The sequence below is a fragment of the Centroberyx affinis genome, unplaced genomic scaffold (genome assembly GCF_046629955.1).
Source record: "Centroberyx affinis isolate AG114_WGS23_722 - 3 ecotype Tasmania unplaced genomic scaffold, CSIRO-AGI_Caff_v1 ptg002107l_1, whole genome shotgun sequence".
NCBI lineage: Eukaryota > Metazoa > Chordata > Actinopteri > Beryciformes > Berycidae > Centroberyx > Centroberyx affinis.
In genome coordinates this window covers 160,355-301,230 of record NW_027280432.1, presented here as the reverse complement: position 1 = coordinate 301,230, position 140,876 = coordinate 160,355, and the positions used below count along the sequence as shown (strand labels likewise).

At 42.3% G+C, this 140,876-nt stretch overlaps 11 protein-coding genes across 18 annotated transcripts; 6 read left to right on the top strand and 5 right to left on the bottom strand.

Moving 5' to 3' along the window:
• Positions 1-5,097: 5,097 nt before the first annotated feature.
• LOC139654556 (sodium- and chloride-dependent GABA transporter 2-like) lies at positions 5,098-15,351 on the bottom strand. Its single transcript, XM_071531663.1, has 14 exons — positions 15,165-15,351; positions 14,888-15,022; positions 14,021-14,161; positions 13,485-13,572; positions 13,028-13,160; positions 10,287-10,421; positions 9,631-9,734; positions 9,190-9,314; positions 8,192-8,304; positions 7,569-7,706; positions 7,168-7,270; positions 6,753-6,853; positions 5,848-6,018; positions 5,098-5,238 (listed from the first exon to the last, which is right to left on the bottom strand). Exons 1-14 carry the CDS (start codon positions 15,349-15,351, stop codon positions 5,098-5,100), a joined length of 1,815 nt encoding a protein of 604 aa, XP_071387764.1.
• Positions 15,352-33,355: 18,004 nt separating this feature from the next.
• Positions 33,356-36,943, top strand: LOC139654555 (cytosolic sulfotransferase 3-like). Its single transcript, XM_071531662.1, has 5 exons — positions 33,356-33,414; positions 35,210-35,352; positions 35,445-35,542; positions 36,483-36,657; positions 36,831-36,943. The coding sequence occupies exons 1-5, from the start codon at positions 33,356-33,358 to the stop codon at positions 36,941-36,943; spliced, it is 588 nt and encodes a 195-aa protein (XP_071387763.1).
• A 6,348-nt stretch (positions 36,944-43,291) lies between these two features.
• On the top strand, positions 43,292-63,476 carry LOC139654557 (cytosolic sulfotransferase 2-like). Of its 2 annotated transcripts, none has more exons than XM_071531664.1 (8): positions 43,292-43,470; positions 46,209-46,344; positions 46,508-46,639; positions 50,755-50,873; positions 53,175-53,301; positions 53,395-53,492; positions 62,212-62,386; positions 62,547-63,476. In XM_071531664.1, the coding sequence occupies exons 1-8, from the start codon at positions 43,459-43,461 to the stop codon at positions 62,657-62,659; spliced, it is 912 nt and encodes a 303-aa protein (XP_071387765.1). In that variant the 5' UTR covers positions 43,292-43,458; the 3' UTR covers positions 62,660-63,476. The 2 variants fall into 2 exon arrangements, with proteins under 2 accessions (XP_071387765.1, XP_071387766.1); XM_071531665.1 differs by lacking the exon at positions 43,292-43,470 and adding an exon at positions 45,544-45,583 and having other exon boundaries at positions 46,222-46,344; positions 46,508-46,615.
• Positions 63,477-65,472: 1,996 nt separating this feature from the next.
• Positions 65,473-67,154, top strand: LOC139654560 (cytosolic sulfotransferase 2-like). The gene is made up of 7 exons (XM_071531668.1): positions 65,473-65,614; positions 65,736-65,864; positions 65,983-66,083; positions 66,204-66,330; positions 66,470-66,567; positions 66,659-66,833; positions 66,968-67,154. Exons 1-7 carry the CDS (start codon positions 65,476-65,478, stop codon positions 67,078-67,080), a joined length of 882 nt encoding a protein of 293 aa, XP_071387769.1. The 5' UTR covers positions 65,473-65,475; the 3' UTR covers positions 67,081-67,154.
• Positions 67,155-69,762: 2,608 nt separating this feature from the next.
• LOC139654559 (proline-rich transmembrane protein 3) lies at positions 69,763-84,302 on the bottom strand. Of its 2 annotated transcripts, none has more exons than XM_071531666.1 (4): positions 84,158-84,302; positions 75,601-76,524; positions 74,771-75,088; positions 69,763-71,815 (listed from the first exon to the last, which is right to left on the bottom strand). In XM_071531666.1, the coding sequence occupies exons 2-4, from the start codon at positions 76,439-76,441 to the stop codon at positions 69,771-69,773; spliced, it is 3,204 nt and encodes a 1,067-aa protein (XP_071387767.1). In that variant the 5' UTR covers positions 76,442-76,524; positions 84,158-84,302; the 3' UTR covers positions 69,763-69,770. The 2 variants fall into 2 exon arrangements, with proteins under 2 accessions (XP_071387767.1, XP_071387768.1); XM_071531667.1 differs by having other exon boundaries at positions 74,771-75,058.
• A 4,124-nt stretch (positions 84,303-88,426) lies between these two features.
• ogg1 (8-oxoguanine DNA glycosylase) lies at positions 88,427-92,626 on the bottom strand. 2 transcript variants are annotated; one of them, XM_071531684.1, is made up of 7 exons: positions 92,163-92,626; positions 90,899-91,266; positions 90,293-90,472; positions 89,552-89,730; positions 89,276-89,423; positions 89,100-89,149; positions 88,427-88,997 (listed from the first exon to the last, which is right to left on the bottom strand). In XM_071531684.1, the coding sequence occupies exons 1-7, from the start codon at positions 92,270-92,272 to the stop codon at positions 88,791-88,793; spliced, it is 1,242 nt and encodes a 413-aa protein (XP_071387785.1). In that variant the 5' UTR covers positions 92,273-92,626; the 3' UTR covers positions 88,427-88,790. The 2 variants fall into 2 exon arrangements, with proteins under 2 accessions (XP_071387785.1, XP_071387786.1); XM_071531685.1 differs by lacking the exons at positions 89,276-89,423; positions 89,552-89,730 and having other exon boundaries at positions 90,899-91,019; positions 91,119-91,266.
• Positions 92,627-92,898: 272 nt separating this feature from the next.
• On the top strand, positions 92,899-100,099 carry qars1 (glutaminyl-tRNA synthetase 1). Its single transcript, XM_071531674.1, has 23 exons — positions 92,899-93,059; positions 93,526-93,676; positions 94,047-94,156; positions 94,258-94,333; positions 94,445-94,509; positions 94,653-94,706; positions 94,790-94,847; positions 94,938-95,009; positions 95,150-95,235; positions 95,365-95,451; positions 95,559-95,658; positions 95,764-95,842; positions 95,926-96,165; positions 96,632-96,724; positions 96,845-96,982; positions 97,416-97,503; positions 97,613-97,759; positions 97,889-97,990; positions 98,097-98,189; positions 98,524-98,654; positions 98,737-98,803; positions 98,918-99,043; positions 99,411-100,099. The coding sequence occupies exons 1-23, from the start codon at positions 92,949-92,951 to the stop codon at positions 99,459-99,461; spliced, it is 2,325 nt and encodes a 774-aa protein (XP_071387775.1). The 5' UTR covers positions 92,899-92,948; the 3' UTR covers positions 99,462-100,099.
• Positions 100,100-100,661: 562 nt separating this feature from the next.
• LOC139654561 (transcriptional regulator QRICH1-like) lies at positions 100,662-105,571 on the top strand. 2 transcript variants are annotated; one of them, XM_071531671.1, is made up of 12 exons: positions 100,662-100,760; positions 101,614-101,902; positions 101,997-102,089; positions 102,189-102,329; positions 102,442-103,218; positions 103,354-103,534; positions 103,671-103,825; positions 103,947-104,061; positions 104,568-104,676; positions 104,922-105,070; positions 105,176-105,266; positions 105,371-105,571. In XM_071531671.1, the coding sequence occupies exons 2-12, from the start codon at positions 101,648-101,650 to the stop codon at positions 105,555-105,557; spliced, it is 2,253 nt and encodes a 750-aa protein (XP_071387772.1). In that variant the 5' UTR covers positions 100,662-100,760; positions 101,614-101,647; the 3' UTR covers positions 105,558-105,571. The 2 variants fall into 2 exon arrangements, with proteins under 2 accessions (XP_071387772.1, XP_071387770.1); XM_071531669.1 differs by having other exon boundaries at positions 100,675-100,864.
• A 1,710-nt stretch (positions 105,572-107,281) lies between these two features.
• LOC139654562 (receptor-type tyrosine-protein phosphatase V-like) lies at positions 107,282-111,378 on the bottom strand. The gene is made up of 11 exons (XM_071531672.1): positions 111,246-111,378; positions 110,523-110,673; positions 110,232-110,331; positions 110,017-110,107; positions 109,833-109,909; positions 109,400-109,534; positions 108,972-109,094; positions 108,707-108,867; positions 108,424-108,559; positions 107,635-107,705; positions 107,282-107,516 (listed from the first exon to the last, which is right to left on the bottom strand). The coding sequence occupies exons 2-11, from the start codon at positions 110,525-110,527 to the stop codon at positions 107,300-107,302; spliced, it is 1,116 nt and encodes a 371-aa protein (XP_071387773.1). The 5' UTR covers positions 110,528-110,673; positions 111,246-111,378; the 3' UTR covers positions 107,282-107,299.
• A 1,390-nt stretch (positions 111,379-112,768) lies between these two features.
• On the top strand, positions 112,769-119,428 carry LOC139654569 (periphilin-1-like). Of its 3 annotated transcripts, none has more exons than XM_071531681.1 (8): positions 112,769-112,900; positions 113,182-113,402; positions 114,007-114,090; positions 114,240-114,343; positions 114,460-114,698; positions 116,241-116,302; positions 117,565-117,726; positions 118,757-119,428. In XM_071531681.1, the coding sequence occupies exons 2-8, from the start codon at positions 113,364-113,366 to the stop codon at positions 118,937-118,939; spliced, it is 873 nt and encodes a 290-aa protein (XP_071387782.1). In that variant the 5' UTR covers positions 112,769-112,900; positions 113,182-113,363; the 3' UTR covers positions 118,940-119,428. The 3 variants fall into 3 exon arrangements, with proteins under 3 accessions (XP_071387782.1, XP_071387783.1, XP_071387781.1); XM_071531682.1 differs by having other exon boundaries at positions 112,877-112,912; XM_071531680.1 differs by lacking the exon at positions 112,769-112,900 and having other exon boundaries at positions 112,933-113,402.
• A 1,476-nt stretch (positions 119,429-120,904) lies between these two features.
• LOC139654567 (prickle-like protein 2) lies at positions 120,905-129,413 on the bottom strand. 2 transcript variants are annotated; one of them, XM_071531679.1, is made up of 10 exons: positions 129,261-129,413; positions 125,438-125,551; positions 125,133-125,270; positions 124,492-124,695; positions 124,018-124,204; positions 122,890-123,044; positions 122,502-122,745; positions 121,944-122,453; positions 121,508-121,851; positions 120,905-121,438 (listed from the first exon to the last, which is right to left on the bottom strand). In XM_071531679.1, the coding sequence occupies exons 1-10, from the start codon at positions 129,390-129,392 to the stop codon at positions 120,905-120,907; spliced, it is 2,562 nt and encodes an 853-aa protein (XP_071387780.1). In that variant the 5' UTR covers positions 129,393-129,413. The 2 variants fall into 2 exon arrangements, with proteins under 2 accessions (XP_071387780.1, XP_071387778.1); XM_071531677.1 differs by having other exon boundaries at positions 120,905-121,851; positions 121,944-122,745.
• Between the last annotated feature and the right edge of the window lie 11,463 nt (positions 129,414-140,876).

Genomic DNA, 140,876 nt, shown 5'->3' with positions numbered 1-140,876 from the left:
TGAAACTGCCCCAGCTTCAAATCATGTTGATGATCTACTGAATACCTTCAATTCTAAAATTTCAAATGTAATTGATGCCATTGCTCCTGCTAAGGTTAAAACGATCGCTAATAAGCAAAAGGCACCATGGAGAAACACTCATTCTGTAAGGGCACAGAAAAGGGAGTGCCGGAAAGCAGAGCGAAAATGGCGTAAATCAAGCCTCCAGATTCACTTTGAAATCTATAAAGAAAAATTACATATTTACAGTCTGAACTTGAAAAGCGCTAGGCAATCATTTTTCGCTGAGATCATCAACAAGAACAGTAACAATTCACGCATCTTATTTGCTACCGTTGACAGGTTAACTAACCCTCCGGTTCCAATATCCCCAGAACTAGTTTCTAGCAGCAAATGTAGCGAGTTTGCATCCTTTTTTAATGACAAGATTCAAGGCATCAGACATGTGATTAACTCCTCAATGCCAAACAAAAAAGCATCATCACTGCAGTCTCCCAGATGTAACATGGTAGGTATGACACAATTTAATCCCATTGACGATAAAACACTTGAAGAAACTGTGTCAAATCTCAAATCATCCACCTGTTGCCTTGATGTTTTACCCACTAGCTTCCTTAAAACAGTTTTGAGCAGCCTGGCAAAAGAACTAATATTTGTAGTTAACAATTCTCTCCAATCTGGCATTTTTCCAACGGCTTTGAAAACTGCAGTCATTAAGCCTCTCCTAAAGAAGAGCAGTCTTGATGCTACTGTACTGGATAACTATCGACCGATATCAAACTTACCGTTTTTAGGTAAAGTTATTGAAAAAGTTGTTCACCAACAACTTAGTAACTTTTTAATGCTGAACAATTGCTTCGATAACTTTCAATCAGGATTTCGGCCCCATCACAGCACTGAGACTGCACTCATAAAGGTACTAAATGACATTCGCCTGAACAATGACTCAGGCAAAGTCTCTGTTTTAGTACTGTTGGATCTTAGTGCTGCCTTTGACACTGTGGACCATACAATTCTATTACAAAGATTAGAAAACTGGGTGGGACTCTCTGGAACTGTCCTTAAGTGGTTCAAGTCATATCTTCATGACAGAAAGTACTTTGTCTCCATTGGAAACTGTGTGTCTGAGCAGATGGCCATGACCTGCGGGGTTCCACAGGGGTCCATTCTGGGACCTCTCCTGTTCAATCTCTATATGCTTCCGTTAGGCCAAATCCTACAAAATAATAAAGTAGCCTACCATAATTATGCAGATGACACGCAAATCTACATATCACTTTCACCAGGTGACTATGGACCTGTTGAAACTCTGTGTCACTGCGTCGAACAAATCAATGACTGGATGCGGCAAAATTTTCTCCAACTAAACAGAGATAAGACCGAGATAATTGTCTTTGGAGCACAGAAAGAAAGACAGAATGTCTGCTCTCACCTTGACTCCCTGTCCCTCATAACTAAGAGTCAAGCCAGAAATCTTGGCGTTATCCTGGACTCAGATTTAAATTTCAATAGCCACATCAAATCGGTAACTTCGTCAGCTTACTGCCATCTAAAAAATATTGCAAGAGTCAGAGGACTAATGTCCAAACAAGACCTAGAAAGGCTTACCCACGCCTTTATTTCCAGTAGATTGGATTACTGCAATGGTCTGTTCACAGGGCTTTCAAAAAAAGCTCTTCGGCAACTCCAACTTATTCAGAACGCCGCTGCCAGGGTCCTGACGAAAACTAAGAAATACGACCACATTACACCAGTTCTAAAATCCTTACACTGGCTACCAGTCACTCAGAGAATTGATTTCAAAATCTTGCTGCTTGTCTACAAATCACTCTGTGGCTCTGGGCCCAAATACATCTCTGACATGCTTGTGCCATATGAACCTTCTAGGAACCTTAGGACATCTGGGGCTGGCCTACTGGCTGTCCCAAGAGTTAGAACAAAACACGGTGAAGCAGCGTTTTGTTATCATGCAACACAGACCTGGAATAACCTCCCAGATGATATTAGACAGGCCCCGACTCTGACCGCTTTTAAGTCAAAGCTAAAAACTTTCTTATTTTACATTGCTTCTCTACCCTGTAATGGCTAAAAATGTATCTTTTCAGCTCAGCTTTTAAATAACCTTAATTTTAACTCTTTCTGTTCAGGATCCCAACAGAGCTGACACGGGCAAGTACGAATTTTCATTCGTCTTGTCCAGGTAATGCTTACTTGCGCATGAGTGAACACTATATGTGGGGGGGACAGAGCTTTACCCTGTGTGATTCTCATCCATCTCTGGATGGTGAGGTTTTTGACCAAGAGGAGAATCTATGATTCTCGTCTGCCTTAGGCAGTGAGATCTGACGTAAATATCAGATCAAGAGTAGAATCAGGAAGGACAGGGGAAAAGAAAATTACAGAAAAACATATGGGTTCACTCACAATGTGCATCTAAAAGTGGGAGTATTTGTTGTATTTGTTGTGTTCTTTCATCTTTCTATCTCATTTGATTTGAACTGCACTAGTTTACTTTTAAGTCTTTTATCTTTTGTATCTCTTGTCTGTATTTTTGCACTTTTTAATTGTAAATCTTTTACCTTTACTGTATTTTTATCACCCTGTAAAGCACTTTGAATTGCCCCAGTGTATGAAATGTGCTATACAAATAAAGCTGCCTTGCCTTGCCTTGCCTTGCCTATTATGTTTGGTTTAAAAATCAAGTGAACTGAGTAAGTTTAATACATGGCCCCCTCTTTTAAAAAAATATTGCTGACTTAAAGGTAAAGCTAGTAGCCTTCCTAATGCCTTTACCTACAAAATACCCACATTTTTAAGGCTTGAATCATCTGTAATTAAAAAAGAAAATTAAGTATCATCTTCCAGGAATCAAATCTCAAACGGATACACAACATTTTGGAATGAAGCCTTTCATATCAAACACGTTAAGGATTTTGGTGTAACAGTCATTTATTAACCATTAGAGGATAAGACTGAGGCCAGTGTAGAGCTGCAACGATTAATCGATTAATCGATTAGTTGTCAACTATTAAATTAATCGCCAACTATTTTGATAATTAATTAATCGGTTTGAGTAATTTTTAAGAAAAATAAGTCAAAATTCTCTGATTCCAGCTTCTTAAATGTGAATATTTTCTGGTTTCTTTACTCCTCTATGACAGTAAACTGAATATCTTTGGGTTGTGGACAAAACAAGACATTTGAGGACGTCATCTTGGGCTTTGGGAAACACTGATCGACATTTTTCACCATTTTCTGACATTTTATAGACCAAACAACTAATCGATTAATGGAGAAAATAACCGACAGATTAATCGACAATGAAAATAATCGTTAGTTGCAGCCCTAAGTCAGTGTGATACTGAGAGGTAATGTGAAGGTTGTCGAACGGATGAAATTACATTCATAAAGTTACTGTATATTCCTTGCTATAATGTGCAATAATGAATATTGCTTGTTTTCCATGCCCTCCTGTACTCAGCTTTGGTTCAACCTTTCTTTACAGGAAAACCAAGGAAATAGCTGTATAGGCAACCATTTATATAGTTGGCACTTGGCAGTTCACAAACTTAAACAAACAAAAAAGATAAAAGAATACAATACATCAATCAAAGGTGTGAGGGAGACTTATCGTGAGGTGAGAGTGACAGCGAGGTAAAGCTTATTATTTATCACTTATAAACTGTAAATTGGTCACGATCAACAAGTTGCCGGACGTCCATTAATTTCCTATAGAGCTGAGAGACAAGGGAAACTCGACTGACGGTCAAGAGGCTTGTTGGCCGAGAAAAGTTGGCCACAGCTGAACTTTTCGTAAAAAAAAGCGAAACTGTAAGTATTTCATAACCTAGATATCCTTAACATACGATCAACATATTTTCCTGACTGGCTCCAGTTAAGAGTTATTACTGATGTTGGGAATGGCCTAACAGACCTGTTCAACAGCAGTGTTTGTACCATGGGAGAGAACGAGAAGCGCACTCACACAACACACAATCACAATCCGTGTCTGTGTGTATAGACGTAAATGGTGATTCATAATCATAAACTGAGGGTTGTACCTGCAAAATATGGGTTTACAATCCTGTTGATAAATTTACAGAACTGACTTTGGGTTTTCAAATGAGTTTTTTTTTTACAACTGAACCATTTCACAATCTTGGGTTTACATACGATTTGTTTTGGGGGAAATACAACTCTGTAAAAACCCAACTTTTACAACATTTTCAAAGAATCACTTGCAAACATGATATTTTTGGAGTGCAACTATACATAAAGATACATAACAGGACATATTCATAATTTTACATGTGGCAGAGTAGAAATGGAGGAATGTCTTTGTTTTGTAGGCACTAGTCACTGAGCAAAAATACCCGTCGATCATCGATCAGCTCGGTTCGTTCTGTGGCCAATAAAGGAACGTAGCAGTTAGTGGAGCTGCTGCATCTCCACGTGTGAATTACTGAGAACTGGTTGGGGAGAGAGGATGCTCCCTGCTGTTACTGACTTAATACTTTGTGTCCTTAATCAAACTTTACTGTACAATGATAGACTCAAATACCACACACACCTGGTGACACACACACACACACACACACACAGGCGTGCACCAACAATGATCCAAACAACATATTCAACTGTGAGCAAAGTACATGTCACTTCCAGCTCATTCAATATGTCTATCGACTAAATATGTCTAAATGGCATATGGTATTGCCACAGTTTTGCAGTAATGTGCATACTTATTTTATGCCAAGGTACCAGTCTTGCTTGCTTGGCATAAAAACAATCACTATGTTCAGAATATATACTGTCAATCACAATATAAAAACAAGTGAGTCTAACATATGCAAGCTATAAAAAGGTTTTCAGGATTGATTTACATTTTGTGAATCTTGGCATAGGCCAAGCTCCCCTTCAGGAGCAACAAACAAAATCTCCATCTTTACCAAATGATGACGCATTTTCATCCTAACTGCGAGATAATATCAGGAAGAAAAAGTAAAAACCCAGAGCCAGAGAGAAAGGATGCTGTAATGACCTCTGTACTGAGCCACAGACTAATGTACATTTCTCAATCCAAAAGCCTCTCTGTGTTCACTGAGTGAGCTTCTCTGCCCCGGTGTGGGATAGAGGTTTGACTTCAGTGTGGGCAGCGGTGCCATTGGATGCCTGTGCAGGAGGACATTTCAGTTCCATGGGAAGGTCGTCCACAGGAGAGCACAGCAGCAGGAATCGCTGGGGAGAGAGACGAGTAAAGTAGAATTCAGCAGGTAGGTGAGAGGAAGGTGAAAATAAACATTTTGCAGTACAGCCTGGCCAACAAGTAGTCATTTCCATGGAAAAAGGACATGACTCTTCATGTAGACAAATGAAAGCTCTACAATGTGAAGAAGTAAAAGAGCAAACTATCTTTCACCAATAGGGGTGGCTAAGTGACCGCACCAGAAAATACCTGAGAATGTGTCTTCTGACAATTTGTGTACAACCTAGACAACTGGAAGCTGATAATTTCCCAATAATGTAATGTAAAACCTGTGATGTAAAAGGGGCATGGCTTCCTACAAATCTTAATGCAAGCAATCCATGTAATCCTATGGGTGTTTCTTACAAAACTGTTCTTGTGAAAAACAAAAGAAGTTCTGAGAAAACCTAATGCAGTATATTGAGAAATCTTTGACAAAGCACAGGAAAGGAAAGAGTAGCACAAAATGATCACAGTATATCTGCGGGGATGTTGATCAACCACCGACACACACACTCACAAACACACAACTTTAAAAAGAGAGAAAAACAAATCCAACACATTAGAGAGAAAACATGGTTTTTGACTATGATCATGCTCACCTGTCGAAGCGTGCCTTTGCCTTTCGCCATTTTACACACCACAAACAGAGGGATGAGGGAGAGGGAGACGGTGGCTATGAACCAGCCGATGATGTTCGCCCAGGCTGGATAAACGTAACTGTTACTGAACTTCAGCGGGGAATGTTTGATGATGGAGAAGATGAATGTTCCCTGTGATGTGGGGAGAGAAAGTGGATATGTGTTACTAACATTATTAGCCAAAGTTATCTATCTATCTATCTATCTATCTATCTATCTATCTATCTATCTACCTATCTATGAAAATCTATCTGAAAAGCTCCCATACATTCTTCCTCTCCATAAAATACAGTACATCCTTAAAAAGGTGATGTAGACGATGAATCGGTCAAGTGGTGGGTTTAGAATTTCCTTTTGCTGTTTCACTTCACAGAATCAATATTGAACAATGTCTTAAAGACTTTACTCTAACCATATAAGCATTGGGAGGGATGATATATCTTTACAGATGTATTAGTCTCTAAGTCACACTAATGGGCTGCAGATTCACTCATGCTGTGCTTATATATGAGCTTGTAAAGAGAGGAGTTGAGGCTGGGAGTTCATGGGTAGGGAGGCAAGGGGGGTGGGGGGGACGAGTGCTATAGGATTAAGTCAATACAATAAATCCGCTGTGTGTGTGTGTGTGTGTGTGTGTGTGTGTGTGTGTGCACAGCTGTGTGTGTTATGGCCTGAGTATGTGTGCATATGCAAATAACTCTCACTGAGTACAGTGACTGTGCGTTTCTCTTAAGAATGGACACATTATACAGAATCTCAGGCTAATCAGTGTGCATCATTGAATGGAAAGAGAGACAAATAGTGAGAGAGATATATACACACAGAGGAAGAAAAAAAACAAATTAAATGAATGGCTGAACCCTTACAAAGCAGACGAAGGGAGTGATGTAGAGCCAACAGTACTTCATTACTGGGTACGGACGGTAGCCAATCATGTCTGTGATGTTGCCGTAGAAACGCTCAGCACCTGGCAAGGGCAAGGGAAAGGTATGTGAAAGGTCAATTCTGGGTCGGTCCCACTGTTTACATGCACCCTTATATCCCAAACACACATATCCCTGCCCATTTAAGGAGACTTGGTCTAAAATAGACTGGGTTACTGGGTTAAAGGTATAGTTCATCCCAAAATGAAAATTAAGGTGTATACATGCCTCATGGTTTGTGGTAAAGTATCTTATGTATCCCATTCCGGTTTCTCATAATCTCTATAAGAGCTTTATCTGGGTTATTGTAAACAGGATAAGGTATATTGACATGGTGGGTTATACTGTGTATACTGACCGTAGACCCATGCGATGCTGACAGACTGGCAGAGAGAGAGGAGGAGCAGAGTGGTGCCACTGCAAACATGATGATCCAACAACTGGAGCAGGTACATCCCTCCCTAACATCAACAACAATCAATATCAACAATGACAACAATAACAATCATTAACATCAACAATGATAACATAAATGTCAGTAAACGCATCAACAACAAAAGTTTCCTCACCAAAGATCTTTGTTTAAAACAAAACAAAAAGATCTCACAACCTGCACTTTTAACTATTATCTTATTATCTAGTATAGTAACATTACAGTGTATATGGAAAATGGTAAATGTGTATATTTCAAAATGTACACAGAACATTGTGGAAGTGTTTTTGTAACTGTATGTGTCGCTCCATGTGTACTGCACCAACCTCGGTGACCAGGGAGAAGCCCAGTAAACAACACACAGTGCAGATGGCCAGCAGAAGCAGCTCTCGCCTGAAGCCTCGGCGCAGGTAAGTGGGGAACAGATCAACCACTGAGGTCATCAGACACTCCAGACCGACAAACTGGAAGGAAATGAAGGGAGGGAGGAGAGTCATTTCCCTGTAAATCCATCTGCATGGGATGTCTCCAGTCAAGTTATGTTAATAATGTTAATTTTAAACTTAGAAAATTTCATGATTTCTCTACTGATCTCTAAAGGATCCCCTCCATCTCTCTCCTTAGCTCTTAGTCTATTTCTTTTCCTAGCACTTTGCTCTTATATGATTGTTCTCTAAACAGGAATATCAAGGACTTCCTTTGCACTCCCTCTTTTGGTTGCTTGTTATTTCGGTGATCTAGGAATTGAAGCTTATTCTAGTGTTGCGCACAACGTAATTTGCTCTGGACAGAATGTCTAAAATCTAAAAATATTAAAATGTATAAGGGTGTCTCCTTGATGTGTAATCCTGGAAGACTAGCTTAATGGGGATGCAGATAAAAATATGTTGATTTAGTCATTAACCATTCATTCAATCATTCATTCATTTGAGAGAGGTTGTGTGGTTACCTGACTGTCCAAGCCCAGCAGAATGATCATGATGAAGAAACACACCGACCAGACCTGAGGCATGGGCATCATGGCCACCGCACGTGGGTAAACAATGAACGCCAGCCCTGGACCTGCGCACACACACACACACACACACACACAATCACACATACACAACACATTCATGCACAGAGAGGGAAAGGGAGAGAGATAAAGAGGTTTAAAACAAAGACTTCTTTTAAAAAAACATTATTTTAAAACGTTAAACATTACATTGCAACACTATCAAAGCATATGCTATTGTATTCCAGGAAGGAAAATACTAGCCAGTACTAGTCTGCATGCAATGTTGTCAGCAGGCATGGTAGAGTAACAGGATGCAACCTAGTGACTCTCAAACTTAAACAAAAATCACAATTTACCAACATACTAAAAAAACAACACGTGCGCGCACACACACACACACACACACACACACACACACACACACACACACACACACACTCTACACGTACACTCACTTTCCTGTTTCAGAAAAGTGTTGAGGAGAGTGTGTATTTTCCATTAGCTTGAAAGAGATTTATATAATAATAATTTATATAATGATAAGAGCTAGCTCTTCATAATACTTTCTGCTATAAACATCAAACAGTCAAGCAACACTGAGAGAGCAACAAGAACGATTTTTACTGTCCCATCGCACACAGTGATCATAATATCAGCAGGGAGTTGACCGGGTTATTGATCGATACCAATGACTCAACGATTTCTTTGCCAGGTTGCTGAGATTTCTGGCTTTCAAAACCCACTGCTCAGCCCAAAGTCTGTTTTGGAGCAAAAACTCCCCGCCCCTCCTCATCAATGGAGGACGGTGCCGCAAATGAGCAACCGGCAAGACAGTCTCAAGGCAAAAAAACCTGTTGTGAACCTGTTGATGTTGTTGCAATTCCTACTGGTCATGGTTCACTCTAACGCTTCCTGTATAATTAATAGAACAAAAATTAGTCAATACTTGCCTGACTCTGCCACCTCAGCAATATCCACTCCTTGTTCGTAGGTCATAAAACCCAAAACAGAGAAAATGGCAAAGCCCGACACAATGCTGGTAGCGCTGTTCAGCAGGCAGAGGTAGAAACAATCCCTGAAAGGAAAAGGGAGACGTTTAAATTAATGCAACTCTATAAAAGTTTAAGTAAGTGAGTAAGCAGTGGATGCTCATCATAGAATTATGAATTGTTTTTGATCTACTCGAGACTCAAATTTTTCTTTTTAGACTTTTTTTTTTTTTCAAATTTCCTTAAAAGCGGTCAAAAGTATTCACACCCAAAAATAGTGGAGCTGAAGCTGCAGAGAGATTATGGAAAAGACCAAAAATCTTAACACCGACATTTTCCTTTGCAGATTACACTCAGAAAAGCTGATCTGATTTTGATTTTGATTGATAAGACTAGGCTTACTTGTAGCAGTTGTTGTTGTAAGTGTTGTAGCTGCCGAGAGAGGTGAGGAACCCAAGGCTGATGGCATAAGAGAAGAAGATCTGAGTTCCAGCATCCATCCACACCTGAAAAGTGCAGATGAAAGGGTATGTGCATGCATGTGTGTGAGTGTGTGTGTGTGTATATGTGTAAAGGAAACATAGTAGCAAACTGGATACACACTCTGCTCGGTTTGGGGTCTGGTCTAGAGATTGGATATAGTCGTTTATTGGCAAACCAATTTCAAGTTTTTGAATTTTGATCAAAATGTCCTTCCTGAATTGATTGAATCTGAAGCACAAGCTCTTTGAATGTGAACTGAAGTGTCACTGGAGTTTCTGGTGTGACTGTAAACTGTAAAACTGGTGGTGAGTGGCGCCAACTGCAGGGAGGTCCAAAACAGGACCAAGATATTGGCAATACTCTAAGAAAGCATCGGCAGTTGCCATTTATTGTGCGTTAATGCCAGTTTTATTTGTTTGATACAGCAGATGTGGAACGGGTGCATCTGTGACAGCATATCTCTATAATGAATGCCACATACTCATGATGTGTCTCTTAAGTAAATGTGTATGTGTGTGTGTTTGCGTGTTTGCGTGTGTGAATATTCTATGTGTTTGTGGGTGTGAAGGACCTACCTGTGGATCTGAGAGGCGGGAGACATCAGGCCAGAGGTAGTAGATAATCCCATCTATTGCCCCCGGCAGAGTAACACCACGCACAAGCAAAACAAACAGCATAATGAAGGGGAAGGTAGCTGTGAAGTAGGCCGCCTGGAGGGAGAGAGGAGATCATACAGTACATGCTGTGAACTGTCACTTAGTCTATTGTTTTTTTTAATCCATTTTCTTCACTACATCTATAACATTGTGGATCCCAAAATATCAATGAGGACTCAGGACACCATAAGTAGCTTTCTTTTGCTTACACATAACAATGGGTCTTCTTCATATAGACTTTCTGACAGGTAACACACACACCTGGAGCCTAGAGCTCCCTCTACATACTATAAGTCTCAGGATAGTACAACATCTGTGATCCAGCAGTGATTCTACTCAGTAATGAACACATCAGGGGCATTTGAGGTATACGAGTCCACAGAACCTGTAGTCAGCTCTAATCTGAAGTAATGTATTGAGTCAGTCCTATAGGTCAACTGGCTTGGTCCAAGATGGCAACATAACAACAAAAACTAATGATGTATGGTCTACTGCCTGGTTTGTAACCATTACATTATTTAACTGAGAGGGTGAAATGTAAAAACTCAAATGCAATCTAACTAAATTTAAAACATTACAGCCGAGGTGATTGATTTCACACTGCCGTTAGGTTCATATTAGTGTTTATTGCGTCTGGCTTCTACTGCGAAAATTTGCCCTATCTGTAAGAACTTGGCTTCAAAGACACACTCATTTTCTGGTCCCTTGGTGTCCCATGAAAACATGACTCTGGAGGTTATGACTTTTTCATAATATAAGTAATAAAAAAATAAATAAATAAAAACATTGCCATAGTGTGCCTCTTGCTAGGCTACCCAACCTGTGACAGTGATATTTAATTGAACTTGCCTAATACATACCATTAGTCAGACATACTAACCCAACCAAATACATGCACACTTGGATAGACTTGACTGCTGTAAGAAGAAAGTGTTGAGGAAGAGATCCAAGCCTCTGGAAACAATACACGTATTGCAAAAGCAGAATAATTGTTCAATCCAAACGCTTCACCATTTCTTGGAGTGATTCCTGCAATGGTCCAGATGGTTCCAACATGCAGAAAAAACACAACTAGTCTTCCCAGGCAGGGGTCATCCCTATGTTCCCTCAGCCCTATGTTCCCTCATGAATTTTTTTCCCCATCTAAATTAGGCCCTATGTTCCCTCAGCCCCATGTTCCCTGAGCATCAGAGGGTTAGGGTTAGGGTTAGGGGGCAAAAGGGGCGAAAACATTACCTAAAACATTACATAGGGCTGAGGGAACATAGGGGCTGAGGGAACATTGACACGCTCCCACCAGGCAAATCTTTCCACCACCTATCTCAAAGGTAAATCAGTTAAAAGACTACCTCAGCACTGCAGACTGGGAGGCCTTCAGGTGTATGAGTAATAGTTCTGACACCTACACGGACACTGGCTACGTTTTCATGCTCTAGACATGCACCTTTGATACTGTGCGATTGACTGTCCATGTTGACATGAATAAACCCTTTCGCAGAATATTCCTGTCCACAGATAAAATGGTCCGTCAGCAAAAAAAAAACTGTATGAAAAGGTGAAGCTGCCAGCCACCCTCTCTCTCACCGACAATATTTGTTACTAACAGTTCCCTATTGGCTACATAGATATGGCTTCACTACAAACTTTTTTTTTACTGGCATTGTATTCATGTTACACCATCTAGTTGGTTTACACCTCATTAAAGTTATCATCTGATCTAGATAAAAAAAAAACCAATATTGTGATCTTGGTATTATAAGATTCTATCTTGGCGGAGTGCAGTTCTGAGATATTGAGCATCAAAAATTTGACATCCCATCTGGCAAAAAAGTACTATCTGTCTTTTTAAACATTTAACCTCAACGGTTCTTCTTTAAAAAAGTAACATTCAAAGATCATGAATGACCAAAAATGATCTTTGCTTTATTGACAATTTGCCACTATTATTCAGTCAAAATCAGTTAAAGGTATGGTTCCAATCCTGATATGCTGGTTATCACTGAAACATGGTTAAAACGAGCATTTCTGACACTGGTATCCACCCGTCTGCTTAGTATCTGTTCCACCAAGATAGATCATCTGAAGGTGGTGGGGTAGCAATCTCTGCAAAGGATCATCTACAGTGCTGTTTTGTCCAAATCAGTTCCCAAATAATTAGATTTACCGGTTATTACTACTTTCACATAACTCCTGTGTAATGGTTTCTGGGCTCTCACAGCCCTAAGCTGTCTCCTGGCCCTTTACACCTAATATCAGTTTAGACCCTCAATCAGATAAAAGGACAATCAACAAGGCATTTTATATCACTTTCTTTCTCATGTTTCCAGTTCATGACATTATGTATTTGTTTGTCTGAAAGGTAAGATGGTAAGGAACACATATCTGCAAAAAAGTGCATATGGACCAAATAGCCTACTGTGTTTCTGATGTGAAATGGTTCTCTTCTCAAGGCAACAAAAAGCCTCAGGTCTTGTTATCGGGTTATATTGTTATATATGTATTTTTCAAAACAAAATATCAGATTAATCAAGTGAGAGGAAATAGCCTAGATAACTGGAAATTACTTAAAGTATGTTGTTGAAAATGTAACTGTTTCACATATTCAATAGGTTTTGGGCCAGCATTTCACAAAAGTAGGTATGAATGTTTCATCCGCTCACCTTCCCTGTGGACTTGATGCCCTTCCAGACGCAAAAGTAGCAGATGACCCAGGTGAGGATGAGGCACATGGCCAGCTCCCACCTCACGCTGCCCACCTCCTCGATGCCACCCGAGATGTTCAAGACCCGGCGCCTGGAAAGAGAAGACAGGTGGAGGTGAGATGGAGAAGGAAGGGGGGTGGAAAAAGATAGGGAGAGGGGAAAAAAAGTGAATGGCAGGCAGGGGAAAGGGAGGGTAAGAGAGATGTAGGGAGGGAGGAAAGGAAGGTGTCAGAGAAAGGATGAACAAAGTGAAAGAAATCAGAGTCAGGTGAAATAGGAGTGAGTAGAGATGGGAGTGTGATGGAGGAGAGGATGCGGAGTGAGAGGGAGAGTTGAGAAGAGAGAATGGGCAGAACGAGGTTGAAAGAAAGAGTTTGTGTGCAGTAGAGCATTCTGTGAGTAAAGTGCTGCTTACTGCCAGAACTCCACAACGGGAAGAGTTGCGTTCACTCTGGATGCCATGCTGACACTCACATTGTCATTGCTGAAGTCCATGCATGAGTCTGGTGCAAAAAAGTTCAAAGTACTACTGTTAGTATTTCATATTGTTTCAAACCTTGGAAAGAAATTTGTAATATGACATTTTACATCTATCACAGATAAATGAACATGTGAATGACCCCTAAGGGTTTGATTGTTATACAAAACATTTAATTAAGCTCCATAACAGCAGACCCTATCCTATCATGGTCCTAAACAAAACTGCTTTGATATTGCCATCAAATCAGAGATTGTTGTTGTTGAGAGTTTTAATATAGAGAATAGATCATATTTCAGTGGGATATTATTGGGAGAAATGATCAAATCCCTCCTTACTAGACCAAAAAAGAAGTTCTCCGTGCCAGAGAAGCCCAACCCCAAAACTCCCTTCAATTAATATCTCATTACCAATAACGTTACTGTATAAATGCGCCTCCCAGCCCCTCCCCACTCGCTGCAGGACCAGCCTACCTGTGTTCCAGTAGTGTCCACATTTGGCCCAGGGCAAATCGGCGCTGAATGAGGAGAATAAATAAAAGAAAGCCCACGCCAGGATGACAATGTAGGAGGTGGCGCTGAACGCTATGATCAAGTGACTGGCATAGCCCATGCCTGGAAACAAGAACAATATAACATGTATGTAGAATGTGTGGACGATGCATAGATAGAAAAGCGTTTTTACTCGTCAAACAGTTAATCTGAATTTCTTCTGTTATACAAAAAAATGTTTTAGTGCTGCACTCCTCGCTCTGCACTGTATCTGTGAGCGTGTTATCTGACTCAACAATGTCAAATATCAAGAGCTTTTTTTGGTCATGCATTGAGGGTTATTCGCCAATGCATAGTCATGCGTAAAAAGCGTGCCAATTAATTCACATTCATAACAAATCACAGATGTCAGTAATAAATGATCATTTAAAACTTCCACATTATGCTTTGATAAAAACAAAGTACAAAGTATACGCATTTGCAGACCAGTGTCCGGAGGGTGTCTCAGTCCGGTCGACTGACAAGCTGCTCAGTTACGGCCATGGACGCAAAGGGGAGACTTCGTGCGTAATTACGCGCGTCGCCTACATGGCATATCTATAAATCCAGCTGGATATATGAGAAATATATAAAATACATTTTCCTGAACAGACATTTGCAAAGGAAATTGCGGCGTGATACATGTGTTGCCTGCGGTACAATCCTTCCCCCTGCGCCAATTAAAAGTTACATCCAAAAAGTCTGCTGTCTATCACGCTCCACGTGATTGTTTTACAACCTCTGTTGATGATTGCATATTAACAGAACCAGAAAAGGACCAGAAATACAGAAAAAGTCTTTTTTTTCTACCTTCGAACAGTGGACAAATCCTCCTCCAGCATGTGATCCCCCCCTGGCTGGTGTACTGTCCTAAGGCAGTCTCAAGGAAGAATAAGGGGATTCCGCAGGTCATCATGAACAAGATGTATGGGATGAAGAAAACACCTGCAAGACGAGAGGAGCTTTACTTCTAAATAGCTCCCAGAATAAGGACAGTGCCCGGGAATATTTCTAATTTTCCCTCACAACTCCAGTCCCCTTTTGGAAACCATTTAGCGTGAAAACTGAAGCCAAAACTTAACCTCACCTCCGCCGTTTTTGTAGCATAGGTAAGGGAACCTCCATACGTTTCCAGGTCCGATGATTGCCCCCATCACAGTCAGGATGAACTCGGCTTTATTCCCCCAGTTCCCCCGTCCCTCCAACTCTTTATGCTTCTTTGGGTATCCATTTGGCAAGGAAACGGTGTAGGAGTTATTCTTTCCGTTGACCATTTTTTTCTTTTTCTTAAATCACTACTATGCTTCCTGAAAAAACGTGGGCAGTGAAAACAAATTTCACCTGAAGCCACTCAAAATTTGTGTACCAAAATCCTCACAATCTACAAAATGTGGTTCAATGGCAGCCTGGAGAAAAATAGTGGTATATAATATGAAGTTGTAAATGTCCTGCTGAAGTGGGCTTGTGTCTAGATCTGTGGGTGGTGCTGACTGTAGTCTCGCATAGCCAAACCTATCTCCACACTTCGTTTTATGTTGACTGAAACAGTGGCATTTAAGTCATACCTCTTGTGTGTGTGTGTGTGTGTGTGTGTGTGTGTGTGTGTGTGTGTGTGCGTGTGTGTGTGTGTGTGTGAGGGGGGGGGGGGGGGGGGGGTTAATAGCTACAGAGTGTGTGTGAGAGGGTGGAACAGATCAACCATCCCAATGCAAAACAGCCTTTCTGGCTAAATTTAGAGGTTCAGGCTCTGGGTAACAAATAAACACCAGACAAACCTTTTCACCACTTGGTAAATACAGGGAACTGAACTCTCTGCAGGCTTTTCTTGGCATTTCTTGCTGTGAAAAGCTATGTATATGCATATGAACAAATATATGGTGCAGTTCTTTTCAGACTTGAATATTCACAATAAGAAGTTGTGCTAGGCTATACCTCTGTTAATTAACTATAGACTTTCACTGTTGCCACTTGTTTGATTTAACCCTCCTATTATGTTTGGGGTCAATGACCCCATTCAACATTTAATGTATCTAAAAACATGATTAACATTATTTTTTCAGCTTGATACTTGATGGCTTTTCCTAATTTAATAAAATGGACGAACTGCTGCTGCTGGTAAGGACAAATAGAGACTTTTCTCTTTCTTCTGTTTTGTGCTTGACAGAATCGTGGCTGACTGAAGCTATACCGGACTCTGCTGTACAACTGCCATATGCCAGGCTTCCAACTTTTCCAAGCTGACCTGCACTCTTGTTCAAGGCCAAAGGTGGAGGAATCACTTTTTATATAAACACTTTTTATATAAACGTGTAACGATGTGACAACGCTACTGCAGTTTTGCTCTCCTGACCTGGAGTCATTCTTCATAAACTGTAAACCGTTCTACTCCCCCCGGGAATTCATCTCCTTCATTCTAGTCGGTGTTTACATCCCCCCACAAGCTGACGTGTGTGAGAGACAGCATCAACTTGCTGACCAGATACCGAGTGTGGAGAGAGGCAACCCGGACTCCTTGGTTATTGTCCTTTACCTTATCCCTGCATACAGGCAGAAACTGAAACTTTCTAAACCTGTGGTGAAAACATCAAAGCAGAGAAGCAGGGAAGCAGTGGAGGAGCTGTGTGAATGCTTGGATTGCAAACCACGGTTTACAGCTAAACTCAGACAGTTGCTCCTGGAGAAGGCTTTTAAGAGTGGAGACAGACACAAGCTCAAACTGGGTAAATACTCATTTGGCAAGGAGGTGAGGGAGGCCAAACAACAGTACTCAAAGACAATAGAACAACAGTTCTCAAACAACGACTCCTCATCAGTCTGGAAAGGGCTACAGGATATTACAAATTACCAGGCCAAATACCCTCACCCTATGAATAATCTACGGCTGGCCAACAACCTGAATGGGTTTTAATGTAGATTCGACAGTTAAGCAGCACCCCAAGCGCTACAACCAAACCCCCACCCCCCTCCCCCAGCTCTCCAGTGTGAATACTCCTCACTCACATGAACCAGACAGCTCTTCCCCTCCTGACTATCTGTCTCTCTCTCTACCTGTGAGAGTGAGGTAAACAGGCTGTTCAAGAGACTGAATCCCCCCAAGGCATCTGGACCTGACTCTGTCTCTCCCTCTACACTGAAGCACTGCACAGACCAGCTGTCTCTGTTATTCACAGACATATACAACACCTCATTAGAAGAATGCATGCTTTAAAGCATCCCGAGAAAAGTGCCCAAAAAGCCAAGAATCACAGGCCTTAATGACAACAGACCCGTCTCCCTGACCTTTGTGGTAATGAAGACCTTTGAACGCCTCATGCTAACCTACCTCAAGACCATCACCAACCCTGCTCTAGACCCACTACAGTTTGCCTACAGCGCCAACTGGTCTGTAGATGATGCTGTCAGTATGGCACTGCACTGTATATTGGAGCAAACCCGTGCCCTCCAATTTGATATGTATCCATCAACACTCAAAATCCGTTTCACGCCCTGTCAAAACTTCAAAATTAGCTTTACTAAATGTTAGGTCACTAAGAAACAAATTATTTTTAGTTAATGATCTTATTGTTAATTTTAAACTTGATGTCATGTTTTAATGGAAACTTGGTTAGATGAAAATAGCAATGCAACACTTATTGAAGCATGTCCTCCAAATTACAACTTCTATCAGTCAGTTAGACAGGGCAGATGAGGGGGTGGAATAGCTGCTTTCTACTCAGATCAGTTTAACTGTACAAAGGTTGACCTAGGAGAGTTTTCGTCTTTTGAATATCTGGCCTTTGTCCTCAAGGCTGAAGCTCCAGTACTTATTTTAACACTCTATCGGCCACCTAGGCAACTATCATTTTTTCTCCCAGAATTCTCTGAATTGGCATCACCTATTATCACCAGATATGATAGAACAATTTTGAATGGTGATCTAAACATTCACATAAATAATATGTCTGATTCGAAGGCTATGGAATTCATCAACCTACTGAATCCTGCCCCTGTCTCTGACATTGTAAGTTCCCCCGTCCCTCCAACTCTTTATGCAACTATCAGGGCTAGTATTGCTTCAGGTGCTGGTGATCTCAATAATCAACCTTGTAAAAGGCAAACATCCATGAGGGCATTTAGTAGTATTTGTGTTGCAGAACTTTATAAGTTTGTAATAGAGAGTAAATCTTCCACCTGCTCTCTTGACCCTGTCCCTACTACTACATTTTTTAAGGTTTTCAATAGTGTTTCAAACTCTGCTCTGAAAATCATTAACACATCACTTGAGACTGGGGGATTTTCCTGATGCTTTTAAAACCGCTGTTGTGAAACCGCTGTTGAAGAAATCACATTTGGACTGTGGGGTCCTAAGTAACTACAGGCCCATATCAAACCTTCCTTTTTTAACCCTTGTGTGGTGTTCATGTTTTTGTTATTCACCCAATGTTCGCGGGTCTGGTGGACCCACAACATTATTGGGTTTTTAAAACAATACAGCCATAAAAATTTATGTAAAAATAGGGTCAATCTCATCCTCTTCTTCCAACTCACTGTCAGACAATGTCAGAATTTACAGAGACATGATCCTCATATTTGGAAAATTCTTCATCTTCCAAAGTGGAAGATGCTCCACACTAGCTTCTCTCTCTGCAACCATGATTTCTAAGAGCAGAGATTATTTTTGCCATACTGATCGATTGTGGTACGGAGCCACATACACACAAAGCTATTTATCTGTTGTGTGTCTCCCCCAATTTGCACCTGGCTGGGGTAGAGTGTGGGAAAATACTGAATGTTTACAGTGTTTAAAAATAACATTGTGCAGGTTCCCGCAACATTTTTTGTAGTTTCACACACTACAGAGGGTAAGGAGTGCAGGAAAAGTGGGAGCAGAAAGCTTCTTGGTGCTATGTTGAAACAGCAGGCCCAAGACAGAGTGAAGGCACACAGCAAACCCTTTTGTTTCATTTTTACTTGTTTTCACCGACACACACACTTTTTCCACACTTTTATTACCCCACGTATGTAATATAAATGTGTAGGGGGGTGCACAGTGTGCACTCAATGCAAATGTGTTCTTTTACACGTTCTTCACAGAAAATCAACCAAGGCCAATGAGTCTGAAAAAATATTTTTCTTTTAGTGGCTAAACATTGAAATCGGGTCCCACAGACCTGACTAATTAACAACTTTTTAAACAAAGACAACATTCTGGAGAAGTTTCAGTCAGGTTTCAGAGCCACAGCACAGAAACTGCTCTCACCAAAATAGTCAATGATTTGACACTCAGCACTAATGCCAACATTTGACACCATCGACCACAATATTCTCATAGATCGTCACAAGGACTGGGTTGGTCTCCCTGAATGTGTCCTAAACTGGTTCAGAACTTTTTCATCTGTCTTGGAAATCATGTATCAGAGAAACATGATCTACCTTCTGGTGTTGCACAAGGAAACTGTCTTGGTCCCCTGTTTTTCTCACTGTACACTTCCACTAGGTGATATTATCATAGAACATAATGTCAATTTCCATAGCTATGCTGATGATACACAACTATACATTTCTATAGAGCCAAATCATGCAGCTGCCTTAAGCTTCCTCACTACTTTTCTATTGGCTATCAATGATTGGATGAGTACAAATTTCTTAAAACTAAATGAAGATAAGACAGAAATCCTTTTGGTCAGCCCCTGAAGCCAAAAGGGAACAAGTCTCTACAAGACTTGGGAACCTGAATCCCTCAATCAAATCAGAAGTAACAAGCCTGGGTTTTATCTTAGATTCTGATCTAAGTTTTAAATATATAAACAAGGTGACCAGAACAGCATTCTTTCAACTTAGAAATATTGCCAAGGTGTGGCCCTTCATGACCCAGAAAGATGCCGAAAAGCTAACTTGCGCGTTTGTTACAAGTAGACTGGACTACTGCAACGCCCTTTTTACCAGCCTCCCTAAAAAGTCTATTGAGAGGCTTCAGCATATCCAGGACTCTGCAGCTAGACTTTTGACAAAAACAAAGAAGCGAGAGCATCACTCTGGTTTTAGCTGCATTGCACTGGCTCCCAGTGTCCTTTAGAATTTATTTTAAAGTTCTTTTACTTGTATGCAAAGCTCTTAATGGCTTAGGACCGGCCTACATTACAGAATCCCTGCTGTTCTACATTTCATCAAGAGCCCTCAGGTGTTCTACTGCTGTTTTTTTAGAAAGACAAAACCCCACCCCAGATTGGGGATGCAGCCTTTTACTGTGGAACACCCTGCCAAAGAATATTAGAGAGGTGGGCTCTGTAAGCATTTTCAAATGACTGCTGAAAACGTATCTTTTCAGCTTAGCTTTTAATTAGCCTTCATTTTAACTGTTTAAATTGTGTTCTTTTATCTTTCTAGTTTACTTGATTTGATTCTTTTATTGTTTTATCTCATCTGAAGATTTACTTTTTATTGGTGTTTTTTTCATTATTGACTAAGCGCTATGTGTTATTTGCTGATGTTCTGAAGTGTAAACTTGGGCAACACTTTCAATTGCAATCATTTTTTGTAGGTTTAAATTGCTGGGGTCAATTTGACCCCAAACATAAAAGATGTCTGTTAATTTTAACATAAAGGACGGTTAATTAAAATTATGCTATCATGTTGCAGATACAAAAACAAATACTTCACAAGGTAGCACACTTTGTTTTCCTACTTGATTTCTGAATGGCAATATCTAGTTAATCACTTCCAGTGAAACAAAACTGCCCAAGGCTTTGAAAGCACCTTGAACCACCGTTACACTTCAACTTTCTGCCAGGTCCAAATTACATCTTTGCTGAAGACAGAAATCATTGCAACACTGGTTGACTGTTTCCCATCAGCTTGCCTATTTAGTTTATTTTAAGTCTTTTCGTCCAACTCTGCTGGACCTTATGCTTGAAAGCGAGAGTCATGTCACATCCATGAACAGCCATTCTCATATATATTTTATTCAATACTCACCCAAACTCAGTTTATCCACCTTTTCATTTGCAGAATATAGTTAACCCACCTTTTTTTTAAGGTTGAGATATACCTTACTGACAGCAGCATCAAACTTCAGATATGGTTCAGCAAAGTCCTATCCAGTGGAGCCTGAGCTGATCCAGGTACACTCCCATTGCCACTGAAAGGGTTTGACAATTACCCACAATTCTGAGACCAACCACGGGGTGGCACTTAATTCTCATTTTATCTCGTTTCATTTGCATTGAAGCATCCATACAGCTCACTGCAACCCATAACCCCTCTGCCATTGACAAAAATACATGTTAACAATTCAGATTGACCCCCCACTCCCAGATCAACTTTTCTTTTGGAACCAATGTGAAAGTGTATCTGCTGATACACATTTCCCGTCCCGTGACCCCCGAAATATCCCGAGAAAAAATCCCATGATCCGAGTTCCGAGGGTTTTATAATGCTATAGCGCCAATAAATTGGCCTACATTTTATGTTTCAAAGCCTAGTCACTCGTTATGTCAAGGGTGACAAAAATTTCCAAAAGGGGAAAAATATGAGACATTAAACATTCATTAAACACTAAAATCACATCTAAAAGACGTCTATCAACGTCAATATCTATATATTAAATAATTGGCTAGATGACCTCCAGTTGGTGATCATAAAGCAAACAAACACCAATAACAACAATCAATCATACTGTCAGAAAAAGAATTGCTTTTATTACTTATTTGCCATAAAGACTAATTAAATGAATCTTTAATTAATATTTAAACAAAATCTTCAAATAAAACGATTTAGCTGGGTTTCACATCCCATATCATAGTTGGTAACAATGTAACAGTAGTCTGGCCTATCCTCCAGACTGGATTTTCTTCTAGCCCTTCAAAAGCAGTGATGCGAGTAAAATACCATACAGTAGGAAGGGAAGGGTATTTCCCATGTCCCAGGCATGGTGTTTTGTACACAGAATATGCTAGAAATTGGCTAAACGGCATTTTGTAAGGAGATCGAAGCCCGCCGTGAAGCAGTTGGGCTTTTCTGGGGCTTTACTGGTGCTTTACTGGGGCTCTGCTGGAGGAGGAGCGGGGGACTGCGGCGGTACTGGAGCCGGCTGCGCTGGAAACCAGTGAGCTCATTCTGGCTGCATGGGGAGGAGGGCGGGGCTCCCAGCAGCATCACCCACCATCACTGCTTCATTGTACGAGCTGCTGATGCTGAGGTCCTAGCGGAGGAAAAAAAAAACATGCCATGGACACGGTTCTACACAGATTAGACCTGCATACATGGTGGCAATCGATTCCAAGGTAAGGCGATGCACGGGTTTTGTAACTGCTGGTTGTCGTGAGTGCTTTTTAATGTCGTCCGAACTGGGAGAACTGGGACTAGCGGGCCTGTTGGTTTGTGTCAGGTTGATCATCTCAGCGAGCGACATATTGTAGCACTGATTCGTGTTTCCTTTTCATTTCACCGCCGCTTTATTCAAACGCGTGAGGATGGCAACACTGAAACAATAGAAGCTGTCATCGTGTAAGATGATGTGAAGACAGAAAAGAGGTTTTCCACGGGCGTGTAGCATCGGCTAGCCTGCATGTCGGAAGTGGGAGATCTTGGCCTGTGCGCGTAACAAGCCCTTCAAAGATGACGAGGGTATTGCTTGTGTCCGCTCAGGGATTTTTTTTTTAATTATTGCGAGGGCCATTTTAAAAGATGGATGCACACGATGCGTTGACAGCAACTGTCTCTGTGTTGCTGTGACCTGTAGCCTTTCTAGTAAGCTTCCAGGTGTTGATGCATGTGCCTCGGGGAAAGACAGATGCGCATTGGCTTCTATATGGGATCATGTAATTACGCCTTTGTGGGATACAGGATGTTCACGCTTCACTGCTGGGCAAGGCCACTCTTCAATGCAGTGACAGGACACAACATGTTATTAGACATATTTTGAAAATGCTTTTTTGTAAGCCATATTGATGCCACAGTAAGCTGCTAGCCCACATTGCTGGTACAGGGCCTCCAGACTGAGCCACGGTATCCACAGCCTACATCTGCCCCGGGGTGTTACACTGGCCCAGTTAACACACTCCATCCCTGCTGGGAAGGCATTTGTCATAGTATTGTTTTAGGGTCAGCTCAGCTGTAGTGACAAATGAACAGTTTCTAGATTTAATGCCAAAAACGGGAGCCCTTCCAGACCACAACCCACACCAGAGGAGCAAAATGTCTCTTCACGAAGCCCAGAATGCCAAGAGAGAATCAAATATAAAGTAATAGGTGGAATAAAGTTTGATAAAATCCACATAGAAGTGAGCAGGAACGTGTAGTGCTCATTGTCACAGTAATAATGGAGTAACCTTCTCTGTAGATGCAGCCAGGCAGTATGATTCATCTACGGCCTTAATTGTTCTGCCTTTTGGTTAGAAGTGTCACACTGATGATAGGTCTACTGTACAGTGTCAGCCAGGATATTGATACAATTGTCCATTGATCAGTTTTGGAGGATTGACTAAAGACTGGTCTTTAAGTGATTGGCCTGCTGTGATACTCATATCCAAGTGTGAGAAGGTGAAAATAGGATATTCATTTAGCTACATTCTTTATCTAGTGGCCACTAAGCATTGTGTTACATTCCATTCCATCTATCATCCATCTATTGAGCACAGGAGCATTCTACCATCAATGAACAGTTCCATCTATTTGTTCACATACTACATTAAGCACTAAACTAGCTCTCAGTCATACTGCACAGCAACTTACTGCATTAGAAAAGACAATTAATGAAGGTTAGAACTTTTTGAATTTGAAAAATACTGTATATTGATGAATCAACATAAAGTTGGGATTGGACAGTCTCGTTATTTAAACTCTGTTGATCCATATCAGCACAAAAAATCCCAACCAGAACATTCCTACAGGCTTGGTATTGATAAAGGTTAATGGATGCTACTGTACTATTATTATGGATTGTGATTATATGTACTTGTATAAAATAATAGTATTTTCAGCTATCATTCTGTTAAACTCTGAATTGGGCCTCTATATAATTGCTCACCTTGGATTATGGCACAAGCGATATTAACATCATATCCTGTGTATTGATAAATGCTTTCAAAACATTATGTAATAATTTAAATCACATATAAGCAGCAGTGCAGTAGATATGAACCTGGACCATATTGAGTCACTTTTTGGCCTTATTTGCAGCATCCAGTACAGCTGTTCTCATACACTGGATGGTATTTTGACCTCAGGCTGATGGATTAGAAGTGATTTTTTTTGGCCGGAACTAAGAAGCAGACAAACATAATCCAAAAACAAGTAGGAGAGTGGTTCTTCACCCCAGCTCATATAATGACACTTTGGACAAGCTAACGTCACCACCACATCCCAGACTGATTAAACTTGAGTTGTTCTTTGGCATTGGTGGCAGAGTTGTTCCTTGGCGTTGGTCTGACTAATTGTCTGCCTAGCTGCTTGATTGCATAACCTGGATTAGAAAATCAGAAAAAGAGTCCAGAAACCTACGATTTTGTTTACTGTAAAGAAAACAACAACAACAACATAGATTAAGCAAACAGTGCCTGCTGGGTGAGCAGCAGTGACGAACACATGGACGTCAAATCAGTGATGGGACCGGTCTGTCTTGTCTAGCTCTGGTATTAGCGAACGATTGGATTCCTGCCCCACGTGTGGATGGGCAAAATGGTAAACTCTCGCTCTATTTTTGTTTTGTTGTTTTTTGTAATTTATATCGGAGAAGCTGAATTCCAGGGGTGATGCAGAAAGGGAAAATATACTGCCAAACGCTAATTCTGGGGTTCAAGCTCATATGGGAATGGTATGCTCATATAAGATTTTGACACTCACAGCAAATGTCATAGTAATAGGGTTATCTGTCCACTGAGATTGTGACAGGTACTAAATACAAGCATCCATATTAACTAGACTAAACATGCAAATTGCTACCATTTGACCCTACTTGGATAAATTTGCATGAAATATTATATGCATGCATCATGTAGAGTTTCTGGCAGGTATCATTGCGTAAACCCTCTCTGACTTATAAATTGTTATGTGACAGCCCATGCTCACATGCACAGATCACAACCAGATATACATTAAGAGATACCCAGCTCTTGGGCAGGTAGGCCAAAGTTCTTCTTCATCCAAATCATTGCTTTTAAGCACTTTGCCACCTTTATTTGTTGACATTAAAATTACTCTACACTGACTGACTCATAGTCTTTGATAAACATAAGTTTCATGATGATTGGAGTGTGTCCAGTATTAAGGGCTTGTGTACTTGTGTGCTTGGCTTTGACCTTGTAAGCAAAATATAGCAACTGTGACATACTTATGTTTTTTAAATCATAACAATGGCCATTTTTTACTATAGTTTCCTATAATTTTCCACCATCAATTGTGACCAAAATCTTGTCAGTTGCTTCAATATAGAGTTACTTGCGGCTTGCTTAGCTGGGTGCGCAGCTCTCCAATACAGTCCTGTACAGCCAATGGAAACTTGCAGAGTTCCCGAATGCGTGCATTAACATGAAACGGTGAACAGAACTTCTCTCAAGATGTAAAAGTTTATAGCCTGATATTTAGCGTTCTGATAGACGACTCAGGAGTCGTTTTCTTTGCGTGGAATTGAGTGGGGGTGAATGAGCCTGAGAGGTATGGCAAAAATGATTTTTAAAATATTGTTAATCGTGGTGCATTAGGGTTAGGGTTAATTTAATATTCAATATATCGCAATGCGAAAATGTGCCAATACGTATCGTGGGGCAGAAAAATTTATCGCGATATTAGCTACATTTTAGTCAGCTGTAGCAATCACAATGACATTTTTAAATTGTTGTTTACATTCTAGCAAGCCAATCCCATTGCTAGAAAGATTTGTGGCTAAATAAACATAATTCTGCACACTCAGAGTTTGTTGTTATTGAACTTTTATTTATTACATCGTATCGTAGTTGTATCGAATCATGAACCCCATATCGCATATAGAATCATATTGTACCATCCCTATGGTGTATGCATGTAAAGACAGTCAGAATGAACATTAAATGGATGGGAAACATTAAAGAAAATGAGAAAAAGAATCCGATCACACTGAAAAGGTGCTTTAAACCCATCAACCACCACTCATGTCTAGCTAGCTTTTACCATAAGTACTCAGTGCCATCAGTCAGAGCCACAGTTTCCACTCAGTCCAGTGGATTGGTAATCAGACCCTGCAGGCAGCAGAATACTGTATTTGTGTTTCTCTTGGCATGTCAGTAGAATCTGTCTGGAGAATCCGGCAGCAGCAACAACACGCAAATTTGATGTCCATGGAGTCGAAAGTGGGTCATGGTGCCAGTGTGCTTCATGTTGTAGTATTCAATGCAGCATACACACACACAAGCACACGGATACACCAACACTGAGATACACCCAGACACAGTGCAGCAGACAGAGACAGCCAGAAACACACACACACACACACACACCCACACACACACACAGTCTGAGCAGAGATAAGAAATGGGCCATTCTGCTCACTGGAGTCTCCCTGACTGCCTTATCCCTCTTCTTGCAGCCTGTTTAGCTCCTGCCTCTGTAATCTTCACTGCTCTTTCTGTTGAAACATTGGGAGCCAAAAATTCTTGCACCTTCTTCTGGTGGGTGCAGTGTACACTAGCCAAAGACCATAACTATCACGAGCTATAAAATGTCCATGGTGCAATGTTAAATGGTAGGTTTATTAGCAAGCTAAGTGATTGCTTTTTTTTTTTTTACCATCACCAAAGAAGCAGTTCAGATGAGCGATTGTCACTGACATGTTTTAGGATTGGGTTTAGGGTTAGGGTTAGGGTTAAAATGGGGTTCAGGACGGCTTAAATCAGGGTTAGGATTACATAGTCACTTCCAGCAAATAGGCAAGTGAGAATTTGTTGAACATCTACTTTTTGTCACCTGACAGTTGAGTGTCAACATTGGACGATCCAAATAAAGTGATACCTAAGTGCCTTGCTCAATAGCACCTTAAAAGTGGTTGGAGAGAGTGTTTACTGGTTTACTTTCTCTGCCCTTATTTTCCAGCCAGTCCAGACTGCTGCTGCTGCTGCAACAATTATATAAAATAATTTCAATGAAATGACAAGTGTGCCACCTTGGCCATGGAGCCCTACATCGGATATCCAACATGAACTGAGACGTTTGTCAAAATGTAGTTATAAAAGATGAAAATAATACAGTCCACCACTGTTGTGTGCATTGTAGAGATGATGATGAAGGTGAGGGGTTCAAACTCAGAGTTGAACAGTCATAAAATAGAATCATATAATCCCAATAGTAAGAAAATAACACCTGAGTAAAGGTCTCTAAAACTCTCTGTTCAGGCACTTAAATCCTTTCTGAAAAGCTTCCAGAAGTTAATGAATGTAAGGGTTGGTGAGAAGTTCTGTTGCAGGGTCAATTTAAGGATAATTCAAAGCAGGCAGGCAGTATGATCGGCGCATGACCTGCTTGACCTGAAGCCTGCCTGCTAGTTCTTAGAGGAATAAACTGCTTTTTTCAAGATCGACTCTCCCTGGCGTGGCAGCAGCGTAATTCCACTGAAGTTGTTTCAGTCTCTAAGGTTTCTTGGGAGTCTTTATTAATGTCCTTCAGCTGTGTCGGATGGTGCCATTTCCTCTTGTCCGAGAAGCTTTTGGATGGCCGAACCGTCCGCTTTGATAGCTCCCAGGAGTCTTCTGTCAGGTACTGCTGCTCTTACATTTTTCTTCTTTTATATCCTTTCTTATTTCTTGGTTCCTGAGTTCGTCGATGTTGACTTGCAAGAGGTGTTATGGGGGAGAGATGCTAGCTGGCCTGTTGGTGTTGATGTAGGGTTAGGGCTAACCCTAACCCTGTAGCTCTATTGAGTGGCTCTAAAGTGTTCAACCTATCGCTGCAGCTAATCTTCCTGCTTAGTATTATAGCAGTTTTTCTTTGATTGACCTGTCATCATGTTGGACCTTCCTCATGTCTTCCTCATGTCATGCGAAGTAGTTGCTTCCCCAGCTTGTGTTGCAGGTTATGAAAACTGTCGTGGCTGATGGATAAGTATTATTTTGTCTTGTTCAGATCTATTATTTGAGCGTTTTTTTGTTCTGCTTGAAACAGGTTTATTTCTTTGCAAGAATTAATTCAGGCTGTCTTCATGGTCCTCGATTTCTGGTCCAGAGTTTGTTGTTTGTTACTAACAAATAGGTTAACAACAGCATTGGTTTCCAACAGATTGCTTTCCATGGTTTTCTTTGTTTGTCCTTGAATATATATGAGTATATATGTAGGGCTGGGTATCATTGAAACATTTTCGATACCAGTACCGGTACCGATACCTTGACTTCGATACCGGTTCCTGAACGATACTTTTTTCGGTACTTTACTCTCTCTGTAATAATAAAAATGTAATTTCAGCTGTAAAAAATAAGTCCAAATTTCTCAATTTCAACATTGTTATTTATTTAGAAAATTTTACACACCACACAAAATAAAACCCTAAAAATAAAATCCCTCTCCCTTTAACAATGAATGTGGTCACTGCCCTGTAGCATTCACTGACTCTCTGGCGGGGTAACGACGTCTTCTGCACCAGGGTGAAGGGTGTAAGCTCTGTGGCTCTCACTGTGACACGAGGGCGGGTTGAGAGTGGGACAGGGTGACCTGTCAATGAGCGCAAGAGTGTAAACAACACGACTCACGAGCTGATGATAGTGACAACGCTAGTAAAAACGCTAAGCTAACGTCAGCCAAGACAATGAAAAAAGCCCAGTTATCTCCAACTTATCCAACTAGCTAATTAATTACCTGAACATGTCGATGAAGTTGTCGATGCCTCACTTAAAGTTTCGGCGTCCGTGGAGGGTTCAACTTCTTCGGCGCTGGCTGCAGGCGTGCTGCTAACGTTAGCTGCAGCTGCTGCGGGGGACTTGGCTAGACTAGGCTATCAAATACGGTAGGATACACTCTTCAGCTTTTAGAAATATTTGGTGTTTGACCAGGCGTTTCCTCAGGTCAGACGTGTTCCCATGGCCAGCTTTGCATTTCTCATCACAAACATTGCAGCGAGCGTTGTCTGCGTCAAGTTTTGAAAGTGTAACCACACTTGGGGCCGCTTTCGGCTCGCCATCGCCCTGACAACAAGCAACAAGCTGCAGGGGTGACGTAATCTCGCTCTCAGAGTCTCGCCCTCTCTCTTTCTCTCTACTCTCTCACCCAGATGCGCGCTCAGGTACCGAAATTTGGCACCGATTGATTTTACGTGAATCGGTACTCGGTAGTACCGACGTAATTCGGTCGGTGCCATAAAAGTATCGAAGTTCGGTACCCAGCCCTACGAATGACACATTTGGTAACCAAGTCAAACCAGCTATGAACCCTTGAACCAGTCCTGTAATCAAATAATTGACAAAACAGCGGTTAGGATGCTTCTTCAAAGCCTTCCCCAGCTCAGGGACGTTGACCGGGGTTGATGGCTTTATTTTTTCTTTTCCCTTTTCATAAGGCGGGTTCGTCTTGGGCATACTGACTTTGGATGCCCGTCTCCACAGTAGCTGCAAGCATGAATGTATTTACAGTTATAGAACTTACATACATTTTCATTAAAATTATAGCACATAGGAGTCATGAAAGGAGTCACCTTAGACTCTTCATGTTGGGGGCTTGGAAAAGGCTTAGGTGGTAGGCCTATAGCCACCGATTTTGGGCACAGATTGGAGGAGTGAGAGAAGGAGCCACAGATCGAGCAGGAGAGAGCTTGATGTCCCGTGAAATGCCTGCTTATGAGAGTCAGGTCGACTACTGACCAGTCCAGTCTCTGGTTGAACCTCTGGATAAACATAGCAGCTTTTGCGGAAAATGACTTATGGTATTCATAGAATAATGTTCCTCCATAGGTCATGGCCAGATCAGAAATGATGGCTAGATAGGTGTCTAGCTCGGCTCTGCGGGATGGATGCACTTCGCATATTACATCTCTGAATACACCAAACGCCACATTAAATTCAGCCAGAGTCAGAGTTTTTGAAAGCCGGGGGTCGCTATCCTTGAGCATCACTGACACATCACCGCAATCCACAAAACGTCTATCACTTAGGTCTGAGCACAGCAAGATTTTAATTAGATTTATATCGTTACCTGCTAATATTTGGCTTCTCAGATTGGGAGATATTGCAGCAGCAGGAGGAAAGAACGGAAGCCCGGTGGAGACTGGAACTGCACTTCCCAGCGATCTCCGCGGGACTGTGATGCCATCGATGCTCGCTGGAGTGACGTCACTATTCTGCGTTGCAGGCGTCGGCACCAAGCCTGGCACGACGGCAGAGGAGCGAGACGGGCCCGGAAAAAACGGACTTGCTGAAGGTGCCGAACCGGACTCCAGGGCCTGGATTCTGGAGTTCATGTTGGCAAGCGATGACTGGATGCTGGATAGGGCTGTCAAGACGGGGTCGTCCTCGAGGTCCACGGAGTTGGCTGCTGGGGCTGGGACTCGTGCTCTTTTGGACGGCGCAGCGGTGGCCGGAGCTGGTACTGCATCGGAGTTGCGGGAACAGTGTTTCCTTTTCTCGGTGGCTTTCCTGGAGACAGAAGGGGTGGAAGGATCTGCAGGTGTGGGTTCGATTTGGATGTTTTCCAAGAACACGGCGAACAGCTCTTCATGAGAAGCTCCAGCTGGAGCCGTAATGTGATTTTTAAACAAGGCTTCCAGGAGCCTGGGCACTGGCCAATCACTCATGCTGGGAGTGCTTGAATGTTTACTTGCCAGACGAGAGCTCCGGCGGATGGAAGCGGCGCTCTCTTCATGGATGGCTATTTCTGGTTCGGATCGCTGGTGCTGGGTATCCATGATGAAGTCGATCTGCCGTGGATCCTCGTCGTGAACCGGGATCGACATGACAAGCAGCAGGGTGAGTTGAAGCGCGAAAGGAGACAGCTTGGTTGTTCTCATGTGGGAGAGTTTGCAAAATCGGCTTGCAGAGGAAGCAGCAAGGGTAGGCAGACTGAAGCAGCTTTAAATAAGGCGCCATGTATGGGATTTGCCAATAGCATGCATAGAAGGGAATCAGCTGAGCCATTGCTGATGTGGGCTGGCTTGAGAAGCAATTGAATGCATAGGGGCTGGCTTTGAGATCGGCTGCTGTCAGCTGATGTAGCTGGGTTTGTGAGCTGAGCTTGACTTCGTGGCCTGCCTGAACTAACGCTATGCTCAATTTACGCCCCTCTGGTTCTCACCCCTCGCAATAAGAGATGTGGAGGGGGCGTGTGCTTCTACGTTAACCAGAGGTACTGTAACATCATTGTGGTTCGTGAAAAACTTTGTAACCCGGACATTGAACTGTGTATCGGACGTGTCTCATAGGTTAGACTCTCTCTGTCCAGATGGCACAAAGTTTATCCTCGGTGACTTTAATCACTACCAGCTACAAAAGTCTCTGAGGACCTATGAACAGTATGTGACTTGTGCCACCACACAAAACAACACTACAACTGATCTGTGCTATGGTACAGTTGGGGGTGCATACAAATCTTTACCTCTGCCGTCATTCGGAGCATCTTATCATAACAGTGTGTATCTAATGCCACAGTGCAAGCCGTACTTCAGGCGCCTTGAGTGTGTCGAGAGAACTGTAAAGTGTTGGACAGAGGATAGCATTTCCTCTCTACAAGCCTGTTTTGACTGTACGGATTGGCATATGTTCTATAATGCCTGCACTGACCTCAATGAACTGTCTGAGACTGTCTCATCATATATAACATTCTGTGTAGACTTGGTTGTACCAACCAAAGATATTGTTATTTATCCAAATAACAAGCCTTGGGTAACAAAATAACTTCATAAACAAAAAGAAATGCATATTTATCATGGGGAATGCCATGGAGAAAAAATAAATTTCTAGGGAAGTACGTAATGAAATAAGGAAAGCAAAAACAAGATATAGGAAAAAGATAGAATTGCAATACATCAGTGGTGACCTAAGAGCAGCCTGGCAAGGAATTAAGTCCATGTCCTCCATTAGTCAGAGGGTAGACAATAGTATAAAAACCATTAAAGTGGAAGGAATAGATAAGTCTAACTTGCCAAATGATTGGGGTACCCTCAGACCCCAGAGGCATACTTTTTGTCATATCTCACAGGTGCTTTATTCTATCATTCCAATTTTTCATGACTTTGTCAATCAATTTGTTCCTAATGACTTCATATCATTGTTTTCTGTTTCTGTTTTAGTTAGTGCTTTTTAAAAAATACCAATGTATTGGGCTCCTGGGGGACCCCAGTCAAAAGCACCCAATATTGTACCAGACCTGAAAACTAAAACACCTAAAGAACTAAATGAGTTTAGACCTGCTGCCCTTACTTCATTGGTCATGAAAAAATTCGAGAAAATTATTAAAAACTTGATTGTTTCTTCTATTGATGGCAAACTAGATCCGCTTCAATTTCCCTATCAGGCTGGTAAAGGCGTTGAGGATGCTCAGGAGGAGGATACTTTTTATTCTTAATAATGTGTACAAGCATCTGGAAAAACCCCAGGCCTATGTCAGGCTTTTATTTGCTTACTTTTCTTCTGCTTTTAACAAAATGCAGCCACACATTTTAGTTGAGAGATTAGTTTCTGGAGTTTCTTACCAAGAGAGAGCAAAATATCTTGGTGAATGGCAATATGTCCAGTTCCCAAATACTGGATTGCCACAGGGGTGTGTCCTGCTGTCACCCTTGCATTTTATTATGTACACAGACAGCTGCAGAAGCAGTAAAGAGGGCAGTTATTTAGTCAAATGTTCAGATGACACCACCCTATTGTCCCTTCAGGCCCCAGAATTAGATCATGGAGATGCTCTCCCTGCCTTTGTAAAATGGTGTGATTTCTTGGAGCTGAATGTATCAAAAACTAAGGAGTTAGTAATTGATTTTTGACAAAGCAAGGATGATGCTAAGGCGTGCACTTTACATGTTGAGGATGTTGAAATTATACATTGTTACAAGTATCTGGGAACTGTGTTTGACTCTAAATTGAAGTGGGAATCCATTGTCAAGCGTGGTCAACAGAGAACACACCTTATGAGGAAACTAAACTCCTTTTCAGTGGACAGAAACATTTTATGCGTTTTTAAAAAATCTTTTATTGAGAGCCATTTCACTTTCTCCTTCACTTGTTGGTTCAACAGCCTGTCCTTGAAAGACAGAAACAGTCTGAACAACATTGTTAAGACTTGTTCAATGATTATTGGCATCCAACAAAGAGACTTGGGCTCTTTCTGGGAGAGGATGTACTGAGCAAGGCAAAAAACATAATGTATCAGCCCAGTCATGTCCTGGCAAACAAATTCATTCTAATGCCTTCAGGACACAGGTACACAGTGCCCCCTAGGAGAACTAATCGGTACTCCAAATCATTCATCCCCTCTACTATTAAGTTGCTGAATGCACTTTTTTAAATTGTATGTTTATTATAACTTTTATTGACTAATTTATCGTACTTCTGTTTGATATTTGTCTTGTGTGTTTGACATGTGTTTTTTTGTGGTTATGGTCATGTAGGCTGCAACAAATTGCCCTTTCAGGGATGAATAAAGTTGAATCTGAATCTGAAAAGATGACTTGCCACTTGCTCCCTCCTCTGTCAAGGAAGTTTGAAAAGACAAATATGTATACAGAAGAGACGACATAAAACTAATGTAAACTGAATAACAGCTGGATTTAATGTTTTTTTCCCCATGGCATAAGACGTGTTCATCAGTAGCCAAAGTCAGGTCAGTCTGTTGATCAGTCAAACAGTGCTCTCTCACCTCGTACTGTGTGACGCTCGTTTGCCCAGTTACCATTTCGCCAAGTTTTGCAACTGCAGTGGCTTATGTATGCGTGACAAAAACATATTTTTCTTGCTGGCTAATTTTTTGCTTACAACTACATTGAGTTAACAAAGCAGTTTCACATCAACATTTATTACGTTTTCCCAATGCAAACAAAACGGCGCTCTCTTAACTCACATTTAGTGCTCTTCTCCTCAGTGTTACAGCTTCATAATGTGTGTGTTTGTAACTTACTAGACTGAGCTAGCGAAGTAGTTTTGTGTAACAGGTGTGGGATTCGTTACATTTTGGGCAAATGCTAACAAAATATTTTGACAAACAGGCTAGTATGTTATGTGGTACTGAAACGTTAACCTACCGGAGCGTAGCAATATTGTAGAGTGGATTTCTTCTTGACAAAACATTGGTGAATGATGTGTGTTATCCTGATTATTCCAACACTGTAGTAATTTCAACTACAGCAACAGTTTATGTTGCACATCTAGCTAGGTGCTGTGGGACTGGACAGCATCTGTATTGTCTGTATTTGTTCACCTACAAACGAGTGAGTCAGTCCTCTTCCTGTTTAGGTTGAGGCCCCTCCTTTGTCAATCCTGAAAAATTTGCAGGAAATCATACCAGGGGACGCATAGAATAAACACATAGAAAGCAACATAGAATAAACCAGTTTTCATGGTTACGGTCTTGTTTTTCTACAGCTGCTTTTCTTCATTATTTGTTATCAAAATTAATTTGAGAATGATACATTTAGGTATATTTGTACATGTAGGGGTTTTAACATTAAGCAACCTACCCTAAGCCTAAGATTAGGGTAGATTTTTGGTCACAGTTAAATAACATAACTACTACTTTAAATTGCAACTTTAATATGAAATGAAAACTTGGTAACACTTTATAATAACCATCATTAATAAATGGTAAATTGATAGTTAATTAAACTTTAGTTAATAGTTATTTTACTGTTAACAATGAAATGATCATTAATAATGTTTACTAATTATTAGTAATGCTATAATTTATGTTATTTTATCATTAGTTTGTGTAATATAAAATCATTTGTTTATAAATTATATATTGTATCATAGCTGATAAGAGACGGTAAAAAGCTATGATACAATATATAATTTATAAACAAATGATTTTATATTACACAAACGAAAGATAAAATAACATCAATTATAGCATTACTAATAATTAGTAAACATTATTAATGATCATTTCATTGTTTGTTAACAGTAAAATAACTATTAACTAAAGTTTAATTAACTATCAATTTACCATTTATTAATGAAGTGTTACCGAAAACTTTATGTGATGTGGACACTGAGGTAAAAGTTCTCCCTTCATGCAGATTGTCTATGTGGCCCGTAATGCAAAGGACAGTGTGGTTTCCTATTTCCACTTCGCCCACATGAGCATGCTTCAGCCAGAGCCAGGAGACTGGAGCAGCTTTCTGCAGAGATTCATGGAGGGAAAGAGTGAGTTCAAACTAGTGGAGGTGTTTTACTGTAAAAGAGGCTTGATGTTTCATTTCCTCTCTAGATGATCTTGCATATTTGTATGATTTCAGTGGTGTTTGGACCCTGGTATGACCATGTGACTGGCTGGTGGGAGAAGAAACAGACTCATTCCAAAATCCATTACATGTTCTATGAAGATCTGATTGAGGTGAGTTAGTTGTTATTGTTGTGGTGTGTAGGTGTGTGTGTGATTTTTAACACAACACACATTTGTGTTACTTTTCAACACAAGCTACAACTAGCAACAATGTGTCAGTATATGTGTCGTTTTTAACAAAGACAAAACTTAACTGCCCTTAATGGTACGTTCAGATTACAGGCTACAAAGCAACAGGAAGTCATTCATGCGTAAAATGCGTAAAATGTAAGATGAAGTTCAGCTGGCTTCAACTTTTTTCCATGCTCTGAAGATGTGGTGAAGTACCAACCAATCAGAGTAGAGGGAAGGTGGGGTAGGCCAGTTATATTTACTTTATTATTCTGTACTTGATTAATTCTTTAAATTAACAAGAACAATTATTTGCCAAGAAAAAATAAAAACGAGACAAAAACAAAGCTATGACAGTATGACATTATTAGTTGCTGCACCCAACGTGATGACATGAACTGTCAGCGACCAACCGGGCAACATTTGTCTTCTCTGTTGGCGACAATGTAGCTTGGTACGCCAGTCCGTTTTGTAGCTTTTGTAGCCAATAATGTGAACATATAGTAAACTTGACTGTTAGCTAACTTATCAAAAAAACGTCATGTCTAATTTAGTTCATTATCACATAATCCTGTCGTGGTGGAGGAACATAATCTTCACATTATTCCTGTATAAAACACCTAATCTGTGTTTCACAGTTCATGTTTACTTCATGAAATTTTGTGAGACTGTTGTTTCCTCTGAGGAGTTAGTACTGTAGGTCAAAAGAAGTCACAGACGTGTTAGATATGACACATGCTTTCTAAGAGTGTGTGTCAGAAAGATGGACAGAGTATTTTCAATTTATGTGTTACAAGGCCGACACTGGGATTACCTATTGTAGACCTCTGCAGTAGTCTATAGAAGACAGATTGTGTGTGACCACTGTGTGTGTCTACAGGACACTGGGAGAGAGATAGACCGTCTCTGCTCCTTTCTTGGTTTGTCTCCTTCAGCCGAGGAGAAGGAAACAGTCATAAGGGGAGTGCAGTTTGACAGTATGAAAAAGAACAAAATGACCAACTATTCCACCATCCCAACTATGGATATCAAGGTGTCTCCCTTCATGAGAAAAGGTACAGTGAAAAAAGGTTCTGTAAAGGTAAAGCATCTACAATGTGAGAAAGCATATTTTTTCCCCGCTGAGGTCATGATGTGCTCAGATTTTCATTGCTCATACCAATATCTGCTCAAATCATCCCTCGCAGATTTCACTAAAATACCTGATTGATTGTCTCTGCTTCTCCAGGAAAGGTTGCTGACTGGAAGAACCATTTCACTGTGGCCCAGAGTGAACAGTTTGATGAAGACTACAAGAAAAAGATGAAGAACCCCACACTGTATTTCCGCACTGAAGTGTAGAGAGGTCTGGCCAGGCTGTGCATGCATAATGAAGCATCAGTTAATCTGCATGATCTATGACTAATTGGTTCAAAATGATGATTTTACTGATGATACTTGATGTTAGATTGGATTGACAGGCATACTCTCCAAACAGTGTGGTTCATTTCTTTCACATCATCCACACTGAAGTGACTATAGTTCAGTCTGCCAACTCACGTAAACAGATGATAAAGAATGAATGCAAATATATATACAGAGTTTAGTACGCCGTCTAGGCTCTGATCCTGTCACTCCCTGCGAGCAGACACCTAGCTAGCCAAGAGCAGGGAGTGACGATAGGGAACTTACCCCCCGGGGGAGACCTAGAATCAGAGCCTAGAGGTGGATGCTGGGGTGGATGTGGGGATGATGAAACGATGTATGTTTAGCAGCAGCAATAAAAAATATAAAATTGAACTCAAGAATCTCAGTCATCACTTCCACTCACATTTTCTTAATATTATTATATTAACACTCTAATTGCTTCAAAGCTAAGTATTCAAAAATGCTTGCATGACCCAACGTATATCTCTCTTCAAATAAGGAAATTAAAATTAAAAAAAATCTTTAGTAATGCTCTAAGATTTGATTCTACCTTACATTACATTAGCCCATGCTTCTTACCTGATAACAGTGGTTAAAATGTTTGAGATTACAGATTTGATACAGGAAAAAGATACATTTTCTAATTTTATATTATTTTTACTTCAGAACCTCTTCTTTATGGACACAAAAAAATAGCTTCCTACCATGTGTCATACAGTTAGTTTTTGACCTTTGAAAACATGTCAAATTCGACAATTTCATTCTGGAGTCATATTCACAGGCCATCATTTAGAGAATAAACCACCCAGGTCCTTGCAAATGCATAGACACCAAGATGTTTTTTATTGTAAACCAGGAAGTAAAAGGATATTGAGGTATCTTTGATATTTTTGGAATGATTAGTATTTACACTTTCAAAAAAATCACTCACTCGTGTATTTTTTCTGTTTTTTGACTAGTGCCATAGGCACACATCACAAAATCAAGTGCTGAAACTGCCAGAATCTTGTAGTCTACCTACAAGTCTAACTGTAAAAGAAAAATAGTGGAGGTGCTCAGTGTCGCTTTTAGACCCCTAAACTTGCTCCAAATCATAGGCGAAAATTATCGCTCCTGCTGCAAAATTGGGGGAAACTCAGTAAATAATGATCAGTGAGCTTTAAAATTTGGGCTTTCTTAATCATTTATGTATAGCTTCCACCAGGAGAAAAATTATCAAAATCAAAAGTTTGCCAGCGAACTTCCTGAAATTTGGTTGATTTGACACGGAATGACCCAACAGCAACTTAGATTGCAAAGTAGTGAAAAAAAAGCAAAAAAAAATGCCCTGGCCCACTCCGCATCAACTTAGAAACCCCTCTAATAATAATATTCCGTGTCAGAAGAAGTCTAGGCTACAACTAAATAGCATCTTTGTTGCTTTAGTTTGAAAGCTGATCATTTGTCCAATTTCATTATAGGCTGAGATGGTGTTAGTCTCAAGTAAGTGCATTACAGTCTTTTAGTAGAGCCCCAATTTGTCACAATTAAATCCCACAAATTTAAGGTGTTAAGCAGTTGGACTGGATGTCTCAATGTAATAAAATGATGATGCGTTATGGAGCACAGGCGCATTGGAGACGCCGGTGCCAGGTGCAGCCGTCCTCTTCAGCCTCCTCTTCACTGCGGTCACACTGTCTGATTCCCCGAGTCATAAAACGAGAATAAAGAACTTGTCTATGCGTTTTTATTCAACTCAAATGAATGTGAAATGTTGAATGCGTGGTTACGTTCACTCTTTCCAAAAACAGAAGGCACATTTACGGTACCTGGGCCAGTCGCAGCTCTCTCATCTTCCTCTCTGAATGTTATGTCAGTGTCACGCTGTTTTTCTGGCACAACGCCACTAAAATGTCACAATGCCTCTCCTGTTATCGAGGTGAAATGTTCAAGTGAGAGCTCCGGTGTCTCCTTGCCCCACCACTGGCGCTGACACACTGTCGCTGCGCAGCAATGCGCTTCTTGGTGTCAACCTTTATATCGGACAATTTCTTTATGTTCAGTTTTATAAAGGGTTCACCCAAAAATGAAAATTCTGTCCTCATCTACTCACCCTTATGCCAAATGAAACACAGGTGAAATTTGTTAGTCCATATAACACACAGGGAGGTTGCCAGCACAACTTCGTAGCAGCCTTCTCCAAAACAACTGAAGTCAATGGGGACCTGTTCTTTAGAGTTCCAAAACAAAAACAGTCAAACAATCACACTGTGAATAGGGTCCATGCATGAAGTATAATTCATTTGCAGTTGTTCAGGTTGTATAATGAAAAATCCGATTTTTCGGGGTATTTCCTAATTTCATTGTCCTAAGATGTGCAATGCAATTCAGTGTGCCAAGCATCAGCTTCTTCCATTATCCAACTTGTACAATGAAAATTGAACAAGGAAGTCGAGAGCCGGAAACAGAGACAGCTTGCAAGTAAAAGTTGCAGGTGTGCGTACGCATGGTTTTATAAATCTGATTACTTTGGTACGTACGTACTTTTCCTCTTTTGTGTGCACGTAACCTTTTAGTCTGGAATCCACACACAGTTTTATAAATGAGACCCCAGGGCATTGGCTCCCCAGATAGGAGCAGGGAGACTACCAGGAGATGAGCAGGTCAGGAGAGAGTGTGAGCCAAACTGGGGAGAAAACTTTTATATCCTCCAATCCTACTGATAAGGCGGAAGTCATCAGGAAAGCACCTAGAACCAATAGGGAAATGCCAGAGAGAGAAGAGACAAACAGCCAGTGCAATGACCTGAAGCAGTCACATGCCTAGACTCACTTCAGGACGTCACACGGTATATTAATGCGTGTATTAAACAAGTTGATTGTTAACTGTGGATGAGCCTAAAGCAGAGTTTTTGGACAGACCAGGTGAGTGGATACAAGTTTGAGTACAATACAAGCAGTTATTTGAATTATTCACAGGAGTGCAGGAAGGACTTAAAGTGTATGTTTTAGATTACAAATCTGATACAGTGAAAAATGATTTAATAAATTACCAAAACAATGACATAATCTGGGTTCACGCTCCTCCTCCTACAGGTCATTACAGCCAGATATTAACAGCACCTCGCTGCTGTGTTATGTATCTACTTCTGGGAGAATAATAGGATTCCTTGTTTTCAGCTTCTATGCAGAATGACAATCTGGAGATTGAGTGAGTTTAGATGAACTAAAAAAAAAAGGCAAAAAAGTAGAGAGGCCTCTCAGTCATGAGTTGCCAACATAAAATATAGCATGTTTGTATTTGTTATTTTGTTTAAATTACCTTTTTCAAATTTTGCCACTCAAGAGAGGAGTGTAAGCAGCCATGTAAATGTTAGCACTGTGGGTGGGGCATTTTCAGCTGAATACTGAATAATTACCCTGTTTTAGATAGCTGAACATTTTCCTCCTATTAAACTCCATTGTAGCAGCATTGGAAATGTCTTGACGACACTTCTACGTTTGGCCAGTCATCCACAGGAATTAGAAAAATATGCCAAACAACAAAATGGAACCAATGCAAGATTTTTTAACAGCATTAGTATTTTGGGATGGGTGTTTAGCTGTGACCAGCAGCTAGTCACTTGGCCATGCAGTCCCTAAAATAAAATAAAAAAACGCTGCTGCACATATGCCATGCTCCATAGCTTAGCTTGTTATCTGTCTTGTCAGCTCTGTGCCTATCAGTGATTAGATAACCTAAAGTAAACTTTTTATTGTGTCATTGGTGTTTATTGGAGTTCAGTTTCCTGATTGAAGCCACAGAATGAATCAATAAATGAGGTGAGGTGAAGTGAGGTGACACTGACTTCTCAAAGCACCGAGCTGATCAGCTTATCACAAATTACGTGCTTGTTTTCCTATAACTTCTACCAATACACTATCAAATTCATTTCCGGTACTTGAGGAAGTTGTAGTAGAAATTATACCATTCTATATCATTCTAGTATTAAGCACAATCTCATTTCTCAGTTGAATGCTGTCTCTGCCTTCAGTAATTGTCCATTCTCCACCAGTTTGAGGTAAACAAAGGTTCTGCCCAGAGGCGGCCTTGAGTGTCCGGTAGGAACTGGATTTTGTTATGCAGGGTGAATTAAGGGTGATTGGGACAGTTTTTGAATTTCTGCCTTGTGTAAGCTTTCTTGCCATAAATTTAAAAAATTTGCCCAAAATATGAAACATTTGTGTAATACTGAAGATGTTACCTATCCATTTGAGGAGGAAAGACGGTTATGTCATATTCCAAGGAGGCGTACCCTTTTGTGTAAACTGACCCAAAACCTTTTTTTTTTGGTAACATTTGGGTGATTGGGACAGGACCTTTGGGTTATTGGGACAGCACATCTTATTAGAGATGCACCGATCGATCGGCCGGTGACCGGAATCGGCCGGTTTTCAGCTGATCGGCCATGACCGGTGACCGGCCGATCAGTCTCATATATCCGATTCTGTGCCGGTCAAATTTAAGACAACGGTAAAAACTCTGCTGTAATTAAGCAATATTACACCAGAGGTTGTGCGTTACCGTGATGCTTACGGACAGAGGCGCAAGCGCCTCGGTCCTGACCGCATCACTGTCGTGCCAATAATGACGGTAACGCACACCCTCGAGTGTAATATTGCGATTATACAACAGTTACCAACAAAATAAAAGATACAAACAAAATGTATTCATATTGTGGGGCAATTCGCTCTCAAAATAAAAAACTTTTTGCTAGTGTTATCTCCGTTTCCCTGGAAATACATGGGGTCTGACTAATAACTGGAAAACAATCAGTCACGTCAGTAGACTCCTATGTAATGGAACCTAGGCTGCGGTCGAATAGTCTTTTTGCTTAGGAAGGTTCCTAACTGAGTGAAATGACCCGGAAGTATCTAAGTGGCAGCCATGATTAGAGCTGTTCGAATTCTCTAAATGCTAAGGAAAGGTGCTTCAATGCTTCCTTACTTAGCTCCTTTAGCATTGGATACACTGGACCATCCTTTACGAAAGGAAAGGAGATAGTGCCGCCCCAAAATTCCTTGCGACGCACCATTCGGCCGTTCACGAAAACAAACGATCATGACCGACAAGGGATGCAGATCATCAGGCAAGTTACCGTTGCTTATTAAGCATTTTCCATCTTATGCCATAACTTGCTAATATGTTCTGAACTTTCAACAATATGTTAAACCCATAGGCGAACTATAAACGCTACGTTGCTGTTGTAAAATGATCAAAGTGAAGTTAACGCTGTAGCATAACCTCTGCTCAGTTTGCATTCGTTATTTCTTCATTCTGAGTGTTGTTGTATTTGCAGCCTTTAAGAATATCATTCATTAATTTTTGCACAGATGCTGAAACCCTTGCCTTACTGTAATAAAGGCCTGTATCAGCCATAACAAATTCAAAGCACAATAAAGTCAACATTTCAAGGTGTTTACTGAGTTGTGGTGGTGGTTCTTAAGCTATTATATGCATAGGCTTATAATCAGATCATAATCAGCATATCGACCATAACACAGAAGTCTGTCTTTCAAGAAAAAGGGATATGAGACGTTTTTAGCCAGATGATGTTTTTAATTCAACATGTTTGAAACTTAAGAATGATGATATGTAGGCTACAGTAGTAGATTTGTAGGCCTAACATGTTATGCCTATCTTGCATAAATTTAACAATTATTTTCATACAATTACAATTTCACATTTGGGAGACGCTTTTATCCAAAGCGACTTACACATGAGATTTGCATACAACACAAGCAAGTTTCTAGATAGGAGAGAACAACGAGAGAGTAAGTGCTATAGAGCTAAGTTCTGGTCCAACAGGACAAAGGTGCTACGAGACAGTGCATCAAGCTAAGTTCTGGTCCAACAGGACATAGGTGCTACGAGGGAGTGCTACAAGGCAGTGCTATGAGGTAATGCATAGAGTGCAAACATTTTTTTTTATTTTTTTTTTATGAAAGGAGGTATTCGCTAAAGAGCTGGGTCTTTAGCCTTTTCTTAAGGATAGAGAGGGATTCTGCGGATCGAATGGAGTTTGGCAACTCGTTCCACCACCGGGGAACCACAGAAGAGAAGAGTCTGGCTAGAGACTTAGGGCCTTGCTGTGGTGGCAGCACCAGGCGCCGCTCCATGGCAGAGCGTAGTGAGAGGGAGGGAGCATAGACCTGAATGAGGGAGTTCAGGTAGGTCGGAGCCGTTTTGGTTATTGTTTTGTAGGCGAGCATCAAGGACTTGAACTTGATGCGGGCAGCAACTGGGAGCCAGTGGAGGGAGATGAATAGCGGAGTGACATGTGCTCTTTTGGGCTGGTTGAAGACCAGACGCGCCGCCGCGTTCTGGATCATCTGCAGAGGTTTGAAAGTACAGGCCGGGAGCCCTGCCAGTAAGGAGTTGCAGTAGTCAAGGCGTGATATTACAAGAGCCTGTACCAGGAGTTGTGCTGCATGCTCAGACAGGTAGGGTCTGATCTTCCTGATATTGTATAGAGCAAATCGGCATGACCGAGCAACAGAAGTCACATGCTCCTTGAAGGTTACAATCATACTAATTGGGATTCATGTCGATAAATATGAGTGGACAGGAGGGTGAGCGTGAGCAACCATTCTAAATGTGACAACCATTTCGTTTCACTTTTGTGACTAGTAGCCTATATTCCTTTTTTATTTCAATTCCAACCTTGGTGATGAAGCAACACTTTTCACCGGGTCGTCCACGTTTATATAGCCTGCATGAAACATCACGGTAAGAACGCACGGGGCGAAGTATCTAGGATGCGCTTTTAGTAGTCCATCATCGGAACATTGTAGTTTACCCACGGCAGACCACGTCATTAACATCCGCCGTCGCATAATTACGTACCCTAGTGTAAGTGCAGTCGGATTCTCTTAGCACCGCGGTTGTCTTTTCCTAAGTCCTTATGAATTCTCCTTCCCATCTTTCCTTGACCTCATGACGTTTTCCAACGAGGTCAAGGAAAAGTGGTTAGGAATAGGAGTTAGGACGTATTTTTTTGACTATTCGACCGCAGCCAAAGTTTACTACTCCAGCAAGTAGGCGGAGCCTTAGTAACGACCTAACAACAGAGACGATTTCTAGTCCCTGTTGAGTCAGCCAGCCAACTTGAGCTAATGCTTTCTAGAGATCGCGGGATTTCCCAAACTGAATAAATACCAAACATATAAACACAAAACTGCCTTGCTAGCTCAATCTTGTTGTAACTAAGATATCTGCTGAAAAAAATATTTTTTCCATGGACAGATTTAGCTACTATGTCCGCGAACTTCACATGTATTTTTAAGCTAGTAGCGCCGTGTCACCGACTCACCGGCACAGCTGATGGAGGATGCCAGAGCGTCTGGTAACATCAAGGCTGAACAGAGTTAGCGTAGCGTTATATTTAAATATATTGTATGATAATATAGCGGAGTAATATTTAGTGATGAGCACAGCTAGGTGTGCTGTCATGCTGATTTGATCACGTTCTAAATGTCTAGTTGACCAATCAGATTGCTTGGTCGGAACTACCTGTTGTATAATAGTCCATAATAGTAATAGTCCGTGTGTTGATATATAGATCTGTTGCACCTGTTTTCTTTCGGGAAAGTATAAAGTGGGATATACTGCAATTCATTTTAATTTGGATTTTATTTGTTCAAAAAAGCTCTGTCCAGTAACCTGGAGCACTTTTTTATTTTGAGATTTGTTTGAGTGAGAGTGAGAGAAGGTCCTGTAACCTGGTGCAGTTTTGGAGAAAATGTAAGTTATTAATAGTCAATGTTTTATTATGAACATACAATTGAATTTTAATTTTCCATTAAAGAAAAGTTACAAAAATGTTTGTGTGTGCTGTCAATTATAGTTCTTAGAAAGAAAATCGGAATCAGCCAAAATCGGAATCGGCAGGTCAGACTTTTAAAAAATCAGAAATCGGAATCGGCCAAGAAAATTGCAATCGGTGCATCTCTACATCTTATCATTGATTTAGGCTAGTGTAAGCATATTTATTGCACAATTTAATTCATACTTTGATATAATTTCACATTTCCTTTTCCTGTTCATCATTATGAATTAAGACTCCATGTTCATTTCTGTTAAACTTTATTACTGAAGGTTTAAAAATCTGTCCACAATTCATACAGTATAAAGCTGCCTTTCCTCACTGTCACAACAACCCACTCCCTCCCTTAATCCTCTCCCCCCAAATGTCATTGAACACATTTAATTGAGATTAAAAAAAACAACAAATGCTTGATGTCCCAAATTCATTGAACACATTTAACTGAAGTACAAAAATGCTTCAGATCCAAAATTTATTAAAAACTGCCCCCCACCCCCACAAGATTAGTTACAGATGGGTTAAGAGGTCAAGGCTAAACTTAGTGTTAGGTTTGGCTTGGTTAGTGTATTAGGGTAAACTTGGTGTTTTTTGCTAGCTGTTTTTGCTAGCTGGCTAGTCCAGCTAGCAAAAACACCTAGCAAAATCCAGCTAGTCCATGAACATTTTTGTGGTTGATTAGGGGTCCGCACACATGAAGGGGTTGGGAACCACTAATCTAGAGCATACAGAGCATACACGATGGTTCTCTATTGATCATTTTATTCATTAGCAAAGCCTTTCAGCACTGTCCCAATCACCCAAAATCATGCTGTCGACAAAATAAAAACAACCTAATTCCAAAAATAGAAACATGATATTAACACATTTTTTACTGATTTTGTTGCAGTAGTACATCATATTCATGTTTCCATCAAAGGTTTGTGCAATATATTAGCTACAACTCTACTCTCCAAGTCTCTTTTTTTACAGGAAACTTCCACCACAGAAGTAATTGAATGTTTTTTTTGTTTGATTTGGTTTGGTTTATAATTAACTAATTAAGATAAAAGTAAGTACTAGAGGCTAATTTTGGTGACTATTACTTTTTAGGGAATAAATTATGAAACAGCCAGCCATAAACAGGACCAGTGAGCATTTCTTTGTTGCTTCCCACCATCACATTTACTGCAATATATTTTTGTATACGTTGTCAGACCAACTGATTTTTGTTTAGGTCTAGATTTAGACAATGAACACACTACATTGCCTACATTTAAAACATTCAATCCAGACAAATATATTAGCAATCTTAGCAGCTTGGGCAATACTGGCAATGTTGTATGTGTATTTTGAATTAAAAAATTAACACTCTTACAGATGGAGCAGCCACGGCCCAAACTGTTTGACTTCCATGGAGTTTCCATGACCAAATACTTCACTGACAACTGGGACAATGTACAGAACTTCAAAGCGAGACCAGATGATATCCTTTTAGCTACTTACCCCAAAGCAGGTATGACTGTGTGTATGAGGTTCTGGGACTTATCTTACAAGACAATATTGTGTTTGGCATCATATGCTGCTATATCTGTGACTGTATGTTGATGAATTGTAGGTTGGAAAGTTTCACATGTTAAGGCCATTGAACAACATACATTCATATGTTTCACTCACAGGAAGCACATGGGTCTCTCACATCCTTGACCTTCTGCATTTTGGTCAGACATCTCCAGAGCGTCAGACATCCATCCCCATCTATGAGAGAGTGCCTATGCTGGAGATTAGCATTACCACATCTCCATCCACAGGTTGATCACATTCATTCACACTTACTCAGTATTATAATGCAAATATACTTTGTCTGCAAACTTCACTTCATTAATCTTATACAGTTACCACTGGTGTACAGGAACCACCCCACATTATCTTTGTGGTGGTGCCTTCGTCGGAATTTTTGTTGAGATGTTTTAATACCCCTGAGCAGTTCCGTTCACTTGGCTGTAATTTTCCAACTATCTGAGCAAACTCATAAACCGCTTAAATTTCACTCTGTGAGCAACATTTAACGTACATGTTACCATTGTAATAGCAACCTGCCTGCCTCCATAAATCACACCATTGTACCAAGGTTATTCAAAATAACAAATTACAGTAAATGCATTTGATTGATAAATGCAATCTGGTATTCTATATCCAGGGCATTAGGCTGAAAATGAACAAAATATTTTTACACTAAATGTCAATTGTGCTGTAGCTGGTCTTAAAGAGGCTCTGGGTTAGGGTCTCTCTCAGGCACATGCAGAGGGGCAGGGTTCCTACGGGTGCTGGAAATCCTTGAAAACACTTGAATTTTAATGTGGTGTTTTCAAGGTTTGAAAAGTGCTTGGATTTTGAATAAAGTGCTTGAAACTGCTTGAAATTGTAACGTTAATTGCATTATTTTCATGATAAATCACTATCTGACTGAATAGTTAGATAAAAGATAAAGAGAGATAGATAAAGAGATAAAATAAGTCGGAGAGAGAGAGCCTAATTGCTTTTGCCTTTCGCACAAAATGAAGACGACTCCGCTCGAGCCTCGCTTGCCACTCTGCGCATGTGTGTCAGTCTTTTTTGATGTGTGCCCTCTGATGGGACAGTGAGTGGGAGGCTAACAGATGACATGCCGGGAGGAGAACTAGCATTGCATGTCAATTAAGGCACGTTCATTTATGGAATATACAACGTAACAGCTAACATTACCTTTAAATGACATAGCTAATAAGGGGTAACGGTAGTGTAGTTTGGAAATGTAAACTAAGTTACAGACTCCGCTGTCAATCAATATTTTACATGTAAACCAACCCCTTTTCAGTGCATTTCAATCAATGTATTGTTCTGCTAGAACTGATTTGTCCTTAACAATTTCCAGCACATGACAAAAAGCAGTGCTTTTCAACATTAAGCTGACACATAAGGCCTAAGGAGCCATTCACTAATCACTGAGTGCAACAAAACTCCATTTCACAACTTGGTTTCACACATAAAACATGTAACAAAGTTGAATAAAAAGTACACTTACAAAATGCAAATTCATAACCCACATGCAGGGTTAGATTAAATTCCTTCAGTGTTATAACACTTAAACTGGAAGCATCAGTCTGTGTGAGCCGTCCATTAACCAGTTTTAAATGCAAAACACACAAGCAGTGCGTAACACAATTCTGAGTATAAAGTACAGAACATTAACAAAATTCAACTTTATAACTCACATACAGGATATTAATTCTGTATAAAACACAACATTAAGAAAATTCAACTTAACATGTGGGATGCGTTTCAATTCCTTCAGAGTTTAAACACAAAACTGAAAGCATCAGGCCCAATGAGCCGTTCATTAATCAGTTTTAAATGCAAAACACTCAAGCAGTTTAACACATCCAGCTATCCTGACACTTTCTGCAGACTTGTTTTCATATTTACTTTTGTCCCTCTTTACACCTACCATTAATAGCCATACCTGATGATCAGTGTGTCAATCTGTATTTTGCACTTTAAGTTTAAACCACATATCTGGCAACAATCTGGACAGGAGACTTGTGCTAATGACAGGTGTAAAGGGGGGCAAAAATTCTCTCTAGTAATACTTGCACAACACTAAGCATTCCATTCATCTACCCTTGCCAAAAACTTGCAAGCATTTATACAAAATGTCTCAATCCAACATACAAATTATCATCAACTGTATATGTGTCAAGTGATGTGTGGTCCAACTCGTTTCCAGGTTTGGGCAAAATCCAGTCACTGTCTACTTTTACACGATATGCATGAAAATGTGAGTCAAAGGACAATGGAAGCAAAATTTTATTGCAAAGAACCCACATGGTATCAATGTTAAGAATGTATTTGATCTGCCCAAACAGGGATTTTTTCAACATGTAAAAGGTCTAATGTCAACACATCTCTAACAGCATACTTGATGTTGTCTACAGTCATTTCAGAGACACGTTGAATTACTTTGCCCTCTAATTCTACATCTCTGAAGTTGCCACTTACTTTTAGAGCAGTCTGAAGATCAAGGGGTAGATACAATAATGGTGTGCTGACACTTCTACCAGGCACCTTTTCAAAATCACCCAAGATATTGATAGGTGAAAATTCCCAACAGTGACGATTATTCAGTGTCACTGTTATGTAAAATTTTGATAGTTATTCGTCAGATTCTTAAAATATTGATGCTTTCCTTCGAATCTCATACACCAAAGAGAACGAAGAGGACCATACATTAACATAAGTCTTGGATAATGTATAAGATAATGACATTTAGGTGTTAAACCAGTTCCAAATACCTCCATCATCTCAGAAAGGAATGTGTGTACAAGTAATTGTCGACATGCTAGTTCATCTTTCCTCACTTTAGCTGCCATGACAATATCTGCAATATCTCTACATAATAAGAAGACGTGCCAGTATCTGCTGCCAGGAGGAATACGGTGCCCCATTATAAAAGGCAACAATCTAAAAAGACACCATTTTTGAGTAGCTGTTCCCTGAACGATCCCTGAAGTTTGGAGAAGTCATTCAGACAACAGCACAGGCTTATTGGCCTTGTCATTCTGACCTATACAGAATTTTTGAAGCTCTTCATTTAGCTCAGTTATAGTTATATGCTTTTGTCTATGTGCTTAGCAAATAACATGCTTCATTGTCAGTGGACAAACTCCCTCCAACATATCGTGCATGATGTCTGGGGGCAAAGACTTGGTCACATCAAAATAACCTAGTGCATCATATGAACTAGTGCCATGTACACCATACAAAGCAGCATTTTCCTTGTTATGCTGGACACACTGGAGATGATATTCGTGGACTTCAGTCGTTCTCAGAACAAAACTTCAACAAATCTTCCTGGAATTTGTGATTAATTTCTAAATGAGCATAGGACCTAATAACCAAATTTAGCAGGTGAAAATAATAGTAACATGCAGGAATCAGGAATGTAGTCTACTCACAATTTGCTGCACGCACACAATTGGTTTACCTCTTACCTCACAAACAGGACCTTTTCCGTCAATATGGGAAATTTCTCATCCACCTCGGCTAGCATTTCCCGTAGGTTCCTAAAAGGCTCCAATCTAGGGTTCCATCCTCTTCTCTATACTTCCACTCTACCTCCCACTAAAACCCAATGATCTCTGCACTTTAAATAACCTTCTTGAGTATAAGCTCTGAACCATCACTAAAATCAAGTCCTTCCTCTTGTTTCATGACCTGGACAAAGTTGTTCATGCTTTCATCTCCTCCTGCCTCAATTATTGTAACTCCTTCTACACAGATGTTAGTCATCTCTGTCCCACCTGCAGCTCATCTAAAATGCACCCACAAGGCTTCTGACTGGTACTAGAAAGAAGGACCACATTTCCCCTGTGCTGGCCTCTCTTCACTGGCTGCCAGTATGCTTTAAGGTCTATAGATATATCGCTGATCTCCCATGCCCCCACTCATCATCTAGGTCCCTTAGGTCATCTGACAAGAAACTATTGGCAGTTCCAAGGTCTAGGTTGAAGCTTAAAGGGATCATGCATTTGTTGTTGCAGCCCCTAGACGATGGAGCAGCCTCCCCTAGTGCATCAGGTCTGCCCCAACCATGACACATTCAAATCCCGTCTTAAACCCATTCTTACTCCTTAGCATTTGACTTGATTTGCCTGTATGCGACTGTGTACTGATGTGTGCTGTGACTGTGTGTTGGCGCATCTGAGCATGTTGCTACTGTTTTGCACTTTGCTGTTGTCTGCACTTTTTTGTACAGCACTTTGGTCAATGTTGGTTGTTTTTAAATGTGCTTTATAAATACATTTACTTGACTTATAATGGTGAATAGTCATATTGTTCTCTGGCATCTAAACAACTCTGACTAAGCATATCATTGGTTTTTGACCAGCTCTACCCGTCTATAATGGAAAAGATCACATAGATCAGCTCACCATCTCTCCTCGCATCTTCAAAACTCATCTTCCAGTCCAGCTCCTGCCCAAGTCTTTCTGGGAGCAGAACTGCAAGGTATACGGTTCATGTACTCTCTTTATCTGTACCTAGTCTGTAAGTATGTGAATTATAACTCCTACTAGTAACATAACACTGATATGTTAAAATCGACTTGATTTCTTATGTTGTGTTATTTATAATTGCTTGGCAATCTCAGAAGAACAGCCAATGCTTGTTGGTTTAGGATTGTGGGAGTTGCTGTCAGTCAGTAAGATGTTAAAGTACTCACAACACTAGCAAAGTGCTCGCCGGGAAGTGCAGCACAAATCACCACAGCAACGACTGATAATCACCACAGTCGTCACCAAAAAAAAAAAAAATCACGAACCTCACAGATTCTCACTTTAAAAAGAAAGTGTTTGTGTAATACCATTACAAAAGTAGCACAAATTGGACATGACATTTTCATGTGTTTGTCATGTGATAAGTTAGCTAATAGTTAAGTTTAGGCAAGTAAAACAACTTTGGTTAAAGATACGGTTAAAGCTGCTACCAGTAGAATTTCACATTACTGTCACAAAAGACGACTCGACAGCATCTGTACTTGTCTGTATTTGTTCACTTACGCCCGGGCCACACCGCCTACCTCTACCTGTGCGTGACGGCTACCTCGCTGAACTGCTGCGGCTCGCACGCCTGTGGTGTCCACACAGACAGCGTTGCTGCTGCTGCGGCGCTGCCTTCCAGCCCTATCTTTCTACGTTGAGTTTGCCTTTGATAATGGCCATAGAATGTTTAATTTCATGTTATTATAAATGTCATTTATATTTATATTGGGTTTCTGTTCTACAGGTTTCCAGGGGTGGGCTGATCGAAAACTATCTAATTTACATCAGGAGCGGGATCTTAATTTACATTATAGGCGCCAAGCCAACTGTATAAACAGATGTTCTGGGTTCAGTCTCTGCTGAATCAGTAGTGCTGTGCGTTTGTCTTGCCACTATATCTTGCTTCAAGTTCGAGATTTTTTTCCCTTTACAAATGGGTAAGTAGGCTCCTCTGTTATCATCCATCCTTGATGAGTGGTCCGAAAAGTGAAGAGTTGTACCGAGGAAGCAGTCACGTGGTTTTTGTTTACCCTCGTTCAGAGAGAGAGAGAGAGATGTACATAATGTAATGTAATGTACATAGAGCATGCCTCCTAGCGTGACTAAAACCAGCACTGTGCTGGTGTGAGAGCTATATTAGCTATGTAAAAGCTAAAAAGCTATGTAAAAGCTAAAAGATTAATGTAGCCTATTATATTTGCTTCGATCATTCTACGACCTGAGAAACCTACTCACTTCCACTAGATGCAGCTCTCTAACATCCATAATAACAATGGTATAGTGTATAATATGCCAGTATTACTGGTTCAGATAAACAAAGAGAGAGCACACCGGAAAAATACTGCCCTTCACCTGATGTTCTTTTAACTTATTAACATAATATAATTATAGCCTACGTGGGGTTTCTCCTATGACTACGCTATTTCCACAACTTTAAGCCGGTACTCCACTAATTTAGCCGTGCAAATCACTTTTTTCTACAACACGGTCCTGCAAATATTTAACAATAGAAGCCTTGTGTTAATTTGAAACGGAAACAGAAAGTGTTGAGTAAAAAAAAAAAATTATATTTTTTCATGTCTGTGACATATTCTACAGATATAGACATTGAAACTGTATTGAAAGGTGTAATGTTGCTGGTATGATGTCAATATGACTATCAACAGATCATTTCACTGTCTATTTTTGCTGAGAACCGCATGCGTCACACAGAAAAAATAGGCGACACGCCGAATCTCTAGATGAGCCGCAGCCAAAGTGCGCTTGAGCCGCCTGCTCACGCGGGCTGTGTGGCTGCTCTAACCTGTTAACATGGGCGCCGAAATGAAAAACAACAGGTTCCACGCTGCTCAGGTAGGCGGTGTGGCCCGGGCGTTACAAACAAGTAGAGTGAGTAAGTCCTCTTCCTGTTTAGGTTGAGGCCCCTCCTTTGTCAATCCTGACCAGTTTGTGGGAAATCATACCAGGGGACGCATAGAATAAACACATACAAAGCAACACAGAATAAACCAATTTTCATTGTCACGTCTTGTTTTTCTACAGCCATTATTTGCAAAATCAAAATTAATTCGAGAATGATACATTTAGGTAAATATTGTACATGTAGGGGCTTTAACATTTGGCAACCTACCCTAAGCCTAAGGTTAGGGTAGGTTTTTGGTTATGGTTACATAACATAAATACTACTTTAAATTGCAACTTTAGTGTAAAATGACAACTTCACTTCATGTGATATGAACACTGAGGTAAAAGTTCTCCCTTTATGCAGATTGTCTATGTGGCCCGTAATGCGAAGGACAATGCAGTTTCCTATTTCCACTTTGGCCACATTAGCATGCTTCAGCCAGAGCCAGGAGACTGGAGCAGCTTTCTGCAGAGATTCATGGAGGGAAAGAGTGAGTTCAAACACTAGTGGAGGTGTTTTAAAAGAGGCTTGATGTTTCATTTCCTCTCTAGATGATCTTTCATGCATATTTGTATGATTTCAGTGGTGTTTGGACCCTGGTATGACCATGTGACTGGCTGGTGGGAGAAGAAACAGACTCATTCCAAAATCCATTATATGTTCTATGAAGATCTGATTGAGGTGAGTTAGTTGTTTTGTTGTAGTGTATGTGTGTGCATGCTTGTGTGTGTGTGTGTGTGTGTGTGTGTGTGTGTGTGTGTGTGTGTGTGTGTGTGTGTGTGTACAACTTTTTTCCATGCTCTGAAGATGTGAAGTACGAACCAATCAGAGTAGATAGAAGGTAGGGTAGGCCAGTTATATTTACTTTATTATTCTGTACTTGATTAATTATTTAAATGAACAAGAATGATTATTTGCCAAATAAAATAAAAACAAGACAAAAACAAAGCTATGGCAGTATGACATCATTTGTTGCTGCACCCAACGTGATGACATTAACTGTCAGCGACCACCCGACAACACCCAACATTTGTCTTCTCTGTTGGCGACAATGTAGCTTTGTACGCCAGTCCATTTTGTAGCTTTTGTAGCCCGTAATGTTAACATATAGTAAACGTAACAGCTAACTTCTCTAAAAATTGTCATGTCTAATTTGTGTCATTGTCACATAATCCTGTCATGGTGGAGGAACACAGTCTTAACATTATTCCTGTCCACAAAACAGTATAACAGTACTACAATTATCTTATCTTGTAGTAATCTTAACTATCATATGGGCCAATCTCCTCTAGGTTTATCTCTAGGAGCGATTGAGTCATGGCTAGTTATGCAGGCAAAATGTACAACAGTTTATTGCCATACATAAAAATCATACCTCACAGTAAAGGAGATAAACCAATAATAAAACAAATGTCCACCACAGCAGTGTGCTGTCTTTTGTCCCAAAGTTCTTTTAGTCTACAGTTCAGTCCGTCAGTATTCCTTTTAAAGGAATAGTTCACCCAAAAATGAAAATTCAGTCATTATCTACTCACCCCCATGCCGATGGAAAGTCGGGTGAAGTTTCTTAGTCCACAAAACAGTCCTGGAGCTTCAAAGCAAAACAGCGTTGCAGCATTCTCCTAAACAACCGAAGCTGCTGGGGATTTGTTTTAAAACGTAAAAAACAACAGAAAAAAAACTTAAAATGGCTCCATACAGCTCGTCCGGCGTAATCCAAGTCTCCAGAAGCCCCAAGATCCCAAGTTGACTTGAAAAGACGTCATTTACACCCTTTTTTAGCCGAAATCTTCACTCTAGCCGCTGAGCTCACGTTAGCGCGCACCCCGTCTGAAATGGGTGCACAAGCTTGAAGGCGCATGCGCCGCTACACAAGATCAACGAGAACTTGCTATGTCTACATACCTCTGTGTTTACACTGCTAGCCAGAAGCTAGCGTCACACACAACAGAGAGCTCTGCTCACACACAGTGACTTGTAACACTTACCGTTTACTTTTCAAACTTTCAAACAAAGAAGAAAATGTCCGACGACTTCAATATAGGAGAGGAACATCATTTCTTTCCTGAGCCTCGTTTGTTTGAGCCAGAATATACAGACGAGGAACTCAGACAGATGGACGAAGCAGCTCAAACAGCAGCTCCACCAGACCCACAGCCAGCAGTGGACTACAGAGAGAGCATTGGGAACCTGGTGGTGAAGTTGTAGGAAATGTAAACCAATGCCAACAAAAGGAGAGCCTTTGCTGCATTGAATGGGATTTGTTCATGCCACCGCTGGAGGATCTTGATATCTCCATTGACGAGAGCGCTGCCGTTCAAAGACAGTGCATTATTGATAATCCTGAGTTTCCGCCATTAATAACCCGTGGTGTTCTGGAGATGGTGTTCCATTTACTGAAAATCAACTGGAAGAAACGACCAAGACCCACAGGACCAAACGGCACGCTCTCAGTAGAGTAAGTTTAATTTTCTAGCATGGCTGTTTGGTGGGTACTCGAATTATAATGCTGTTGTATTACATGTTATGTGCTGTGCCCAGTGCGAAATCACAACGTATTTTTTTGTTCTTTTACAGTCAGTGCAGGTTGGCGGCATACCGGGTTGTGTTGGAGTGGGTCTTGAAAAGTGACTCGGCAAAGGCAACAGGAAAGTTTTGCCATCTTGTGTCGTCGCAGCCATCCGTGACAAATACCCTTCTTCCACTGGACAATACATGGGATTCAAAGAGCCAGAAGAAGCTTTTGGAAATTCTCATGGACCACGTATTTTGCTACATTGCACCATACGTTTTTATATTGTTATATAGTATTACGTCTGGGACTGGTTCAATACTAGTGAACTACATAGAACTGCCTCACTGTGACAAATGATAAGGACAAGCATGGAAAGCTGCTGCATATGAATCATTTTATTTGAAAAAATATTGCAATAGAATAAAGAAACACTTTGTAAAACGGAAAACGTTTATACATGTATAATCACACTTTATTAGGCTACAAATGTAAATCAACATTTTGTTTGTAGCATTGTGTGGTTTGTGCAAAAAAGTGCAACCAACATCAAAACTAAGTTGCATTCGATCCTCACTCCAAGGGAGACCTGGCCAAGAAATATTACAGGGGTTACACAATCAAACCTTTAAAAAATGGAAAACACTAAAATATGTACATTAAAAAAGTCACAATTTGGCTCAGAAACAGGAGCACACATCGTGCATAAGACTGTGGATAATTTGTTTGAATTGATTTAGGGCAATGGAATGGTCAAGCTGGAGCTTTGACTGGAGATTGTTGCAGGACCAGGGTGCAAAGTGAAATACAGAGGTGCCACAACCATTACTCTACTTCAGGGATGGGCAACTTGGATGGTGGTGAGGGCCACAGAATTTATGTACTTGCCATCAGGGGGCCGCAGATTCACTTGGAACACACACACACACATTCCATGTATTGTATGTATTTATTAACAAATATACTAGGTCTGACATCTTCACTGACATTTTTCAATCTTTCAGGGAAAATCCTCTAATAAGCTCACAAAACAAATATCATCAGGTTCACAGAAATGTTATTTAATTTTTACAAGTGGCATGTTTGTATTGAACATGTTATTTCACAGTGGAATAAAACTATTTGAAACTATTTGAAAGCACAGAAAATGTGTGTGCATTAAGATTAAACATTAAGATGAAACACTCACCCAGACATTAGTTGTCTGACTTGAACTTGAACTTAATGAGACACTTGTAGCCTGTCTGACGCACAATAAGGGGAATGTCAACATCGATGCCAGTGCATCCAAGCTGCATCAGATGAAACAATGTTTCATCTGACAGTCTGTTTCTCTCCTTTGACTTGATGTGCTTCATCATGGAGAAGTTGCTCTCACATATCTATGTGCTCCCGAACATGCTGGCCTGTTTAAGTGCAAAATCTCTCAAGAGAGGGTAGCGGGTCTCGGGCAACAGTCTCCAAAAAGACCCCCCCCCCTCTCATTCCGTTTCATTTGGAAAAAGGCGTCGCCTTGTAGCTCGCACAGTTCCATTTGTAGTTCGGGTGGCTGGTCATTCACAACAGCTGAGAGGGGGTCAGTGAAAAGCTGGATTGTGCCTCGCATGTCGTGGAAATCCCTGAAAGCGATCGTTGAATTAATCCTGCAGCGTTTCAATGGCTTCTCTGTAGTGGCGCATCGTTGTATCACATTCGGGGATGTCTTTGCGCAGCTCTCCACATGCGGGGAAGTGTGTCAAATTCGGGGGATCTGATGCAAGGTTATCTTTGAACAGGCCGAGCTTCCTCTGAAAACCATTCACATGACCAAAAAGGTCAGAAACGGTCTGATCTTTGCCGTGCAACCGGACATTCAAGCAATTGAGATGTCCAGTTATGTCAGTGAGAAAGGCCATGTCACAGAGAAATTGTGGATCCCTCAATTTGTCACAGTACACACTTGTATCCGCAGTAAGGCTGTTCTCCAAAAACACGGGAATCTTGAGGCGCAGTGCGTAAAACCTCTCCAGGCATTTACCGCGGCTCATCCACCTGATGTCTGTGTGCAGCTGTAGATCACCGTAGACAGCATCCACCTCCTCTAGAAAGGCCACGAATTTCCGATGGTTTAGAGACCTGTTCCCCCCTCGAATCAGATTGGTAACTTTTGTTACCACATCCATGACATGCCCAAAGTTGAGATGCTTTGCACAGAGGGCCTCCTGTATGATAATAACATAACGTGAATCAATCAAATGCTCAGTCTCGCTAATAATAGCCTGCTAATCAATTTAATTTACTATGATAAGCTATTAGCAGCCGAGCTGACCAGCCAACTTTTGAATTAGGCTGCAATATAAATAAAAAAATCCTGGCTAATCCAGGAGGCTTACCTGGTGTATGATGCAGTGCAGTATTGGGCAATCCACACCACTTTGACGGAGGAGTCCAGCGAAGCCAGTGCGCCTTCCTTGCATTGACGGAGCCCCATCAGTAACAACAGCAGATAGCTTGTCAAATCCACCATATTCGCTGACAACACCCTTCACTGCGTCGAAAATGTCGGACCCCTTTGTTGTGCCGTGCAGTTTTAACAGTTTCTCGTGTACATCAAATGACGCATTTATTGATCTTGCGTACACCAGTAGCTGGCTAACATCGGTATTGTCTGTGCTCTCATCTAACGCTAACAAAAAGTATGAAGAGTCTGCCATGACTCGTTTCAGCTTTTCCTCCACATGACTTGCAATGTCAAAAATCCTGCGAGTCACTGTGCGTTGGGAGAGGGACACTGATTCAAAATTTTTAGCCATTTTGTCATCTCCAAAGGCGTTAGCCATCTCAATCGCGCATTTTTTCACCATCTCTCCTTCTGATAGTGGCTTCTTTGCTTTGGCAAGCTGGAGTGAGACAGCATATGATGCTTTCAGACTTGACTCTTGGACATTTGTGGCCTGGGTGAAAAAGCACTGCTGTTTTTGTACTTTCCCTTTCAGGTCTGCTAGGATAGCTGCTCTGCCGGCCCCGGTATACTTGTCATATTTGTCCTTGTGTGAGGTGTTGTAGTGGCGGCTCAAGCTGCTTACTTTCATTACAGAAACAGTCTGCAAACATACCAAACATACCAAACATTGTGGTTTACCCTTGAATTTCTTGAAAAACACGATTTTCATCAGACACCTTCCTCTTACTCATGTTGACAGCTAGCTAACGTCCATCCTCAGAGGGCTCATCTCTCCCAGCATTCAGCGCGTTCGCGTGTTATTAAATCACGCAGCTCGCGACGTAACTAGGAGACTAGTGGACGGTATCAGTACTACAGGTAAAAAAGTTAAGCTTAATTACGTTGTTTCTAAATTGATCTGAGGGCCGCACAAAGAGGAGGTGGGGGCCGCATGCGGCCCGCGGGCCGCCAGTTGCCCATCCCCGTTCTACTTGCTGGGGTACTGTATATATTTTTGTCAGGAAACCAAGTTGTACACACACTACATGCTAAAACGAGATGCATGCTTTGCTATGGCCTCTTCTTTGTCAGGCTTTGGTTTCTGGGCTATGTGGGGTGGTAGTGGGGGAACAGACACGTGACAGCTGGTCCTTGAACTTGATGGTGGGGTCCAGGCGTCGTTGCAGAACTCGTACCACCAGATTTTGCCAGAATGTTTGGGTTGTTGGTACATAGATCTTTTTGGCTACCCACTCTTTCGTCTGTTTGGGGTAAACCACGTTGTATCTAGGATTGCCCGAAAAAACAAAAAAAGGATAAGCATGGGTCATAGACAAAACGGTAATAATACAATATGTACATATTATCGACCATTGATGTTTAATAATTAATTCCAAATTTTACGTCACTCACAACATTTATATCCACATAATTATAAACTATGCATAACTACTTTTATAAAGCATGCTAAACATTTTCATATCCTTCAGTTATATTGTTAATTATTCAGATACTTCCACCACCTAAGCATAGTTGTTTTTTCCTAATTCCATATTTTTACAGCTAAAACTAAGACAAAAAAAATACATAATGTGTTTTATCATTTTTATAAAGTAAGATCAATTTACACATCCAATGGAATGTACTTGCCCATGGCAAATCCAAAAAAGAGGATAAGGACACCAAGCACTGTTATGGCCCAAGTAGTCAAGTTGTATGTGGGAAAACATTTACATCATATGCCTTTTGTGAGTACTTCACAAGAGCCCAGTAGGTTTGTAAAGACATGCCAAAAACAAAAGATTTATTAGCCAAAAACGTGAAGTCTTGACTTTTAGGTTTTTCTCAGGAAGACTAGCTATTGTTTTGCTGGTATCTTACCGGTGGCGGTTGAGGCCTGTTCACGATGAACATTTCCATTGTGGTCCATGATGGCAAGCTGGGTGCGAGCTCTCATGGAGGAGTAGAAGAAGTGCAGTTTCTTCTCTGTGTACTTGAGCAGTGATGAATGGAACACTTAAAGCTTGCCTGAGAACACAAATATTGATTAGTTCCCTGAAAACTTGGGATCAGGTATTTCTCATACTGATTGGAATGATGGGGCTGTACAAAAATTTTGCTTATGTATTGCAAACCTGTGTGTTTGAAGAGGGCCATGTGCCTCAGGTCCTTCATGAGGCCTTTGTCCAGGGCAATCGTTGACAGGGTTTTGAAGACAGGCGAGTCTTTCCGAAGCCACCTCTTTCGCCTCTGTTGCTCTGGACTGAGGTCATCATGCTGACATTTCTTCTGTTCTCCATCTTCCTCCCAGCAGTGCACACCACAAATGTGATGAAGTAGTGATTGCCACCTTTTTTATCAAATCCTGCGATACAAAAGACAGAATAGTGGAAAATACATTTCACAAGCAAATAAAGTAATTGGGCAGTACTACTTCTTACTATTTAAATTTGTTTCTCTTGCTAAGGACTCAAAATGGTAAGAATGTGCTGTTACTCACATCCGGGTCACATCCACAAGTTGTGCAAGCATACCACAAGTGGTTGCAGATGGATTTGATCCAGGGTTGGAGGGTTCGGTTGTCCTTTCGGTTGGACACTGCCAGTAATTTCTTCATGAGCCCTGGCAACAAACAGCACAAAATCAATTACACTTTTTAGATGATTTGATCAATATGGCACTGCGGATGGCTACCATGGTGTCTTTACAAAGGAAGAGGCTTTCAGAGTAGTTAGGAGGACATAAGGCAGTACTCTGGAAAGCTGGAGAAGCAATTCTCAGCGACTCCTCCATGAATGTCCTTACACTGGTAAGTGACATGATTAACTTCCACTGCTGTCTTTAAAGACAAAAGGCCTTTGATCCAACACCAGCCGGCCATTACAAGTCCTCCGTGCACAACAGCCTACCCCACCCCCACTATCCCTCCGCTCCCTCACACTGTAATACACACTGGATGCCTCTGTCACCTATACTACAAAATATAATAAGTACACGTCCCATAAGTGACATACATCATCAATGTGCAATGCACATTGCCTGCACTAACTCGAAGAGGATAATCTCATCGGTTGTGTCCTCCATTAAGCTGTAGGTGTTGTATTTGGCGGAGAAGCCCAGGCTGTAAAGAGTCAAGGATCAAGTAATTATCAAACCAATATTATAGCAATTATCTCAATAACCTGCTACAATCTAGAGAGACTACACTTTGTAAACCAATAAATAAAGTATATTTACCTGTCTGATCTCCCATCTCCAGACACATGCACTCCCTTCTTGAGCACGTTGCGTCTGCAGCAGTCGTTCCATGCTGGCCTTATGTTGCTCTTTATATGCTATGTCAATGACAGGGATTAGATATGACGACTGGATTGAATAAAAATTTGTGGTAACACTTTATAATAACCATCATTAATAAATGGTAAATTGATAGTTAATTAAACTTTAGTTAATAGTTATTTTACTGTTAACAAACAATGAAATGATCATTAATAATGTTTACTAATTATTAGTAATGCTATAATTTATGTTATTTTATCATTAGTTTGTGTAATATAAAATCATTTGTTTAGAAATGATATATTGTATCATAGCTGATAAGAGACGGTAAAACGGGTAAAAAGCAACTGCATAAAATGTCATACTGTCATAATTATAGAAATATGAACTGTGGGCATTGGAGCCACACAAGAAAACATGTCAAACTTTAGCACTGCCTCTTGGCTAAACCACAGTCTATGGGAGGAAACGAGGAAGGTAAATATGGCGCCTCCTAATGGCATTACTGCAAGACTACATGTAATTAGGCTACCTTCTTAATGATACAAAACTCAGGTTAAACTTGCAAAACGTGTACTATCTTTATATTTTACTCCGATTGGTTTTGAGGTTTTTGTCAAATAAGAAAAGGCTCAACAGCACTTAAACGACAGAAAATAAAAGAATACCCCTGCAGTTTCACTAGCTAGCAATATGGACAATAAGCTAACAGCTATCTTGCAATTCTAACGCGATGACTCACCTGAGTTTCACGGAGATCCAGACTCAAAAGCATGCACCGCGGCATCTAAACAAAAATCGTTGTATCATAATCAGGTAAAAAACCTTTGAAAAACTCTGTAAATTAAACACTTGTCATTTACTGATTCTCTAACTTTTACTCTCTCACTTTACTCGACAGAATTGTAATGTGCTCCCTTCTAAATCCCAATCGGCTCTGCCTATATTATGAAAGACGATGCAGTCTAAAGACATACTCAGAGTGCCCTTTAGCGGTCTTATTGTGCAACTACTAAAGCTGGACTTAACTTGCTGAACCATTATGTGGGTCATATATAGATAAGATATGTGGGTGTATGTGCGTGTGTGTGTGTGTGTTACAAGGCCGACACTGGGATTTCCTATTGTAGAGCTCTGCAGTAGTCTATAGCAGACCGATTGTGTGTGACCACTGTGTGTTTCTGCAGGACACTGGGAGAGAGATAGACCGTCTCTGCTCCTTTCTTGGTTTGTCTCCTTCAGCCGAGCAGAAGCAAACAGTCATAAGGGAAGTGCAGTTTGACAGTATGAAAAAGAACAAAATGACCAACTATTCCACCGCCCTAAAGATGGATGGCAAGGTTTCTCCCTTCATGAGAAAAGGTAGGAGCTAAAGCATCCACGAAGAGAGAAAACATATTTTTTTTCCCGCTGAGTTCATGGTGTGCTCACATTTTCATTGCTCACACCAATATACTGTATGCTCAAATCATCCCTTGCAGATTTCACTAAAACATCTGATTGATTGTCTCTGCTTCTCCAGGAAAGGTTGCTGACTGGAAGAACCATTTCACTGTGGCCCAGAGTGAACAGTATGATGAAGACTACAAGAAAAAGATGAAGAACCCCACACTGCATTTCCGCACTGAAGTGTAGAGAGGTCTGGCCAGGCTGTGCATGCATGATGAAGTATCAGTGAATCTGATGCTTCATCATGATGTTAGATTTGATTGACAGGCATACTCTCCAAACAATGTGGTTAATTTCTCTCTCACATTAAACTTGATTTTGGACAATACCATTATATGACAATAAAATATTAACATTGAAAAACTACCAATATTAAATATTACTCCAATCATTAAAGTTTGATGGAAATAAGATGCTACTTTGATTTTACTACATTTGACCCATGTTGGTTCTCCTTGCACTCTGGATGACAAGATGCACTCATACAACACTGAGCTATTTAGATGAAGTTCAATTGTATGTGTATTCAATCAGTGCTATACTGTACACATCAACTAACATTGTCTGGGAAATCATATGGATGTATAAATTGATTTTTAAGTGGATGTTTTAAACACATTAAACTCTTGATCAGATGATCAGAAAATTAGTAAAAAAAAAATTCTGTCTTCCTGAGGGGGCATTAAAATCTTCAGAAAAGGTAATGAGTATTAACTTACTGTATGTCTCTTATCGACTTGGTGACTTTTCACTAGACTAAGAACAAATCTAGCTACTTTTTTGGTCCTCTGTGTCTTGATAGCGAACACACAGCTCCCAGCTCATTGTGAAGCTGCTTTCCAGTCAGCTGGGGTCCTGGGGTGAGCTAATTGAACCCAAATACAATAAACATAGACATGTGTACATATGTTCTTCCAGAGTACTTGGTGATTATATGGATACAAATTCATCACTCTTTGATATGGATTGACTTGGTCTCCAGTTAGGTCTCCCTCTCTCAAATTCCCACTTTGCATTAAATAAACCTGTTCATCATTCATCATCAAACCTAATCATACTGTAGGCTGAATACAACAAATGTACAAATATCCAAACTTGATTTTTTTAAATGTAAAAAATAAAACATATGTGGGCAGGTAAATGTCATGGTAAAATGCATTTACAAGCAAATTCAAGAATGCTTATATGATCTTCAAATTCCTTATGGAAAACAATCTCAATATGATTTTTGCTTTTCTTAGGAAGATTAAGATTGATAGTCAAAACATACTGGGCATGTGACACAAACCCAGATCTTGTCCTTTTTCCTGTTTCTTTTCCCTTCTTTTTGGCTATTTAAAATAGGTTATAATATATCGTACATGCAGACCAAGGATAAGTTAGTTTGCCTAAAACTTGGGAGGGAGAGAGAGTGAGAGAGATCATGTGTTGCTGCAGGTAGAAAGACTTGCCGATAGCTTGTCTTAACCCACAGATAATTTCCCTGGTGCAAATAAAAACTGAATAGACGAGCACAGGTGGTCTGTGCAAGTTGTGCATGTATGATAATGGGTTCAACTATCTATAACTAACTAACAATGTTAACCAGGTGATTTCACAAAAAATGATCAACAAGGTGATGTAACAAAAGTGACGAGGCTGCTGTGAGACTTGAGGCAGAAAAAAAAGAAAAAAAGAGCTGTCATTTCTATCTGATAGCACCAGGACAAGATTACCTAACCCAGGTAGAGTCCATGCTTATGTTGTTTGTACTGTACATCTATACACTACTACATATACAGTACCTGCACCCTGCGGCACAAAGGTTTGTCTAATAGCTGTGACTATAAGTGTGACTTGTCTATCTCATCCTGTAGACAAGGTACAGTGACTACTGTAGGTTTTAAGTGAAGAAGTTACACAGCGTGCTAGATGGATAGAGAGTTGACTTTTGACCACAACAATACACAGATGCGCATGAGTCCATACCACAAGTCTTTGTTCGGATTAGGTCTGTTAGTGTTTTGGTGAGTGGGCTTAGCGGTATGTAATGTTTTCATGTTTTTAATAATGCATTACACTGAAAAGGTTTACTTACAGCCTCCAATAATGACCAAAGCAATGGCATATCCTTGGTGTTATTCATACCTCTTAAGTTAAAGGCCCCTGAGGACTAACAGTGCAGCTATGTTATTTCTGTGCTACTAGTACCACTAGTTTCGGCAGCACATAATTTTTGTCTTTGTGTTTTCAAATGTATTAAACTTACAATAAACCCCTCTGGGTTCCCAATCCAGGACATTTCCTTAAACAATGTTATTTGTAATTGCACAGGATGAAAACGCTCACAGAAATCATACCCATTTAAACCAGAGGATCACACTCAATACACCACATTTTGTATTCAAATGTATGTCATAAATAATAAGTAATTCTATACATATGTAAATCTCAAAATTTTCCTTATTTATATGTTGAGTTATGCAAGTGCTCCAGTTATTGAGTGACTTTAAACTCAAAGGGATAAGGCAGAGAGGCCGCTCAGACACAGGTGCCAAAATAAACTATAAACTATAATCTGCACAACAGATAGAGGAGGAGTAAGAAGAGGAGAAGTTGAGAGACTTGAGGAGCTGTTTTGTACGTAGTGCTCTTGAAAAAGGTCTGCTACTCGGGAAAGTATGGTAAGTAGCATTGCATTTTATTTGTCTGAATGTGCCTGTTTACTTCTCTGCTGTAAACGCATGCATGTTGGAAATGTCATCAGGTTAGGAAATTACATAAGATGTTATCCTCATTTGTCCATAAGTATTTTGTAGTTACTGGTATAGGCCTCCTGCTTTATTGCAATTCTAATATCTAATGTAAGCACACACAACAGGATCAGACTATTTCTATGTTGCTATCTGCTTTGGAACAACTTGTCTATGCTCCTTAGATTAAGTAACCATGTAAGTAACTGGCCACTATTGATTGGGTGATACGTTTATATATTAACCTCAACATTTGTCTCACTCTTACAGATGGAGCAGCCACCTCGGCCCAAACTGTTTGACTTCCATGGAGTTTCCATGACCAAATACTTCACTGACAACTGGGACAATGTACAGAACTTCAAAGCAAGACCAGATGATATTCTTATAGCTACTTACCCCAAAGCAGGTATGACTGTATGTATGAGGTATTTTTTCTTAATATTAACATAATATTGCGGCATTTTGTTGATATGTCTGAAGTGCTTCGGCAACTGGATAACATCTGTCCGTACATTCAATTCTCTTAGGAACCACATGGATATCCTACATCCTAGACCTGCTGTATTTTGGCCAGATGTCTCCTGAACGTCAAGACTCGATCCCAGTCTGTGAAAGAGTGCCATTCATGGAGCTGCACGTCCCTGGGCTCCCCTCAGGCTAGTGCAATAAGATACTGTAATAAACATGCTGACAAGTTGATATACTTTATCCCATAGTGGCATTCTGACAACATGTTATCACTTTATTCCTATATATGATACACTGCTATATCAGGAGTGGATGAGCTGGAAAAAATACCCACCTCTCCACGCCTTATTAAGACACACCTCCAAGTCCAGTTTGTACCCAGATCCTTCTGGGAACAGAACTGCAAGGTATGTTACCAGAAAAATCATGTCTGATAAAGGTGGAAGTGAAAATGTGAGCCTGGAGACACAAGTTTGCTTTCCTTTGATGGTTTGGCAGCACTCTGTCTGATTTCTCTCTGTATGCAGATAGTCTACATGGCCCGTAATGCCAAGGACTCTGTGGTGTCCTTTTTCCACTTTGATCGCATGAACCTGCTTCAGCCAGAGCCAGGAGACTGGAACAGCTTCCTTCAGAGATTCATGGAGGGCAAGAGTAAGTCAGAAAAATGGTGAAAACGAGGTGAAATTGGAAAGCATATGAATGGGTGAATATATAATAGGTGAAATGTTCTTAAGCAACTGAGTCATGATCTGTGATTCGATTTGTTCAGATGTTGCGTTCTTTCTTACAGTGGTGTTTGGCTCCTGGTGTGAACACGTGAAAGGCTGGTGGGAGAAGAAACAGACCAAGTCTAATATCCTTTATTTGTTCTACGAGGATCTGATTGAGGTCAGCATTGTGTTGTCTTTATCTGTGGCACTGTGAGTACAAGCACAAGTAGACACGGGTGGTATGTTTGTTTTAATGTGTCTATTGGCAGGATACTGAACGAGAGCTGGGCCGGCTGTGCTCATTCCTTGGACTGTCTCCCACAGCAGAGGAGAGGGAACAAATAAGACGAAAAGTTCTGTTTGACAACATGAAGAAGAACAAAATGGCTAACTGCTCCACTGATGAAGCCTATGATTTTAACATATCTCCTTTCATGCGCAAAGGTAAGTGTGTGTGTGTGTGTGTGTTCTGTGCATGTGCATGTTAATGTGTTTGTTAGACAGAAACAGAGAAAGAAAGTAAGAGAGAGACAGAAAGGATGCGGTTAATTTTTATTCTCGTTTGTCTCTTTTTACAGGAAAGGTTGGCGACTGGAGGAATCATTTTACTGTGGCCCAGAGTGAACAGTTTGATGAAGACTACGAGAAAAAGATGAGAAACACTGATCTTCAATTTCGCACAGTTCTATAGGTCGTCATATTCACACTCACCACTACGATTAAGTGGAATACACACCCAAAAACAATAAACAGCATATGACAATAAACAGATTTCAGTTTTCCCATTTTTATTTGAAACCAGACATGAAGATGCAGCACAAAAATACAAGAACAAAAGTTCAATGAGCAAAATGAATGGATATAACTAACACTGTACCTCTGCACTGTGACTATGGACTGGAGAGGGGCACATTGATAGTATTAACTATGGCACATACTGCTTTAGGTGGGTGGGTGGGGGGCAACACTAAGGGTTTCTAAACTTTCAGCAGCTGCTGGAGGTACCATCCTGGTCATGAAGTACAAGGAGTAACAGCAAGTATTGATACAGTGAAATCTGACAGGTTCATTGGAATGTAGACAACAACACAAGGCCATTGTACTGTAAATACTAAACAGTTCAAGCATCTCACATCACTGGGAGGTACTGCAAGTCACCCTGAGGCAACCGGAAAACAACTCATCCTACGAGACATGGACTCGCTCTCATCGGGAGCACAGGCATAAATGAAGAATTTCATTCCAAAACGCTGTTCATCCATTTTGCTACTTGAAAGTCAACAGTCAATATTTCAAAACAGAACTTATTTTCTAGGCAAAGGTTTTACAATGACTCATAACTTCAGCAGTAACCCATTAATATCCTTTACTTTCATTCCAGCAGTCATTTTTTGTAAGAGTGAGTTTCAGTTCTTCAGTAATGGATATCTCATTTTGGAATAAAACTTTTCAAATGTAAGACTGAGGGAGAGATCCATTGGGCTATTTTCAGGATCACCAAACACTTTCAAATTCATTACTTAACATACTAAATACGGTTCCATTTTAAGTACATTGTCAGTACCTTATCATTACCTTAATCAACATTTAATAACAGGAAAAATAAACAAGAAATCAAAATCTTGCAGACCTTGGCCATTAGTTACGTCTATTACAAAACCTCCTTCATCATTACAATCCTGAACACAGCCCAGAGAGTCCTTGACAAAACCTCTGCAGTCAAGTATCAATTGTCATGGCTCTGCATGTCCCCACATAGGCCACAATCTGACGTCGTTCTCAAAATACATAAACTGTCTTCACACTTCAGAAACATCAGCAATGTCACTTTAGATTGTCTTTCACAGTAAATACATCTACTTTTTGAATACACCTTTATTCATGAACATCAAAAATAACAGTATTTACATTGTTGCTTATACATCATATATTTGAAAGATATTTTCCTCTTGAGTAGTAAAATACTTCAGTCTAGCGCTCAGGCTTTAAGAGTTAAGTGCTCTGTTATTGGGTTAGGTCTAGTATAGGAGTTCTGAGGTTCATGCGAAGCCAGTCTTGTGTGGTGCAGCCCTGCAAAGCTGTGTAGCATTCAATTAGATAAGAGATGAAACCAACTAATATTTGGATTGATTTAATGCAACTGATAGGATCATCAATACATTTAATATTCTTAGTCAAATTGCGTAATGTTATAAAAATGCAGTCATAGGCTTCAATGGTAAATAATTATCGATTGCAAAAGCTTTACAGCAAAATCACTAGACAAAATGCATTAACTTCATTGTTGACTCCTTCAAATCTCATTTTGAAGACAATTTCAGCTACAGCTAAAGGCCTCAACAACAGTTTCACAGGTAAGCATGCGTTCTGCATGTCAGCTGTGTCTCTGGCTGTTGTTTTTCTCTGCCTCTTTATGTAATCAGCTTCACATTAACATACAAGGCAGACTGGACAACAGCAGCAGCGTGTTAAGAGCCTAGAATGATTAATCCTTAGCTGAATCACTATGGTACGGCTGAGAGGCTATGGAGACTTGACCCAGGTAATGCGTTTATAGATCTATAAAAATAACATGGAACCAACCAATGGTTGTTATGTATGGCACATCTTTACAACACAAACAAATGCAAACTGAAACATGATGGACAGCAAATGAACACTATCAAAGCAATGAAAGTCACTATCGTTGATATGAAGACCTTTTTCACAGAGACCACAGGGATGTGACCTACAGGCGCTTAGAGCCACATTTATCATCCAAACAATTTGTGGTTCTAAGCACTGTTTTCAGACAGGGAATTAATGACCTATTGTATGGATTTCATAAACTATGGGAAGATGAGATTGGTCACCATCACAAATCTCAAACCACTCAAAAGTTGGGACCTGCTGAATAGCCATTCTTAAAATAGTTAATGTATATATGGTCCCAGTGTGCTTGAAATTATACCACCAGCAGTGGTACGCAGGTGTGTGTTTTGTAACAGAGAGACAGAGAGAGCAAGAGAGAGAGGGGGAGGGAAGGAGGGAGGAGGAGAGAAAGTGTTTTGTTGTTTATCTGTGCAATATCTCTCTGTTTTACTCCCAGAGTAGGTAGCCATATCTGTTCCACAATCACAGTTGTTGAACCCTTTAAAAAGGTAAAAGGCAACTAGGTGATATTCATTTAAGTTCATCACCCAGAGACACTTTTATATCTTTTCCCTCTTCTTCTCAAAATAACTCATTTCAGACAGTCTTCTGATCAAATTTTTGTAGCATCTGTGTAACTTGTTGAAGTCTGTCTGTTTCTAGTCCAGGTCTTATTTAGAAACAGTGTTGTTAAATGGGTGTGTTTGGTGTGCGGTCATTGGTCCTCATGTCCAAGGATTGGTTCAGAGTTTAGAGGTCAATAATTTCACTGCTGACACTGGCAGAGTCGTCCTGACGGCTGACCTCAAGGTAACTCCGTGACCCCACCGGCCTCCCAGCCCGTCCCCGCACCTTCTCTGAGTCTGGGGTGATGAACGGCCGTGTGTCATCTCCTATATCCTCCCCCAGATGCCCTGTGGAGGTTCTGGAGGGACGAAGTGACACAGGGCAGGACACTGAGGATGGGACACTTCCTACCCCATCCCCAGCCCACCTGTGACCCTGGTGGGACGGCGTGGGGGGAGCAGTCACCTGCCTGCTGGGCACACTGCTGAGAACACTGCCCCCCAGTGGCATGGAAGACTCTGTCTGGGCCTCGCTGCTCTCGGAAAGCATCTGAGGATCACTGTTCCTGCGGAGCCAGGGGCCCTGGCTGACCCCTGAGCCCGGGGAGGGGGACGGGGAGGGTGGGGACAAAGGATGGAACAGGCTGCCTGCTCCTAGCAGGTGTTCCCTGTGCAGGGCCTCATCGATGCTGCGGCTCAGGTCAATGGGGGAGGGGGGCCGCAGGTCAAACTCATACAGAGACAGCCCAGTGTCCTTATCCTGATCCAAACTGCCACTCACTGAGCGCTGGGGAGGCCGGCCCAACACCTGCAGTCGCAGCAGGGAGCCTGTGGAGCCATCAGATATGCCTCGTTCTGCTGAACGGCCCCTCTGGTTGCGTCCCCGGTTGCTGTCTTTGACACAGCGTGGCTGGGCAACGGCCTGCTCGTGGTTCTGGTTCCTGATCAGACTCTTACTGATGTCAGCTCCAGGACGCTCCTGGCCAGCCCAGTTGTTAGGCATCTCCCCTGGTCCTCCTCCAGCTCCTCCTCCTCCTCCTCCTCCTCCTCCCACCCCATTACTCTCAGACTTCCTGCAGGGCTTCCCTCTCAGGCTCTGGACTATCTTGGACCAGCAGGTATGTCTGTGAGTGGAGCCTACAGATTGGCCAGGGGATGGCAGGTCTCCTGCTGCTCTGCCATCTCCTGTTCCCCCCTCTTCCGTTCCCCGACAATCCCGAGGCCTCCAGAACACCCAGGAACCCAGGAGTAGGAGGGAGAAACCCCAGGCCAGCTCCAGCAGCCGGGCCCAGAAGTGCACCAACCACCATCCCCAGTTGAAGCGCTTCCAGTCCCCTAGCAGCCCATAGAGCCACAGGGTGGCATGGACGTGGAGCCCACAGCACAGCGCCCCCAGAAGAGCGCACACAGCCAGCACCCTCCCCAGGATCAGCCCCATCCTCCTGCTCCCAGTCCAAGCCTTCCTTCTGGCCTCCTCAGGGACTCCAGGATGGGGAATGGCAGGACAGCGGAGACGTGGAAAGACATAGCAGAGGAAGCCCAGACAGAGAGCTAGGCCCCAGCACAGGGACAGGACCTGCAGGGTGACAGGCACAGCAGGGGACAGGGCTGGGGAAAGCAGGTCAGCAGCCAGCAGCAGGGTGCACTGCAGCACCGCCAACACAGCCACCAGAGGAGGGCGCTCCAGAGTAGAAGGTAACACGCTCACTCCTGCCACCCTCAAGGCCAGTAGTGCCAGGGCAGCCTGCGCCCACACCAGCAGGTGTAGAGGCAGGTTGTAGAGGGCGGTAACAGCTGGGCGAGGGAGGAAGCGACGTGTCCCGTAGGGGTCAATGAGAAAGAGAGCTGCCCTAACACCTCCGGCCAGAAACAAGAGAGCGTTGGACAGTGCAAGGGCGCCCCGGTGAGGACAGTTCATGCCAGGGGACAGGGTGAGGCCGAGAGCAGCTCCGGCAAACAGGAGGAGGAAGAGGCTAGCTGAGCCGTAGACGTGGAGCTCCCAGGCGTAAGCCAGCGTCCGGCTCAGGTCATCCCAGTGGAGCAGTGTGCCATTAGGGGAGAGATTGATGCTGGGAGAGGGGGGCGGATTAGAAGCAGGAGAGTAGGGAGCTTGGTGAGGGTGTCCCAGCGGTAAAGAGCGGTTCTTCTGACCAATACCAGTCTGATAGGTGGGGCCAAACCTTGTTCGGGCAACTGGCACAACACTGGTGGTGAGGAAGGGAGTGGTCCCTAGAAAAAAGAGAAAATGTGTTTTGGTTGATAATTCTGAAACATAATGAAGCTGGAGTTTTAATAGTGAACTCTTTCTACAGTGACATTTTATCGAAAAGCAGAGCAATAATACATACATACAGTTGCTATTCAGAGCCACTAGAGGGGAGTAGTTCACCATCAAAGTAATGAGCTAGAACGGTCTGGTCCTCTCAACTGTTCATGGTAACTTAATCAGCTCTGCAGCAACACATTGTCTCAGGTCTATGTTCGGTTCAACAATGTTTCTAAATAAGAGGATGCGGTCAAAACAGATTAGCCAGCCTATACATTCTCAATAACTGCTTTTTTTTTTTTAATTTGGTTTGTATTAAATCCCCATCTATCCCCTTTCTCTCTCCTCTCTATGAGTGTCAGGTGAGTGTGTTACTACCCATCAGCTCTTGCTTAAGAAACCTATTTCCCTAAACAAGGTATACAGCAATCTCTGTTCAAGCAGAGATGTACAGATTATACAGCATGCATATGGACTCAAAAAGGTGCACGTGCATATATGTACATATCTTTGAACTGCACAATTAATCAAAAAACAAATCAAAATTGCTAAATTGATTACTGCAATTTCCAAATCACAAGAGGCAGCAATTTCTTTTAGGTAAGGGACTGGTGTTCCAGACGGCCCCTCTACTGTGCAGAATACCTTACATAAAATTAACTTGCAAGTTGGAGAAAGTAACGTCTAGGTATTGGTAACTAGAATTTGTAAAAATGTTGAAAAAAGAAAATTATGTAGAACCTATATCCACATGTATGTAATTCAAATAGCAATCATAATATTCAAAAATCATAATATGATATGAATACTGTGCAAACCCGAACATCCACATCATATTCACATATACAAAAGACACATGCTAAAGCAAGACTCTTCTGGATAACCCAGTAATAATTGTATGGTTTAATTGGATTAGATTATGTAATTAATGAGGTAATATCCATTGTAATGTAATACCATACAGCGTCATAATATATCTGTGGATGAGGAAAACTCCAAGTATCCAAGTGTCCAAGTTGTAGTATTTTACAACACAGGCTGCAGTTATAAAAAGCCTGCCTCATGGACCAAGACAACTCTTTTACAACACAGTATCTATCTCTCTCTCTCTCTCTCTCTATCTCTCTCTCTCTCTCTCTCTCTCTCTCTATCTGTCTCGCTCTCTCTCTCTCTCTCTCTCTCTCTTTCTCTTTGTCTTGCTCACTTTGTCTCTCTGGGCACTCCACCTTATCCTCCAGCAAAGCCCAGGAAACACCCAATAGCATTATAATCATATAGCCATTCATCACTTTACTGCCATGTGAGCAAGTCTGCTGCTAAGATAACATAAAGGGTGGAGAGCCAAAACATAACCCATAACCCATAAAATATAATGAGATTAAAACAAAGAAACCAATGCAAGATTAAAAATGGGCAAATATATATATTTTTTACCTAAAAGCAAGTCTATAAAAATGCCTTTCAAGAAGTGATTTAAAAGATGATACTGAATTAGCTGGCCTATGAAGGAGGATCAGCCTGTGCTCTAAGATGACTAAGATGTAGCTATAGATAGATGTAGCTGTAGAATATGTAGAATAAGGGATAGGCTATATAAGGAAATATCTTCACACACATACACACACATGATGAATGGTGGAACAAAATGAACAGTGGTAAAACACTCGACAAAGAGCACTTTGAGCCCTTCTTCACCCTGTAGAAGACACCCATAAAGCTGACACACTGACTGATGGCTGACTCCCTGGCTCTCTCCCTCACTTTTCCCTCACTCCCTCTCTTCACCCTATCACACATAGCCTACATCAACACACACACACGTTCGCCTGCATTCACTTTCACACACACATAGGCACATACTGCATGCACAGAACACATATACACGCGTCTATATTTATATATAGATATGTTTGACTTCCTTCTCTTAAACTTTAGTTTCTTCGAAGCAGCAAGACCCAGACACATTCCAGATGTGCCGATCGCATTTCACAGCTGGATACACTTAAACCTACCCCTACCCTTGAGTTTTCTCTTTAGCACACACACACACACACACACACATACAACATATACACACATGCCCACACACTGCTGTAGATGTCCACACGTGGCTATGAACTCGCCCATAAATATCCTGTTTCGCCTCACAAGACACACAATCATATATGCATGGAAACACTCTGGCACACACGCAGAAAGGCCCAGATACGAATGGGGGCAGATACACATGCTAATGTCATTGATGCAGGCCATTAATAAGCAACTTTCACTGAACTGCAAAGGAGCCTAGTTGCACAGTTTAAGTGCACTAGTGGGAAAAGAGAACGAGCCAGACGAGCTGTTTAAAAGTCATTGAGATGTTGTCCTCATGGTATCTAAGAGACTGGCTTGTGTGCCCCATGTGTCATGCTTTTCCTTTTCCGTCTGATTTTCCTCAGCTCCCCTCCCTCCATCCCTTTCTCTATCCAGCTGGTTTTCATTATCCTCTGCACTCCCTGCATTTCCCTCTGCCCCTACCTGTCTTCTATCTCTTTCACCCCACCCTTCTCCTCTCTCTTCTGTCTTCCCACTAGTCTCTCTTTCAGACCCGGCTTCTCTCTAGTCTATCTCTTTGCCTGGCTGTGATTTTGTCCTCCCCCTATCCAACCCTCCCCATCTCTTCCCACACATATTTTCTTCCCTCTCTGTGTCTACCCCACACACCTACCACCCCACTTTCCATGGGACTTCTGCCCACTCTGCCTCTGCCTTTTCCCACCTTTGAAGCTTTTTCCAGATTCTTCCAGTAAAAAAAAAAAAAGTCCCAGCTGCACAAATAATTCCATTCTAAATTATCACAGGAAATGGAAACTTTAAAACCGGTCAATGCAGCCATTGTTTTTAAAACAACTACAAAACCCAGAACCCTCTTGTCTTACCTGTCCTTGTTGACTGTATGGTTGTGCTTGTTGTTGTTCTTTCTGGTTGCGTTGCTTTTGTAGGTTGACTGGTTGTTTTGGAGGATGTTGTCTTAGCTTCCTGTGTAGTGGTGAGGTTACTAGCTGTAGATGCGGTTGTCCCTCCTTGTGTTGTGGCGTTAGGCTGTGGACTGGTCAGGCTGTGGGTGGTAACCGGCAGTCCTGCAGTCCGTGGCTGTTTACTGGTGGAGCCAGGAATGGTGGTCCTCGGCAGCAGTGATGCAGCATCTAGCCTTCGTATGATTCTGTCTGTGGAAGGAGTGTTTGCTGTCAGCTCACCTAGAAATCGATGGAAGACTCACGGTTACGGCATTGCATAAAGGTCGTGACACCAGCACCACATTACTATTATGAAACATTCTTTTTCTGAGACACAAATCTTTCTAGCAACATTATTTTCAATATAGACCCAAGGATTGTTTGGGGTTGGTGGGGGGTGATGTTCTATATGCTTGAGGGGGAGGGCGGGAGTGGGGGAAAGGGCGATGGGGATTCTACTGTCAATGTAATTGTATTAAAATTCAATAAAATTGTATTGAAAAAAAAAAAAAGCAATGGCACTGGCTTGATAGCATGTAAACAACAATTTAAAAATGTCATTACAAAGTGCAAATAATATAATCTGAATGGAGAGTTTGTGAAATTGTGATGGGCATGGCATCTCATTTGTGATTACTACAGCAGAATACAATGGAGCTAATATTGCGACGTATTGTCACATTTTTGTATAGCGATATATTGAATTTAAATATATCGTCCCATTCCTATAAATAACATGTAACATTTCTCACCTGTTAATACCACAGTGAGAGCCGTTGCCTGCGTCACCACGGGGGACAGTGTGGCTCTTGTCTCAGGTGGTGGTGTAGTGGAGATCCTATTGGCTGTTGTCGGGGCAGACAGGCGGGGCTTCACCGTCTGACTGTCCGTTGGGGATGCCTTTACATCGACAACTTTAAATGAGGGGCCTTCAGATATCGCAGTCTGTGCCTGTGGCCGATACTGGGCCATTTCACTGGCCAGAGAAACAGGTGATTCCTCCTCCAAAGCCACCACTGTTGGAAAACTACCTGATCCCAAATCCAGCCACTCACCATCCTCTTTCTGTGTAACTGGTCCCTCCTCTGGACCGCCTGCTGTCGCCGGCTCATCGCCCGCAGAGTCGATGACAACATTAGAGGGTAAAGTGGGCAGAGGTAGAGTTGATCCTTTTGTAGGAGCCTCTCCCTTTGCTGAAGCACTGCTCAATATTAGCCTTGCCGTGTCAGTCCTGGGCCTAGAGGCAGTTGGCTGAGTTAGGACGGGCCCACTGCTGAGGTTCTGGGTAGTAAGACCAGCTATAAAGGAGGCGGTGGACTGTACAGTGGGACGGGCCGGTCTTTGTTTCTGTTGCATCGCATTTGTGGTTGCGAGCCTGTCCCGTATTGCAACTTTGACAGGCACATCGCTGCGCCCCCTGGGAGGAAAAGAGGGCCAGAATCGAGCGGTCTGATTGGTCGGTCGAGGTGAAGGGTTGATAGGCAGGTCCCGAGGAGAGGAGAAGGAGGGGGAGGAGCTGATGATGACTTGGGCAGGTGAAGGATGGAGAGAGGAGAGGAGAAGGGTGAGGAGGAAGAGGGACACAGGAGCCATGGTCTGCCTCTGAGGGGCGAGCAGTGACCGGTCCCTCTGGCTGTCTGTCTGTCTGTCCGTCACACCATCATCCCACCGGGTATCTGTTGACAGAGAAAAGGACACAGGCATTGTGTAAATTCAGTGAAACAAAACACCTTTTTGCTCACAATGTGTACAAATGAACACAAGAGCAACTATATGAAGTGTTGTGGAAATGTAAACATTCTTATATCACACACAAGTGCACACAAAAATTCAGGTACAAAGCTATTTATGTTAATTCAACTCACTGTTTAAATGTCTTGATTACAATCTTGTCTATTTAATAGTAATATTACATTGTTTGGGTAATGTATTGTGTCACTGTATAGGCATAATTCATAGAATAGTGTTGAGCAGTAAGAATTGGTGATTGTGTCTAAATGGAGGAGTGTTTATTGCAGCCCTGCTGTGCTGATTCAGAGGGCAGGTCAATGAAACTCCCAGAGGTTTCAGCAGCATGACACCAGCAGACACACAGGGTGTGGTGAGGTGTATGGTTACAGAGTATATGGCGCACATGGTGTGCACGCGCATTTACACAGACACACACACACACAGGCCAGACTTCAGCCTGTAAGTTGCATAACATAGAAGACCTCCAAACTGACCGTGGCAGAAAGCAAAAAACGGTGCAGATGATTTCATTCAATGGCAGATGAACGCATTCACTTGTTCTCTCACTACCTCTGCCATAAAATGCTCTTTGGATGAATATCAGTTTCTCTCTCCTCCAAAGTGTTCAGCTCTTTGTTCCAAGCAGCGGGCCTCTACTCCTTGTTCTCCTCCTATCTTTGTGCCCTGGAAGCCAGGAGCTGACAGCTGTAACGCTGAGTGTGGCGGAGGGAGCCCAGTGACACAGAGCAGCCTGCAGGCCCTGGAGGATTACACAATCCTATAAGTCATCTAACAAAACAGCTGCCAGTCCCATCCCCTCACCATGCAACTCTTTCCTATCAAAAACACCCCTTTTCTTTAACTACCTCATCCTCTGACTCAAATAATCCTCCCCTGCCCACACCGGCCTCTACCCATGACTCACAGAGGGAGAAACCCCCGGGGAGCAGATCCAGGATCATATCGAAACTTCAGCCTGAAACATTAGTAGGAGTACAGAAAATATAAATCAGTGCCTATGGGAATTCTACTGCTTATGACTCACCTGGGCCCCATTCAAAGTCTCGTTCTCTCAGAAACATGTAACCTATAGGCAACTACATCTACAACAACACAACTACATGTGTGCAGTGAGCAGTATGAGTTTCATGCTCATGAGCACATGCAAGGTGATTGTGCTAGTGATTCGCATGAATACATATGGAAAGAATGTGTTCATATGTGTGTGTGTGTGTGTGTGTGTGTATGTGTGAGGGGGTAGGCACCAAGGAGGAAATCATAGACCATATGTGAGAAAACCTTGTATAGTGCAGCAGCAAATCACAATCTTAATTTGCTTTTGATCTTGTCTTGTATTGACCTTAATCCATTTCTTTTTCTGTTTTCTAAATGTTGGTACTGCTATACAAGAGCAGCTGAGGAGAGAAACTGTCCGTAACAAGTAGGCTAATGTAAGTGGTAGTATGTCTCAATCTCCACCCACTCACAGTAGCCTCAATGTTTATTTTCCTTCCCTGACTCGGCCGTCTCTTTTGCTCTCTGTCTAGCCTTCTGTTGGCCAATCCACCTCTGATTAATCCCTGTTTTTCCCCCATTTCTTTTTCTCCATTCCCCCCATTCAGGTGGTGTTATTTCAACATAGTCATATTTTACACACCCGGGCGAGGGCTGAAATAGGGCCGTGAAGATAGAGAGATAAGCCGAAACAGGAGGAGGAGGATGTAAGAACACAGAGATAAGATTGAGGAGTTAGCTCATGCAGAGGCCGGGGTGGAGAGGCGGAGATGGAAGGAGGGAATAGGTGGAGGAGGAATGGTGATGTAATGAAACTGACAGTGAAGGGTGCAGTGAAAGGAGGGGAGGCGGGAATTAAGGGGACGGTGACAAAATGAAGGATGAGTGAAGTGGTGTAGATGTAGAGGGTGGGGGGCTAGCTTCTATTCTGGAGACTACTAGAAGCTAGGAAGCAGAATCTTAGAGAAAGAGAGAAAGCCAAGAGTCACGAGGAAACTATGTTAGAGGATTAACAGGTTTGTTATGGTCTAAAAGCAGATATGGTGGTCGCTCCAGGCAGGCATGCAGAGAAAGGGAGCCCGCCTCACCTCTCAACTGAGGCTAACTGGCAGGTGCACAGTCTCTGGCAGCTGAATCTAAACAACCTGACTGCTAAAAAATGCCTCTTAGTAAACATACCACTATCTCAATCCAACTTAATCCAGCATGCACATGTGTGTGCATGTGTGTGTGTGTGTGTATGCGTGTGTGTAGGTAGGTAGAAGAGATTAATGAGACTCCGAAGGCAGTTGGCCAAATAAGCTTTAAAGAGAGAGAGGAGAAACACGCTGCAGCTATATTTGAATTGCTGTCAACATTAATCTCATCTCCAAACATATACACATACGCACATGCGTGCACACACACATACACTCACACACACAGACCAGTAGCTCCCTTAGAGAATGTTTCTTGGGTGGGATGGAGAAGCCTCTGAAACGGAATTTAGGAATCTGACACTAAACATTTCCATTTAAATTAATATAAATAGAATACATTTAGGCAGGTCCTCTAAACCAATGGTGTCTCATCATGTGCCACAGAGGGCAAAGAGTCTGCAGGTTTTCCTTCTAACCAAAGACCACAGCAGGTGATTTCATTGATTAGCACAATATACTGTAGATGCACAACCAGAGAGGGGAAGCAACTAATGGCTCATGATTGGACTCCACTGCTATAAGTAGTTTGGCCTATAGGCAAGTCCTCCAGACCTCCAGAGTCTGTAGGTTTTCATTCAAACCAAAGACTACAGCAAGTGATTTCAGTGATCAACACACCTTCAACCAGAGAGGAGGAACTATTCAGTGAAATCACCTGCTGTAATCTTTGGTTGGAATTAAAACCTGCAGACTCTCCATGGCACATGGTTGCCTATTCCTACTCTACAGGCCTTCAACAGTAGGTACAATACAGACACAGACACACACACACATAGACAACACAGTAACACAGTGCATCCCTCTGTGAATGTCCAGGGGGAGAAGGCAGATGGATGCACAGTCAGAGTATTTTTATCGTGTTTTGCCCCTGGGGGCAGAGGGACACATCACCCTGGATTTCATTTGCATTGGGGTGTTCATGTGTGTTGGGAAGATGTCGTCACTCTCACTCTCACAATAAGTCCTTTATCCAGGGCAGGAAATGCCCGAGGATAACATCCAATAGTACAGCAGGCAACAATCTGAAGATTACTATAAACTCCTTGCCCACTGTATAGACCTGTCGGTTATACAATCACATGACTCAGTGCTACAGCAGCTGTTACTAAACTGTTAATCGTTGCTGTAGTGATGTCATGTCTATACCAGTCTATTAATATGACTAGCTAAATCATGTCCCCATACTCTGAATAAGGTACCAGGCGGAGGGGGCGGGGTGTGCAGTGAGGTTTTCAGAGAGTCTCCCTCTTTCTTGCAAACGTCCTTTCTCTGCCAGACTCTCTGGAATCTGGCAGGCCAAAATTTCCATTCATTTCGAGTGAATGTTTCCAGGGACAGACACAAGCCTGTTTGTGGACAGAAGGATCTGTGTCTCTGTCTCTTCAACAAAGACTGGTCTAAAGTACACTTGTCTCCATCTGTGTGTGTGTGTGTGTGTGTGTGTGTGTGTGTGTGTGTGGACGCTCGCGTGTGTGTTTCCATGCATGAGAAATGACATGGCTATGTCTTTGACTGTGTTCCTGCTACACAGTCGACTCCACAAAGTATCCAATATCAAGGAGGTTCTCTAATGATCAGGACTTAAGAGTCAGATTCAGTCATGCCCAGACAGGACCGGATCCAAGGACTGGATACTGGAGAATAACAGGGCAAAACATGACAGAGACCGAGAAAAATAACAAAAGATGCAAAGACAAAAGAATGACAAGAAATAGACAGTGAGAATAAGATTACAGGGGAAGGAGCAAAGACTATGGAGAGAGGTGATGGGGTTTCTGCAGGGACAGAATGACATAGAAAGCAAAGACAGAGAGATAGTGAGAGAGGGAGAGAGAGAGAGAGAGAGAGAGAGAGAGAGAGAGAGAAAAAGCGACTGAAATAGACCGGCACAGAACTGTGTGTCATGGTGGACCGCTGTACTGCAACGGTTCCACAGTTCAACAGAGCAGTTAAGTATTACCGCTTTCCCCTCTGCTTACCATACAGATGTATAGCCTGTTTGTACTGCACCATGTAGGGGAGAGGTGAGACTGTGAGGCAGTGTATGTATGTGAATTTGTGTGTATGTGAGAGTGAGAGAGAGAGAGAGAGGGGAAATGGGAGAGGGAGAGGGAGTATGTGTGGTTATGTTGGTATGCGTGTAGTGGGGGAGGTCACTGATTTGACGGTTACAAATTCCACACCTTTAAAGAGCATATAGATTACCAACGGCTCTCTAGTTCATTTCTGTTAATATCTACCACATTAGAATAATCTAATCAAATGACCAATACATTATTCTATTCAAATTAAATGGATTTATAAATCGGGAGTGGAACTAGCTCTACACGTGCATTGTGCATGCTCCAGGAAGTTTGTCAGGTCAGCTAAGTTTTAGCTCTCTAGAGTGCTGGAGTAAAGCTGTCCATTTAGTCCTTAAGACAAACCAAAGCCTGTTAAAGATCCCTCTCTGCCTAGGAGGTCATAACTCACTCCAGTGGAGCAACCGACCACACAGGGAGGTCACATCGTACGACGAGACCAGGCTCCAGAACCAATCATAGACGTTTTTGATCTCCAGTTGAGGCGGATGTCCAGCTTAGAAGTGCTGAGCCCCACAACATCTTTGTCAGATGTTTTGCCTTCAGACAGGCCACAGATCAAAGGCCGAAGGTCAGCCTAAGAGGGTGAGGCATTTTAACTGCACCTTTAACTGCACACACACACATGCACACAGGGGTAAAACATAGGTCACTCATGCTACACATATTGACGTGATACAGGACCATCGAAAGAATGTCCAACGCAAAGCTAGGCTATATCATCTACACCAGTGATTCTCAACCTTTTTCATATCAAGGACCCTGTAGTCCACATTAGGGCCACGAACCCCCATTTCATGAGATTTTGTTTCTCAGACCCAAATCTGAGAATATTTTTATTGTCAGATATGATTTTGTCCTGAATTCCACAATTGTGTTGTAGGTAGAGAGATAACAGTGAAACTATGATCAAAACAGTCATTCTTCTACATTCTTTAATTGTGTTAACTTCTTGTAAATGGAAATAATGGTGAAGTTTAACAAATCATCAATTTGCTATGGACCCCCTGGAACCCCCTTCAAGGACCCCTGGTGGTCCCCGAACCCCACATTGAGAACCACTGGTCTACACATCTCACACAGAGATTCAGTGCATATGAATAACCATGACCTGAGCATGCTCAGATGTTCAAGTTAGCACTCGCAAATTCCCAGAAACACACCCTGAGATAGCAAGTCTGGCGACGGATTGAGGCAGCTGTTCGACCACGTCCAGTCCAGCCACAAAACATTTTCGGTAAAACAGATTACAGTTAATGACAAGTCATTAAGTGCCTCTGCCTACTACAGGGAGCGAGCCAGAGCCAGAGCAGACTGTTGCATCGCTACAGCTGGATGCAATAAAATGGCTGTTGTGTTGTGCGACAATCATGAGTTAAGTATTGTGTTTCATTATCCCTGGTACATCGATGGGATGGTTTGTCTTGAATTATGTTGCTCTATTACTTTCCAACTATTCTGTCAGTTCAGGACTGTCTGTTCTGCCAAGGGAGTTATGTCTGCTGCTCACTTCTGGAAGGCATTACTCCACTATCATCCTGCCAGTTTCAAAAACCTCTGGCCCAAAATATGACTGAATGATCAAATCTTTACAAAACCATTAAAGTAGGCCTAAATCAATTATATTGCATACTGAGGCGTCCTGTCCACCCTTTGACTCTTTCAAAACCCCACTTCTCCATGATTACTCTTTCAAAGCAGGCAGTAAATTTCAAAGCAGGCAGTAAATCTCTCTTACACTGGAGTCTGTACTGTACTGGAGGTGGATAGCGCTTTTGTACTTGACAGTGGATCACAATGTTTTTTGTTATTCTTTTGAATTCAAGTCGTCTGGCAGGACTCTGCGTAAAATCCAGTAGCACTTTGGAGCAGCTTGCCTGTGCGCTCAGCGATCCAGAGGCGCATTGGCGCGGTTTCCCCCCTTTACTCCTCTCCTCCCCTTCCCCGCTCCGCTAGACCCAGCCGAGGCTGCGGTTCAAACCCTGATGAGAAACAGGTGAATCCAGAAGGGTCCCAGCCGCTTTGCCTATATGTCGAGGTTGGACAACCCTCGTAAACATACTGTAAAACACACACAAACACGATGCGCACCTGCCAGTAGCGACCTAACGGAGAAACGTTACTTTGTAAGTAGCTTGTAACTTGTTGCTCTTTCAACAAAGCACAATAACAGCCAGCATCACACCTAAATATCCCTGCTTTCGCTGTCAGAGCCTTCTCCAATTTCCAGGGATATTTAGGGCGTCTTGGTTAGTCAGTGAAGTCAATTAAACATGAGAAGCCAGTTCAGTAGAATGGCCTGGTGAAGCCTGCAGTATCGTGTGTCACGGCACCAAAACGAGGCTCGCCTTTTTCAGCCGCTTCCACTGTTAGGCTCGTTACTCGGACAATCTAATGCATTACTCGTTACTCATTCGAAAAGTAATGTTATGTTACTTGTTAGCCTAATATAATGCATTAGCAGTTACGCTACATTACTTTTCCGCTACACCCCTAAAATTGGCGTTTGCATCCCATCAAAAATCGGGATAGCTCAACTGCCTCACCTGGCAGGGCTACCAAATAGCGTGACTATCCAATGATCTTGTCATTCTTGTTCGCTAAAACCAAGGAGAAAAACCATGCAAAACCACGTAGTGACGATACAGGCTACTTCCACCCAGATAAAGCACCCTGAACTTTATCTCTCATCTAAGCTAGTTTAGCGTGTCTCCGCGTCAACAGAATACAGGATGGGATGGATATGTTTTTGGATAATTCAACTTCAATATTAATACTGAGACGGGGTGATGACGAAGGTAACGACTTGCTTTAGCATTTTTTGTGACTGGAATATTCACTGAAATTGAAACCGCATATAACTACTCGTTACTGGCAAGAGCAGTGACATTAGCTGTAACGTCTTACTGAGTTCGTTACCATGGCTATTCTGGGCCAATTTCCCAACGGTAGAAAACCGACATGGTGGCTTCAACTGACAAAATTCACCCAACTGCAGCTTGTCGTGCCCTCACGACGCGCACCTGTCCTTACTCCAAACAACACTAGCCTATCTATGATACACAGGCAACCAACTGCAGGTAAAATACTAAGGTACAATAGCTACTATAGGTGTGATAAATTATCGTTATCTTATAAGTTAATAACACCCAAACCAAGCGGACTGCACAACCGCGCAGGTAGAAGCAACGTCACGGATGGGATCACTGCCCAAAGTATCGCCGCATAGCAGCCACTCTATAAATTATTATCATCACCACTCCATCCACTAACAACAAACCTACCTGCAATTCAGTACGGCTCCTCTCAGATGGCGTCCTCTGCGTCAGGGTAACACTAGGACATGTCGAGCAGCCGACCAAAGAGTAGTCCCGGTCCAAGCGCTTATGAGCCGCAGGATGTTAACTGCTGGCGGTGGAGATGCAAACAGCCCTCTATCGACATGGAGGGGTTGCTTAGCGTTGTTCCGCTGCCAGCTCTAACCATGAGCTAGTATAAGGAGACGTACGCCCCCTCCGATTGCTCCATCTCTCTCCACATCCCTCCCTCCCTCTCTTTTTCTCACATGCGGATAAACACGATTGCCTACCGCCGGGCACGTCTATTACACAACTACGCGGCACGCAGATCCAGATAGAGGTCTGTGTACGTAAATATACCTTGACTAGACTATTAGACTATTGCCTTTGGAAAGATGACGACATTGGCATTGACATCATCAGACATCAAACCCGTGACACCCCCTCCCTTTCTTCAACACGTCTTATACTATTGATATAATAAAGGTGCTGGGGTTTTTAGATTTATAGCCGAAGACAAGCTGTTATGCACTAAACCGAGGTGTTGAACAGTCCATTGGGGCCAGCTGGTGTTAAAGAGGAGTCATGTGGAGACAGGTGAGGCACCTGACGTTTCTGGCAGCAGGGTGCAACAGTCAGGTCAAGACAGAAACCTAGGACCAGAGGAAGATCTCAGGGTGAAACTCTAGCCACCTCTCCTCTCCTGTGTCGCCTATCCTTGGTTTGTAGAAGGGAGCAAGCTGATACTATTTCCTCCTGCTAAAGTCTGCACCTTAGCTGGCTCAGGGCCCTTCCTTCAGCCGCCTCCTTTATCTCTCTCTCTCACAAACACAATTGAAAACACACTCACTCTTGGATAGCCATGCAGTGCTCATGTGACTCAGAGTATACACAGCACTGCTGACTGCCAACTCTGCATTGAATGATCCCAAATGCAAATATAGCCTAAGCATACTGCATAATCTGTTTGTTTACCTGCACTGTGCAGGTTACTATCTCACACTATCTCATTGTTTTCCTCTTTCTGTTTCGCTCTATCTGTCACATTCATCAGACTGTCTACGCTGCACAGCCGAGTTCAGGAGACGAAAATAACCTGTGCAGCTCAGAGGATTGTCCTAATACTATTATATTACTACTGAGCCAGCAGGAGAGACACTGAGGGGTTTGGACAGTGGGGAGAGAGGACAGGTAGGGCGGGAACACTTTAGGATGATAATCACATTACATCATGTTACTGTGCATAGATTATGACTAATATCACTGTAAGGGTGGGGACGTGAACAAACAAATGTAAACAGACCCACCAACTGGAACATATCAGAGAGAGCGGATATTGATTTGACTCAAGGAAGTATTCGCAACTGATGCAATTGCGTCTACTTTTCCTCATATGTCATTGCAATAGAAAAGGTGACCTCTAATAGAACACAACTGAGCTTCAGATTACTGACACATGCAGGCTTTGAACTAATGTATTAATACTGTGTGACTGTGTGTGTGTGTGTGTGTGTGTGTGTGTGTGTGTCATGCAACTCTGATGTGCTATCCACCCCCTAAGTGCAGTGTTTTTAGTATGAATTGAGTGTTATCCAGCTATATGTTTCCCCTGTAACAAGATTACTGTAATCTGTTGTACCAGTGGGGGGTCTGGAAAAAAAAAGCCCCCATGAGTCACCCCTCCTCTTGCCTGGAGAAGAGGACACAGTCTACACACACGCACACAGAGAGAGAGAAAGAGAGAGAGAGAGATGCTGATGAAAAGGTGGCGAGCTCCTTGGGGAGAGATCCAGAGAGTGATAGAGATACAGTTTAATGCATAAGGGGAGAGGAGGAGAGATGGGCGGATATGCAACAGAGTTATAAAGAGATACATGCCTCTCAGGTCCAGACTAAAGCATTATCTGGCACACTTGGAGCAGGAATTAAAGCATGCTAAATGGACAAGTTGCACTGACATTGACATACCTACATGCTATCCCATCAGAAACATTCAGACCTACACATACTGCGGGGAGTGTTTCTATACCATCTTGGTCCAGGAATGTCATGCATACATTCCACTTAGTAATTAGAATTGATCCTGGTATAGGGGCGCTGAAATCTAACACTGGAGCGGAGGAAACTGTTCCTTCCTCCCAATCTAGATGGCATTGAACCTTAATCACAGCCAGCCGAGCAGGGTTCCTATCAGATGGTGGCAAGTATTAATTTTCTCCATAAAATAAGCCTCTTTCATTAAGAACAGCCAAGGCCTTCATATGCTAATGTCCATCCGCACACATATGAGTCAGCGGCGCTTTAGCTCTGAAATACCTCCACCAGCTCTGTACTCTCTACACTCTCTCTGTCTCTCTCTCACTCCCCCAATCCTCTGGTTGTCTAGACACCAAAGGATAATCTCCCCAACTCTGGGCCCCAAAGACAGACTTCCATGTGGGGACTGCTATCCCTAACCCTCAGCCTCCCCCCTCTGCCTCCACCAGCTTTGGGTTTCATCATAACTACGGGGAATCAACACCATCTCTGTCTATTTATCTGTCTTGGGCATTGTAACAGATACTATTGTATATCACATCTGTTACCATTCAGTAATAATAATACCCATCACTTTTATTAGTAGACAAAGGAGGGTGGATCTGCATGATGCTGTCAGACCATTTTTGGTCTTCGTCTGTGTGCAGCAGCAGAAGTGGGAGAGAGACCTGCACAGAGGCCGGATATGAGAAACAGGAAAAAAAAAAACATTCTGTCTAACAAAGTCTATCCCTGTGACAAAAAATAGGACTTGAGACATAAATGGGGTGCTATGTTTACCACATACAAACACAGACACACTGAGTACATATGTCCCCCACTATGTTCTGTTAACTCACCCACAACAAAACCACCCTCACTTGCTGCCACCCGGAGACAGACAAACACAACCCTGCTGCTGCACATCTGGCTGTGGACAGAGGCCTCTCTTTGTGCTGGGGCTCCAACAGGTGGCGCCCCCTGGTGCCTCAATGCAGTAATGAAGCCCCCGTAGAGGAAGCAGCCGCTTTGAAAGAGATGGTCCTTTCAACAGAAATATTCCTGAGGGCATGACACAAGCTGGAACTCATCTCTTACATAATAAACAGGCCACTGTGGAGTTGTTTTGGTCTTTGTGTGGCTGCTTGTGTGCACGTGTGCATGCTATACAGACTGGCTCGTTCTTTAAAATGATGACGTCCCACTTTCTCTCCTATCCTTCGCTTTTATTCATTTTCCTGTTCTCCCACCTCTATTTTTATCTGTCTTTTTCTCTCTAACTCTGCCCTAAAGCTGGGCCCCAGCTTCTCTCCAGCTCAACTGGAGTGGGGATGAAAGCTGACTCACATATTCATATTAACATGCATGGTTGCACACACTCCCACAAATAAACAACTTGTATGGATGGATGACATGCACGCGCACTTGCAGGCACACACAGATGCAACAACTACATGCATCATGTACCTGCTGACAGATAAGTACACTTGGGTCTACATGTCAGAACACACACACATATCTCTCAAATTAGGGCAAAGAGGAGGCTTGGTAGCCATGTAATCTGTCCCCACGTTTTAATTTGTCTCCATGGCGAACAATAAACTAAAACACTAGTGACACATACTCTCCCATTGCCAGAAGGGACAGTAGTCTTACACACTCCACAAGACACATTCATGTTGTCACCAGAGACGGTCACACTAGCCCAGAGCGGTGAGGGCAGATAACTGCAATCCCTGCTATAAAAAGACCAGCTGACACAGCCAACTAATGCCTATAGATAAACATACAGGCACCATGGCACTTCCCAGCTGCCCGGCCCAGACTGCACCTTTTATGATCCCACTAACAGAAATACCATTTTGATGTAGGGGCTGTACTAAAGAGACACAATGCAACATACTGGTATTATACGCTCATTTTAGACACGCACATGCCAACACTATTCATGTACATGCATAGGTACCTGGGGGCTTGTGATTCACCCAGGCAAGCAGTGCATTTTGTTCTCAAATATTAAAAAAAGGCTGCCCAAAGCAACCACGTGATGCCGTCTTGCAAAGCAACATCTTCCGAGCCATATTGCCATCTAGAGGCCACTTCAGGAGGATTTAACCGTAACACAGCATTTTGCAAGAGTGAGTGCAGAGTTTTACTAGGCCTTAGGGTGCCTCTGTAATAACGACCGAGCTGATGTGGATATCCGGCCCCAAAACACAAATACTGAAAACACAGGAGATCAGCTATTTTATTTTTCTTATAAAAAACACATAAGTACGACAAGTTTTTGTAGCAGTGAGCTCTGAGTTCATTGGAAAATGGACACAGGAGAAGAGGGCTCAGATCCTTTCCTCGGCAAAGAAAAACAATGACACGGAGAAAGCTTTAAGATACAGAAAATAAATCTATGAACATGGACACATATTTCATCTTTTATCCAGATTGCATTTTCCACATAGGGTGTGACTTATAACATGACATTGGGTTTTCAAATCAAACTGGGACCACAGGGTAAGAGGCTGTAGAAAAGATGTGTAGAAAATGCAGATGTTCAACGCTGTAACCTGAGCTAATCAATTCTAACTTAAGGAGTCTGTTTACCTCAAGCTATTCCCTTATCCTTAACAGACATCTTTGCTTCTCTGTGACATGCTGACTTGGTTTTTGCTTTCTTCACAGTTTCACCTTCTTCAATCTTAATTTTTGCCTTCTTTTTTACTACTTTCTTTTCCTCTTCCTGCTGTTCCTGCTTCAGACGGGGCATTTCCTTCAGCTTTTGGAACTTCTTGAGGTCAGCGCAGAACAACACCTAAAACAAGGCGAGACGCTCTTTGATTATAGCGGACAGACAGACGGACTGTAGAAGGATGTGACAGAGCCTGACCATCAGAGCGTGATGAGTAACACTCACCGAGTGCGCCCAGCCAGCATAAGGACCCCATAGTTTCCTGAACAAATCCCCTGTGTAGAAAGATAAGACAGGCTATTATGTGAATTTATAGATTACAGAGAGCCATAATTCGATGTTTGCAACCTGCTTGGACACTTCAAGTACTTCAACTACTGATGGGGAGAATGAACTCTAACCAATATCTCTGTGAACTTTATCTGTGATGCTCTTTTGTCCACTGCCAGCAGCATATTTGTAGTCTCGTTTAGCAATCTGCCACACGTGTGTGTCTATGGGCACGGCCTCTGCCTTGTCCAGGGACATCAGACACACACAGTCTGCCACCTACAAGGAGAGAAGAAAAGGGGACAATTCTCACACTTTCGCCATGTATTAATAAACTGGCCTCAGTTGCATGTTATTGTTAAAATGTCACCTTAAGAAAGCTACATCCCCTATATATCCCTCCCTACCTTGGTGCCTACACCAGGGAGAGTGCGCAGTGCATCGCGGGCCTGCAGATATGGGACGCTCCGCAGACCCTGAAGCCACTGGGGCCCATGGGTGTCCAGAATCTGCTTGGCACTCTGCTGCAGGAACCGAGCCCTGTATCCGAAACCCAGATCCCTCAGACGCGCCTCTACACTGCTGTCTGCCAATCACAATGTAAAAACCAACAAAATTATGAATCTGTTTCAAAATTCCATACTTTTTCCAGACCTTAATTTTTTGACTGAAATGGAAGATTTTGGACAGCATTCGTTCTGATGTAGGTGGTTGGGCAACATGACTCTCAACAGCCATACCACTATAGCTGAAGTGTATTTTTCCACATCAATAAATATAACAATGTGTGAAATAACAATGGGTCTATAACTACATAGAATGTGTAGCTATATGTGCACTGGAAATGAACAAAATTTTCCAGTACTTTTCCAGACTTGTGGGTAATCACAAACATTTCAAGACACAGAAATTACATATATTTTTTCCATACTTTTCCAGACTTCTAAAAGCTGTGTAGAAACCCTGAATATGTCAATATTCCACAGTAGTGAATCATCTTTTTGTTCAGGAAATATCAATACGAAGGCCAAATCTGGAGAGGACTTGAGCTGAAAATGGAGCGGCATGTGAAGGAAGAAATAAGCACACACACAACAAAACATTGATTAAAAAACAAAGAACCACATAGCAGTGTAACAATACAGCACCTGCAAGAGCAGACAGGGAAGGAAAGTTGTAGTAACTGGTTTGATCCAGCTGGCTCAGCGGGGAGCCCAGAGACTGGCACAGCCGCTCCACCATGCCCTGGATACGGGAGATATGGTTGTTGGAGGTGCAAATAAAGGAAAACAGGCATTCAGTGGGTTCCTGCCGCAGCATTCGCACGCCTGGGGAAAAACACAGTACACAAGTATTTCATGAATCAAATACTGACTCAAGCATTTACTGTGTAAGTAAATGTATGTGGAACCAAATAGGGCTGGGCAATAATTCAATATTATTGTTTATTGTCTTTCAGTGGAATCATACTGTGATGATATGGTGATTTTGGGATATCGTCACACAGAATTCTGCTGTCTAAATTGATGATAACATTTATTGCACATTTAATTTAAAAAACGAGGTATGAAACATTTTAAGGAATATAATTTGAAAATTTCTGTTTTATTTGACATCACATCTAACATTACCATTCGGTTCAAAGGGATGAACATTAATTTGATTATTTAACACGTGATTTCTATACGTGACACATACTGTGATATACTGTATATCAAAATCATGATATTGATTTCAGCCCAACACACACTGACCAGTGAAGATGTTGGCGATATGCTTGAAGTGGGGGTCCGCTGCTCCCCACTCCCTGTACAGATCCCCCAGCTTCACATTCAGCTGGAAGTAATCCCGCAGCATCGTTTCCTCCTTCATGTCCTGCTCTCGGGTCACAGCCAGTGGCTCCTCCTCCTCCTCCTCCTCCTTCACAGCCCCTTTAAGTCTCTTCTCTGACTTGTTTGGCCCCTGGAGTGAAACACTGGCTCTCCTCTTCCTGCTGCTCCCCTCTCCCTGCCCATCTTGCTCATTGTATACGTGGTACCACAGAGTGTCATCTGTCTGGGTCACAGTCCACACTCGTCCTCCCATCACTCCAGTCCAGTGGCCCTCAGCAGTCTCTCTCCAGCTGTGGGTTGTGATATAAAATAAGATTGCACATTACTGATGCCCTAAAGGGAAATTCACGTGTCACAGCAGCAGTTGGCAAAGATAATAAGAATCGTACAGGAAAGGTAATGGGAAAGGTAATACGTAAACAGTGGTGGAAGAAGTATTCAGATCTTTGACTTAAGTAAAAGTAGCAATACCACAGTGTAAAAATACTTTGTTACAAGGAAAAGTCCTGCATTCAAAATCTTACTTAAGTCAAAGTACAAAAGTATTAGCATCAAAATATACTTAAAGTAGCAAAAGTAAAAGTAGTCATTATGCAGAATGGCCCATTTCAGAATCATATATATCATGTTATTGGACTATAATTATTGATGCATTAATGTGTTCATCACTTTAATGTTGCAGCTGGTAAAGGTGGAACTAATTTTAATTACTTTATATACTGCTAGGTAGCTTAACCTATAAAAAATATAGCATAATTTATTAGTTGATTTATAATTTGTATTAATAATCTAAATCTGCAAAGTAACTAGTAACTAAAGATGTCAAATAAATGTAGTGGAGTAAAAAGTACAATATTTCCCTCTGAAATGTAGTGGAGTAGAAGTATAAAGTAGCATGAAATGGAAATACTCAAGTAAAGTACAAGTACCTTTAAACTGTACTTAAGTACAGTACTTGAGTAAATGCACTTAGTTACATTCCACCACTGTACGTAAATATAAAAAAGATCAAATATAAAGCTATAAAAGATGTCTAAAGTGTCTGTAGTGGTGTTGAGAATTAGTCCTGTGCAAAAATGTGTTAGTGCAAGGATAGTGGAAAATCTGCACTGTGTTATCGCTCTGCACCTGCAGCTCTCTTGTTCTTTATGACCCTGATAATATCAGTCAGATCTGACGAACTCACCGGAAAGTCTGTCCACAGCCAAGAGTGAGATCCAGACGCAGCTCTGACCTGCTGCAGGACAGAGATCTCCACAACTTTGTCCCTGATGACAGAACCGCATGCTGGGCCATAGTTGTGATGAAGCCCCGTTTGTCCAGTCAGGGATTAAACAACAGACTCAATACACTGTACCGTTGATATGAAACTCATTGTACTGCAACATAGCAGTCTAATCCAACGCTAGACAATCATCTATGACTTTACAGGGGGATACAACTTCATCTTGTGCCTTTTGTTTACAGCGAGCGTTAGGGACATATAAATGATGGGCTTAAAAAAAACTTTCACGGAGTTTATTTTAAATGCCTACGATGATGGACAAAAAAGACCTTACAGTGCGTTTCAAACTTGTACTTTTCAGAGGATGAGGGTTTTTTAAAAATACACTGTTTAGGTGTATCGGATTTAAAATAGTCCTTGACAAATAAATTCGAAGTTCATGTGGTGAAAATTTTATGTTAAATGACTAAACCGCGATCTGATGCAACATTACTCAGATTCCGGTAACCCCTCCCTTCCTGATGTCAACACAACTGCTGATTGGCTCCCTTAGTCATAGTAGGCGGCGACGTCTCTCAAGTTCATTCAGGATTGGTCGATACTGTCCGAACGCCCCGCGTGTGATTGGCTCATATTTTTACACCTCGGTTTCCTCCTCGAGGAGTACAGGAAGTTGCCCCCTCTCCGAGAAAAGTCTTCAGTTGCGTGCTGTGTGGCTCAGATCTGGCCGCTGAATGCTGTGGAAAAATGGCGGATACGTTGACACTCTTCACTTCCATCGGGCTCAGTGAGCAGAAAGCGAAAGAAACGTTGAAAAATGAAGCGCTGAGTTCTGCCCTCAAAGACGCAATTGCTCAGGTATGACCCAACTCTGTCAGTGTTGAAACCGGCGAAATATAAGCTAACGTTAACTGACTTTATCTCCCTTAGCCTGCTTGCTGTATCCACCCTGTGTTCTTCTTACTTTTTGGGGCTATGGGCTTTGGGCTTTGGGCTTTGAATCATCATTTGGCAAGGCAATATATAACTATCTAGCTAGCCCATTGCCCCCAGTGCCATTTTAGAAAACTACTCCTGTCCTACTTTAGGTGTATCTGTTGAGTAGTTAGCTTGCCAATATAGCAGTGTCACTACACTTTCAGTTTCACATGCCTTAAGTGACTTGAAGACCATCCTGCCTGTCAAACTTGGAAAACATCCCCCAGTTTTACTAGTTGGTTACGTTGGTCCATGCCCACTTTGTTGGCTTTAACACAGTCTGCGGTCTCTCAAGATTGTATCTGTAATGTAATCAGTGCTGGTCTTTTCCCACTGGTTTCAATAGGCCCAGCGTGTCAATGGGGCATCAGGAGTGGACAAAGCCATGGGCACATTGCTGTACAGCATGGCCTCTCGCCTCAGAGACACCAAACGCGTGGCATTCCTGTCAGACTACATCGCCCTGCGCAAGATCTGCACAGAGCTGCAGCTGGCAGGTAATTTGACATATCATAGCCTGACTAATCATAGTAATGAGTAACCACAGCTGAGTGATGACGAATGATGAAAGTGATGAAATAATTAATAACCATAACACATTAGTATATTTGGAATCTGCCAAATCTAGATTTCCCACTTTTCCCCCCCATATTTATGTTTATATAACATTATAATATAACATTGAGCTTCTTCTGACATGCTGTCATCTCCCAGAATGATCGCTAAACCAAGCAAACAGAACTTTGATGACATGGTATTGCATCAGCATTCAGCTTAAACTCACCCGCCCCTGCCCACAGGCAAACATACACACTCTCTCACTCACAAATACACCCAAAGCATTTCTACTTCCCTCTATCTCTTTAGCTGCATTGGACTTTGTGAAGAGCCATCCTCAGGACCCCATCAACCAGAAGGAGTTTGACGAAGCATGTGGAGTGGGAGTGGTCATAACACCAGAGCAGATTGAAGATGCAGTAAGGATACAAGCTTGCATGGACTTGCATGGAATATGTTTTTTTGATAAGCGTGGTGTTTACTAGCTGTGGTGTGTTCAATGACAGTGGAATGTTTTCAGGTTGAGTCGGTGATCAAGACACACAAGGATCAGCTGTTACAGGAGAGGTACCGCTTCAACATGGGACTGCTCATGGGTAAGATCTCATACTTGTTTGGATAAATATCCCTGAGTCTTTCAATCTCATGGACATTGTTAAAGCCTTACAGAGCAACAGTGTCTCATTGAGCTTTTGTGCCACTTACAGGAGCGGCGCGCACTGCTCTGAAGTGGGCTGATGGAAAGATCATCAAAAATGAGGTGGACATGCAGGTGGGTTTCAGAGAGAGAAGTTTGCCAGTTCTTGAACAAGCCCAATGAATTTACTCTAATGATTTTACCTTTGTCTATCATTGTGGGAGGTGGGTAGGTGGTTGTGTCTTTGCACAACTCTAACTCTGGCTTTGTGCTCACAGGTCCTGCACCTCTTGGGCCCCAAGACAGAGGCTGACCTGGAGAAGAAACCTAAGGTAACACCTCACAAATTATTAATCGCTGCAACATGAAATGCTTTGATTTAATCTGTGGTTAATATCTAATCTTCATCCTGCAGCCTCAGAAGGCCAAAGCCCCCGAGAATGAGGTGAAGAAAGAGGAGATGGCAGCGAACGGTAAGGCCAAATGGATGTGGATGGCAGAGATGAGTGAATGACAAGGGTGTGTCAGGTGGCGTGTTTTAACTTTGTGTGTTGGTTGTTAAGGTGAGGGGAACCCTGAGGGAAAGTCTCTAATGGAGCAGCTCAGAGGAGAGTCGCTGAAGTTTCATAAAGCAGGTAAGAATGAATTACCTGAACAGTTAGATACACTGGCATCTCTCTGTGTTGTTTGCTCTTCTCTACACACCAGGTACAGCAGTTTAAGTGATTACTTGCACCAAGTCTGTTGACCTTTCACCCCTGCTTTGTCCCTGCAGGAGAGAACTACAAGACTGAGGGCTATGTGGTGACACCCAACACCATGAACTTGCTTAGGAAGCACCTGGAGATCACTGGTGGACAGGTAGAAAAAAAGACACTTTATTTAGTGTGTTAAGTTCATTTTTGGAAAAGAAACATCCTGACTTTAAAATGAAATTTTTGCTCATCATCTATGTTAAATTTTCTCCTTCCCATTTTTGAATTCCTATAGATACGCACTCGCTTTCCTCCTGAACCCAACGGTATTCTTCACATCGGACATGCCAAAGCTATCAACTTCAATTTTGGTTATGCAAAGGTACAAGTCTTTCTGGATTTTCTTGCCCAGCACCACATAAATTGCCCACTAAACTTCATTCTTCAGTCTGCTGCAGCTATCTTCTTTAAACCTGTCTCTTCCTGTAGGCCAACAATGGTATTTGTTTCCTGAGGTACGATGACACAAACCCAGAGAAGGAGGAGGAGAAATACTTCACTGCCATCAGGGAGATGGTGGAGTGGCTCGGTGAGTTTGAGTCTGTTGAGCTGCGCTTTCCTGATCTAATCTGTAAGCTTTGTGGGGTGAACGTTCAAGAGGATAGTTTCTCATCAGTGTTACTGTATTACACAGGCTACAAACCTTACGATGTCACTCACGCATCGGACAACTTCCAGGAACTCTATGACCTTGCTGTGGATCTTGTTCGCAGGTGAGTGTGGGAATTAGGTGTTTGTGTCGGTCAAAGTGCATGTGTGGGTAAGTGACTTCACAGTTCTTTTTGTCGTCCTTCAGGGGTCATGCCTATGTGTGCCACCAGAAGGGGGAGGAACTGAAGGGCCATAATGCTCCCCCATCACCATGGAGAGACCGTCCCGTTGAAGAGTCTCTGGTCTTGTTTGAGAGGATGAAGAAGGGCCTGTTTGCTGAGGGGGAGGCTACGCTCAGGATGAAGATGGTCATGGAGGACGGGAAGATGGACCCTGTGGCGTACAGAATCAAATACACACCACATCATCGAACAGGAGATGAGTGGTATGAAAACACAAATTGTTGCACATGTGCACATGCCGTGTTTATTACATTCTTAAGATGTCTCAAGATTAGGGGCGATTTTGAAAAAATATCTAATTGCAATTATTTTGACTGATATTGCAATTGCAATATGATTTGCGATATTTGAGGCAATGATAATTTTTACATCATTATTCTCATTTTCATAGAAAAACATTAAAATGATTATGGTGGGGGGATCTATAAACAAAGATGTTTTCTTAAGTCTGTAGAATATGATGTGTAGGACAGGACATCTCTGCAGCACGACAATATTTAATTTAAAATGGTATTTTGACACACATTTCGCCTTTAACAAATACTGCACCTCTTGCGATTTGAAAATTGCAGTAGGCCATATTGCAATTTCGATAAAATTTCGATTAATTGTTCAGCCCTACTCAAGATGTGTTTTACTTACCCCTGTTCTACTCATCTTTCTCCCCAGGTGTATCTACCCCACCTATGACTATACCCACTGTCTGTGTGACTCCATTGAAAATATCACACACTCACTTTGTACCAAAGAGTTTCAGGCCAGGTATCCTCTTGGTTATCTATATTTGTTCAATAGCATCATGGCATTCTTTGGAGGCTTATGAATGGATGGTTAATGTTCATCTCTTTTGTTTGTTCCCTTGTTTTTGTGTCCGTCTTTCAGGCGATCGTCATACTTCTGGCTGTGCAATGCTCTGGATGTGTACTGCCCTGTGCAGTGGGAATATGGACGTTTGAACCTCACCTACACCGTTGTGTCCAAGAGGAAAATCATTAAATTGGTGGAGACCGGGATTGTCAGGTAAAATAGCATTTCTGCTTCCAGTCTGTCTTTCTGCCTGTGAGCTTACAAAGTTATTAATCTTTAACTATATAACAGTCTGTTGACAGTGGAGACAAATGTGTCAGTCATCATGGCGTATGTAACGGGCTATAAAAATACAAAAAAGATGGAAAGATTTGGTTCACCGATGCTTAAAAAAAAAAAAGCATCTGGTTTGGATTGGAAACTATGAGGGGGGGGGGCGCTGTCTGAGTGTGTGTAGATAAGTTTCTTTTTACGGGACATAAAGAACTCATATATTATGGTGATGGATGAAAAGCACGTATAAGAGGATAACTACTCACTTGTGTACAGCTCCCCTGATTTAGTGTGCAGTATTTTGACCACAACTTCGTCTTCACAAAAGATTTAATGTGTTAATTAACTGTTAACTATCCTTTTTTAATTACAGAGACTGGGACGATCCCCGTCTCTTCACCCTGACTGCTCTGAGGAGAAGAGGTTTTCCACCTGAGGCGATCAACAACTTCTGTGCGCGGGTATGCAGCATGGACCGAGAGATGGATGGATGGATGGAGGAACCAACTGTTAAATGTAAGAGGATGGTGATGTAGTATAATCATATGTTTTTCCATCTGATCTTGATAGGTGGGAGTAACAGTTGCCCAGGCAACGATGGAGCCCCACCTGTTGGAGGCGTGCGTGAGGGACGTGCTGAACGACACGGCACCTCGAGCCATGGCCGTCCTGGAACCCCTCAAAGTTACCATAACTAACCTTCCTGAGAGCTCAAAGGTTTGTACGTTGTTTACACATACACACGCATCACACACCAAACTGCCAGGAGACTTGCTATATTCTATGTTTTTACATGATATTTAATAACTTGTGCTGAATTATCCCCGACATTCTCTTCTCTTTCAGTCAGATGTACGAGTACCAGACTTTCCTGCCAATGAGTCCAAGGGCAGCCATGTGGTTCCATTTACACGCACCATCTTCATTGAACAGGGTGACTTCAGAGAGGTGAAACATCCCAACTATGAATATCTTTACTGTGTATATACAGCAAATTTATTTCTGCAACTTTGGGATAGTGGTCAGAAGATGATTGACACCTCTTCCTTTGCAGGTGATGGAGAAGGGCTACAAGCGTTTGACCCCAGAACAGCCAGTAGGCCTGAGGCATGCTGGGTATGTCATCTCTGTGCAGAAGGTCATCAAGGTAAGATTCCAGACCTTTCACTGCATAGCGCTTAAGGCATCTTTTATGGCTTCTCCTTAATTTTGTTATGTTGACATATAAGCAAACACTTGATGCTAGTAATGTATGCTTTCATCAGTGTCTGTTTCCCTCTGTGCATGCCTTAACTTGTTCAGTTCAGTTCTTTATTTAATCCCAAAGGGCAATTGATTTGTAGGCAGGTATAAAAAAGCAAAGACAAGTAACACACAGACATACAATGCATGTATCCTCTTCTTCATTAAGTGTTGCTTTACCAACCTTTTGGTCTGTGCCTCTCTCCTTGCACCCTATTACCCCCCTCTCTGTTTCTCAGGACCCTCAGGGTAAAGTGGTGGAGTTGGAGGTGACTTGCTCCAGTTCCACTGAGACTTCAGAGAAACCCAAAGCCTTCATCCACTGGGTCAGCCAGCCACTGCCGTGTGAAATACGCCTCTATGAAAGACTGTAAGTCACAAAAAGTGGGTAATTGACAACCAACAATCCATCTACATGGCTTATTCACCGACATCTCTTATTGTGATTGTAGATTCATGCACAAAAACCCAGAGGATTCGTCTGAGGTGCCCGGGGGCTTCCTGACTGACATCAACCCTGTGAGTATCTCTGCGCTGCTGAGAGGAACTGGGAGAGAAGGCTTTCTTGGATAAACTAATGAGATGTATCAGTAGGAGTGATTCTTTAACAGATTTCTCCTTTCTGTCATGTAGAATTCCCTGCAGGTGATCAACAGTGCCTTTGTGGACAGCTCGGTTAAAGGAGCAAAGCTCTTTGACAAATTCCAGTTTGAGAGAGTGGGCTACTTCTCCCTGGACCCCGACAGCACAGCAAACAAGGTACAAGACAAGGCTTCTGCTGTCATTTACAAAACTGTTACTAGAAAAGTAATGATGTTCATTAAATGTGTCAATTAATAAAATCCAAAAATAAAGTGTGGCCCAAGCAGAAAGTGTAAATGGTAAAGCAGTAGACAAATTAATTGTGAGATGGAAAATTAATAGGAAAACACATCAGTAAATGGAATAGTGAAAAGTATAAAGAATTTTCTCACACAATTTTGAAACGGTACCATTATTACAAATGGTGACGATGAACTAAAGTTTTCACTTAATTACTTTTACATGTACTCCTCCTGACTGAGAATATACTGGCACTTAACATGAGCCTGAACTGTGAGTAACAGAAATCTTTCTCTCGCTACAGCTCATCTTCAACAGAACAGTCACCCTCAAAGAGGATCCTGGGAAGATCTGATTGACTGAGATCAAGCTGCACCTCCTACTTCCCATGAGCCCACAGAAACATTTCCAGTGTATGCTTGTTTGCATCACTCAGTGTGGAACATCAGCAAAGACTCAGACTTCTCAGTCTGTAATTAAATCAAATCTTGTGGTATTTACAGCGTCTCTATTTCTAAACTGCAGTCCTCATGCTAGCAAATGTCCTAGATGAAATCTGAAAACATCAACCAGTATGGTTGTCAGTTGTGATTTCTTCATAGAAAAAGTGTGGCAAAAGCAACTGCAGTGATCACTGTGATCAGTCCTAAGCTTATGACCGGCCAGTATCATAAGCGGCCTCTTGAATTTTTTCTATATCTGCTGCAATAATATGCACTTATAATGTTTTCTCGTCTTTGCTGAACATATGCAACTTTGGTCATAGCTCAACAAGGGCCTAATTAATGTCAAGGGCCTAATTAATGTCTATTAATTTTATATTGCCACATCTTTTTAGCTCTAAGCTGATGTCACACAGAGGAGATGCTCTCAAATGCACTATATGTTTTTCTTACAAAAGTGGTGTGCCACTGCCAAACCACCATGTGTTTTTGTAAGTCTCAGAAGTGGCACATGTCATTTTGACAGGAGACCATGAATAAATTACATTTAAAGAAGATGCAATGCCTCTGAAAAATTATTCATTTTAGTTTGGAAAAATACACAGAAACCTTTGGACATTAATCTCTGAAACATGCACTCTGCCCTCTACTTTGTCCCAAAAGACAACAGAGACAACAGAGAGACAACACGTAAATACTCATTCAGATATTTTGCTTTGCTTATTTTAGGCACATCACAGAAAGCACATTTACACTGAGTGAGACAGACACAACACAGACCATGCTGAGTAGAGTGCGTGGGAATTAACCCTCAACTGCCCAGAGCCTCCTGAGCGCCACACAAACATTCAGTGCATCTCTAGAGGACTACCTTAAAAGATTCAGAAGCCAGTGAACCATTGAGAGCGTCTGTCTAGCATGTCTGGGTTTTAAGGTGGACTGAAGTCAACGTAGCTCACTGACCACATTAATAATATTTGGGTGTGTATGTCCCCTTTAAAGGACTAACCCTTAAGTACTGGTCATCGCGATATCAAGTAGTGGTAATATCGCGATAGCAGCACAGAGTTCCAAATCGCCTGCTTATTGGTCTGAGGCTACTGTTGTAAGATGGCGCCGAGCGAAATATGAGTGGTGAAGAAAAGGAAAAATATAGCTAGCCATCTAACGAAAATCACGAGAAATAAAGAACAAAACAGGCACCGAGAAACGTTAGTGATACTTTGCTTCCGTGCTCGTTGGAAGGAGATCACCGTTTCGAGGGTGGAGAAGTGCTTCTGTGCGGCTCGAGCCTTGGCCCGGTTGAGGAAGAGAGGTAGCTAACGCGCCAGCTAACGTTAGCCTGCTAGCAGGCTGTTGCCTGGGAGTGGAGATAACAGAAAGAAAATGTAGTCGCTGCACTGACACAAGATAGCTAGCTCAGCTCCCGTTCTTTGCTGTTTGTTTATCAACTGCTATATAATAATGTATTGTTTGTGCCGACATGAGCACGTTAGCGTAGTCATATACAAGGCTGCTGGATTTTCTTTGCAAACAACACGCGGCTAACGTAGCTTAGCTGTCCACCTTACCTAGCTTGTTGTGTAATGAGCTGTCAAATTAGCGAGTAAAGTCTCCTCTCACAGACAATGATCATCGTTACTTGTTTACTGCGTTAAATTAGCATGGTGTATTTTGCAGCAGCTACCAATGTTACTTTGAATACTGTGGCTGATTTGGAAAGGAACCGCGCTTTTGCCCCAGCTCGTCTACAGACAACTAGAATTAACCCTTTCCTAATACTATCCATCTGTGTTGCCAGTGGACAATGACCACTAGTTCAGTTTGTAAACACTGCTCAACTTCAACTGACGCCGCCGCAGCTTTTTTTCTACTCGCTATTCACTTTTAAAAGCCACATTGCTGTCTTACAGTCTCTCAAATGCGTTCTGGTCTTTTAAAGTTTGACAGGGTCATAGAAAATGATTCATGGTCATTCCTTGCTAATTTTGTGCTAAAATGTGAATGAGCCTTAAACTAATTTTGGGGGGGGAAAAAGCCTAACTGAATTCACCTTTTCCATAGATTCCCTTTGTAGAGGAGAGTGTTGCCCGCAGTAATGAATAACTCCTTGGATGGCACAGGCTCCTATGAGGAGCTAGTGAGGCAGAAAGCTCGGAGCATCCCTCAGCATCGCATGAAGGAGTTCTTGGAGTCTTTGGCCAGCAAGGGTCCAGATGCCCTGCAGGAGTTCAGCCAGCAAGGTGGAGATGCTACAACCACCACTACCACCATGGTCTACCAACAAGAGGCTAACTGCATCTACACAGACAGCACAGAGGTTGCTGGGTCACTGTTGGAATTGGCCTGCCCGGTAAATCTCTGTGTAATAGAGAGTAGCAAAATATTCTGTCAGAGTTTTACCATTGAAATTAAACTTTCTGACATTCTTTGTGTTTGTGATGCAGGTTCAGGTGCAGGTCCAGCCACAGCAGCAACAGATACAGGAGTCTGCAGCTCAACAGCAGTCTGTACAGCAGAATGAGCAACAGATAGTGCAGGTTAGTGTCTTTGTCATTCCTTACCTTTTGTTTTTATCACCTAATCCTGTGCTATTTAAAACTTGTTCCTCTAAATTTTGTCCGCTGACCTCCTTCCAGGTGCAGATCCAGGGTCAGCAGCAAGGTCAGATGCTGGGTCAGGTACTGCAGGTGCCCTCTGGTTCCCATCAACAGCTGCAGGGTGTCACTACTGCTCAGCTCATTCAACCTGGGGATCTTACTGAGGAGCAGCACCAACAGGTACACACACACATGCACACCACATCCATGGCAAAACAACGTTAACAAATCTGATTATGAACCACATTTTGAATATAGTTATCTATTAGCATCTCCCTCCCATGTGTTTTAGCTGCAAGCTCAGTTGGTGGCAGCCGTGGCAGGAGGACAACAGATCCAAATCCAGACAGTGGGGGCTCTCTCTCCTACCCAGCAGCAGGACAACACTGAGAGGAGGGTGCTGGGAACCACCATTGCCACTTCCCAGGGAGCAGGGGTTCTCCAGCCAGCCAAAAAGCGTAAGGTGGACATGCCCATCACAGTGTCCTACGCCCTGCCTGGTCAGCAAGTAGCCACGGTCCTAGCCATCCCTCAGGGACAGGGCCAGCAGCAGAGCTACGTGTCCCTGCGGCCAGACCTCCTAACTGTGGACAGCTCCCACCTGTACAGTGCCACAGGCACTATCACCAGTCCTACAGGGGAGACCTGGACCATCCCTGTCTACTCTGCTCCTGCTGGGTCCGGGGGCCGTGAGCAGGTCACACATATTGCCATCCCCCAGGAGGCCTATGGAACGGTGCAGGTCGCGGGGGCAAACACTACAACAATGACCACAATGCCAACACAAGTTGCTAATGAAAACGACAAGCTGAAAATGTCTGTCAGCCAAAGTCAGACAGCACAGGCCGTCTCCAGCATAACAAGTTCTGCAGGGATGGGGGGCCAGGAGGAAGTGGTGCATACACTGGCTGCTAACACACTGTTCCCTGCCCAGTTGATGAATGGAAACATCCATATCCCAGTGGCAGTGCAGGGGTACCCCAACGCTACACAGTCCCTTATCTGGGACCCACAGCAGCAGGTGCTGCATACACAGGGGCTGCCAGGGCAGGATGTACAGCAGCTACAGGTAATAACACATCTGGTGTGCCACGCTGTTGGTCTTACAGCCCTTAAGACTCTTTTGTTACCCAGACGTGCATGTAGTATTACGTCTCTTGGGAGGGATAGAATGAGGTTAAAATATTGCTGTGTTTCTGTCTAGGGTCAGACAGTGGCAGTAACAGAGGTGGATGGCCAAGGCCAACAGCAAGTGCAGGTACAGGAGCTGCTGCTGCCTGCCTCTCTGAAGCCAGAGGAGGGCCTGGAGGTATGGCGGCTCTGGGCTCAAAGGAAAAACGCAGAGATGGACAAAGACGACAAGAATAAGCTAGCCCCAATTGGCCGTAAGTGCACACACATACACACGTGTATTTTGTAATGTTTCAAATAATATTAATAATTCCTTTATTCATACACAGATCTTTATTGTCATTACCTTTTCTGTGGTCTCATCTCTGTCAACCGAACCTGTGAGTGCAGGTCGCCAGGCGCTGCGTTTCCAGGAGGACTTGGTGTCCTGTGCAGTAGCTGAGCTCAGCATGGCGCTCTCTCTGATGACCCAGGAGGCCCGGGGGCTGGAAGGGGAGTCTTATGAGGCCGATGTTCTCTACTATGTCTTTCTGTGCATACAAAAGGTGCGCTCAGTCAGTATACACACACACTGCTTTCAACATACATTCTATCTCTATCTCTCTTGGTATTAATGTGGAAGCACTGATTGACCACATCTTTATTCCTCTGTGTTTTTCTCTGCAGTATCTGTTTGATAATGGTCGTGTGGATGACGTCTTCTCAGATCCGTACTACACTCGCTTCTCTCAGAGTCTGCACCAGATCCTGGATCCGTGGAGGCCGTCTGTCCATCCGCTAGGTGAGAACAAAAGATTTATATCAAACCTAGCAAGGAGTTTCCTAGAAATGCATATTCCACATATACTCTATAGTCAGCTCATTTTATTTCAAATGCAGTGCAGAGTAATGAATACCATAACTTGCTTTTTTTACCCCTTATTTTTCAACAAGCCTGTAACATTAAAGGCTTTTATAATAACTTGAAAAAATGAGTAGTTGAGTCCTCAGCTCAGATTGGAAACATTCAAAACCAATGTAAAATACCTGATGAATGTAGACCTGTGGCCGCATAACAGTTAATTTAAATATTACTGCACCAACCAAAAAATCCCCAGTTATATAAACAGCCTAACAGTGATTCTCAGTGGTTCTAAAATCACTGCAAACCACAGCTTCAGCTGGCTTATTGCCAAAATTAACAAATCAAACATTTGACATTTGGCTCTGACATTTGACGGTAGCGTGCAGCACCTGTTGTCATAGCTATCCAGGTCTTCATAATCTGTTCTTCACCTCTTCCACCAGGTTATGTCATCCCCAGTCATGTGACAGAGGAGATGCTGTGGGAATGTAAACAGCTGGGAGCCCATTCACCCTCAACACTGCTCACAACTCTAATGTTCTTCAACACCAAGTGAGTTGCACTGTGCTGTCATAGGTTTTCTTTACACCCATTTAGTTTTGTTGGCCCCCCCACTGCTGGAAAAATGCAAATAAAATTAAAATGTATTATCTGGTCATACTGGTCAATTGTCGTACTGCAATATTGTCCATATATCATGATGTAAATATCCAAATCAGAGCCTTTGGCTACCAACCAAGACAGACTCAAAGACACAATGACCAAACCAGTTTATGAAACTTTTTTACTGTCCCCAGGTATTTCCACCTGAAGACAGTGGAGCAGCATCTGAAAGTGGCCTTTTCTAAGGTGCTGAGACACACCAGGAAGAGTCCCAACAACCCCAAAGACAAGAGCACCAGCATCCGATACCTGAAGTCTACAGAACGGTTTATAGGGCAGAAAGGTGAGAGGTCTCACATTTGTGTTGTACTGTGATCTCTAAGAGGAATCTCAATTTAAAAGATAACGTTGACAATTAACAACCTCTCTGTATATATTTCTTCTTCAGTGACAGATGACATGTACTCTGAGCAGCTGGAGGACCCAGAAAACCCTCTGCGTTGTCCCATCAAGCTCTATGACTTCTACCTCTTCAAATGGTAAATAGGGGAAAAATACAATAAGGCTGGTGGGGGGGAATCGAAGAGGGAAAAAAGTTAATAAGGGTATCCTCAGTGTGCTCACATCTTCTTCGCTCTGTCAGTCCACAGAGCGCTAAAGGCCGCAACGACACCTTCTACCTGACCCCAGAGCCTGTCGTGGCTCCAAACAGCCCCATCTGGTACTCTACTCAGCCAATCCCGAAAGAACAGCTGGAGCATATGCTCGCCCGCATCCTCGTTGTCCGGGAAATCCAGGAAGCCATCAACATGTCGGTGAACTTGCACTAGTTGGACCGGGGGAGAACGACAAATGGACTAAGCTCATCCTTCCCCCCCCCCCTCTCTTTCTTCACCCAGCCTTTGATTGCTCATTATCAGTAGTTTTCTATTCTCTCACGTCCTTTTGTGCTCTTTAAGGGTGGCATGTATATGTTTATATTCATCATGTCTGCATATCTTGAACACACTGACTGTACATACACATTCAGCAAATACAGATAACAGATTTTGCCTTACAGAGGCATAATCTGTCAACCCCACCACCATGTTTTTTTTTTTTTGCCAAAGGATGTAGTGTCTAATCTTTTTATTGGACCTGAACTCTAATTTAAATGTTATTTTAACTGTTGGCTGTCCTACCAATAGTCTGGAATAATTGTATATTTTCTTTACTGTTTTTGTTTTAATCTGTAATATATTTCATATATATTTTCACTGGGGTTGGCCTGCGCTATGCTGCTTTTCATATATATCCCTCTTTCTTGCTATACCTTCCCTCATACCTCACCATTACATCTCACAGTGGATACCTCAGTGGTATTTAGACTGCATCAAGTAGCCGGGCATGGGCTACTTTAATACTCGCTTTCAAGTTGTGTGACTTTTCCCTCTTTCTTTGTATCTCACGCTGTCAGTCTTGAGCTGAATTGACGTGTGGACACATTGAGCTCTGGAGAGGACTTGCTTATTAGTGAATGGTGCTTGGGCTGTAGCGCCCCTTATCGGACTAGCTCAGATCAGCAGCAGTGAATGACTTCAGGACCTTAATTCTGTTATGGACTTTGTTGCCATACAGCGTCGCCACTCTACCTGCAGCTACTTGCAGCTGCCACAAGGAGGACACCTGGCAGAGGGAGGGTGAAGTCGGCCGACTGCTGGATCCTCCTCTCCCTCTTCAGTACATCACCAACCCCAGGACTCACCGCAGAGGGATCCATTGTATCATAAATGTTTATTACATGACAAATGAAAGACTCTTAAAAGTGGGTTAGCCCTTATTGTTCTATAATGTATAATACTCATAGCTCCTTCATGTACTGTAATGGGTTTCAGTCATCTAAGGAGAATGGCAGTGCCTGTGTGTTTTTGAAACATGACCTTTTTGTACAGCCACTATACCATGTGTCTTTGCCTTTGTAGCAAGTCCATTATCAATTCTGCACACGCATCCTTAAGTATTGATAGCTTGCGTTGTGTGATATAAAATGATACACAATGATTAAAAAAAAACGTTTAGTTCAACCTCGGATCACTCCATCAGCAGTGGAGGCAAACAATTTACTGATTAACATTGGGACATACACATGTTCAAGCACTCAGCTGACATATATTTGGTAGCCGCATGCAGTAGACATTTTGGTTGAACATGTTGGGTTCTTAAACATTGCTATAGGTGGCGTGACAGGGATATGCTTGTTTGCTCCCTTGGTGTTAAATTGCATTTATCAGCCTGATTATCATTCTCACGTTCCTTGTAATCCAGTGTGGAGGAACAGGTTTGACCTGAGCGGCAGGTTGTCTCCTCAACTTTTCCCCTCTGGTGACGATATGTAGTGCTGCGGCTGTGGTCTCTCCTGTCACCTTTAATCAGCATGATGCCCTTAGGCCTCGTTCCCGCCCACTTGGCACAGCATTTCCGCATAAAAGTCTATCCTTCCGTCTCGGGTGTGAGAGCTTTGGATGGGCGCTTTTACCTTGAAAGCTGTGGGTGTGCCTTGCTTGTGGATTTGTATTGTGAGCATTATGTCTGCTCAGCTATGCGAGTGTGAATTAAACTGCATTGAGGAAGGCAGTAGCCTCCTCAGCAGGTTCCCTGGGTGGAGCAGATGCTGCATTGAGTTGTGCGGTTGCTCTGGGTGAGGCTTGGGCCGTTCGTGCTGATGTCTCCTCCTCCCTCTCCGTGCCGAGGAGCTGTGAGGTCGATCCTGGCTCTGGCCGGCATTAGAAGTGCCACCCTGACTCTGTGAGCTGCAGAGAGAGAGAAGAGACACCTCATTAAGATGCAATCATGCACTACAGTGACTGATGATATTCCTATACTGAAATCAATCTTGGTGTGTGTTGATGCATGTTTATGTTTTCTCACTGTGCAGAGGTTCCCACAGATCCTCCACTGAGCCAGTGTAGCAGACACCGATGAACAAATATATACTGCTCCTGTTTACACACACATTTGGAATGAGCAGATAATGAGGACGCTTGAACTTGCATTTTGCACAATCCATTAGATCACACTGAGTTTATGAGCTTGGTGATGATAGATTTATGATGCTGTCACAGTTGGGGAGTAATAGATTAAAAGTGAATGGATTACAGTTAACCCATCACAAAAAAATTGGTAATTGCAATGCATTCCATTCTAAAAACAGTAATCAGATTACACATACATGTACAAAAAAGGTGGTAACTCGGATTTGTCAAGTGTATGCAGGGAAAACGTGTTTTGACTCACATGATAATTACTTCATTTTATACTACTTAAATAACACTATTCAGTCTGTAAACTGGAATATATATGTATATATACATATATATACTGTATACATATGTACAGATTTTAGTAACCAAAATAGAAGTAATGAGGTTGTGTTACTGAGTTGACTAATGCTGATGATTTAAGTTTCAACCACGCAATCAATTTACATTTTAAAGTAACGTGTTCAACTCTAAATACTTCAGGATAAATGACCAGGGTAAGCTATTTAAGGTTTTATAGCACTGAGCCCTCTACATAAGGTATTCAGGTACAGTCATTCCATCATTATGAATAGAAAATTGACAACACAATTTGAATGGGATATTCTTGGTTGTAAATGGGACATTTAGGCCTCATTGGGACTGGCGAATGTTTGATGACCCTGTCCAGTGGACTGACCAGATTCTGGACCATCCACATTCGGTGTCGGCGTAGGTCTTCCACCGCTGCACGGATATCAGGCCGGATGCCCCTCACACACAGCTGCATCAGCCACAACAACGTTACAAATGCCCCTGACCGCCCAACACCTGCACTGAAACGCATAAAAAGATGAATGATATTATACACAGTCCCATGTTCCACCAGATACTCTACAACTCTACATAGGCTTATGAAGACTAACGCTGACAGAGACACATATAAGTCAAAGAGGTGATGGGCTTGAGGTCAGAGGTCAGACCTGCAGTGCACCACAGCTGGCCCCAGGCATGGAATGGTTTCCAAATGCTGCCGCACATGCTCAGTGAGGGCACAGAGTGAGGATGTGTCTTTGGGGACGCCCCGGTCCGGCCAGGAAGGGTAGTAGTAGTGCGTTACTATCCTCTCTGTTGGACAACCTCTCTGAAACACCGACAGTCACCAAGACTTTGTGAGTAGATCTTCATCTGACCTCAGTATTGTAAAATTTAGAAACTTCATTGATGATGAATGTGTGTTGCGCTCACCTGTCTAAGGTTAATGGTGGTGATAAAATAATCTGGACCTTGTTTGCGGGTCAGTGTGGTCACTTGGACCAGTCCATGACAAACTGTCCCTCGTTCCAGGGGCCAATACTTATCACACAGCACCTGTACACACAGAAAACCATGTCAGACAAGCTAGATTTGTGAGCACTCGTTTGCCCTGTTACTATATTACGTAGGTAATACTACTAGGAAGTATTGTTGGGATATGCAAATTGTAGACACGCATGAATCCACTTCACCAGAAAGGTCAAACCAGAGGATCAGCACTACTAGAGCAGCAGGCTTTCTTCATATTTTGTAGAAAACGGCACTACAATTAAAGATTAGCATGCAATAGCCACACACACTGACACAGACACTCACACACACACACTCACGCACACAGACTGAATAAATGTCTTTCTCACCATGTTCTTGTGTCTCAGCGCTGTCACCATGACAATGATCCTGACATTTTGCTCCCACACCATCCTCCAGAAGTCAGCCATGGTGTTGTGCAAAGGACCCTGGGTGCAGATGAAGTCTCTTTCCGATCCTCCACCCTGAACACAGACACACGGCCATTATGGGATTAGATAAATACACACAGACACACACAGACGCGCAGACTAGATACTAGCAAGGTAAGTGAGTATGTAATCCTGGCTAGGACAGGTAGACAGACAGGCAGAGCAACAGGCAGGTAACCAAACAGAGAGACAGGCCAACAGTCAGAGGGACAGAGAGGTAGCAAGGTATGTAGGTAAGAAGGAAGGTAGGTAGGAAGACAAATGGGTGAAAATAATAGGCAGTGTTAGCTATATTACATGACAAGGTTTGAGGAGCTGAATGAATTCTTACAGGCACAAAGTTTGCGTTGATATAGTCAGAGTGTGGCTGGGAGTCTTGAAGGGACAGCCTCACCCGACAGTGGTCGTCTGTAACCGAATGGGATCAGAAAATGGATAGATGGCTAATACCTGTCTCAATATGCATAGGCTTGTGTGCTGTGAATTGCTTTACTATGATAGAGCTACGTACTTACATGGCAAAATGTAGGGGTACCTGTTCTTCTCCCTGTTGGCCTCCAGGTCTCCCGCCCTGGAGGAGAGCTCTTTGCCAACGTCATTCAGCTCCTTCTCAGAGCCAAAGCACACGTTAGTATACATGACAACACCTCTAGCATGTTTCCCCAATCATAAACATACACCAAGGCTTGTTTCCCAGTCATAAATTTAACCCAAGTCCCATTTGGAATACCTCAAACTCCTGTTTAAAGCCTCTGTTGTCGTTGGCAGCGAGTGATTGACATCGAAGCTGTAATTCCTGCAGGATCTGTCCTCTGGAGAAAGTTCGCACCCTGTGAAACATCATTCTGTTTCATTAAAGCCTTGTAAGTCTACACTGATCTTCTGTTCATGCACTCTGGCCTGTGAGACAACAGCAAGCAGCCCTCATTCTAGACATGAATTATAAGTGGAGTGGAGGAGTGTGCCTAAAGCATTTTCTCAGGACCCAACTTGTCCTACCAGGACAGTTGTCACTCCTTACCTCATGTCTTTTTGTGGAGTCGACCTCCTAGTTCAAATACAAATCCCACTGGGACAGAGAAGGGATGTTGAGCGGTGCTGTGATGACGTGTGTAACTTCAGAGATCCTAGGTAGTCCTAGGATATGTAGATACCATTCTTCAGTGTTGTTACTGTAACAAACACACCAAATTCTTTGTCATAAAATAATATGTGTGAATTCAAAGTAGTACAAATTATTCAGAGAGGTGAAAAAAAACAAAACAAAACAAAAAACAAACTAAAAAGCCTAGGTCTTGACAAACTCTGTCACTTACACTTAGACGAACACTTATGTTTTCCCCTCCCCCGGTAGTTAAAAAGGAATTTTACCACCCCAACAGAGGTATGTGACACCAAGCAAATATTCTAATTAAAAAACAAAAAATGTACAGATGTGAACAGATACAACAGATACAATGCAGTTAAGTTGTTTGTATTTGTTTATGCCCTGAGGCAGTTGGGTCTGGCAGTTGTCCAAACAAGACCAAGAAAAATATACATTCCGACCCGACTACACCTGCGCTCCACTTTCCAACAGCTCCATTATAGCAAAATGCATATACAACACACACAGCATTCAAGGCCATTTTAACACCGGCACAAACTGCTCCAACAAGTTCCTGACCCTAAACACTCACAGCAGAGGGAGAAAACTGAGAAGTCACCCGGCAGCTTTAGTTGTGTCTTGTTGTTTCAGTATTACCTTTCCAAATGGTTCCTTGTTGATTGTTTTAAGTCTATCCCCGGCCGCAGAGGAAGAGTACAGGGCCTTGCTCCTCCAAGTCATCTTAAAAGTGGTCTGGTTTCAATAATACTCTCTCTCTCTCTCTCTCTCTCTCTCTCTTTCTCTCTCTCTCCTCCAGGCAGGAGGAAGGTATGGGTGGAGACAGAGGGGGGGTGGAGAGATGAATACTAATCTTTAGGGAGTGCTGGTATTATAGGTTGGCCTCAGCTATTCTTTTATGCCTTACACTGTGTTGTTCAATGCACATAGAAATAACACAATGTCTTAACTTCTGGGAAATCTTTTCCATCTTCTCATGACAGGATAATTCTTGTTTTTGTTTTGTTTTTTCTCTTTATGGTGCTCAGATGGTTCTTTGGCCTGAGAGTTACTAAAGCCATGTGAAGGTGGAGTTCATGGTTTTGTCTTCCAGTCATTGTCACTCAACATGAGCAAACTTTAGTCACATCTAAAGTGTTTGTGTCCAGTTTGTGACAACACATGTTATTTCTTTACAACACAACATAAGCAATATATTATGTCTATGTGTTCCTGCTAACATGTGAAATGTGTGTTGTGTGTCCCAATACAGATACAAAAATGTTTTAAAATGACACAGAGGTGCAACTGCAACATGTTTGACAGTTGATATTAGGCTAATCACCTTAAATCAATACACTTAGTTTTATGCTAAATGATAACTTTTTAGCCCAGAATTTCAAATATGTTACCTAATACTCCTATTGCTTTAGCATAAGCAGTTGCTGAATTTTGTTCCTTCTACAGCAGAGATCCAAACCATTCATTCCACTTTCACATAATAGTCTGCACCAAGGAACCGAACAATCACTATAATATTCCCATTCCCTGAGGGAATTATTGCCTAGTGTGTCTCTGGTACCTAATAGTGACCTTGTCACACTTACTGATAGTTTTTAAACTCCATATGTATTGCTAAAGGATTTACTGTGGTATGGTTTTGACCTATAGCTGCTGCATGACATTTAAAGTTTTGCTGTGAAATTACTATAGTACCTATGCTTGTAATATATAGGGTTACTATAGGCTAGTTCTTTTTGTAAGGTCAAGCTTTGAAAATACAAGGCCCAAGGGATGTAGCAACATTTTTATCAGTTAAAAAAAATCCCTGTGTACTGTGGGTAAGTCCTTTAAAATAACCATGGGAGTGTATAAGCACATTGTGTTGCACGCTGAGCCAGCTAGGGGTTCCCAAACTGGGGTCCAGGGACCACCAGGGGGTCCTTGAAGGGTCCCCAAGAAACTGAGGAATGTTTTTATTTCACTATTATTTCACTCAGTAGAGAGAGTGTAACTGACTAGTGACTATTTTGGTCATAGGTTTCACTTCCCCCACTGTAGGCTCTCTGTTGTCGTGATTTAGTGTAGAAACTGCATCACTGTCCAGATACTTTGAGTTTACAACAAAATTCTCACATGGGTTCCTTAGGGACAAAATCCTTGGTCTAATGTGTATGTAATGTGTAATCTTTGGGGTCCGATGTGAAAAAGTTTGGGAATCCCTGTTTAACACTGGGACTTTCCACTCCATCGTTAAAGTGCGCCACCAGTTGGCGAGCCCACAGTCCGTCCCTCTGTCACAGAAGACAGGTCAGGTGAGGAAACAGGTGTGACTCCAGGTGCCAATGTGGACAATAAGACGAGCAGACTGCGCCTCAATGATTTACCTTCTGTTGTCTTAGTTGTTATGCATCTATTTTTTGATTAGCCTTTATAGCTGCTCTGATTGGATGGCAGTTTTTTTTAAGGAAGTAAAAAGCATGTGGGCAACATGTTGCTGCAATATTGCCTCCCGGAATCCACATAATATGCAAGTTGCGTTTGTCGACAACGTCCGATTTTGAGTTGTACAGAACTAACAATATTTAACTTGTAGGTACAGTCCGGCCTGGCAGGTGACAGACCGTGAGGAAGACTGAAATGGAAAGCTTTCACTTCACACAGGCATCGATGAATCAATCTTGAGAGATCACACACTTCCTGGTCGGCAGAACTAAGTGACAAACAAGATTTGTCTTTCAAAAAGACCAACAACCCTGCAAGTCCAAACAGTGAGAAATGGATCATGGACGACCACAAGAGACGTCGCAAAGCAAGGTAAAATAATTTCCTGTTGTTTCTTTGTATCAGAGCAGCCTGGGGATTGAATGTGGCCCGCAGTAGTAAAATATCTCAATAACTGTCACAAGTAGCTACTTCTAACCGTCTGCTTACAGATACACAGGGGGGCTGTGAGCTAACCTGCCTGCCCCCTCTGACCAAAAGGGACTGATGCATTACAGATAGGCCGACCTGTAATTATTTTCATTTGTTTGAAAAAGAGACGAGTCATAGCTGGCAAAGTGCCAAAAATAAAAAGTACGGAAAAAGAACTATAGGCCTAGTAATCCTGTACATTTTAGGAGGCTACTATATCAATAGCACAACAAAATAATGACCTCCCATAGGTATATTACAGAAATATTATAGTGATATGATATGATAGGAAAAGAAAATAGCATTTATGTACAATAAGATCACTATAAACTCACTATCGAGTACCACAGACACAATATAGGAAGTCTCTATAGGAATATTATAGTTATTTTTCTTAAGGGTGATCCTGTAAGCTTGTCAGTAGATAGTAAACACTCATATAATCATTATTATAATAAGAAAGCTGCATTCTAATTGCGTAACACTTTGCTCTCTCTGTCTGCAGGGCTCCATGGTGTGGCACAGGGAGCACAGTGACGACTCTGCTGACAAGAGGCAGAGTGACGGCTCCATGAAGCCTCCCGCTCAGGTACATCCGCTTCTCCGGCTGCTTCATTTCTGCAAGGATGGCTCGCCTCGAAATGAACCTTTCTACGCTGTAAAATTGCTTTGCTCTATAGCGTTTTGCTCTCTGTATAAGCGGCATGATCTCATACTTGGGTACCGCTGTTAATTCAGGATGAGAAAAGACCCTTCAGAAGAGTGAGGAGCCCGTCCAGACCGAGGGCCTGGATGTCCACTTCGTACAAACCTAGGTTTGGAGGACGATTCCACAGGCCTCGGTAAGACTGGCAGGCCGAGCAGAGGGAGCACATTGTGTTTTGTAATATTGATGATGATGAAGAGGAGGAGGAGGCTGACGATGGCCTCTTTGAATTGTCCCCCTCTAATTGTGCAGTTTTCTGAGGGATGAGCTTTCATTCCGGAAACCCAGCTTTGGCCTCCAGAGGTACCACCATTTCACCTCCCGCTCTCACTTCCACCCGAGAGATCACCCGCTACCGAAACCCCAGTACCCCGCAAAGAGGGAGAGGGAGAAGGAGAGAGAGTGGGAGAAGGAGAGAGAGAGGGTGCGGGAGGACAGGAACGAGCAGAGAGAGAACACCGACACAAGTTCACCTCCCAAAGAAGACGCCGGTAAGTTTACGTCTGCAACAAAAGCCTGCAAAAAAGACGACAATACACACACACACACACACCTTATCTCATCTCATTAGACTATGCATGTTCACATTTCCCAATGGTATCAGGTGCATCAGGACATATTAAGCAAAATGAATTTCAAGTTGCAAGCAATTTATTATGAGCATTACCACAGAAAGAGCTATACACATGTGTGGTCGTGCAAACACAAGAACACAATCAGACTCACTCGCGCACACACACACACACACAAACACACACACACGTATATATGTGTATATTTATGTACAATATACTGTATATTTGTGCACTTTATCGAGTGACCATTGGGTGGCAGTGTATGCAAGCAGTGGTGCACAGCATTTTCATGAACACTTTGCATTACAAATATTTAGAAGGCATTTTTTCCAACACGGTATCTGGCGGTTGGCAGTCACATTCAGGTAGCAACAAAACCAGTTAGTTACATAATACTGATTACAAAGAAGCTTTGCCTAGACTTAACAGATGGATTATGTCATCATATAATGAACAGTCCTCCCAGTGAATTGAAAGCAGTCATACCGTCACATATGCCCCAACGCATCTAATGGAATGTGTGTAATTCTGTCGTATGTGGAAGATAAAGTGGGTATCGGATAATTATGTCATCAGTTGTCAGTGGGTTTGTTATTGTTAGTGAACAAGAGGGCTTTCAAATCAGTGGATAAATAAATCATATGGAATAATGTAGAGGACTGTTGTGTTGTTGTTGTTTGGGTGTTGAACTCTAGAGGATAGCTTCATCGCTGAAGTCCATGTTTCAGATTGTTGCTGATCTGTTGGTAGTATTTGGTGGTGTGGTATCGCATTTTTATCGACTGTGGCATTGGTATGTTTTTTTTCCCTCTCTCACACTCAGCCACTGTATCTATGCGCAGACTGCAGCAGTGTGGAGGTGTATGTGTGTGTTTGTGTGTGTGTGGCGTGTGTGTGTGTGTGTGGAACAGGTTTCTTTGTGTGCCTGAGTGATGGTGCGATGATGGTGACTCATCGCTGGTTTGTGTGCGCGCGTGTGTGTGTGTGTATGAGAGAGAGAGAGAGAGAGAGAGAGTGTGAAAAAGAGAGGCAGGAAGAGGGAGGGAGAGAGAGAGAAAGAGAGAGAGTGAGAGAGAGAGGGCAGGCAGCCAGCAGTATATAATGAGCCGTAACAAAGCTATTGCCTCACATAGGAACACTGCAGTCCAACGTTGCGAGGCAGATTTCTCAAATCACACCCAACAGATTCTGCTTAAAGAAACATTAATTTTAACCACTACTGCTTGCAGACAATAACTCTCCTTCCGACAGCAGATTGAAGAGAGAGAGAGGCAGATTAAGGGAGTCTTGAAACAGTAAAGACACAGCTGATAGGCTTGGTAAATAGAAAAACAAGACCCCCCCCTAACATGTGTTAGAGCCGCCTTGGTTTGGATAGGACACATTGATTCTCTGTGTGCCATGTGTTGCATTGTGCTGTGCTGCTGTGTTGACCTCATGTGTTTTGACTGTTTCCAGCTGCTTGGGGACCTTTGTTCCCCAGGTGTGTTTCCAGCAGAGAGAGGGACAAGCAGTTCACTGTAAGTTCACTGCCAAATGGGAAATTGTAACACCCCTTGCTCTGCCTTTTCCTCAGCTTTGCCATTTCTTTGATGTTTCTGTTGTGTTCGAGAGTGTGATAGTAGACCCAACCATCACTTAAAAATTCAGCTTTAAATTCATCACTATTTTTTCTCACAAAAGACCAATTTATTGTCAGGCAGCACAATACAAAATCCCATCTTCCCTTTGTTGAATGTTTTTGCTATATGAAAGTCCAGCAAATGAAAAAATTGTAAAAAAAAAAAAAAAAAAGAACGATTGAAATGAAATGCTAGTTCTTAGTCTTTGCTCATTTTGAATGCAATGGAAGATTTTGTGTGATGTGCAGCTTGATACAGTATGGTGGAAAGGGATTCCGCACGGCACCAAAATACATTATTTAGGAGGCACTCTCTCTGATTAAAAACAAACAAAAAATGTAGCCTTTTGGGATTTGGAAATTGTAGTAGTCAATATTTCAGTGTGGATTTTTTCATTATTAATTTTACCTCCCGAACTGGATCTTGCCTGCGTGTTCCTCAGACATGAGTTCAGGGCAGAGACCAATTTAGCTTTAAAACAAGAGCACAGGTGCAGCAGAAAGGGCTGAAATTGAAAGATAGGATAATCTTCTTGGCCGACCTAGACTCAGCAAGGTGAGGAGCAGAGTAGCACATGATGAATCACATGGTGAATCATGTTTGGCCTGCTGCATTCTAACACTGGAGTCACAGTGAAAAGAGGAAGAGGAACCAAAGAAGCAGTGACTGGTTTCTAAGTTGTTCTACAGATCAAAACTCAAATCAGCATTGTGTTAGGAATGTTGATAAAGTGAGCCTGTACTTGATACTTAATAGTTGACTTGGTTAAAGCTAGATGTCTTGTCACAAGTAATACCATAAATAAGATTTAAGCAGCTTAACTAATTGTAAAATTTAATCAGGAAAAGACATTTTGCTATGTGCAGCATTTGACTCTTCAGAAATCCAAGTTTTACTCTTTGTTACTGAACGTTCCTGCATTTCTCTGTTTTACATGTATTGGGGCTGAATAAATATATAGGAACAGATTCAGAATTTATACTTTATGAACCTTAGTGTCACAAGCATATGCACTTAGCTGCCATGTGGAACTACACTGTAGTCTGCAAACAACTGCTTGCTTATTCTCTTGTCATATCAGCTCTCAAGTGGTTTGCACCCATGTTTTTGACCAAGTGTAATTATTGCATTTCCCCTCTCTTGTCTCGTTGTCTTTGCAGGTTCCTCAAGAGAGCGAAAGAAACCAAAGCAGAGAGAGAGATCATAAGGGAGCCAAAGGCAAAGAGAGAGAACGAAGTAGAGACAGGGAGCCCCGTTCAACTGCAAGCCAGACAGCAGCACGAAACAGAGCCATCCAGCACAAGAGGAGAGAGATAGAGGCGGTAGGAAATTGTCAGCACACACACACACACACACACACACACACACACACACACACACACACACACACACACGCACGACACCTTGGGAGAGGGGATAGATGTAAACAGATAGGGAGAGACAGGAAGGGGAGAGATAAGAGGAGCTGGGATTAGAGGGAGAGAAAGAGAGAAGGAGGCAAGACTTTGGAAAACGCCGAGAGAGATGAGGAAAAAAGAGATTTGTTTAGTGTAGTCTAAACATTCATTTTGAAATACTGAGCCCGAGGCGGCGAGAGTGCATAATTATTGTCTTCACTTTGTTGTCGGGTCCAGCGAAGAAGCCCTCATTCATCATCTGACTTGACTGATGGGGAGGTAATTCATTTCAAGTCGAGCAAACTTTAAAATGACAATTTTGAGGTTGTTTATCCTGGCTCACCTGCATCACACAGTGGCTCTAACCCACGTGCGTTAATGCTGTCTTCAATGTGACAGCACATCACATGAAGCTCTGCTCATAGACTGTGTGTGTGTGTGTGTGTGTGTGTGTGTGAGAGAGAGGGAGAGAGAGAGAGTGCGTTTCCACCCACTTGACTGAAGAGATGGCCTCTTGCTTTTCATATCTCCATGGTTACGGGAGAAGGTAGGCTTTGCAAGAAAGCAGTCTGGCAACAGGTAGCTGATGCAAACTTGTGCACAAAAATTCATGCACACATACACACACACACACACACACACACACACACACACACAAAATACTTGTGTGAACAGCTGCCTGCTTGTGAATGTTTCCTCGGCTGTTAATCCATTCAGTGGTAATGGTATACACATGACAAGACTTCCCACTCAAGGTTTACTTGTTTGTTATACTCTCTCCCCTTCCAGTAACCCCCGCTCTTTCTTTTCTGTCTTTTTTTTCCATCTTCACCATGCCTCTCTCTCTCTCCCCCTCCCATTCAAACTGTCCTTGAACCTCAGTAAACCTAGATGCTGATGATTTCACATGCCATATAACCATGAATGTGTGTGTGTGTGTGTGTGTGTTTTTCAGGTGTATCGCCAGGACTGCGATACGTTTGGCGTGGTGGTGAGGATGCTGATAGCCAAGGACCCGTTGCTGGAGCGTCCCATCCAGTCCTCTCTGCAGGAGAACCTCAAGGAAATCGGCCTGCGCTGTGTGGAGGCCATGGAGAAATTCATAGAGGAGTACGACTCCAGGGAACTGTCTCACTAATCATACACACACACACACACCTGGCATCCTGCTTGCCTATCTGCCTAGCATACACACCACTTGTAAGTGTTGAGACTCTTGTGTTGAGTGTTTCAACGCCGCTTGTGTGTGTTTGTTTTTTGTGTTTCCGGACGCCGCTAGCTGTAACGAGCTCGTCTGTCCTTGTCTGCTGCCTGGTCAAAGTCACTCTTAGTGCTCAGCCGTCTGGTGGCTCTGTTTCCGCCCGCATGTTCTGTGACCACTGGTGAAATGTGACTGTGAAAGTTTCATGTGATTTTGAACGTTTGATACTCCTTCCAGTGTTGAAAATGTGATGATAAAAATACACTGTTTGATGTATTAATCAGGGGTGTGTTGAAGTGTCTTTATGAAGAAATCAAAGCAAAAATTTTTGATGTTTATATGACTGATGTGCATAGTAATTTATCATTATTACTCACTGGTGACGTTTTCTAAATCTACTTATGTTCATGATACATTAAACATCAGATGGTTAACAATTTTCTCAGTGACTTATTCATGGCTACAATAGGCAGTACAATACCATAGCAGAAAATACAATTATGGGTCAGTAGGTGACGAGGCCGGGGATTGTTGTTTGTACAACGGGGAATGAGTGCAGATCCCTTTTGATGTTTGACCAACTGGGCAGACTGCCGATGAACAGATGGTGTTTCCTTATCAGAGATTGGACAAAAGTTTCAAGGGAGAGAAACTATCATTCAAAATACTCCGCCAACCACTCAACAACCAGACAACAGTCACAACCAATCAGAGAGCTGAATAGAAGATACAACTTCCTGGCTGATCATTGAAGTACACTTTATTTTCAATATGAGACAACAACATCAAATTGACATGCAAGCCTCCCTATCTCTACATCATGTTATACAAATAATGATTCTTTAGATACAAAATATAATATATATAAATATTTAAGACCATATGTACATAACATTTACATTACTACATCCATTACTTTAATAACATTTTATTACTATATATACATTTAACAGGTATCATTCTTTAATTTATTATTATTATTATTAGTTATTATTATTAGTTATAATTATTATTAATCATCTATAGGTAACTCTCAAAAAACAAAGCATGTTGCAGAAGAGAAAACGGGACCATACCTGACGTTACTGTGCCTGAATGGTCAAGGAGCAGAGGCGAGCTAGCACTCTGTCCTTGGTAAAGCATGGAGAGCAGGCTATGTAGAGCACAAGGTTCAACAGACTATTTGTACAAGGTGATAACGGGGCTAGCGAGCCAACACTATATTCCAGCAGCGTTTGGATCCCACTGAGGTAAACAAAGACATAGCTTGGAATCTAGCACGTAGCTGTCACTATCCCAACACAATTTCAGATTTGTCCACATAGAATAGGTTTACTGCCCAGAGCCTGGAGCACTGAGCTGTGACCCGCGGCTGTCCAGAGCAGTCGGATCACTGCGGTTTCACCAGTACTTCCCTTTGAATCTGTAAAGGGGTTGTTCATTCTCTCTTGCACGCACAGACACACACATATACTGTTATACCCATTAATTTGCGCTGACCAGACTATATTTAGCAGTCTAATCCATCCATGGTTCCTTGTGCCATCACTTGATGTGATCTGCATCATTGTAAACATTTCTGTTGTGTAAGCCAGCTAAGCTTCCTCTCATGATTACATCATACTGTGTAGGTGTACACAAACACTACCCGGTGTAGAGTTGTGTAAGCTCACATACATAAAAAAATGCTTTCTTCTACCCCCCCCCCCCCCCCCCCCCCCCACACACACACACACACACACACACACACACACACACACACACTCTCTCACTGTCCGCTGTCTCACTCTCACCTTCCCACTCCCTCTCCCTCCTCCCTGTTGCTTTCACACTCTCCTTACCTCTCCCTCTCCCATCTCTTTCTCTCTCCTGTTCATCCCTCCCCATCTCTTGGCTCTATATCTAGGAAATTATGCAGTTTTTGCTCTTCCTCCTCTGGCGAGTGTGCAGCTGGCCATGAATCGGTCCATGCAGTGGTCCGTGATGACCCCCCATCCCAGAGGGGCTGTAACGGTGGCGCAGCTCCTCGTTGATGTAGCGCAGCTGCACAGGCCGAGGGATGGGTTCCCCTAGGAAATAACCCTCATCTTCCTCAGACTCCGAGGAAGAGGAACAGCTGGAGCACCAGGGGTCAGCCCCCTCTCTGTAGCCATCGCCCCAGTATGGCCCACCCAGCCCTGCAGGTTGCCAACCAGCATTCTGCAGGGTGAGATCGGAGGTGGTGCGGGGACAGGGCCGGTAGGACTGCTGCCTGCACCCTGCTGGTCCCAGGCCGAACAGCTCCCTGGCAGCGTGGCCGGGGGGGAAGCGGTCGTAGTCCTCCTGGACGCGGCGGTAGGGCGGCTCCACCATCTGAGCAGGCCGGTCAGCTACCAGGTGCAGGGCGTTGTCAGAGCGGGAACGGCGAGAGCGTTTGTGGTGGCGCCCGCTGCGGTGCTGGCCGTTACCATGGTTACCGCGATGGTGTTTGCGGCGTCTTGGTTGTGGCTGCTGTTGCTGGGATACAGGCTCCTGTCCGTTTGCATGCCGACGGGGGATTCTCTCACTCATGGGAATCATACGCAGGTTTCCGCTGCTGCCTACCAGCCCAATGCGACCTTTGCCTTCAAAGGCCAGTGGCTGCGGGCCGTCCCAGTACTGCAGGGGGTATCCCACTCTCAGCGGAGCATCCATGTTCCCATAGGGGCGAGAGGAGGACAGGGACTCTGTGCTGTGGAACTGGACTGAGGAGCTTAGGGTGCCCATGTTGCTCTTCTCAGATACATTCACACCAGAGTCCTTACTCAGGTCAGGCATTGAGAACCTGGACAGATGCTCCTGACGCTTACTGACCCCATCCAGAGAGTTACCTGTAAAAAGCATACGTCACACATCAGTTGTTCATATTATATAGCATTGCCTCATATTGTATCATCAGATACTGTATCATATATCACTGTACCTGTAGCGTTGGACATTGTGAGGGACTCCATGGATCCACGAGGGGTCTGTTCTAGAGGAGTGAGGGGCTCATTGAAGCTCATGGCATTAATGGGGTTCCTCCTGGTCAGCGGGGGCCTGCTGTCCCTCTGGAATCCATGCAGGCTGATGCTCCTCTTGTCTGAGAAGCCCTGGCTCTGGCTAGACATCTCGTTGAAGCTCATCTGGGTGCGTAGCTTGTTGGGCCTGAACTCATCCTGGCCATGGTGGGTCCAGTTCTCATTGAAGGAGTGGCCCCTGAGGGCGGCCATGGGGGTTCTCTTGGCGTTACCTTGCTCCTTCCCCCAGGAGTCAGGCCTCTTCCCTGGGTTGACGGGGCTCTGGGCTGGAGGGTGGGGGTTCGGGGTGGGATTGTAGCCCTGCCTGGGGTTACACTGGCCCAGCAGCTGTATAGGTGTCGCGGCGGGGGAGGGTTCCCGTTGGGCGGTCTCATACGCAGCGGCGGCGTAGGGTTCATCCCGGCTCATCCACACTTGGTTTAGGCTCGGGGCGCGGCTCGGGGTGCGGCTGGGCGTGCGGCTGGGGGTCCTGCTCGGGGTCTGGCCAGACGAGAGGCTCAAGCGGTCCATCTGAACAGACAGGGGGTCAATCTCAGCAGACAGACGGTCAGGCAAGGGCGGAGGAGCCGGCTGGCGGGCCTCAGCGCTCCGCCGTTCCTGCTCGGCATTCCGGCGCTCTTTTTTCCCAATCTTGGTGCTGTGGCGGGACTCGCGGGAACGGGCACTCTGGAAAGCTGAGTCTGAGGAGTCAGACTCATCTGGATCCTGATTGGTTGAAATACAACTAATTAGTAAGATGATTCAACTGCTAATCAATGTATACATATATCATCTCTAAGTATACAGATGACATACAGAAAATATATTAATTCAACCAATAAAATATTAGTCATATGTTTTGTTAAGCACCTGTCCAGCGCTGCAGGACCGTGAGCAGAAGATCTGCCCCTGTTTTGGCAGGAAGGGGCGGCCCAGCAGCGAGCGCTTACAGCGGGCACAGCAGAAACATTCCTCAGTAGCGTGCCAGTGTTGCCCGTCATACGTCATCTGACCTTGGTCAATGCCTACAGCCAGATGGGGAAGAGATAACCGTAACTTTAACACTTAACATACCAGTTACAAGTTTAATGGTTAATAATAGTTAGTATACTTGGGCCATCTCTAGGCTCCACTGTTTTAAAATCGTCAGGTGATGGCAGCTACTCTGACATATATTCAATACTAGTGTAAGATTGTTCTCCTTCTAAATCCATGGTGCATGATTTTAGCACTCCCAGTAACGAACACAGCCAAGCACAGTCTGTCTTTTAGCCAGTAGGTTAAGATAATCTTCATGAATTATTCCTCTCAATATTATAATGGTATTTATTGGGAGTAATGAAATCCAGTACAAACACAGAGATCTGCTGTAGATTTATGACAGTGTAGCCTGATGTTTTCTATGGTACTCATTGGTATGGTAGTATATCATTCTGTTAAACTCTGAATTTGGCCTCTATAGGAATGCTCACCTTGGATTATGGCACAAGGGATATTAACATCATATCCTGTGTATTGATAAATGGTATTTATTGGGAGTAATGAAATCCAGTAAAAACACAGAGATTTATTCTCCTGAGGGAGAATATTTGTAATTGTACACTCAAACACATGATTTTTCAACTGATATATATATATATATAATGTGAGAATACATTTCAGTAGATCTGCTCTGAGCTTCTTTCAGAGCTTCCATCTGGATACAACATGGCTTCCTCTGAAACAAGCTCAGCTTCCTCACTGTTACTGGAGCCTGGGACGATAATAACCATCCACATCTCACTGCTCCGACTACGCCTCTTCACAGCTGTGTGCTACACGGGGCTCAGAGGGCTAATGTTACCCACATTTAAATCTGCTTCCTAAATAGCTGTTAGAGGTTTTCTGTGAAGTGAGTGTAAGAAAGACGTGCCCAAGTGTGCTGTTAACAGTTCATGTATGTTTGTGCTCTTAAAGTAATAATAGAAATGTGCAGGGAACATGTCCGGAGTGCTGTACCTATGTGTTCTCCGCATGCGTCACAGTACTCTGCGTAAAGGGACTCGAAGCAGTTACAGCAGTGTGGCCGTCCGTCCTTCATGATGTAGCGCTGGCCGCCGAGCGTAGCCTCACACTCAAAGCAACAGAAGTGCTTCATGTGCCAGTGCCTGCCCTCTGCCTCGGTGCACTCATCAGCAAAGATTATCTGCATGACCGAGACATCACATTTATCAGCGCAGATATTCTACAGAGAGAAACTGATGCGATTGAGATGAATGGAGGTGACAGGGGAATGAAAAATGAGAAGACACATTTTTAACTCAGTAAAGGCCTGCTTGCCACACATTAAGTAGAAAACAGACATGACCTTTCTGAGACATGACAAGAATACTGAGACATCTTTTCACTACAGACCAGTTTAAACCCCATCCAAGCCTCTTTGCTATTCAACCATTTCCAGCCCTGAAGGGCTGTGAGCCCAGACAGGCGCACCTCATCACAGGCACAGCAGCGGGGTTTCAGCCTCTCGGCATGGTGCCGGCCACAGTAGACCTTGCCATCCTGGTAGAAGTAGATGAGATCCACCAGCAGTTCCTCACACATGCTGCAGACAAAGCAATGCGGGTGCCAGCATTGCCCATGGCCCGCTCTCGCAGCAAACACCACAATGTCTCCTCCGTTTATCTGACCCCCACACTAGAGAGGAGAGAGAGGGAGAGAGAGAGAGAGAAAGAGAGAGAGAGGGGGGAAAGGAACGAGGGGGATGCAGAGTGATGAGGAAATAGGGATGGGGAAAGAAGGAGAGAAAAAAGATGCATGCAAAAAGAAATGTGTGGAGAAGAGAGGGAAGGGAGGGGGGGTGAGAAAATGGCACTTGAAATGAATATGATCTTTCAAGATTGAAGTGTTTTCTACTTCTAATCTGTTTCATCTATCTGATGAAACATCAAAAAAGAAGCACAGGCAAGCAAATCTGAGCATGCCATTTAGAAATGGGCAGATTTAGAATAATGCAAATTCCTTAGACAGGGAGAAGCTATGAAAAGTGTTGGGCTGGCAATTGTTACCTTCTGTCAGTGAAGAGGAGGACAACAGGGGAAACAAAGGGAAGGGACGCTAGCTGTTGGCTGTACCTGTTCACAGATGGCCCCGTTGATGGTGAGGGGGAAAGGACGGACGTTGCCCCTGCCCAAGTTCTCCTTCTTCCGTTGGTTGCTGAAGAGCTTAAGCTCTCTTTTCTCCTCGTCATCCAGAGTGTTACAGTAACGCACCTGGCCAACACAGTTAATCATCACTTCAAGTAGGCTCATCTGCCACATCTGTCTTTATATCAGAAAGTTAGAATGCTTCCTAGCTACTGGAAGTTATATTAAAACACACAATCTGTTAATGTATAAATGAGTGACACAAATTTACTGCAGTATGGAAAGTTCTGTACCTCGTTGTCATGTGGTGGCAACTGGTGAAGCAGTTGTTTGATGCGATATTTCTCTCCGGGGCTGTTTATATAGGGAACCTTCTCTTCTGGTAAGGAGTTATAATACTGATGCACCTGAAACAAACACACAAAACAAAGCTCATGGTTCTGAAAATAGCTACAAACTCAAGATTGTTCAGTAATTAGGGATAAGGTAAGTACTACAGTGAGGTAATTTTGTAGCCATGGCAACTGACTCATTATGCATTTATTGTACTGAGGTAAAGGTAGTCGACTTCACATAATCTACCCTGTTTCATTATTTCATTTTAGTGGTGCCATGCCTGGAAATGGTTAAAACCCATCCAAATGAATGTGAAAGCAGTTTCAAATTAATTTATCATGGTCTTCATGTGCATAGAGTTTGTTTTTGTTCTGCCCTCCATCATCATTGCCCTTGAAAATCAGTGTCTGGAATTGAAAGTGTGTGAGACAATGAGTCCTGTGCTGCTGCAGCAGATGCAACCTTGAACAGCATCAGGCTCTTTCAGTTTTCACCAGCCAACACTCAGATTGCTGAAGAAACCTGAGTTACGCTCTTGTATACTGCTTTGCACTTAGCATTCATGGTCCAGAAGAAATTGTGTGTTGGTATCCATGGCCTAGCACTCCTTTTATATTTGTAAGTCAGCGGGTGAAATGGAGAAAAAATGATAAAACTATAAAATAAAAATATGATTAGTGTTTGAGACACTATGGGTGTCAAATGGGTACACACCCATCTGATGGCACAAAGGATTCTTGTCATATGTCACTGATTTTCAATACAGTCTTTGACACTACAGAGTAAAGCTCTATATTGTTGAAATGGCTGTGGACCAATTTGCATAATTACCATAATTTAAACACCTGGTGTCACATATTAAGTCTGCATTACCATGGATGGATTATTGAACAGGCCAACCGGGCACAGGTCCAGGGGCCCAAGAGCTCAGGGGGCCCCTTAGTAACTATCTGTGCCCAGGGGCCCTTTGTCTCATAATCCGCCTATGTGCATTACCACCAACAAAAGTACAACGTTCTCAATCTATCAGAATGCATTTCCACATGTTCTAGTCCTGAAACACACTGTTTTCAGCTTGTTTCTGCCTACTACACATTATGGAAAATGTGAATAAGCGGTAGAGAGAGCGAGGGGAAGGGGGTGTGGCTCTGTGATGGACTGGTGCCCCCCAGATCCTCACCTCAGTAGCACCCACTTGTTTATCATATATGCTATGGAGGGTGACACTGAGTCTCATGGCAGTTTTGTAACCAAGTGGTCATTTGAGGTGGAAGACTTCTCTCTCTCTCCCAGAATCTTTTTGAAAGGCTGGAAAACGGGGAACCTTTGAAAAGGGCTACAACTGCATCATCACTGAGTACTCACTTCTCATACTTTACAGACTTATTTTTTTTTTTACTGTCAAACATCCTGTTAGACCAAACAGGTTGTAAAAACAGTTTTGACTGGATTAATGGCTTCACATGTTTCCTTATTAGCTCTGTCTGTTTTGAGTTCTCTATCATTTGGTTGCAGATAATCAATGGAAAGCTCTACCTGATCATATCCTATATATATATCAAGCTCTTAACATAGCTTTAATTCACTGACAGACTCAACTGTATTATTGGACAGTGAACAGAGTTTAAAATGAGTACAACCTATATTATAGGATAGGAACAAAAAAACCCAATATTCTGTTCATGAACACACTCAACAAATATGATAGCAAGAGTCTGTTGGGTAACTGGCTCAGAGTCAGTCAGTAGTCGACAGTTTGGCCGGGGGCCACAACATTTGGGGAAGCAACTCTGCCAGAAACTTGAGGAGTAAAACACTTGAACCATAAGCCGTTGTTCAAATCAAATGATGAAAAACTGCATGGAATTCACACTGTTGTTGTTTTATTTGTGTCAGCATCACTCTCAAAGTGGTGTTGCCAATAGGATTTGAATTTATTTTCACGGTTTGTACAATAATCATTTCCAAAGCAAATAGAATCCAAAAATGCCCAAATCCATTTGATTAGAAGTGATGCTATATTTTTTGGGTCATTTTTATGCTATATTTCTTAGTCATTTCTTTGTCATTTCTTTGTGACAAATAGACTGTTAAAGATCATTTAATCTGTGACTGGGTCAGTCCATCCTTTATGACTTGTTCTTACAACTAATGAAGCAATTATAATATCAAAACTAGGAACTGTATGTTCAAACAACTCAATCAGTTAACTGTACTGCATTAGATCAGTAATGTTGATGAATTTCTTTTACATTGTGAAGCACAGGAACAGCATTGTACAGAAAGAAATCTACAATCTTCAAACTAGTATCCAGAAGTGTCCAGACATGACGGACTTAAAAATCATTATATTCAAGCACACTAAAAAGCAACAGGCAGCTCCAACTTCCTTCATCTCCTGTCGGATGAGAGAGGCTGCAGCCTTTTTCAGCATCCTGTCAAGATGGCTGACTGGAGAAAATGACTGTTATCAGCTCAGCCTGTCATCTGTTAACAGAGCCCTAGGAGGCCTGCTGCACTACAGTGCTGCACTTACTAAATAAAGACAGAAGTGTTCAGACCCTGACCCAATAGTTGAACAGAACCTTGCTTATCTGAACCATCGATTTCCTCACTGATGGACGCACTGGTCACAAATATGAAATGATTTGAAAATACCTTCTATCAAATGTGCACAATTGTTTACATTTCCTTGATTATGCAAGCAATTAAAAGGCATTTAAAGTGCAAATTGGTCCAGACAGGGCATTTTGGAATGTGGGTGTAAGATTTTGCCACACATTTGAGTCATCCAAACATTTGCTGGCTCAAATTGCAATGATCTACTAAACTAGAGAACACAGAACAAACTGATGCTTCATATTTCAACAGCATCCTTAAATGGAATACGAATGGACATATTCACATGTTTCAGTCCTTTTTATAGAAAAAAAAAGGAATTATATGCTTGATGTTCTCTTTAAGTGATTAGAGCAATGCCATTTACTGCAATCTGGGAGGTTTTGGGGCTTTGTCAAGTCACAGGCCTGTATCATCATCATCATATCAGCAAATATCATTACAACACAAACCACAATCCCATACAATTGAATACAAATGGTTGATAAATAATATAGGATGAAATATTTTGAATCACAGAGCGATTCAGTCAACATAGCATTACGTCATTTCTGTCCTTTGGACAAACAAATTGCCTAATTGTCCTTTTCATGGTTTGGTTATGGTTGTCATTCTGCTAGACTGTGACCTTGGTTCCTACACAGTGGCAGCTTTAACACTGACAGCTCAGAAACTTCTTCACGATTATTCTTCCATGAAATGTCTGACAGCTATTTCTCTGTGATATGTGCATGTCATCCCTGCCCCTTCCTCCTCTCCCCTCCAACCCCACATGACCAAAACACCATGAAGGGGATTTAAAAACAATAATGACCCACCGTCTTGTTTTACTGCCTTGTCTCAGATCAGTGAATTTTCCATCTCGGATGCTTAGGAAAATGTCACAGACACATTATCGCACAAATAATTAAATTCCTCTGACCGATACAGTTCAATTTGATATGGTCTGGCAATGCCGGACTAAAGGTGACTTGAAATAGCACTGGCTGATGGACTACTTATGCTTATCCAGTGCAATGCGTGGTTATGGGTGTGTTACTGGGTTTGGGGCTAAACACTTAAACGTGAGTTGAATATCTGTGATTTGAAAGGCAAGCGAGGGGAAACGACAGATTTGGTTTGTGGGTGTGTGTGTGTGTGTGTGTGTGTGTGGCTGTGTACCTGTTCAGGGCTGAGGCCAGGGGGAACCCAGGCGTATTCCTCCAGCGCGCACCCAGAGTCGTCGTCAGAGGTGGAGTTCCTCTGGAAGTCGTACATGAGCTTGGTGATGGTCTTCTCCATCTCCAGAGGCATGGCCGTCACAACATGCTCCTCAACGCGACTCCTGCAGGGGACAGAGGTATTCCTGTTGTGGAGAAGAGGCAAGGAACAAAGGAATAAGGAGATAAAGTCACAAAAGAGAGAGAGTGAATGAGAGAGAGAGGGAGGAGTAGGGGAAGGGAAAGAGGAAAAGATGGGGATAAAGGGAGTAAAGAGGAGAAGTCAATATTCTAGACTATTATGTGGAAAGCAGCAGGTTCAGATTCCCCAGTGGTGTATATCAGGTCTATATAGAAAAATGAATTACAGAGATCCAAGCAATTTATTATGAAAAATACTATGGGAAGCACAGTACACATTCTCTCTCACTTTCACATACACATACACACACACATTCAAAACCATCACTGGTCCAGATCCTCTAAAATCCATTCAAGGTTTATGAAAAAACAAGATCAACACATTAACATGCAAACAATACAATTTCTGCCCACAGGACTAGCACCATTGTGTATGTGCTGATGGCTTTACGTGAGTGTGTATGGATTAGAGAATGCACAGTTTGATTTGAGCCACACATGGCAAAGTCAGAAGGGGGGGGAAGAGAGGGAGGGCGCTATGGCTGAGAGGAGAACAGCTGCACACATTACTAATACATGAATAATTAACAGGACTAGGTATTGCCTCCACCACCAGAAACATGCAACTCAAATGCAATTAATTTAGCAAGCAATTTGAATATTTAGTGGGGCAACAACAAGAGCACGAATGAGCTGTAACTGTTAACTTCACATGGATTGTCACTTTAGATGCTGTTGGGTGGAGAGATATTAGAGATAGTCAGACAGTCCAAGTGGAAGAAACAATCTTTGTTTTGAAGCTCCTAATGTGGGTTTGATTGGTGATTACTGAACTTGGTAATGATGTACAGAGTGAACAATCAACATGGGCAAAACTGAAAACATTACAGGAAGATACAGGCAGCCACTGATTCTTAATTTTTTTCTGTTTGAGTCATAGATCAAGGTCATAGCAGTGCATTAACAAAGGCCTGCTAGAAACGACACTGCAAGATGGTCCACGTTTGAGTGAGAGTCAGGCCCTGAAATGTCTGATTCCAAAATGATCTTTCCCAAATGATGTGACGGGTCTTCTGCGGCTGTTTCGGACAGCAGCGCTATTTCCCACAGAGAAAGCACGGAGAGACGGAGCTTCAGCAGTGGCCAGGAACAGCAGACATTTCCACAGACTGAGCCAGTGAGTCAGAGCCCAGTACTGTTTATCTCTCTAAGATGGGTGCTGCTGATTCCTTTATGCGCAGAGATCGGAGGTACGTAACCTCAAGCCCCTGGCCTGGCCCGAGGCAGTTCTTCATTAGTGAGTGGAGAGAGTGAGAGCGGCCTCATGGGAGACCTGCAGCCTGTTGCACCAGTTAAACTTAGGTTCAGATGTAGACTAGTTTGGATGTAAATTCTCACTAAGTTTACACAGTACTTAAATTGTATTGGTTGCACCAACTAAAATAGTTCCAATGTAGACATAAAGCCTACCTTATAACTTATGTCTACATAGCCACTTATATACAAACTTACACCTACATCCCACTGTGTGCAAAGTCTTCCATACAATATTGGGCATGGCATCGATTTGATAGATGGGAAAACTTGCTAGAGGATCTGGTTTAACAAATAATAAATTTGTTGGCAAAATGAAATTAGATCACTGAACTGATGAAGAACCAAACTACAATATTAGCTAGCTGGCATTACACTAAATATCACTTTCCAACAATATTATTAGTCATAGGGAGACTTGCATTATGCCTAACTAGCTACATAGCTTTTAGCCTGTTTAAATTCACGATTAAGCCATTTGATGATACTATTGTCACTAATTACATCTAGTTGTATACACATATTTATGTGGGCATGGGAGACAAACTACAAATTAATCCTAACTAGTGCAGTGCCCATTCAAAATAGGCGTAGGCTTCCAGGCGCTTGCTTTGAGCCCCGCTGCTGCACAGAGCGTTGTTGTTTATGCTTGTTTATTCAGAATTTATTAATACTGAACATGTCGTGTGTCCAATCCGACACTACACGTCCTTGGATCTCCAGCAATACACCCGCCAAGTGTAAAGTAGATCGGACGAACGGTTCTCGAGATATGCGAAGGACACACATACAGACAGAGATTCCTTGCTTTATAGTATGATATGCACTAGATAATGTTTCTATTTGTTGACGTTTGGTGATGTTAAACTAGCTAGATTTATCCTCTTCTTTCACTGTTGTGTGAGTTAGCCAATATTAACTAAGGCTACTGTTAATTGAGGCACAAGTTAATTTTGGCACACTCGTTATTGGAAACAGAAGGTGAAAGCGTCCCCATGCGACAATGTTTTGGTTAGTGCTCCCTTTACACTCTGCTAGTTAAGAAGTGCCTTAAGTGTCCATGGTGCAGTTAAACAAAGACACAGCCTCAAACTAACTACTTTCAATGTAATGTTTAGTGTAGTCTTTACACCCAAAGTTACGATTGTGCACGCTCAGCTGGTGCAACAGGCTGCTGATGAGTGTGTGAGTTTTGACGTAATACACACTCGCCAGGCCGAGCGGTTAGTCATGACACACACTCCTCTGTTCTTCCCCAGCAACACAAGGAGAGAGGAGAGCCGTTCCAAGTTGTGAACTTCTGTTTCCTGGAGGAGGCGACTTCTGGGTAATTCATGCTTCAAAAAGAAGTGGTAATACATATTTGGGGGAAAAGAACTATTCTATTTTTTTTCTACTTTCTAATTTTCCACATTTTTGTAACTTGTTTGCCCTCCTCGAGGTGAACACACAATGCCCAATGTTCTTTTATAATTCGCTTCTTCACACTTGGTACATCTTGGTACATCCTGATAGAGCTGGACTGTATTGTGGCTGACTGTTGTTTTGCAGATTGCTGAGAGTGCCTCTTTTATAGTTACTCAAATAGGACGATCAATTCTTTAATTCTCCACGCATTTTTGATAGATGTCATGTACATTCAAGAGTTTCTGTCCCCATGATGTTATTTATTTTATGTTGAAATGTTTCTAAATCATATTTAAGGTTTTTTTTTATCCATAGAGAAAGCAGAGGAAGGGCAGGAGACAATACCCTTTTGGAATTCATTTAATCTAATTTATCAATGTCATCTATTCATTTGTCCAATAAAAATAAATTATTTATCTTGACAGAGGGAGGAACCATGGTGTTCCAAGTTATATCATCCTGTATTTATCATCAGTTCATGTATATACTTCTTTAGCAGTATGTGTGATGGTGAAGAAAGCATCTTCTTCTATATTTTTGAGCACAGCCATGCGAGGATTCAGAGTTCAAAGTCTGTTAATTAGTGGTAATTAACAGCTTGTAATGGTCTACAACAGGGATGGGCAACAGTGTGCCATGGAGGGTTTTCATTCCAACCAGGTGATTTCCCTGATCAACACACCTTCAACCAGAGAGGAGGACTTGATCGGTGAAATCGGCTGGTGTGGAGATTGGTTGGAATGCAAACCTGCATACTCTCAGATTGGAAGATGACACTCATCTTCCAATCCATCCCAAATTGCCCGCAATTTTCCTCAATATTGTGTTTGGATTGCTGGAGCGAAAATAACCTGACATTTGTCTTTGTAGGAAGGATGAGCCACGGTGTGCCAAGTCCCATCTTCTTGTATTTCATGCCTTCAAATGTATTTTTATTGCGATGCGTGATGTTAAGAGGTATGATTACCTCTCCCTCTCTCTCTGCAGGATCATGGAAATTAATAATTGCACCCTATTAGAAATATTGTTATTATTTAAGCAAAATATGATAATTGTTTGGATTGAACAGACAGGCAATGTGCAACAATCTTACTGCCTTCACATAATATTGTCATGCTGATTTAACATGACTTGCTTAGTTAATAAGCATATGGACAACAGCTTAACCTATATGCCTAATTTACAATTTGTCTCCCGTAGTACCTTGCTTTTAAGGTAAGATCATTTGTTGATTTGTGCCTTCCTCACTCCTTTTTCACCTCTTTTAACTTTTGGAACAAATAATGAATTTAAAATGATGATGATGATGATCATATTAATAATATTATTATTATTTTAACCATATATAGTGACCAGAAAATGAAGAGGAAGCCTACTCGTCCAAACCGTCCCTCAGTGAGGCAGCAGTCTGCCAACTGTAGGTTAGTTGGAAAAACTCTGCAAGTTGCCTTGGCAACCAATTGGTGTGCATTGTCTTGAACGACACCCATTTGCCAGGGACAGAAGAAACATACGATTTTATTGACTAGCTGTGAATTCACAACACAAAGAGAAAAGGATGAACAGCTGAACTGAGCGAGACATAATATTTTTCTTTCGATCGCTGCTTCCCTGTTTCTTCTGGGAAACATGAATCTACCTTTCAAGCTGTCTCTCCCTGACAAACCTCTACAAGGGCTATATAATGGATAAGGATACGTAAGGTTATCATCCTTTACTGATCATACATCATGACGGACCCTGATGGCTATATGACTCATGTCAAAAAGAGTGAATTGTTTAGTGTTAGCATTATCAGCTTGGTTCTGCTTCAGTCAGTTCCCATCCACAGTCTGTGACGTCTGTGACGTACACACAAATTAAAGAAGGAGATTAACCAACATCAAGACTGTTGTGATGACAATAGATTCATTTTGAGAACAATGTGAAGAGGCTTTACATTTAAATTCACAAAAGCTCAGAGTTACAAGAAACTACCGCTGAGTACGTACTGAATCTGAGAAGAGAGGGAGAGAAAAAATGGAGAAACAATAGATGGAGGGCTGTAGATGCAGTGTTAAGAGCAACGCTTTTCCTTTTTCACGTGTCATGCTTCACCCACCTCCCTCCTTCCTCCTCCCATCCTCATGTGGTTCTGACAGGCTCTGTGTGGGTGTGCATGAGAGAAAGAAAAAGAAGGAGAGGGAGTGATGGAGAGAAAAAGCTCTTATTTATGTAAAAGCTGACATGAGAGGAGGTGCTCGGCTGAAGCACACAGCCTGACCGAGGCTCTGTTAACTCTTCACAGTGAGAGCAGCACCAGTCGAAACCAACTACGCGCTCTCCGTGACACAGAACATGACGCATAGCTCACATTTTGATCTCTTTACCTATTACCACTGTGTCAAGGTTAATGAGAATTTCCCCATGCTATCTGCAACGACTCAGTCCCTGCACAAAACTTCACCCGTGTACAACATCAGAAAATTGAGGCCTGTAACACATTTCTTTTTTGCGACTCTGATATTGGCAATCAACAAGATGAACTGGTGCCAATCGGAACTAGATAAATTGCATTCGGTACTAAACTTTCGAAATTGTACTTTGAAAATTTGAATGAGTTGTAATTTGATGCATTCACTCTTGCTTCCACTCTAAGTCAATAACCGGAAACACACAAAAGTTGAACAAAAGAGGATATAATTGTCCCTAACAGGTACTTGAATGTCGTTTTGTACCATAAAAAACTAATCTCAGTATGCAGGCAATTATTTCTTCGTAAACAGCCATTGTGTTGGATTGTTTTTCCAGAATAATTAAGCATCCTTTGCCTGTTGCAAGGTGGACAGCGCTGCAGTAATGCATGAGGCGTAATTTCAGCAGCCAGCACTGCTCAGGATTTATGAATGCTATTAAACCTTTTACTATCTGGATGAAACAACCAGTCTGTGCAATCAGATGCAGCAGATAGGAAGACTGTCACTCACTCCTCTCTATTGGTAATGGCAGCACTTCACCCCTTTCAACAACAAAGCAATCTCAAAGACTCAGCCCATCCAATGAAATATTAAAGCCAGAGTACAGTGTGAGGTTTGAAGCCTTTTACTCATACGTTTTCTGCTGGCTCTGTGTGCGCGTGTGTGTGCATGTTTGTGGGTGTGTGTGTTTGTGCTTGTGTGGTTATACATATGCTCCTAATGTTAAACAAGTGATAGTGATTTAGTTCTCCCCCAGGCATATGGTGTCCCCCCTTCTGCAACACTGTAAAACATCAAACACTTCCACAGTATGCCCCGGGGACATCGGGAGAACTGTGGCAGACAAATGCATAAAAGCGACAAAGTACATAAAGGTCAATTATTGAAAAATTGAAATGCTAATTTATTGGGGGAGCAGACTGCTGTGCAGCTCAATGAAAGAAGAATGAAAGGCTGAGAAACTAAATGTTGAATTTAAGCTAAACAAGTCATTCTTTAGTTTCTCACATGTGATATCAACACAGAACTCGTTCATTTACTCATTAATTTGACAGATATGGCGGATGGAATATAATCATCAAGAGATACCAATATGAAAATGACATATCACTATCAATTGCAATATGAAATAGATTACCAATAAAACATAGATAAGTAGCACTTTCTAGCATAATAAATTTGGCAATATCTGTTCAGTTGTTGCGCAAGGTTGACTGTATTAATATATTGAAACAACTATTAATATTGTGTCCCTATTAAATATGGTTCCCTCTTCTCTTTAATCATACATGACGATTCATGATGACAACCCCTTTTTTTGTTTTTCAGCACTGAGGCCAACTGCAGCGCTAATATTCTGCTAATCATTCATGGAGCAGTTTTAAACGTAATTATCTGCCTAAGTGCCTTTCACATCTACTAAACCCCCGGAAGTGCTTTGTGGTGTCATAATAGGGTTTGGATGTTCATCAGATTATAGTTTTGCTTTTACAAAAAATGTTATGTTTGTTAAAATAATATGTTTTGGTATCTATTGGTTGCATCAACTGATATGGATATCCCATTGTATAGGCGCCCAGTCCATTATGATACTAATTTGTTGATGCACCTCTCACCTCACGTACACCAAACTTTCTAATCAAAATTATCCGATATAGAAGCAGCGCTATAAGATATAATCGGTTGATATAATTAATTCTATGTGACAACAGATGGATGCGGTCTGATATCGTCCTCCTCACCCCTACTGGTTTCCTGATGCAAATGTTCATCATGCTCAGTGGTTATAGTTTGTATTCACACTCTGAGCTGAAATATGCAATATCCTGTGTGTCTCAGTAACTCAGCAAGGCACCGACAGAGATGCAATATGACTAATCTTTAGGTAACAAAAGTGATGCTACTCCTATTGGAATCTGCCAGAATGTCGCGGTGTCCTTTATACAATATGGTACAATGAGCAACAAAATGTTTTATGACATTTTCACAGATTCATAGTGAGTCTGGATGAATTACAACAAAGCACTGTGGGCAGGATGGCAACAGTAACCCACTGCTCCACAAACAGTGGTGTGTGAACCTCCCTGCTGGACTTACAGCAGCCCAAAATGTCAACCATTCTCTTTCCACTCTCCCACTGAACTCACAGTTATCCCTGATTAATAATAAAAGGGTTATCGACACACACAAGAGCCCGCCTACACACACACACACACGCGCGCACTCACACACGCACGCATCCCAATCCTCAAACTTCCAGCCTTCCATCCTGTCCTCCCAATAAGAGAGGATTATTTCACACAGCATAAAACGAATGTGCACAGTAACCTTCGATGCAGTATACTGGCACAGTAGCTGGTCGCCATGGAGTCAGGCTGGTTGAGTAACTACGGTAACCCCTGCCCAACACACTAAGCCACACCGATGTATGTAATGAAAGGAAAAACTCAATAACAGTGTGACAAGGGTGGCAGAGGCCGGTAGGAAATTTGTTATTCGTTTATCTAACTGCAGGGGATGATAAAGTAGTTTGCGTGTGTGTTGTGTGTGTGTGTGTGTGTGTGTGTGTGTGTGTGTGTGTGTGTGTGTGTGTGTGTGTGTGTGTGTGTGTGTGTGTGTGAAGAGAGAATAGAAGGCCGAAGATAACAGGTTCCTGTGTCAAATTAGTTCCCCTAGAGATGAAGGAATGGAAAATTTCAGTCTTTTAAAATGCAATCCTCTGCAAGCAACTTCTGTGTCCTTCATTCCTCCATCTTTTCTCTTCTTTCTAATGCGCAGAGCAGCAGGTCCACAGGGACACACGTGTGTGTGTGTGTGTGTGTGTGTGTATCAGTGTTCAGTGGCCCTCTGAAGTGTGTGTAGAAAATCATCATCAAGGACACTCAGGAACTAAAGGATGGTAAGTGTGAAAAACTGTGCTGCACTTATTCCTATTGTCAGAGCTTGTCTCCTGTTGGCTGTTAGAAATCATCCTTCTTTCTATGAAGGCTGAACTCTACGAAGGCTAATAACTGATCGTTAAGTGATCACTTATGATTGGCCGTCAATGGGTGATCATAACCAGAAATATGTAACTCTTTATTACAATAACAAACAGCTCGCTTCCAGCGCCGATCAGCTCATAATCCAATTATGAGGATTAAATTCTTACAGCAGCTTATTTGGATCACGACTAACAAGAAATTAATTGAAAGGGGATGACCCTATAGGAATAAAGCTCTGCAGTTCAGCTGGCAGAACAGACTGAGAAAAAATCAGAGTGGGTGATAATACTGGTGATATTAAATGGGAACATTACACACACTCCAAGTGGCGGTCTACATTACTCACACAATGTTGTCACCAATAGCTGAAAGGACATAATTTTCAGTGTGCTGCAGCTATTGATCCCAAAAGTACAGGCAATGAACCAAAATGCTTAAACTGAACCCATTAATGCACACACACACACACACGCACACATGCACACACACTACTGTTCATCTCCCTGATGTGTTAATTGCCGGAGGTCTGTTCCTGAAATCTAAAGTAGGACTCTCTCTTACCTACAGATGCACAAAATTTCACAGGGAACTCGAAAGCTGTAATTAAAGGGTGACAAATTCCTGCTCCTCTCCCACTGTGTGTGGGATGGCCTGAAATAGAATAGCAGGGTTTCAACAGGCGAATCGCACTCACACCGCTGCACAGCCGCAATCCTGTGTCTCAATAAGAAGAAGGGAAAAAAATGGATACTGCCTGTACTCATAAGTCTCCCTTCTCTGTAGGCATTCTAGCAAATGATTTTACAGACAAGCGTGATAAGGTACGGTGACAGCAGAGGCTGAGGAACAGTGGGCCGCATGTAGCCACAGGAGAGTGACGCTGTCTGAAATGGCAACACAAAGCACATCAGTTGCCAGACCGAGCCTGTGAACTGTACGAGGAGAAGTGCAGCTGGGCATCCGCATCTTCTCCCATGACTGCTACCGGTGATTCACAAGCCAAGGCTAATTCCTGTTGTGTGATGCCATTTACATCATTTGCTTGAGGGTGTAATCTTTAATATGGGTCCATTATTATTCCACAGAGCCTTGTGGCTGTGCGCAGGCGTGTGTATATTTGTGCGCGTGCCTGTGCATGTGTGTGTGCGTTAATGTGAGTATGTGAGAGAGAGGGAGAGGGAGAGAGAGAGTGTGTGAGAGAGAGAGAGAGAGTCTGTTGCTATGCATTTTTACACGTCCTTCCTCCCACTGGTCTCTTCACATGAAACATGGCAGAGTGGAGTTGAACACATATAGCCGAGCCTTTTTCCGGTGATGCAACAACACTTCAGCAGTAATATCTCTGAAAGCCTCGGTGTAGCATTAGAGGTCGTGCGTGTCCCTGAGCTGTCTTGCTGCTGCGAGGGAAAAGGGCTTGAACCCCCCTGAAAATGTCTGTCGGTCCTCCAGACTGCTCCATTATTTCGATGGATTCTAGTGTTAGCATTATGGCCAGTGTTGGGGAAGTTAGTGTAAGTAAGTGTTACTCATGGTAGAGAGTGATATGTTATATTGCTTGTTATGTAACTTTTGAGTTACTTCCATAAATATATTCATGTGACTCAAAAATGAGGCGCTGTGTGTTGCCCAGCCATAGACTCAGTAACGTAGAGGACACATCGGACTGAAATGATTTTCTCTTTTCTCTCAATTAAATCAAGTAATGTGTGGATTTCCACAAAGAAACTATTAAGTGATGTAACTTCACTGCTCAAATTTTCTTTGGATGTTTTCTTCAGGACAAAATGAAAGAGCATAAATTTGATTAACAGCTTTGTCTTTTGAAATATTATATAATATATAACAGCCAATACAGTACGACACTGCAGTGTAAATATTATCCTGACAGGAACTTTGTGTTACATAAAACGTATCTGTAATAATACTGGTTGATTTTAAAAAGTAATTACATTGCATTACTTAGTATGATTACATCAAAGTCATTATTACCTCCAGCACTGACAATGGCACAAGATGCAGCAGTGATGTTGTGTGATTGAGTTACAAAAGCAGAAGGTCAGATCAATAACAAACTCCACATGTCGCAAAATTATTTGAATTTAATAATTGCATATATGCAGCAAGATGTCTTTTGTTGGGATCTAAGTAAAGAAAGGCCTTTTCCTCTTCTGGCACGTTTGACTGATGGTAATTTGATTTCAATAGGACAGCAGTGTGAGAATTTCACAATCTCAGCACTCTCTCTCCAGAAATAAATAATGTTATAAATCTCAATATATTTCCATAATCTCTCTTTTACTGGCAGCGAACTAGGCGCAAACATTTTTTTTTTAACCAACGCAGAAGGACTGACCAATGTGTGAACTCAGCCATATGGGAAGCATTTACTGCTCTCCATGCATGCGTAAAGTGTTATGCATATGAAAGAGACGTCTTTTGGTGTTCAATCTGGAGATGAGGTGTCTGGGCCCTATACAGCGTTCTGGCTGCTTTGTCAGTGCAGCCATGCAGCGATAGCATGTGTTGGTATGAGGGGCAAATTGGAGCTTTGGGGGAGAATAGAGCAAGTAGCTTACTAAGGAATCACGCTATTCCCCAAGAAACAGCAAACAGGCCTAAGAGGCTTGAAGAGGGTTGAGTTGTTTGAAACATCGCATCAACACTAAGAGTTTATACATCGATGTGCTGTATAAAGAAAGTGTGGGAAATAGCTAAACGTATTGGCTTGGCATGCTAAAGTAAAGAAAAAAGTCCTCCAGTGTCAAATCCACAATCAGAAATATGGCATCTACTTGCCATCGAAGCCTTAGGTTAATGGAGTAGAAATCTAATATTGACTATTTGGAGTTGGGTACCAACCCATATTCAAAAAAGGAGAGAGAGTGGCCACTGAAGGCATGATTCATTTGACACCCTCTTTCATTGTTGTAGTCTTTATTGAAAACTAGCGCCTTTGTGCAGCAATGCTATCAACAATGGCCATATAATGACTCACACCACAGTCTTTCCAAAGCTAACAAAGACATATAAATTAACTGTGACAGTACAAAGGAAGCAGACAATGAGATGAGACAAATCGTTCAGATTTCAATAGATCAAGTCAAAGTCAGACAAAGATTGGGAGAAAGAGCAAATCTAACTGTGTATGTATGTAACAGTCTAATGCTGTTGCAGGTGTTCCCACTGAATTTCTGAATCTCTGTGAATCATTTACACCTCCATGCTTTAGTGGTTCGTCATCTGACTGGAAGATTACAGGCTGAGAGCAGTATAATG

Coding starts and splice junctions, on each gene's coding strand:
- LOC139654556 (XM_071531663.1), bottom strand. CDS start 15,351: ATGGTCAACGGAAAGAATAACTCCTACACCGTTTCCTTGCCAAATGGA. Junction 8,305..9,189: donor TGCTGAGGTGGCAGAGTCAG/GCAAGTATTGAC, acceptor GTGTGTGCGCAG/GTCCAGGGCTGGCGTTCATT. Junction 7,707..8,191: donor TGCTGGGCTTGGACAGTCAG/GTAACCACACAA, acceptor ATTTCCTTCCAG/TTTGTCGGTCTGGAGTGTCT.
- LOC139654555 (XM_071531662.1), top strand. CDS start 33,356: ATGTATCAGCCCAGTCATGTCCTGGCAAACAAATTCATTCTAATGCCT. Junction 33,415..35,209: donor CTAATGCCTTCAGGACACAG/GTACACAGTGCC, acceptor CTGAGGTAAAAG/TTCTCCCTTCATGCAGATTG. Junction 35,543..36,482: donor TCTATGAAGATCTGATTGAG/GTGAGTTAGTTG, acceptor GTGTGTCTACAG/GACACTGGGAGAGAGATAGA.
- LOC139654557 (XM_071531664.1), top strand. Junction 46,345..46,507: donor AGCTACTTACCCCAAAGCAG/GTATGACTGTGT, acceptor TTTCACTCACAG/GAAGCACATGGGTCTCTCAC. Junction 50,874..53,174: donor TCTGGGAGCAGAACTGCAAG/GTATACGGTTCA, acceptor CCCTTTATGCAG/ATTGTCTATGTGGCCCGTAA.
- LOC139654560 (XM_071531668.1), top strand. CDS start 65,476: ATGGAGCAGCCACCTCGGCCCAAACTGTTTGACTTCCATGGAGTTTCC. Junction 66,084..66,203: donor TCTGGGAACAGAACTGCAAG/GTATGTTACCAG, acceptor CTCTGTATGCAG/ATAGTCTACATGGCCCGTAA. Junction 66,834..66,967: donor ATCTCCTTTCATGCGCAAAG/GTAAGTGTGTGT, acceptor CTCTTTTTACAG/GAAAGGTTGGCGACTGGAGG.
- LOC139654559 (XM_071531666.1), bottom strand. CDS start 76,441: ATGGCTCCTGTGTCCCTCTTCCTCCTCACCCTTCTCCTCTCCTCTCTC. Junction 75,089..75,600: donor TCTCACTGTGGTATTAACAG/GTGAGAAATGTT, acceptor ATCGATTTCTAG/GTGAGCTGACAGCAAACACT. Junction 71,816..74,770: donor CATACAGTCAACAAGGACAG/GTAAGACAAGAG, acceptor TCTTTTTTCTAG/GGACCACTCCCTTCCTCACC.
- ogg1 (XM_071531684.1), bottom strand. CDS start 92,272: ATGGCCCAGCATGCGGTTCTGTCATCAGGGACAAAGTTGTGGAGATCT. Junction 91,267..92,162: donor GGCTGTGGACAGACTTTCCG/GTGAGTTCGTCA, acceptor CACAACCCACAG/CTGGAGAGAGACTGCTGAGG. Junction 88,998..89,099: donor ATGCTGGCTGGGCGCACTCG/GTGAGTGTTACT, acceptor GCCTTGTTTTAG/GTGTTGTTCTGCGCTGACCT.
- qars1 (XM_071531674.1), top strand. CDS start 92,949: ATGGCGGATACGTTGACACTCTTCACTTCCATCGGGCTCAGTGAGCAG. Junction 95,010..95,149: donor GCTGAAGTTTCATAAAGCAG/GTAAGAATGAAT, acceptor TTGTCCCTGCAG/GAGAGAACTACAAGACTGAG. Junction 95,843..95,925: donor GCTGTGGATCTTGTTCGCAG/GTGAGTGTGGGA, acceptor GTCGTCCTTCAG/GGGTCATGCCTATGTGTGCC.
- LOC139654561 (XM_071531671.1), top strand. CDS start 101,648: ATGAATAACTCCTTGGATGGCACAGGCTCCTATGAGGAGCTAGTGAGG. Junction 101,903..101,996: donor TGTTGGAATTGGCCTGCCCG/GTAAATCTCTGT, acceptor TTTGTGATGCAG/GTTCAGGTGCAGGTCCAGCC. Junction 104,677..104,921: donor CTAATGTTCTTCAACACCAA/GTGAGTTGCACT, acceptor TACTGTCCCCAG/GTATTTCCACCTGAAGACAG.
- LOC139654562 (XM_071531672.1), bottom strand. Junction 109,095..109,399: donor CGCTGAGACACAAGAACATG/GTGAGAAAGACA, acceptor CTGTGTGTACAG/GTGCTGTGTGATAAGTATTG. Junction 107,517..107,634: donor TCTGTGGGAACCTCTGCACA/GTGAGAAAACAT, acceptor CTCTCTCTGCAG/CTCACAGAGTCAGGGTGGCA.
- LOC139654569 (XM_071531681.1), top strand. CDS start 113,364: ATGGATCATGGACGACCACAAGAGACGTCGCAAAGCAAG. Junction 114,699..116,240: donor ACCTCCCAAAGAAGACGCCG/GTAAGTTTACGT, acceptor GACTGTTTCCAG/CTGCTTGGGGACCTTTGTTC. Junction 116,303..117,564: donor AGAGGGACAAGCAGTTCACT/GTAAGTTCACTG, acceptor TTGTCTTTGCAG/GTTCCTCAAGAGAGCGAAAG.
- LOC139654567 (XM_071531677.1), bottom strand. CDS start 129,392: ATGCCTCTGGAGATGGAGAAGACCATCACCAAGCTCATGTACGACTTC. Junction 124,205..124,491: donor GCTGCTGTGCCTGTGATGAG/GTGCGCCTGTCT, acceptor TCGGTCATGCAG/ATAATCTTTGCTGATGAGTG. Junction 122,746..122,889: donor GGTCCTGCAGCGCTGGACAG/GTGCTTAACAAA, acceptor TCAACCAATCAG/GATCCAGATGAGTCTGACTC.